General features: G+C 39.4%; 1 protein-coding gene across 5 annotated transcripts; it reads right to left on the bottom strand.

Annotated features, from left to right (window-relative positions):
* Positions 1-8610: 8610 nt before the first annotated feature.
* LOC109927365 (aldehyde dehydrogenase 1A1-like) lies at positions 8611-105699 on the bottom strand. Of its 5 annotated transcripts, none has more exons than XM_020527364.2 (14): positions 105526-105699; positions 76550-76665; positions 75702-75806; positions 68111-68251; positions 59073-59202; positions 49298-49359; positions 47145-47273; positions 41178-41291; positions 33657-33759; positions 30394-30578; positions 15035-15199; positions 12270-12427; positions 12090-12164; positions 8611-9143 (listed from the first exon to the last, which is right to left on the bottom strand). In XM_020527364.2, exons 2-14 carry the CDS (start codon positions 76640-76642, stop codon positions 9071-9073), a joined length of 1533 nt encoding a protein of 510 aa, XP_020382953.2. In that variant the 5' UTR covers positions 76643-76665; positions 105526-105699; the 3' UTR covers positions 8611-9070. The 5 variants fall into 5 exon arrangements, with proteins under 5 accessions (XP_020382953.2, XP_048451099.1, XP_048451096.1 ...); XM_048595142.1 differs by lacking the exon at positions 105526-105699 and adding an exon at positions 98338-98354; XM_048595139.1 differs by lacking the exon at positions 105526-105699 and adding an exon at positions 77952-77991.
* Positions 105700-123556: the final 17857 nt, after the last annotated feature.

Here is a 123556-nt window from a genome sequence, read left to right as displayed (position 1 = left end):
AGGAAGGGTCACCGGACCTGAAATGTTAACTCTGATCTTTTCTTCACTGATGCTGCCAGACCTGATGAGCTTTTCCAGCAACTTCTGTTTTTGTTCCTGATTTATAGCATCCACACTTCTTTCAGTTTTTATTCAATAATGGGGAACCCAGCACATCAGAGGAAAAGTCAAGATTGAAAAACTTTCAACCATCTTTAACCATAAGAGCCGAGTGTGTTATCCATCTTAGCCTCCTCCAGAGGCTCTCAACAGCACAGAAGCCAATCTTCAACCAATTTGATTCATTCCACAGTTTGATGTCAAGAGGCACTGGATACTGCAAAGGCTATATGCCTGACAACATTCCAGCAATAATACTAAAGGTACGTGTTTCAGATCTACCAGTGCACAGTCAAATTGTTCCACTACAGCTACAACACTGATATATGCTCGATAATTTGAAAATATTCCCAAGTATGTCTTGGCCACAGGGCAAAATCAGGAGCGGTCCAACCTGGCTAATTACTGCCACATCAGTCTACTTTCAATCACAAGCAAAGTAATGGAAGGTGATGTCAACAATGCTGTGAAGCATCAATGATAGAGCTCAGTTTGTGTTCTGCCAGGGCCACTCACCTCCTGACCTCATTATAGCCTTCATCCAATCATGGAAAAAAAGAACAACTGAAACCCCAAAAAGATGTGAGGGTGACTGCCCTTGACATCAAAGCAGCATTTGACTAAATATTACCTCAAGGAGCCCTAGCAAAATTGAAGTAACGAGGTATCAGGGAGAAAATTCCCCACTGGTGGAAGTCATATTGAACACAAATTAAGGTGGCTATGCTCGTTGGCGATCAATCATCACAACCCCAGGACATCATGGCAAGAATTCTTCAGGTTAGTGTCTTAGGCCCAACCATCTTTAATTGCTTCATCACTGACTTTTTTTCTCTGTCATAAAGGAAAAAGTTTACTGATGATTGCAAATGTTCAGCGCCGTTTCTGACTCTTGAAGCTGTGTCCACATGTAGCTTGGGCTGATATCTGTGCATGAAATGACCATCAATGCCATGACAGAATCAAACTTTTGCCTCTACCTTTAAGGACAATATCTTTATTAAATGCCCCAGTGTCAACATCCTGAGGGTAACCAATGATCAGAAACTAAACATATAAATACATGTACTCCAAGGGTGGGTCAGAGGTTACGATTTCCATAACAAGTAATTAACCTCCTGAATCCCCAAAACTTGTCCATTGTCTATAAGGCACAGGTCAGGAGTGTAATTCTATATTCTCCATTTGCCTGGATAACTGTAGCGCCAAGAATACTCAAGACCATCAATATGATCCAGGACAAACCAACCTGTCTGACTGGCAATCCATAAACAAATATCAACATTCATGCCCTCCACCGCTGATGCATAGTGTCAGCAGTCTTTATTATCTATAAGATCCACTGCAGTAGCTTGCCAAGTCTCCTTTGACAACACTTTCCAGAGCATGAACACCATCTAGAAGGTCAAAGACAGCGAATTGAAGGTAACACCACACTTGCAAGTTACTCTCCAAGGCACACACCATCCTGATTGGAAATATATCACATTTTTCTTTTCGCTGCCACTGGATCAGAATCCTGGAGCTCCTTTCTTCACAGTACTGTGGGTGGACCAGCAACACATGTTAAGCGGCAGTTCAAGGCACCAACTCAGTACTGAATTTTCAAGGATATTTAAGTATGGGCAACAAATGCTTATCTGGGCACCCACATCTTGTGAAAGGGTAAAAGTAAAATTCTGTGCTAATGTTCTTACTTCATTGAAAGCATTTAGTCTAATCCTGATCTCCTGCATGACTCTTTTTGCAATCCTCATTTTCAAATTTATAATGTCTCTTTAAACAATGCTTGGTGGCAAAAATTCCAATTTCTAAGCATTATTTGTAAAGCCTTTCTTTTCTAGTTCTATTATATGCTATCATAATGGTTCATCACTTCAAAGAATCTGTCAGGTCTTTAGCCTTTTCATCTCTAATGATAAAGCTGTAACTTCCCAAGTTTCTCCTCATAATTCTAGTCACACTAACTGCACTGTCATCCCACAACCTCTTCCGCCCACCCCATACCAAGTACTATCCTGTAAAATGGGCAACTTTTCTATTGGTTTTTAATCATTTTTATTGTGTCAAAGTGTGCACATTAATCTAAATGTGTATGAAGTGCAAACTAGTAAATAGATGTTTTTCCCACAAAAAGCAAACACATAAAATAGAGGCAGATTCTGGAGAGAAAATGGAAGACTGAGGCAAAAATAGTAAATGCTGGAAAGACCAATGTGGCAACCTGAATGAAGAAAGAAATCCGCCAACATTCTGAGACCAGTGAAGTGGAAAGTGAGGACAATGGATTAACAATATTTGACTGCATCCATCCAACTTTCCTGAGTTCTGCTCTGACTCCCGCCTCTTCTTAACAGGGGTAAATTCACTGTGCTTGTCTTCCAGTTTTCTGTTCTTATGATGAAAGATATCTGAAATGTTAACCTTTCTTTTGAGATGCTAATAAAGCTGTTGTGGATTTCCAGTTCATGGTTCTTTTCATATATTACCAGCATTTTCCATTTTTATTTTTAAAAAGAAACATTATGGATAACAAGCATTTGTTGGAATTTGTTTATACTGTATAAAACTTGTCTGCTACGGAAATTCTTTCCTTTATGCATGAGGATACATTGCTTTGCGAATACTTTGATACTGATAGCACTTTTAACACAATAAATGCTCCAAATCATTTCACAGGAGTGATTTTAAACAAAATTTGACACTGATTTACATGAATAAATCATTAGGACAGGTGCCCAAAAACAACCTGGTCAACCAAGGTCATTTTAAGGAGTGTTCTGAAAATGAAAATGTCGAGAGGTTTAGGTGTGAACTCCAGAGGTTAGGCTACAAAAAGAAAGATTTGCATTTATAATGCACTTTTCTTTTGGCATCAATGCATCTTAAACAGCCAATGAATTCTTTTGAAGTGTAACTATTATTCAGCCTAGACAGCTGAAAATATGGTTGTCTATGGTAGAGCAATTAAAATTGGGGAGGTGTGTAAGGTCAGCATTCACGAAGCATAGAGATTTCAGAGGGCTGCAGCGCTTTTAAAGTTAATGTGACAATTTCTACTTCATTGAGATTTCTATGTGCAATTTGCAAGAGCTGATGACATAGTGGGCATCACCTGTGACCAGCAACTGAACCCTCAAAACTTGTCACACTTCATGCTTTTCACACTCACGATAATATGTTTGCAAATGAAGCCTTGCTGCATTTTGCAAGGACGTGATTGCTAGTTTTGCCCCTTCACTGTCCTCCCCCCATCAGCAGAATTGCATGCTTTCGTCCATCAAACTGACACTGACCCAGATTACCGGTCCAGGCACTTTCTCATTGCTGGTCGCTTCTGACAAATAGCAAATGATGGCAGGGAATGCAGCTCGCAGTGGATACTCTTGGCATAGGGTTCAGCCTGATCGCAAGGTAACCCACCACCCCTTCCACCCCAGAGTCTCCATGTACCCCTCTCTTGCTGTACCCAGTCAGCCCATTTCCATCAATTCCCTTCCATATGTAGAAACCCACTACTTAGAGTTCTGCTGCCAACTTTCCTTCCTGTCCCCTGAGCTCTGACATTACACTTTAATGATGCCCACCATGGTCTTGGCATGCTCACCCAAACCCAATGGGGACCATGGTAGTAATCGCTACCAACAAACCCCTCTCCCATCATCTTCCATGCCCACCCATTCCACACTGCTTACACTCTTTATAGCTTGATTTTCCTCCAGCACCATCCTTGTACTCACTTCGAGATGCTCTTGCATTTCACTCTAATTCTTGAATATTCCCTACTGTCACAGAGCACGCCTTCCACCACCTGCCTCCCCCCAGTTCCCATTCTCCCCCTCTCCAACACTCAGCATTCCGACCCCAGGACTGCTATCCAGGCCCTGATGGACAATGATGGACGGCCCCAGGAAAGGGCTAAACAGATCCCTGACCATTGTGCTTACAGCTCCCTGACTGATGGGATGCAATTCCCCTGACTGCTTGCGATGTCCCTAGTGAAGTGATCATAGGGAACTCCTTGCCCTGTAGTTGTACATATCTCCTGAGCATCAATACCCAAGTCCCTTGACAGTACTGAGATCCCTTGACTAACAGCAGATCCCTTGATTTAGCAGAGGACTATCCGCTATCCCACCAACCCTCCTCCCACCCCGAACCCCTGCCATTGCCACACTTCCAGACATGGCCATCTGTTTGAAAAAAGTCATGAAGTGCGATTGCCATGAAGGCAGCTGGCACATGCTGTAGGTGTGAGACTGACCTCTCGCTGAGCCAAACAGCAAAATGTTCACCCCCTGGACTAATTGGTATTGACAAGCATGCCAATCAGCCTGGCTCTGTGTTGTACTAAATAGCAAGTCAATATGGCAGCACTGGGAGAAAACAGGCTGAAATGCCAATGCTTTAAAAGGCATGGCATGGCAGGGCATGGTACATTATGGCATGGCATGGCATGTCACAGCATGGCAAGGCAAGGCAGGGATACTGTGTACATTCAGGTAGGCGCTAAGTGGGAGCAAGCAAGCAGCTTTGAGATGTAGCCTGGTTCAGTCTATGATCTGGGTGACTGTGTGTGCTCACAGAGTCCTTACAGCAACATTTCAGTGCTAGTTGCTGGTTCATTCTGATACGAAAGTTTAAAATGCAGAAGCATCCTGAGGAGAGGTGCTATGAGGGCTCTCAGTGGCTGCTGCTAGCATCCATGGATGAGCAGAGTGTGTAGCTGATGCACTGGAGCATGCCCTGACATGCTGGGTGTCCAAGATGGTAACCCAGAGGAGCAAGCAGCAAGCTGGATTCATCAGGTACATGTTCTAACTTTTGTATCAGAAATTGTCGACGTCTAGTTTCCTTGCAGCAGGTGGTAGGATAGGAAACTGTATATTATTGAGGTAATGAGACTGTTAACATGCAATAATCCCTATCATTTGGCACCACTCCATTGCCTACTCAACTCAATGCCCGGAACTTGCAGCCACTTATTCCCAACACTGAGATAGGCATTGGACTTCTATTGATTCTTCCAGATTTCTCATCACAGACCATAGCAAACAGACCCCTGTAAGTTTCCACTTCACATCTTTATATTTTCCTTTATTTTGGATTTTGGACCAAAAGGGGCAAAGGACTGCTTTCAGACAAAGACTGCAGAAAAACTTACTGCAATTTAAAAACAAGCTAGTGGAACCCATCAGGAGTTTACACGCAAGGGGTAATTTTTGCAAGATATCACGGCACTGTGGATGTGTACAGAACAAGCTTTGCCTAGAGAGGGATTGCTGAATGATTTGTGCAATCAGGACCAGTTATGGAGGTCAGGAGCCTCCAGTATGACAACTCTCTGGCTTCTGAGCAGATGAATGGAGGGAGTGAACAATACAGGAGCAGAAACCTCCAGACTGCAACAGAGAAAAGGTCTCTCTCTCTCTCTTTCTTTCTGCAGTGAAGTAACCAAAATTTGGAACATAAGCTAGCCTATCCTTTCCCTACAAGTTGCTATTACATGTAACCAGTGTTTGAAAGGCTGAACAATGACTGTGCCAATTGTCCTGTGTCTGCAGCAAAGATTTGAAAAAAATTCTTGGAAAGATTAAAAAGCTCAGAGATCAGGAGGACATGGGAAGCAGAAGGGATGTCTTCTTGAATCTTGTGAACTGATGCACCTGAAATGCGTTTCCCCAGTACCTTTTCCCTCTACCCAGAACAGACATGTTTGTTTTTGTAGTCTGTATGCATGTGTAGGGCTTTAAGATGGGGGTTAGAGTTTCAGACATCAGAGTTATATGTTGATAATTCATAGTTTGTTTGCCTGTGGTTAACATTGATTTCTTTGGAATAAATAGCAGTTTATTATAAAGTACAAATACTTGGTCAGTGTTTTCTGTTAACTTGAGGAAAACTGGGGACTTTGATAACTTGATTAAATGTTTAACTTTATTTACAAGCCAGAGACTAGCGAAGCTCATTTATCAGTGCACTTTCCCAAGTGAGTTGTAGAAAGGAAAGTTACCATAGTTCTAGCAGACCATAAGGCTACTCTCAGATTAGAGACAGACAGACCAAGACAGAAAGAGAGGGAGAATTGGTGATGATATATGCTGAGGGTCTCCACGTCTCAGGTGAGGGGAGATGCTGAGACCTTAATGTAGTCTCAGACGGAGTGGGAATTGAATCCACACAGTTGCTTTCACTTATAAACATGAAACAACCAGCCAAGCTAGCCGACAAGAGAGATATAGCTGACAAGAGAGCTGTGATAGCAGTTTGGTTAAAAGAAAATAGAGTTTAACTAAGGTAACACAGTGTGGAGCTGGAAGAACACAGCAGACCAGGCAGCATCAAAGGAGCAGGAAAGTTGACGTTTTGGGTCGGGACCCTTCTTTAGAAAAAAACTCCAACGCTTTTACTCCGCCCTATCTGACTATCTCTGATTGAGTTTAACTAACTTGTTCAGTTGCTTGATTAGGCAGCAGAGCAGGTTGGTTTGATGATGGTAATGCATTTAATGTAGTATATTATGAATTTCTAGAATACATTTGACAATATATTACATAATCACCTTGCTAATCAAGTTGGATGTTGTCGAAAAGAAGGAGGTAGAAGGGCAGTGGTAGCATAGATACAATGTCAGTTGAGTGACAAGAAAGAGATGAACAGCTATTTTTCAGACTTGACGTAGGCACACAGTAGGATTCCCGAAAGATTGGTACTGGAAACATCAATTTCGTTTGGTATAAATTAATCAATTAGACTTAAATGTGCAGAGTACAATTTCAACATTTGCAAGTGGCATAAAACGTGGAAACATTGCAAACTTTGAGGAGGATAGTGTTTGATGTAGACAAGCTGGTGGAATAGTTAATATGTGGCAATTGAATTTTAAAGCAAGGAAGTGTAATGTAATAGATTTTGCTGGGAAAAATGAGAAATAGCAAAGCAAAATAAAGGGGGTGCAGGAACACAGAGATCGGGGTTTATATCTATGGATCATTGAAGATGGCAGAGCAGGTTAATGGTTAAGAATAAATATGGAATCCTTGCTATTCTAAGTAGAGGCATTGTGCCCAAAGGCAAGGAATTTGTGACAAATATTTATCAAACACTCGTTCAGCCTCTACTGGAAAACTGTGCTCAATTCTGGGCATATTTTACATAAGGGTGGAAGTTTCAGAGAAATTACAGAAAAGATTTACCAGTTAGTTCTAGGAATGAGGGATGTTAGTTACATGGATAGATTGGAAAAGCTGTGGTTATTTTTCTTAGACGAGAAAAGCTTGAGATGAAACGTTACAGAGGTGTTCCAAATTGTGATGGGTCCAGACACAGCAAATGGAGAGACGCTGTTACATTGGCAGAAGTGTTGAGAACCAGAGAACATTGATTTAAAGAGACCTGCAAAAGAACCAATATAGCATGAGGAAATGCCTTTTCATGCAAGGTGAGATCTGGAATTTACTACCTGAGAGTGAGGTGGACGTAGAATCACCTGCAGCTTTTAATAGGAAATTGAATAAGTGCACAAAGAGAAAAAAAAACTTGCAGGAATATGGGAATGGACAGGAATGTGAAACTAGTTCAACTGTGCTTGCAGACAGCTGGCATGGTCACGACTGGTGAAATACACCTTCTGTTCTATACTATGGTTCCGTGATTCTATAAGAAGCAAACTCACGCCAACCTCAGAGTTACAGCGGCTTGCAGAGAAATTACACGTCAAAACTTGGATATTCTTTAGGGCTTGTCCAATATTTAGGGCTTGTACTGATTTTAGCAAAAACCCTAGTGTTGGCCGCATTTATGGTGACAGAGCAGGACCCATTCCAAAGAAATTCTGGTGCTAATGTTTCACTTTGGTGTGATGTTATCGTTTTCCTTTGGTTCTGAATTTGAAAATATATTGTGAAAGAATATATTTATGATTATGCCAGAAATATGCAAGAGAATAAATCTTCATTAACTTATTTACAAGTTATCAATGCATGACCAGAGATATTTTGAACCAATACACTCAGTCTTGATTTCAAAACAGGAAGGTGAAAGAAAAAAAAAGTGAGATAACATGTATTATACTTACGAAGATTCCTGTATTAGACTGCCAAGCTAATGACTACCTATCTCATTGTTTACAACTGATAGTTGTGTTTATCACAGCAACTGATGTTCTAGAGCATAATTTATGTTAGATTTTAGTGATGTACACAAGTAGCGATTGCATTTCAAAAAAAGTCATGCACACCCAGTGCTTTGAAATGTTTCTGAGAATCGTGATAAGATGCTATACAATGCAAGTATTCTTAAGGGAGTTTAAAAATAAAACTAGTGAACTCTCTCATTCAACAATATGGTTGAATTGTAGTGGAGATCTCATTGTTCGAGCTGAGAAATTTCATTTTGACTGGTAGAGGTACTAAGGCTCCATGTTTGCTCAGTTATCTCAAACTAATACATTTACTTTTTACTAAATGTATTCTGATACTATTTATACAATCTTTTAACTATCAGAAATGATTGGAAAAACAGTGGGAACACATTTTAATGTTTATTGTACAATCTGTAGGATATGAATTGATAACGGAATTTCAGACCCGTTTGATACAAATGCCAAATGAAGAAAATAAGTGCTTTTAAAAAATAGAGCCTTCATCATTTTGATTGATGGAGTCAGATGAGCTGAGTGTCTTAAACAACTAAAACCTCAAATGTTATGAACAAAAACTATCCAAACTAACTATTTGTCAAACTTTTTTTCATTTCTGATCTGCTGTGTAAACACAAACAGGTATGTACTATTTTGATACAATATTTATACTTTCTGGGGCAAAGCAGCTGTAAAATACAAGCCCACATCATTGAGAAACTACACAGATGAAACAGATACATTACTTTCGACTTTGGATACATCTCAACAAGGTGAGGCTTTTAGACTTTTCTACTTCTTCAGGCTCAATACATTTTAATTTAGAATATTTTAGGAGTTCTTCTGTGGAATTTTGATGGTGATGGTCTTAATCTCGGTGTACTCCTGGAGACCATATTCTCCCCTAGATAAAAAGAATAATATTCAGTAATTTTGCTCAGATAATTGTGTTCATTGTACTTGGAAGTAACTGAAGAAGAACTTTTCCAAAATCAAGAGAAACATCAAGGGGTTTGCAGCTTTAATTATAGGAATACCTGCTTTTTACCAATATGTGAAAATGCTTCTTTCCCTCAAGGAGAGACATGGAGTTTTATTACTTCTTCACTGGATGTGGGCACCATTGTTTAGATTGGCATTAATTACCCATACTTAAGTGCCCTTTAGAAGGGAGTGGTGAGCCAACTTTGCTGTATAGTGTAGGTATTTTAATAATGCTCTATGGAAAGAAGTTTCTGATAGTAATCCTTTGGCAGTGAACTAATGGCAATACAGTTCCAAGTGATGAGGAGAACTTGCAAATGGTGTTGTTCCCACCCTCTTGTCCTTCAAAGTGGTCAATGCTAAGGCAAAGGAGCCTTGGTGAGTTGTTGCAGGGCATTTTACAGACAGCCTACACTGCTGCCACTGTGCATTGGCATTGGAGGGAATGAATGTTTAATGTGGTGGATTGGTGGATTTTTGCATACAACAGAAGATGGAGGATAAAACCACAGTAATATTTTGTGCATCTTGAGATAATACACACTGCTGCTACTGTATGTCAGTGGTGGAGGGACTGGATGTTTGTGGATATGGTGCCAGTCAAGCGGGCTGCTTTGTCCTGATGGTGTCAAGCTTCTTGACTGTTGTTGGAGCTGTACCCATCCAGGCAACTGGGGAGTATTCCATCGCACTCCTGACTTGTGCCTTGTAGACGGTGGACAGGCTTTGGGGAGTTGAGTTACTCCCCACAGTATTCCTAGCCTCTGACATACTCTTGTAGCCACAGTGATTATGTGACGAGTTCAATTCAGGTCAATGATAGCCCCAAGGATGTTGATAGTGGGGGAATAAATTATGGTAACACCATTGAATATCAAGGGGCAGTGGTTAGATTGTCTCTTATTGGAGACGGTCATTGTCTGGCATTTTTGTGGTGTGGTGTGAATGTTACTTGCCATTTTTCATCCCAAGCCTGGATATTGTCCAGATCTTGTTGCATTTGGACATGGACTGCTTCAGTATCTGAGGAGTCATGAATGGTGCTGAACATTGTGCAATCATCGGCAAACATCCCAACTCCTGACTTTATGATGGAGGAAAGGTCGCTGATGAAGCAGCTGAAGATGGTTGGGCCTAGGACACTACCCTGAGGAACTCCTGCAGAGATGTCCTGGAGCTGAGATGGCTCACTTCCACAATCACAACCATCTTCCTATATGCCAGGTATGTCTCCAACTACCACAGTGTTTGCCCCCAATGATTCCAGTTTTTCCAGGACCCCTTGATGCCACACTCAGTCGAATGCGGCCTTGATATCAAGGGCTGTCACTCTCACCACCTCTGGAATTCAGCTCTTTTGTCCATGTTTGAACCAAGGCTGTAACGAGGACAGGGGTTGAGTGGCCCTGGTGGAACACAAACTGGGCGTCACTGAGCAGGTTATTGCTGAGCAGGTGCTGCTTAATAGCACTGTTGATGACATCTTCCATCACTTTACTGATGATTGCGAGTAGATTGATGGGGCATTATTTGGTGGGTTGGATTTATTCTGATTTTAGTGTGCAGGACATTCCTGGCCAATTTTTCACGTTATCAGGTAGCTGCCAGTGTTGTAAGTGTAATGAAAGAGCTTAGCTAGCAAGTTCTGAAGAACAAGTCTTCAGTACTATTGCTGGAATGTTGTCAGGGCCCATAGTCTTTGCAGTATCCTGTCTCTGCAACAGTTTCTTGATATCATGAGGAATGAATTGAGTGTTTCTAACATTGGGTCAGGAGGTTCAGGTCCCAAATGCTCAAAAGATGTGTCTTAAAGCATCTGAAAGTTGATTAAAAATACATAAAGAAAACTCTTCTCCATGTCAATTAAGGGCTCAACCCTGTGAAAAATCTGAACTGAAATCAGTTTCCCACCAGCTTTGTGTGTCTCAACTAAAATCAGATCCAGTTCATGTTTCCCACCTCTGAGGTGAAAGTAGAGCTCTCCATCTCTGCCACAAAGATAGTCAAGATAGATTTCCTGTGATGTAAACAGGTATGAGCGGTAATTTAAAGACTGTAGATGACACAAAGAGTGCATGTGAGCAAAAAGAAAGCTGACATCTGTGGCAAGCAATGCAAAGCAGCCGACAGTCTCAAAGATGGCACTGCAGGAAGAAAGGTTCTTCAGAATTTGCGATAAATTTTGTATAAAAAGTGATGCAGAAATCAAACAAGTGGAGGCTGCTATCCTTGCTCGTGGTGCAGACCTCCCTCGCTCCACCTCTCAGTGTTGACCTTTGACCCTGCCAGGGTCTCAACCTCCACCTCATTTCCCCAGCCCCTCATCAGCAGTGGATGCGTAGACATTTCCTGCACTTGTCTTGTGGCCACTGATGTCTCACAGACTGCATCTGTGTATGTACAACAGCCATTTTGGCATTATGCACAATCATTCCACGCTAAAATCTGTACCTTGATCCCTTCTAGAGGGGAATGTGTTCACATACTATTGATGTCATGGAGACTAATGTTCATTCACCACAGCTAAGTCATTAAGAGCACACATAATGGCCTGTCTGGTGGATTGACGTAAGCCTTTTAAACAAATAAATTTCTCCACCATTGGATTTCCTGTTAAAATTAACGCAATACTCATCTGAACTTTGATCCTTGATTTTCTTATCTTGCTACTTTCAAGTTTTCTTATCTTTCTGTAAAACCTATGATCCTTCAAAGTGGAAAATGTAATTACATCCCTCCCTCCACCAATGTGCATTTAATGAATTTTGTTGATATAAATTTGCATATATTTTGTAGCACACAATGGCATTGAACTAAATACGTGCACAAGTCTTAAATATTAAAAATTATTTTTTATGATACTTACATTTCTCTACCATTTCCAGACATTTTAAATCCCCCAAAAGGACTCTGAACATGCATGGCATTGTAGCAATTGACCCTATTGGAATATTAATATGTTTAGCAATGCAATCAGTGCAATAGAACTTCTAGTTCATTGAAATGTTACCACGTACTATTAAAAAAAGCTTCAAAAAATGCTTACCACACAGTTCCAGCCTGAAGAGCTGAAGCAACAGTAAACGCTTTATTAATATCTTTGGTGAAAACAGCAGCAACCAAGCCATAATGGGTGTTGTTGGCTCTTTTGATAACTTCATCTACGGTTTTAAATTTGATAATTTGTTGCACTGGTCCAAAAATCTATATTTTTGATATAGAAAGAGGAAAGACATTGTTAAGAAGACAAGAATTAATGCACAAAAGAAACAGAAATTGCTGGAGAAACTCAACAGGTCTGGCAGCATCTATGGAGGGAAAGCAGAGTTAACATTTTGAATCCAGTGGCTCTTTGTCAGAACGGGACTCAAAAAGTTAATTCTGTTTTCTTTTCATAGATGATGCGAGACTTGCTGAGTTGCTCCAGCAATTTCTGTTTTGCTTTGTTTCAGATCTCCAATATCCACAGCTCTTTATTTTCTTCAAAAATTTATACACATTTACTTTATCAATATTTGTACTGTATTCACATAGTATAAATGCATCAATCATATTTAAAAGCATTGCTATGTAAGTTATGCCATTTTAGCTATTTTCTTTCTAAAATTCAAATAATGCCTTCCAAACACTTGCAAGAAGAATATTGAAATGTTTTGGTCATTATATACAGTGACAACATAAATGTATTCAAAAAGAAATTGTACAAAATTTCACTACAACTAATTTCCACATTGTTTGCCACAGAAATGAGATTTCTCCCAAATGTTTCTTCTATATAGTGACACTAAACAATATCTATTTGTTATAGTGATTACAGCAAATAATGGCTGAAGAAACTTCAAGGGCTGAGAATTTTGCTCCTTGTTTGGCAGTTCAGAACCAGAGAGAGACAACCCTTGGCTCCACAAACTGACCCAGAAAAAAAGTGGATGGGCATGACAGATTTTCATTCCAGGGTGTGGCAAACCTCAGATGTGGTCTGGGTGACCCAGAATTAGATTAAAGGTTGCCTTGTGCAGAGGGAGGATGCACAGGACTATCTTGGCGCACCAGCACAAAATTGAAGTTTAATAAAGAGGTCACCTCTCCCATTCCCCATACTGCCTATGCCTCATCCATGCCAACTCATCCTACATTATGCTTCTATCCAACACCATGGTCCTCCACACCCCGATTACCAAACTATGCCCCCCAGATCCCATATGGCCCTTCGTACCCTACATGCCAACATATGTCATTTCACCCATGCCCATGGCCCTCCATAGCTACTGTGACAAATTAATGCCAACTTATGCTAACCCACTCCTCCTAACGAACACTAGTTCTAACATCTAACATGCCAATTCACCTAACATCCATCATGGAAAGATCTCAAGTCCAATGTAGAGATTAGTTGTATTAAAGTTCTGCACCTACTGCAGACCACTATGTTGAAAAGAAAACCACTCTCATTCATGAAACCCCATTTGAGTTTGCAGTTTTGATATTTAATTTTGACAGGATTGTTGACAGTCCTAATGAACTTGAGTAATGAGTTTATGACCATTTATGCCTGCTCTTAATTCCATAGGGCATCTGACTTCTACCAAAAGGCCTCTTACCTCCGCTAAAGCTATCCCAGGACCAGATCCAAAGAGGTACCTTGCCTCTCTAAAAGGGTGTCTTGCTATTCATCTGAATCCATAAAATTCAGACCTGCTCTTATCAGACCTAAACTGCACACCTTGGGCTTCAAACTCCAAAATTCCACTTTACTGGAGGCAGCTGATGTGTTAGCAATATATAAGATACACAAATGTGAAATGCGCCCCAACCCCATTCCTGTGCCTGCAAAAAAAAACAGAATGGGAAGAGTTATGTTTGGGGTAGACTCATGATTTCTCAGCAGCACCATTACTTTTGCCTTGACAGAGAGGCTCCCCCATTATGGAGAGTTTCTTCGCTATGGTCTCATGACTAAACAGACTGCTAAATATACTGTTCAAGCTCACACTTTGTTGAATTGTGACTTGAATAAATATGGAACTCAATACAGTGATACAAGTTTGAGTTCTTGCCTTCCAGAATCGAGCAGCAATAATTTCAAAACAAGGGAAAATTCTCAACAGAATTTAAAAAATCGCTTGTTAAGATAAACAAATGCGATTAAATCAAGTTAACGACAGACCTGCAAAAAGATAATTAAGGTAACTGAGGGCATATTTCTAAACATTAACAATGATAGTGATTGTGTAAAAGCTGCTAATATAAAGCATTAATCAACCTCTGTTTATATATCATCTTAATACATGAAGCTGTATTGAAGTTTAAAAATTTAAACTAATTTGAAGATATTGTAGTTTTCTTTTAACAAAAAAAAGTGAAATCTGATTTTTCTCATGATATTCCCAGTTTCTAAGTTTGCTGATTTTTAAAAAATCACTTTGAATGATCTGGGCTACAGAGATTATAGCTGTTTTAAGTGGTATTCTGGGACTAGTACCAGTAGGCTTGCTTCTCTTATGAGATAGAACTGTGCCAGACTCTCCTCCCACAACACGGAGCACTCCACCATTAGGAAATTCTGTCTGTTATCAGCTTGTTTGAGAGCTGGGGAAGTATGCTTATTGAGGACATACTGGAATCAAACATCAGTCAAGGCCAGCATTCCTACTAAGGTTTCACAATAGGTATCACAATAGGTGCTGAAAGAGAATACTTCTTCTATGAAACAAAACAATAATGACCTTGCTTTTTCCGATGAATTATTTAAGAGTACAAGTCTGAATTATGTAGTTGTACGAGAAGCTGGCATGTGTGAAGCTACATTACCTCCTCCTTGGCTATCCGCATTTCATCTGTAACCTCTGAGAAGACTGTTGGCTGTATGAAGAATCCTTTATCTCCCCATGGCAAACCTCCACATTCCAGCTTGGCTCCTTCTTTCTTCCCACTCTCAATTAAATTGAGAATTTTATCGTACTGCTCTTTGTCAATCTGTCAAAATATTATCACATTAATGTTATAAATAAATGACTATGTTTGAAAACAAAGTGGTATGATGATTGCATAAATGTTTGAGCTTTTTTTATCTCAGGTGATTTTTTTTTGTACTGGATCATTTTACACAAAATTAGCAATTATATGAAAGTTACATTAAAACAAAAATAATACTTTGTGCCTTATTTGAATACCCTTTTCATATAAGTCCCGCAATTCAAATATTTGACAACTTCAAATATAACGTAATGGCTCAGTAGGTAGCAATCTCAACTCTGTGCCAGAAGGCTTAGGTCTAAGTGCTGTTACTGGATTTGAGTATAAACATTAAGGTGAACACTCCAGTGCCGTACTGAAGCAGTTTCTGCCTATATCCAGCAAGACCTGGACAACATTCGGGCTTGGGCTGCTAAGTGGCGAGTAACATTCATGCCACATAAATGTCAGACAATGACCCTCTCCAATTTAAGAGAATCTATCCATCTCATTTGGCATTCAAAGGCATTACCATCACTCAATGCCCCACTATCAACATCATCTGAAACTAAGAACTGAACTAAATGAGCCATATAAGAGCAGGTCTGAGGCTGAGAATTCTTTGGTCAATAACTCACCTTGTCATTCTCCAAAGCCAGTCCACCATCTTCAAGGCACAAAGTCAGGAGTGTGAAAAAAATGCTCTCCACTTACCTGGATGAGCGCAACTCCAACAACAGTCAAGAAGCTAAATGCCAACAAAGCCAAAGCATCTTGCTTGATTAACACCTCTTCAATGCTCACTCCCCTCACTGCTGACACACAATGGCTACAAAACAAAATGTACTGCAGCACCTTACCAAGACTGTCAACAGTAAGTTCCAAGCTGGTGACCTCTATCACTTAGAAAGACGAGGGCAGCAGACGCATAGGAAGACCACCATCTGCAAGTTCCTTTCCAAGCCTCAGACCATCATGACTTGGAATTATACTGCTGTTCACTCAATGTAAAAATCCTGAAAATCCCTTCTGAACAGCACTGTTAGTGTCCTTAAAGCCTAAAACTGCAGCTATCCAAGGAGGACCCTCACATTCATCTTCTGGGGCAACTGGGAATTGGTGATGAATACTGCCCTAGCCAGTAAGACCCACATCCCATTAATGAATAAAAAAGAAATGGCTACCATATTCTCACAACAAATCTCAGTTATTATGCATACATATTCTAAGAACACATTTTTCAAAGAGTCATGGCACCGATTGTCTTCACTGAGCTCTGACAGTCTTAGCAAAAAGAACCGGAACTTTCTAGAAGCATGTGCAAGGCTTGATGAAAGAATCAATTGTCAAATTATGCAGCAGAATGAACTGGAAACTTCTCTTCATCCTGTGTCATTCAGTAAGCACTGAAGGTGAAGAAGACAAGACAGGAAAGTAGGCTGGTTTCTTTTTTTGTGATTGTAACAAGGTCAGCCAGGTGGACCCACAGAATTTGAGTTCCCTGATTGGGGCTGTTAATCTGGTCCAATCAGGGATCCCTGGATGATAGATATAAACAGGAGTGTCAGGGGATCTGTTCACTCTGAGAGCTGTCTCTAAGGAAGCTGGCTCAGGGTCAAGGACTCTCCATGTGTAAATAAAGGGTAACTTGCTCACATAATACCAGCCTCTGTGGAGTGGTGACAAGAGAAAAGTATGCTTCTGAAGAAACTTGCAAAGATTTGTCTTTGATTTGGGGTAAGCATTTCTGGCATCATGCCATTATTTGGGAAGCTTGACTTGTCGGATCCTGCCATCAAAGAGTGGGCCCAGTATGTGGAAAGAATGCATTATTTTTTCCAGGCAAATGACACTGGGGCTGATGAAAAGCTATGAGTAATTCTCCTGACAGCTTGTGGGCCTACAGCTTTTTCGGTTATGAGGTGCCTAAAAGTTCCTGAGGCACCAGATACTAAAACCTTTCAACAGTTGACAGATTTAGTTAAGAAATATTATGACCACAAGCCTCCTTTAATTCAGAGATGCTATCAGTTTTACTTGATAGCTCGAGAACCAGAGGAATATTTGTTGTGATTTTTGACGAGGTTAAGATGACTGGCGGAAGCATGCAACTTTAGTTTAACCCTAATGAGATGCTGAAAGACTGTTTCGTATGAGAGATTAATGATGTAACAATGCAAAAGTGTCTACAACTGGCTGGAAAATGCGGCAAGTGGAGCAGGGTATTCTGATGGAACTGGACACCCTCAGCAGGCTGACTGAGCTTGGGGAACACCACTTGAAGGCAATTGTGTGGCCTCACTCAGGACATATCCTGAACAGAAGAACTCTAGGTCAGCCCATAGCAAAACCCCAAAACAAGCCTTAGCCAAACAGTTAACATTTTCTTTAGGATCTGGGCCATTAAGCCATTGTAGTTGCTGCTGGTATGTGGATTCGAGACAGCAAAAGAGTCCCACTAAGCCTGAATTAAGAGAACTCAGAGGCTAGTATCCAGGGGTACACACCCTGGAAAGTCCACCTACATCTGGCTTGGAACAGTTAAATTGCTTAGCAACATTCAGATCAGAACCAACCAAAATACACATCCGGTTAAATGGTCACCTGGTTCTAATGGAGTCTGATAATGGCGTGGCTGTGTCAGTGATTGCAGAACCAGTCTTTAACAAAATTCGCAAAAGGGTGACTTGGTGACAGGCTACCGGCCTCTGTGGAGTTATTTCAGTTTTAATTTGACATGACTATAGGAAGCACCAGACACTTGATCGAATAAAGCAACTGCCAAAATAAATCAACCAGCTACTAACCTGTAATTAGTTGATGATACCTTTAAATGAAACATAATTGCACATTAATTGACATTATGATTTGCCTGCCCTGCATACCTCAGCTAGATGTTCACTGCATGCACACTTCTGACTGAATCAAGCTGCTGTCTGACATAGTTCACGGTACAAGTGTATGTGTGCATCATAATTGGATATTGCAGCTCTCTAAGGTACTCAAAGCAGATGCTAACAAGCCTGATTTCTTATCCCATATCTTAGCTTATGGCTGCTCTGTTGCCCAATTACAGACACACTATTGTATTAAGAGCCTTAAAGCCCTCCTACAATTTAAGAACTTCATCGCGTCTGGCTCTGAGGCCCAGCACTGGTCCATTCCATCCACTTTTCTTCTTTTTTCTTTGTTTCTTGGTTTTTTTCCTTTTTTATTTGGTTTTTTAGTTTGCTTTTTTTTTAGCTTGCCTTCTGGAGAGCGCTCGGTTGTGAAGGCAGCGGTGGTGAAGGCATCGGATTTGGAGTCCGGAGTGTGGCAGCGGCTGGAGCTGATGGATCTTTGATGGTTGCGGAGGAGTGACTGGTGAGGAGGATGCCGGACGGAGACGAAGTGGATGATGAGGCTGGATGGAGATTAAGTGGACGACGGGGCCGGACGGAGATGAAGTGGACGACGGGGCCGGACGGAGATGAAGTGGACGACGGGGCCGGACGGAGATGAAGTGGACGACGAGTCCGGATGGCGGTTGTTAGTGAGGGACTCAGCCCTGCGAAGGGACCAGCGTGCCCTCGTGTGGAACGCCCAGTGTAGAGTGAAGAACTGTAATGTTGAACATTAAACTTATTTCCTTATTTTTCTATTTTGTACCCAAGATTTTATACCCAGGTACTTTTGAACCTAAAGTGGTGCCGGGAATGGTGACAATGTACATTTTCACTGTACTTCTGTACTTGAGTACATATGACAATAAAATCTAACTCTAATATGTTTACTTCACCTCATCCATACCTAATAGGTAACATACTAAGGCCTACAGAGGCTGATGTAGGGTCACTGGACTTGAAGCATTAACTCTGTTATTCCTCTCTGCAGATGCTACCAGACCTGCTATGTTTCTCCAGTACTGTCTGTTCTTGTTTTCTAACAGGCTTCACCTCCACTGGACCTACCACTGTAACTGTGGACAAGGTCAGCATTTTGTGAGGAGGTATGATACTCTTGTTGTGGGTCTATGTGAGTTTAATGACATCTTGCCAGCAGCAGGTTATTGACTGAATATCTCTTTTGTCATTCTTACTTCCCTCTGAAGTACAGTGCAACAACTTTTTATGACCTCTGTCTCCTAAGCTACAATGGAATGATGCTCGCCTTTATAGTCTTCCAGTGGCCTATCTCCAAATGCAAATTAGCACAGGAGGAGTTTGACTGAATCGAAGAAGATGAGGATCAAGTTCCCCATGAGTTTCAATTGCATGATAAGGTCGTCTGTTACCTGAGTACGAGAGTCTAAATAATCAGGTCTGATGGAAGTATTTGTTCAGTGAACATTAATGATGAGTAGCACTTTGAGGGATTATGCTTTGAGTTTCTCGTGAGCTTATGAATCAAAGCATCATGAAAAGATGACAAGCTAAGGCAAGATGCCTATATAAACGCAATGCAGTAACTTTCTAATGCTACAGCAAAATTTGTTATGTCTGTTCACAGTGAACACATCATTATAAATCTTCCAGTGTGATCACAACATTACAAGCTAAAAAAAAAGGTTTATTTGTACAAGGCTGAATTTCTTTGTAGCATAAGAGCTAGGGGTTAAAATTGCTTCTGTTATAATTTATATTAACTGGATGATTAGTTACAAAAATAAAACCTTAACTATAAACTGCTAATGCAATATTTATTTATGTTCAGTACTTCTCACAGTCCTCATTTTTGAAAGGATTTAGGAAAATGGCAGCTGATTATCATGGCTAATAACAAGAACTTCTGCAAAATTGTAAACATTTGGGCTTCCTTTATGAAATGTCATAAACACAGGTAGATAAGATTGCATAAAAGGCCAATATAAATCTATTTTGGAAATGAAATGAGAAAATAGGCACTGGTAAACTTATACAAGACTACAGTTCAGAGTGTGATTTTCTATATTAACATCTGTTATTAGCCAACCAGGATAATGCAAGAAAACATACCTATGAAAATATAATTTTTAAAACTTGTTCATAGGTTATGGGCATCATTGACAAGGCCAGCATTTATTGCTCATCCATAACTGCTCCATTGAAGGCATCTCATAAATGCTACATCAAGGGCTATTGCAGAAAATGAAAGCTCACGGTATAGAGCAAAGATATTAACATGGATAGATGACTAGCTGGCTGATAGAAAACAAAGAGTATGTATAAATGGGTCATTTTCTGATTGGCAGGATTTAAGTGGAGTCCCACAGAGGTACGTGCTGGAGCCTGAAATTTTTACAGTTAACATCAATGGATTAAATGAGGGGAGCAAAAGCATGATAGCTAAATTTGAAGGTGGCACCATGATAGGTGGGAACGTACGTTACGCAGAAGACATAAGAAATTTGCAAATGGATATAGATGCGTGTGTAAGCAAAAGTAGAACAGATAGAGTATAATGTAGGATGATGTGAAATTGTTCACTTTAGCATGAAGAATGAGAAAAGAGTTTTACTTAAATGGAGAATGACTGCAGAATTCCAAGGTACAGAGGGATTTAGATGTTCGGGTTCATGAATCAACAATTGGATAGGGGGCCCCCAATTTATGAACATCTCACTTTCAAATGTTTGTACTTATGAACGTGATCTCATCCAGGGGTGTAATATTAAAGATCAAATGTACAACTACTTCCATGAATAGGTCCTTAATATCATCCTGCATTGTATTCTGACTTGCATAAAATTCAACTTGTAAACAGACTCCAGAACGGAACCTGTTCACAACCTGGAGACTGTCTGTGTGCAGGTACAACACATAATCAAGAAGGCTAATGGAAGGCTACTTTTTATCACAAAAGGAATGAAATATACATGTAAGTATATTATATATTCAATTATGTAAGACATTGGTGAGATTATATCTTGAAAATCATGTGCAGTTTTGGTCTCTATTTAAGGGAGGATGTAAGTGTATTAGAGACAGTTCAGAGCAGTTTTGCTCTCTTGATACCTGGAATGAGCAGGTTGTCTTCTGTGATTAGGTTGGACAGGGTAGGCTTCTTTCCGCTGGAGTTCAGCAGATTGAGACTTCTTGATTAAAGTGCACCAATCTGGAATGGTCTTGACAAGACAGATGTGGGAAGGATGTTTCCTGTTATGAGTCAGTCCAGAACCACAGACCATTGTTTTAAAAACAGACATCGCCTTTTTAGGACAGAGATAAGGAGAAACCCATTTCTGTCAGAGGGTTGTATGATATTGGATCATGCCTCAGAAGGCAATGAAGGTTGGGTCATTGAATATTTTTATGAGAGATGTGGGTAGATTCTTGTCAGGCAGGGAAATCAAGCATTACTAGTGGTAGGTAGATGAAACACCATTAAATAAAATGGTTTAAACACAAACAGATCCGCCATGTTGTATTAAATAACAAATCAGACTCAAGGGGCTGAATGGTCTGCTTCTGCTCCTATTTTATATGTTCATAGGTTTGTAAGATGGTCGTGAGACACCTATGCAGTCTATACACTGCAGGGATACCCATGTTGCTATTAAGTAGACAGTTTCAAGGTTTTGATCCATCAACTAAATCCACTAGAAAAGGAAACTGCCATGCTTACCTGGCCTGGCCTACATGCGACCCCAGACCCATAACAATGTGATTGACTCATAAACAGTCCTCTGGGCAATAAATTCTGACCTGGCCAGTGACACCCTCATTCTGTAAATGAATAAGAAGAAAAGAAACAGGAAGGGAATAGCCATATATTTCAAAGTCTGGACAGCTTGTGATTTGGATGGGCTCTTACAAGTGATGGTATTTCCATGTATTTGTTTCTCTTGTTCTTCCAGGTGACAGAAGTCGTAAAATTGGAAGGTCCTACAGGTTCTGTTGTGCAACTTGTAAATAGCACATATTACAGCGACAATGGAATGGTAGTGGAGGCTGTGAATGTTTAAGGTGCTGGATGAGCTGCCAATCTTGAGAACTTCCTTTCTCTGGTTGGTGTTGAGCTTCTTGTAGTTGCGTTAATTTAGGCGACAGTATTTCATTAGACTTTGACTTATGCCTTGCAGGTGACTGAAACACTTCTGGGAAATCAAGAGGTGAAATCATAGACACAGAATATCCAACTTCTTGTAAATACACTACTTATATCAACTATATGAGGGTATGATAAGTGGAATTATCCCACTGAATTAGTGCTGATTTTTGCAGAGGAGATACCTAAGGAATTTTCCACTTTGTCAGTTAAATGTCAGTGTTATAACTACACTGGAACAGCTTGGCTAAAAACATAGCTAGTTCCGGAAAACAAGTTTTTAGTATTGTTGTCAGGGCCAAAATTCTTTCAGAATCCAGTGTACCCAGCCATTACTTAACATTATGCACAGTCAACTGAAATGACTGAACACTGGTACCTGTGATGTTGGGGACCTCAGGAGAAGGCTGAGATGGATCACCCACTTAGCACTTCTGGCTGAAGATGGAATCAAGCATTTCAGCCTATTTTTTGCAATGAGCTGCTGGGCCCTTCCACCATTGAGGACTGGCAATTCATGAAGCCTCCCTACTGCCTTTTTTAATCAACCCTATTTTCTGCCCTCAGATACTGCTTTAGCTTTGAGTGTCCCAATCATTTTGGGGATTTATTTTGGAGTTCTAGCTTTTTGCAAGTTAATTTTTCCTTGTTTAGTTATTAGTGAGTTATTAGCCTATGCTGTAATTTCAAGGTCAAATATGTTTTGTTGTAATTATAGTGATATGTATCTTTTGCTATAGTATCTCTTCAAATCTGTTCATATGTCTTCAGGCTATGACATTACTTATTGTCTCAAAGAAAATGATAGTACAGTAGACTTCCTGTAAATCAATGTCTTGGGAAGACAATGTATTGTAGTCACTGGTTGCTTGATAACGATGCAATGCTGAGGTGACTATTTGCTATTGTGTCATATTTAAACACATATATCCACTCTTACAGTTAACTGCACATTTCTTTGACACGGTAAGTCAATGTTGTGATGTTATGATATTAACAGAAAGAATGGACAGGGTACAGCTTGCCTTTACACTTGTTCATGGATGTGTGCCTCGCTGGCACAGCTGGTATTTATTGTCCAGAGAAGGTGGTGGTGAGCTGCTTTCTCAAACCGTTGCATTCCTGAGTGTTTTGACACAGCAACAGTGAAGGAACCATGGTACAGTTCCAGGTCAGGATGGTGTGAGTTGGAGGTGAATTTGCAGGTGATACTCCAATGATTCTGCTGCCCTAATTCTTCCACACAGTAGAAGTCCTGGGTTTGGAAGTTGCTCTTGAAGGAGGTTTCTTGTGTTTCTGATGTATATCTTGCAGATGGTACACACTGCTGTTACTGTGCATCAATGGTAAAGGAAGTGAATTTCGAAGGAACTGCTGGGATGCCAGTGAAGTCAATTGTTTTGTCGTGGATGATGTCAAGCTTCTTGAGTGTTGCTAAAGCTGCACCCATCCAGGCAAGTACAGCATATTCCATCATACCCCTGGCTTGCACCTTATAGCTGGTGAACAGGCTTTGGGGACATAGGTGGTGAGTTACTTGCTGAAGAATTTCTAGTCTCTGATTGCTGTTGTAGCCACAGTTTTTGTATGGCTGGTCCAGTTCAGCTTCTGGTCAATGGTATCTCAGGATGGATGAATCAGAAATGGTAAGGCTATTGAACTTCAAGGGCAATGGTTAGATTCTCTCTTGTAGGAAATGGTCATTGCCTAACATTTGTTATATAATCCCAATCTTGGATATTGTCCGGGTCTTGTTGCCAATGGACAGAGACTGCTTCAGTATCTGAGGAGTCACGAATGGTACTGAGCATTGTGTAATCATCCATGAATATCTCTTCTTACCTTGTGATGGTTGGAAGGTCATTGATGAAGTTGTTGAAGATGGTTGGGCTTGGGAAACTACCCTGAGGAACTCCTGCAGTGATGTGTCCTGGGACTGAGATCCAACCAGCACAACCAACTTCCTTTGTATTAGGAATGATTTCAAACAGTGGAGCATTTTCTCTCTAATTCCATTAATTCCAGTTTGGTAGGGTTTCAGGCTGCCTTGAGGTCCAGAGCAGTCACTTTTACCTTGCTAAATAAATGGAATAGGTACAAAACCTGTACCCTAAACCAAACAGTGAGAAATAAAGTGATATTGCAATTAGATTATATTATAGCAAATGGCAATGTTTAATCGCAGAGTTGATTTTGTAATATACTTGCACTCCATTGACTGGTTAGTTGTCCAGATGACTAACGTTGGGAACGGTACCTCAGTCCTTGTTGTTAACAGCCCATTTATTTGTCTTTCCAAGCATCCACTAAAAGATGATTCATTTGTGTATTCCCAATTCTGGCTCCATTTCCTTTCTAAGCTGGATAGTTGTGGGCTATCCTTTCATATCGAATGTGTACAGATTTCATGCAAGTGTAAATTAAACACAAAATCTGAGCTTTTTGATGCCTAATTCAGTTGACTAGTTTCAATGCATTTAGATAGATGGTAATTTCAGTTAAGATGATTTCATTTATTCCACACCTGTTTCCTGAACTTACGTATGGGTGGTCAGGTGATTGCTGCATAATTTTAGGTCCACATTTCTTCCTTTCAAAAGTCCATAAAGGTGCCAGGTATTAAACCTAGGTGATGGAAGTTTTATCACTATCATGACACCTCTCCACCAAGATAAACAAACAGGCATAATATTTCTTCTTTTTGTTTATAGTGAGCATTCCATTACAAGGTCAGTATGAAATTACAGTGAAAGTGTTGGGCTGACATGTGTACATTCCACATTCACTCTTGTCATCCTAAATTAAGTTCAAAAGCTACTTTGGGGCTAATAGCCGGACTTGTTCCTTGGGCCATGTTGGCCTTCTGATACTTCTCGGCCCACTTCTATAATTCATGCACCACATTCAGGCATTTATACAAATTTGATATTTATGAGCTTGGTGGCAGGTAATTTGCCTCCAACAGGATGTCTGAGCTTACATCCTGTACCTTGATCTCATTCAACTTTACATCAAACCAATTGTACTGGATTAGTTATGGAACTTAATTTTGTTCCTCAGACCCACCAGTGGGTCACTTTGTGTTTTACTTAAGGGTGTGCTCTTGGTGGCCTCCACTAGGAGAGTCTGCTGTGGGGTTTGTCCCTTTCCCTTTTTGTTTAGGATTGCCATCAGCTGGATGGTAAACTTCTGCTGTATCCCCACAGTTCCTTCACTAAAAGTGACTCCATCTTCACGTTCACGTGCTGTGTCCTTGAAATCTTGGAGTCCTCCTTTAAATTTACCAACTCTTTTGCTCTGTCCTGTCATGTTCACAGGCCTTTCTTGCTTTCTTTTATGGCAATTGACTTGTTTAACTCATTTTGAGTTCTGTCCTGAACCTTTCCAACATCCTGGCTGGATCTCAGCTCTCTTAATATGAATCACCCTTACTGAACCACCCCAAATCTCAAGGATTATATTGCTCACTGTATGGTTTCCAAATCTCAGTTCCTGGCTTGCTGCCACTTCTCACTGGTTTAACGCAAATGGCCCTTCCTGAATCTCCCAAACCTGGGTTCTACTGCCCCCTATGAGATTTCTGAATGTTTTGGCTCCTAGCCTCTTTGCATCTTACTGTTGATTTTATTCAGGCCACTCTTCTTGAGCCACTCCAAACCTTATGGGTTTTATTTCCCCCTGTGGGGCTTCCAAAGCTGTTTCAATTTCCAGCCTTGCTGCTTATTTCCCGTTGACTTTTTTTGGCCCATCTAATCTCTCTGGAGATAGCAAGAACTGCAGTTGCTGGAGTCAGAGTCAACATAGTGTGGAGAAACATAGCTGGTCAGGCAGCTGAAGAAGGGTCCCGACCCGATACGTCGACTTTCCTACTCCTCTGATGCTGCCTGACCTGCTGTGTTCCTCCAGCTCCACACTGTTCTAATCTCTCTGGACTGTCTTTTTATATTTAAAGGTAATAGTTTACTGCTAGCCAAATTGCTTCAGAAAAACATTTACCCCGGCATTGACAATCCTTGGGATTACTCTCACCGTTACTAGACCTGTAATAACAAGTTCACTCTCTAAATAAACTGTTACATGTCATAACTCCACACTTTTCCCTACGAGTGCTTTTATCAGCACTGTGCAATTAAATTTAATTTCAGTTGGAAAATCTTTACTTCATCATCACCATCAAAGTCTGCAAACACCCAGTGTCTTAGAGAATGCTGATTTCTCTCTCTAGTGCTGTCTAAAATAGTTAGTAGTCATTTTTTTCCTTTTTATACAAACTCCTGAAAGCTTTCCTGGTCAACAGTGATATCTGAGCAGATACCGGCCACCATTAATTCTACAAACACTGGTTTTGCAACTTGCGGTGATGGGAAACATATTATTTCCCGAAGCACTTGGTGCATTTTACCACTTGCCTCCCACTCAGGTCCTTTCTTTTAATGATCAGGGAAAATTCTATATTCTTCACTTGGCTTTCCATTCTCCACAGCTTGTCACAGGAGTCTTCGTCTAGTCCCTATCTCACTTTGCTCTGTGATAGCTTCGAGACCTCACCTTCACTCAGTTTTTGAATCTGTCTGTTCACTTATAGTTATCAGCCTGAATTGTGATCTGGCTGTGCCCTGCTAACCTCTGCTCCCATACATGTGACTGCATTGGACGTGATATTGAGATTTTAATCCTTGAGGATAATTTCGGCACTAAGGTTTTTATAAGTGACCTCAATTTTGAATGCTTATACCCATTGGCCAAAAGTAAGTTGCTTAAGCCTTTCAAATTCCAGGTGTATCTGGTTGAGCTGTTTCTTAAGAATACAACATTTTTGCCTTTATGACATTAACTGGCACAAATTTAAAATGGTCCCTTTTGCTGCTGTATAGTTAATGGAATTCTCCTCAGGTAGTAGAGAGTAATTTTTTTGAGATTTCCTTGTCGATTTGCTTTTTAACAGCATTGTCCATTGTTGGACTGGCCATTTGAACTGCTCTGCTAACTTCTCTCTTCCTCCTCCTCATCAAAACTTAGAATTAAATGGGCAAACTTGAATACTTCAGCCCTTAAGTCTGTTCATGTTGTATTTTCTTCAGTAGAGCTGTCTTAATTTTTCTTTCTCAATTGGACCTCCTGTTTTCATTTCCCTTTCCTGGAATTCTTTCTTTTTTCAATTCCTAGAATTACTCTTTCCTCTTTTTTCTGTTAGAATTCCGTTACAAATTTCTGCTGCTGCAGTTTTGTATTTTGCCAAGCTCTGTTTCTACTTTTAGACATTTCATCATCCATTTTGCAATTTTTCCTTTTCCTGGCTTTTGGGCAGTATGCCACCCCTGAGTGTTTGTCTATCCCTTTTAACTTATTTTTCCAAAGACAATGACTTTAGCTTTTTTAAAGTTTACATGTTTTTCTCTCTGAAAGCGTTAACTGTAAATATGGACATATTAGCACTTTTAATACTATAGACAAAAAAAGTGTTGCCATTTTTTAAATAGTGTTTGTAGGAACAACTTATTCTCTCAAGTTCCAGTTCAGCTGTTTGCCAAAGAGAAAGTAACAAAATTGAGCTCCTGAATTTTTTACAACCAGATGAGGGAGATAATTCAACACTCCTCTTTTTAACCCACTCTTGGTCGATCACAACAAATTTCTTTTTAGCGTGCAGCTATCGCACGTTAATTAAAACATATTTTTGCAAAAGTCAGGACCCATTAGAAGGTTTTCTGAAAGAAAAGAAATCGTTTTTTTATTGCTTACTTACACTGAGAATAAAAATAAACCACAATACCAAACACATAGACAAACAGATATAAATTTTAAAAGGGGGAGTGCCTGGTAGAAAATAAAAGGCTATGCAGCTTAAAAGTCCTTAAAACTTTGAGGTGTTAGATTTTACCCTGAGGCCACATTTGTTTACTGGTTGACTTATTTTTGCAGCAGTAGCAAAATCCAAGGATATTTCAGTGAGTTCTTGTTGAAAAGATAATTAGGAGGAAACAGGGAGAGGAAAACTTTGGATCTTTGCTGCTAATAATCCACATTTCTTTCTTTCTGTGCTGCTTTTAAAAGCTCCAAATTAAATATGGTTCATTTGTGTAATCCCACATCTGGTTCCAATGTCTTTCAAGCAGGATAGTTATAACTAATGCATTCTCCATGGTAATATCTTGACTAATTGGAATCCATTTGCTAATCAATCAATCAGTACACTGTGCTCATACAGTATAAAAATTATTGTTTCCCTTTACATTGGTATTCTTGCAAATTATCCTGATAATGGAAAGTGTCAAGCTTCAACAAAATGTGTCTTATTTCAGCAATATGCAAATTCAGAAAAATTAAATATTGCTGGACAGGGCCAATAGGATTTCCAACTTTAGTTAGCCGTAGGTCTGGAAGTATCACATATTTAATTACTAAAATGAGCATTAAAAGAAAATGAAAGAAAAACATTTTTAATGCTCCTATGATTTTGCTCTGGGTTTTGTCTCGGCCGTGTTTCAAAAATTATTTGTAACTCTTGAAGACTCCAGGATAATCTTGAACAGTTGACAAGCCTAGGAACAAACATATATGTCCCACTGACAATTATCTCCTCATAATGGGAGAATTTGACATTTTATGTGACAGATGAAGTAAAGGTAGAGCTGCTGCATTTAAAGTTGACCTACTCTTCAAACAATATCTGTGTGTGATAATTTCAGTTCTTGCATTAAAAAGAAACCAGAGGGAAACAGTTTCAAACTTTACATATGATCTTGTCTAAATATTAGGCACTGGAAGGGAAATGCAACCACAGGATCAGAAACTGGAAATATAATAACGAGTTCCTTTTAGAAAGAAAAGGTAAAGGCAATTAATGGCAAGGCTCAATTTTTGACCTTTCTCCGATATAATTCAAGGTTAAATGGCCTTACAAGTTATCATTAATGTGGCCCAATAATCCTACAATGACTTTATACATTTCAAACATTATATTTAAAATACTCTAAAAGTATATTCACAAGTAAATTGATCAATCTTTAATGATCTATTGTGACTCCTACATATTCATGCACTTTATAACATAATTCAAGTTAAACTTGTTACTTGGTTTAGCTTCTAGTTAATGAGCTTTTCTGCCAGGACTGTAATCCTGTAATATTGTTTCTAAAAGTGTGAACAGACATGACTTGATAAGCTGAATGACCTTTACATATTTTACCTTCTCATGTGTTCTTGCGATCTAATAGGCTTGTAAAATCATAGACACAGAAAGAAACCATTCAGACTTTCATGTCTGTGCATTCAAACAAAAGACAAAGTTTAGAAACATTTTTAAAAAATCTAGCCACCCATTCTAATTTTACTTTGTCCCTAGCCCTGTAGGTTAAAACACTTGAAGATGCGATCAAGGTACCTTTTAAATGAGTTCTGACCCCACTGAACCAGAATTTCTGACATCTACCTTCCTCTTGCTTAAAAGTCTTTTTTCTCATCACACTGAAGTCCTTACACCAATCATGTTAAAAGTATGTTGGGAATAGACTTCTCCACTTGGGGAAATTGCTCTTTCCTGTCTACTGTATCTGCACCCATTATAATTTTGCACACCTCAATTATGTTAATCCTTAGTTTTAAGGAAACTATCCAATACGAATAAGAAGTGCTGATGATGGAGTCAAAGATAACACAGTGTGGAGCTGGAGGAACAGAGCAGGCCAGTTGGCATCAGAGGAGCAGGAAAGCTGACGTTTCGGGTCTGGACCCTTCTTCAGAACCCTTTCTGAAGAAGGGTCCAGACCCAAAACGTCAGCTTTCCTGCTTCTCTGATGCTGCTTGGCCTGCCGTGTTCATCCAGCTCTACACCTTGTTATCTCTTATAATTCACTAATGTTTGTTAGGGAAGGAAAAGCTACTGTCCTTATCTGGTCTGTGTTAAACTATCCAATATTCCTCTTACCTGAAATTTTTATCCCCTGGCATTCATAATTCTCATTATGTTAAGGAAACTTTCAGAACAGATGGCAATAGAATCAATAATTGTAGCAGACTACAGCAGCGTTGTTAGTTTTTACATATAAAAGGGAAAAGGCATGCATAAAGCAATAGCTAAGATGAATAAGCTTAAAACAGTATCATGGTTCAGAACGTGGTCACTTATGAGCTTTCTTCTCACAGCTTAAAGTATTATGTTAACTCTTTAATTATTCTAAGCATTCCATGTAACGCCTTTTCTCTGATACCTGCGGCCCATGGGTAACTGCTTCATGTAGGGGATTTCCAATAACATGCTTCTGTGCTAGTGAAATGCTCTTGCAGACAAATTCCTTGTAGACCGGTTCTTCCACAAATATTCTGGATCCTGCTAAACAGCACTGTCCTTGATGGAAGAAGAGGCCATGATGGGCTTGTTCTACAGCAAAGTCCACTGCAAAATATGAGTTGCATTCATATTTGAAATTTTGGGGATCATTTTGGAAAATGTAATACAGTACAATTTATTCAAGAGTTCAAATCTGACATTTAAATATGAGGTCAATTATTCTAAATACTGTTATTGGATTTTCTTGAGAAGCATATTGCATGATCATAAAAGTCAGTGGATGTACAATACATGTTACATTTACGAAATACATTTATTAGAAATTGATGAGCACACTTTATGACCATTTATACTTTGGAAAAAATATGTATGAAGTTATATTTACATCAATGATTGGGATGTGAATATAGGAGGTATGGTTAGTAAGTATGTAGATGACACCAAAATTGGTGGTGCAGTCGTCAGCCATAAAGGTTATCTCAAGTAAAACAGGTCCTTGATCAGATGGGCCAATGGGCAGAGGAGTGGCAGATGGAGTTTAATTTACATAAATATGAGGTGCTACATTTTGGAAAGGCAATTACAGACAGGACATTTACACTTAATGGTAAGGTCTGGGGAGTGATGCCAAACAAACAGACCTTGGAGTGCAGGTTCACAGGTCCTTGCAAGTGGAGTTGCAGGTAGACAGGATTGTGAAGAAGGCATTTGGTATGCTTGCCTTTATTGGTCAGTGCATTGAGTATAGGAATTGGGAGGTCATGTCGTGGCTGTACAGGATATTGGCCAGGCCACTATTGGAATATTACATTCGCTTCTGGTCTCCCAGCTTTAGGGAAGATGTGTGAAACTTGAAAGGGTTCAGAAATGATTTACAAGAATGTTACCAGGGTTGGAGGGTTTGAGCTATAGGTAGGGGCTGAATAGGCTGGATCTATTTTCCCTGCAGTGTTGGAGGCTGAGGGGCAACCTTATAGAAGTTTATAAAATATGAGGCGCATGGATAGGTTCGAACAGCCAAGTCTTTTCCCCAGGGTAGGTGGTGTCCAAAACCAAAGGGCATAGGTTTAAGGTGAGAGGGGAAAGATTTAAAAGGGATCTGAGGGGCAACCTTTTCACACAGAGGGTGGTGTGTGTATGGAATGAGCTGCCAGAGGACGTGGTCCAGGCTGGTACAATCACAATATTTAAAAGGCATCTGGATGGCTATATGAATAGGAAGGGTTTAGAGGGATTTGAGCCAAATGCCAGCAAATGGGACTAAATTAATTTAGGATATTTGGTTGGCATGGACAAGTTGGACCAAAGAATCTGTTTCCATGTTGTACATCTCTATGACTCTATGTTATTAACAATTAGTATCCAATCATTTGAATAATAGGTTGTGGAACTGACTACAAAATAAGCTAAACCTAATGTGTTGCTGATCATTTAACATCACTTCAGACATGCGTGGATATTCTGGCTTTCATAAGTAGCAGAGTAGTACTAGCCCCATTGAACAGCATTTTTAAAATCAAATTTACCAGTTCTCAGTTGTTCCTCTATTAACAGAGGATGGGAATGCTAGGGAGTATCAAATGTGTACGGTGATAGTGTTGACATGATTGACTCCTCATTACTTTCTTTGACATATTCTTAGAAATGTCAGTATTATTGCTGCAATAAAGCACCTCAAGTCAGAACTTTCTCACTGCCAGATGTCTGAGGAGTATAAGCTTCACAGCAATCAGCAGCAGCTTGGGAACCATCGGACCCAAGGAAATCATATTGTTGGCATCTGACTATGATTGGAATGCGTGTAATTCATTAAATGGGCCACACATTTAGTCAAATAGTTGACTTGGCAAAGTGCACCTTTTATTTTGGCAGTTTTATCACCAGCCTTTGCTCCCTGAGGTAATTTTAGTGAAGCATTCTGTTGGTGTTGTACCAGTTTTTGGATTTATGAGATTTTGCCTCTGTTTTTACTCCACATAAGTGAGATCTTCACAAATTTTGCATACTACTTGGTGTACTACTGAATATCATACCAGGAACAGCAGCAAATGAAGAACAACAGACTCAGGCAATAAGGTGCAATGACCACTTTCTAGTTAATGAATCATGAATTTAGGTCACAGTTCATCATTTACAACCGGACTTCTGAATTAACAGTTTTTACGCTGTATTCATGTCATGGAACTGAAGTGCATTGTGCTAACTGTGTCCATATTTGTAAACGGCGGAATTTAGAAAAGTTTTTTTTTAGAAACAGCTTTATGATTAAGATAATGGACAAGACAGCAATTTTTAAAATAAATTTTAAGCTTCTTTGTCAAATTCTTTGACAATAGAATGAAACATGCAGTCATTTGATCAATACTCATTCTAGTCTGATTAAAATTAATATCATAAGTAGTAAAATCTTTCACCAGCAGATAATAATCTCAGCATTGCCTCCTACCCATTTCACATTTGCCTGATCATTAGACAGCGTGTAGAACAGTAGTGCCTGAATGCTGTCCAGTAGTGAAAATTCAAGTCTACTCCAATGCATCTGACATTGAAAACTAAATTTCAAACATACATTAGAACATCCTACTCCTGCAAAATGAAAAAAGTGACATAGTCTTTTTCAGCTTACAGTCAGAACTAGACAATAACTAGGCCTGTGCTTGCAAATAACAGATAGCCTATGCCATATTAATTTATAGTGATAAACAATGAATGTCGCCAACAAAAATGATGTGATTATTTCTGTCTTGTCTTCAACAACATTGGTTTTCATAATCCAGGATAAAGGGGTTAATTTAATTGGTGCTCTTGCAACTGGTCTTAATGTACTTCCCTACATCACAAAAATGACAATTTAGAGCATGCACTTTATTGAGTATGTAAAAACATAATTTTGCCAGTACTTCATGACCTCTACTACCAAGAGAGGCAAAAGCACCAAAGTAATGGAGCAATCAGTGACAATTTTCCCTTTAAGTCACAGATCATTCTGCCATGACCATGTGTTGTTGATCTTTTCCCAGTTCTGTGGCAAAATCCACAGAAGGTCCACAACCAACTTCTTTACAAATGCAGGTCTGGAAAGTACATAAAACCTTGCCAAAAACACCCAAATATCAGTGCCAAGGGCAATTAAACATCTGATGAAAATGAAATTTAAGTATAGAAATAACTTTTAATACTAACAGTCTGCATCAGCAAATATGATGTTTGGATTCTTCCCTCCAAGTTCCAGTGTTACTCTCTTTAGATTACTCTTGCCTGCTGCTTCTTGTATTAGTTTACCAACCTGAGTAAAAATGATAATAAGAAATGTGAATATAGTATTTAAAATCATTAAGCTTACCTTTATAGTGTGCTATAAGTATTTCACATAAGCATGAAAGCTATTTGAATGATGCAGCACAATCCCTCCTCTGAATCTCTGCAAAAAAACTCAGCTAGTTTTATTTTTCCACCTCTTCTCTCAAGCCTGCAATGATTTCTCTTTGAATGTGACCATTGAATTTTATCCCACCATATTCCTGTGCTTTCCAGACCCTAACTACTCTTTTAGCTTTTTTTACAGCTGTAGGTATCGCTGGTGAAGTCAGCTTTTATTGGATATCCACAATTGTCTTGAGAAAGTGGTGGTATGCTGCCTTCTTGAACCTTTGCCTCCATGCTTGTCCTCATATTACTGTGAGATAGTAGGAACTGCCAATGCTGGAGAATCTGAGATAACAAGGTGTAGAGCTGGATGAACACAGCAGGCCAGGCAGCATCAGAGGAGCGGGAAAAAAATTTTTTCCGAAGAAGGGTCCAGACCCGAAACGTCAGCTTTCCTGCTCCACTGATGCTGCCTGGCCTGCTGTGTTCATCCAGCTCTACACCTTGTTATCTCATGTTACTGTTGCTTCTTTTGCAAATGACCTACTGTCAGTGACTTCTTGTACTTGGACTCTCTGAAAATGGGAAGTTTCCTCTTATTTACTTTACTAGGCTCCCTCATGATTCTGAATGCTCTTTAAAAATACTCTTGACCTTCTCTTATTTAAGACTGAACAGCTCTAACTTCTCTAATCAATCAAAATGATCGAAGTTTTTCATTCCTGGAATCATTCCTCTGAAGTTTTTCTGCATCTTTTCAAATCCCTCATTTCCTTTCGAAAGTCTGGTGCTCATAACTAGATATAATACTTCCAAACTAATTATTTATACACTTTTATCATAACTTCCTTGCTTTAATATTCTATTACCCCAGGTTTAGACCCAGGATCCCATATGTCTTAACTTGTTTCTCATTCTATTCTGTCAGGCTTAGTGATTCATTCAGACATATGCCCTCTCTGCATCACTGATCCCATGACCGCTTTCGAATTATATTCTTTATTTTGCATCCCTGTGTTTTTTCTACCACAATTTATCACAGCACACTTCTCTACATTTAATAGGACAGAGGAGAAAACCTTAAGTTCAGGTCTGTTCCATGGTAATTTAGCCAGTATCTTAGAAAGAGATTAAAAATATTACAGGGTAGGGAAAAAATGGTCTGCTAGGGAATTTTTTTTTATTGTTATTCGGTGATATCTGCTACCAACAATTGTAGTAATGGACTCATGAAAATGTTCATTGAGATGACCATACACTTTATAATTGACTGCATGGTGTTTTTCTCATGTCCAGAAAACCACCCCAGTTTTATCAGGCACCTTCAATGTCTCCAAGAAATTGCCATGGAAGCAGTGCAACACATTGGGAATTGCTGACGTATAAAGAGCAATTTTATACATCAAGGCCTGGCCCTCCGAACATTACATGGTTATCTTCCTCAGTAGAACTGGAATGTGTGCTGTTCCTCCAATGAATTGGCTCCTGGGCTGTCCTTTCTGCATGAACCTGTTGCTGCCCACTTTGTGCGTTGAGAGTCCTCCAACTTCAAGATTTACATATATGGGATGTCAATTTCTGTACAGGCTCTTGGCAGGTAAGAAGTGATTCTATATTTGGGAGAACTGCCCTCCTCAATTGGAGCATTTGCAGGGTTGCAGTTGTCAAAAGAATTAGAAAGAAGGTTGGGAGAATGAAGGTCGGCATACAATCACAAGGAGAAGTAATGGTAAATTTGAGGTGGTAAATTAGCACCAGGCTGAGTGTGTTCGAGAGGGAATTGAAAAAGAAAAGGAAAGAAAAGCAAATCCCCAAACATCCTATTATGGGTGGCCTTGCCATTTGCAATGTTGCATGCTGTTTTTCTGCCAACAAATTCAATTGTGATATCTTCCATTTGTTTCAAGTTTTGTAATGTAGCATGACTTTCTCTTGATCTTCAACTTTCCCTTTAGTTATATGCCAACTTCTGCAAAAAGAAAATAATGAGTTAGCAGATACACTTCTGATGGGTTTTGAAAACATAATAGACGATTTGGCATATACCAAGGGAAAAAACAGCAAGTGTTGTCAACTGGAGAATCAGTTGTGAGTCCAAGTAGAAGCTGGTGCAGTGTAGTATTCCATTATGATCAAAGAAAAAGCATTGGAAACAGAAAGGGAAGATTTGGCATGTTGCAGCTAAAATAAAGGTATTGTAGGTCTCTGGACAGAGTCAGAAAGATGTAAGGAGAAGTCTTATGTTTTATTCCTCTATGGGATGTAAACTTCACTGGCATTTATTGCTAAGCCCAGTTTGTTCTTGACAAAGCTGCTCTCATGAGTCCATGAAATTTCTTCCTGCATTAGAATATCAGCTGTCTGTAAATTGGCAGCACTTTCACTCCTCACTCACGATTCCAGACTCAAAGCCCACTAAATCGATAATGATACTCCACGTCAGGGTTGAGGGGGCAATGCACTCTTGGAGGTGCTGCATTCAGATGAGATGTTCTATTGACACCTCTTTTATCACATAAAAGATACCACACTATGAGTTTGGGCTCAAGACAGACTGGTCAAGGAGAAGGCAAGGTCAAGAACATTCTTCAGGTTTTATTCAAAGTAACACTTTATTTGGCAGAAATGTAACACACTGTTGTACATGGTAATCCTACAGATTCCAGGCTCTGATCTTATAGTTATATTACATCGAGTCCACACTGACCCTCTGAAGAGCATCCCACTCAGACCGACCCATTGCTGTAACCCTGCATTTCCTATGGCTAATCTATCTAGCTTACACATCCCTGGACAGTATAGGGAAATTTCAAACTAACCTGCACGTCTTTGGACTGTGAGAGGGAACCAGAGCACCTGGAGGGAATCCACGTAGACATAGGGAGATTGTGCAAACTCCAAACAGATAGTCACCTGAGAGTGGAATTGAACCCTAGCACTGTGATGCAGCTGTGCTAACCAATGAGCTACCAGGCCACCCACACATGATAGCACCTTCCCATGAAATTTCCCATTCCCCTTTTGCCTCCTCACATTCCAAAGTCACAAACACATCTTCCAGGTAAAGCTGTATTTCACTTGTATTTCATTCAATCTAGTCTATTCCATTCACTGCTCACAATGTGATCTGTGTGTTGGCAAGACCAAACACAGACAAGATGACTGCTTTGCACTACACTTCTGTTCTGTCCATAGAATGACACAGACCTCCCAGTTACTGACCATTCCAATAAACCACCTTGCTCTCATGCTAGTATTTCTGTCCTGGGCCTGTTGCAATGTTCCAGTAAAGCACAATGCAAAACACCTCATTTTCTGCTTATGTATTTTACAGTCTCGAGATCTCAACATCAAATTCAATAACTTTTGAAGCTGATCACACTTAGTCTATTATCCATTTTTCTTACATTCTCTTCTCCTCCTGCTCCCCCACCCCCTGAAGATTCTTGTCTTGATTGTGTCTTGTTTACTTTGTTCTTAGTAAAGAGAACCCGTTCCTGCTATTTCACACCTTAATTTACACTCATCTTACATCTCTTTTTTCTCTTTCTCCACTATCAACAATTCCTCTGCCTCTTACAAAAGTATGCATTAAAAACACATTTTTCAACATCTTTCAGTCGTGAAGAGTCATCAGATTCAATACGTTAACTTTGTTTCTCTCCCCACAGATGCTACCAGACCTGGTGAGTTTTTCCAGCAATTATGTTTTTGCTCCTGAGTTTCTCTGTGTTTGACTCTCAGCATAAGCTGCATGTAGGGAGCAATCCTGAGGTACAAGGTGAGTGTAAGTATGGATGACTTAGGCAGGGCAGGGCCTACCACTCCCTGCACACTGCTTGTATCCTCAGCGTTGTCTCCATTAAAGTGCAACACTTTGGCTGCAGTCCAGATTGATATTTGAGGCTATCTACAGTCAAGGAGTTGGTTGCTTGTGACAGATGAGTAATACTTGGCCATTAGAACTTCTTTCATCCCTGGGATGTTTGGTTTGGGGACAGCCTGCTCTCTAGTTGGCCCTGTTGTCCTGGAAGACTTGGATAGTGGTCCCCTGGTGGGTTTGGGCCTAGAGGGCCCAAGCCTGCTGAAAGTGCTTGAAAGTGAATCAAACGCTGATTTCCCCCTCCTCAACTTGGACTTCTGCAGATTTTAGAGGGGAGATTGATAGCCAGGAAAGGAAGCTTCTGGAAGACTTTTGTAGCTCATGCTCCCTGCTGGCACCATACTGTTTCTCTGAGAGAAAGGGACACCTAGATACTTAACACCTTTGACTGAAGTGATGGAGTACAGGTCTGTGCACAAGCAGACACTGAGCGTGCTGGACCTGGCTCTTCATGATAGTAGCCAGATGCGTGCAGGTGGGAGCTAGTGTGGAACCGATAATTTTAATGGACTCCTCCATCCTTTGTTCCAGTTGGCCGACTGCCTCTGACAAATCCACCTGCTACTTCCATGCTTGTCTGTAAACTTTGATTATGTGATTCATAGCTATGACCATGGGCTCATCATCTGCTTGGGGGTAAGCAGGTACCTGGTCCCTGGCAGTCCTCTAATTCTAGTGATCTGCAGCACTTCTTCTTCAATATCTATAGAGATGCCTTAATGAATTATTCACCAGATTGTGCTCCTCAGTCTAATCTAGTTAGAGAACTCACAGAGATGAAAGTCTCTGTGTTTGTGAAGGGTACAGGTGAAAGCCTCAACAGTTCATCCTCTGTTGGTTGAGTGAATCCCCCTTCAGAGGTGGAGGTGGAGCTGAGAACCTCCCAGGTTGGCTTCTTCTTCAGGGAGGTTAACTGGATGTTGCTAGACATTCAAAGTGTAAAGGGATAAAAGTTTGTGCAGGTTATGAATGAGTTAGCACCCCCATTAATGAGAAAGTAGCAGAGCACAGCAGAAGGAAGCTCATTACGAGGTTACACATAGAGGTTGTGTCCCTATAGGAGTAGTCAAATCTTCCACCAGTCAAGACAACCATCTTCTCCACATATAGGTGAACAGCCTTAATTGAATTGAATTAGCTTTATTTCACATACACTCAATGAGTTTAGTGAAAACTTTATACATTGCCAGTTACAGCGCTATCTTAGGTATCTAGGTACAGCTTCTTCAGTTACAAGATCTTAGACAGTAGAGAAATAAAATGTTCAGTGGTGCAGAAATAAAAGTTCACAACAACAGACCATGTTGGCACCTAGCCTCCAGTCTGCATCGGGCTCTGGCTCCAAATCACGCTGGGCTTCACCTTGAGGATCATGAGGCTGGGAGATCGCTTCAGACTGTCACGCCGGGCCGGGAGGGCACCATGCCGGGCTGAGAGGGCATCATGCTGGGCTGAGAGGCTGCCCTGGACAGCCACTACAAGAGGTGGGGAGACCGCTATGCCTGGCCAGGAGGTCGCCATTCCGGGAGATCGACACGCCAAGCCAGAAGGTCACTGCGCCATGCTGGGAGGCCGCCGGGAGTTGTCAGAGGCCTGGAATTGTCGCTGAAGGCTGGGAGTCATCGCCAGAAACCAGGATTCGTTACCAGAGGCTGGAAATCATCAGAGGCCAGGAGAGAAGTAAAAAAACACTAAGAAAAAGAAAAAAGAGAAGAAAAGAAGAAGAAAAACAGGTGGAGCGGACAAACTCCAGCTGGAACGTCCTGTTCCAATGCAAACCCCATGCTCATCTTCAGCCTCTTGGCCTAGTTATGAGAACTTTTCCTGCGATGAGGCAAAAACCAAGATTGAGGATGCTGGAAGTGGATGGTAGACCCATCAATGGTGATGCAGGAGCAGGAACAACGATGATGTGTTCCAAATGAGGGAATAGGAAACATAGAGGACAGGAAGTGTTAGTTATTTAGGAGGCTGAGGTGCCTGAGAGCCATTGAGCGGACATGATGCATGTGATAGTGTAATTTGTGCCTTGGTGAGAGTTGTATGCACTGGCACAGTTAAAATAATCGATGGCACTGTGTATGAGGTAGCAAATAAAAAATAATGGCACTTACCCTTGTGTTGCACAGAAGATAATTCCCTTTCTCCTTGTACTGCCAGGCACTGCATTTAACCCGGGATACAGCACTAACCCTGCAATCTATCTCAATCCAGTCTAGTTGAATCTGGTATAATGAGGGTCTCGACCCGAAATGTCAGCTTTCCTGCTCCTCTGATGCTGCTTGGCCTGCTGTGTTCATCCAGCTCTACACCTTGTCATCTCAGATTCTCCAGCATCGGCAGTTCCTACTATCTCTAATTGAATCTGGTGATGTGGTCTCCTTTTACAGTCAGCAGGAAAGAAGGTGGTTCAGCTCTCTACCACTAGCTCCTTAAGATCACTGTTCACAATGTGGGGATCCACTTCCCTTTCTGGGCCAATTTCTTTGGGATAATGTAGGAATACCATAGTGTGAGGGTTACTTCCTAGCTTGCAGCATCCAAAGTGGTGAGTAGCTGTGGTTTAAATATGGCACCAGTGGCCTAAGCATTGCAAGATCACAGCGGCAGCAAACACTTCTTCCTCTTCTTCTCCTGATTCCATAAACCTGGCATTGAAGGGACCAATCATAAATCAGTGAGAGGAAGAGTGAAAAGAAATGTTGATATGGGCATGACAGTCCAGTCACCAAAAACACTTTGCCAAAAAGTGGAAACATTCAGTCCATTGTTTTCCTATAGGACCATGAAAACACCACATGCTTCCATAAACATATCACCTTTTTTCCTGTTATAGGAGAAATGATTCTTGCTACAATATGCCCACACAGAGATAAACTACAAGTTCACCTGACCAATGCATATGGTATTGCAAGCACAACAAGAACAGAGAGTGCACTGTTTAATATTAACATATGTGATTTTGGTTCAATCCCTAATAGCCAAATTGGGAAAGACAGAAGTGAGTCTACAGATAATTTGAGATAGTTGGATCGATTCTCTGATTATCTACTGAATTTACAGGAGATGAAAGAACTTCACAGAATTTCAGTGCCTTTAAGTCCCATTCTCTAATAACGTTGGTGGGAAATGTATTTGAAGCTTTCCAATCAGAATGTGGCTTCTTTAACAATTAGCTGAGGTGCTTCACATTTGCCTGCTGGGATTTAAAGTTTAAAGTTTGGAATGCTGTTTTAATTTATAGAAATGAGTGAAACATTTATCCTATGTTGAATGTACTGAAGTGTATTAGCACAAACAATTTCCAACATCAGAGGCTTCAAATATAGATACATTTCTCTTGAAATATATGATTTGACAAAAGCAATAATTACTAACATAATCTCAAAAAAGCCCTCTAAATTGGTTTGAGGTCTACACAGTTTTGCAAAAGAATCATGTTTAGTTCAGAGTACCTCAGTAGAACCAGTGAAAGCTACTTTATCTATGTCCATATGACTGGTTATAGTTGCTCCGGCAGTGCATCCATATCCTGGTACAATATTCACCACTCCAGGAGGAAATCCTGCCTAAAGCAAAAGATAATGAGTTAATATTCAATAGGTACAATGAATTGTTGAGGATGCATTGTGTTCATTAGATGGTAAGTTACTTTAAACAGTAAAAGTTAAGAAAAGATATCTAACTGCTGTAATCTAATTGATCAGATGCTTAGAATAAATGTATAATCATAAAATTGATGGTTGGAGGGTTTGAACTATAGGAAGAGGCTGAATAGGCTGAAGCTTTTTTCCCTGGAGTGTCACAGGGTGATGGGTGACCTTGCAGACATTTATAAAATCATGAAGGGCATGGAAAGGATGAATAACCAAAATCTTTTTCCCGGGATAAGGGAGTCCAAAACTAGATGGCATAGGTTTCAGATGAGAGGGGAAAGATACAAAAGGGAACTAAGGGGTAACTTTTTCATGCAGAGGGTCGTACGTGTATGGAATGAGCTGCCAGAGGAGGTGGTGGAGGCTGATACAATTTCAACATTTAACAGGCATCTTGATGGGTACATGAATGGGAATGGCTTAGACCAATATGGGCAAAATGCTAGCAAATGGAACTAGATTGATTTAGGATATCTGCTCAGCATGGACTAGATGGACCGAAGGGTCTGTTTCTGTGCTGTACAACTTTATGACTCTATGACTATGACTCTAAAAGTGGAGGACAATTACAAACTTACTTAAATATAAAGCTGTAGTTATATGTTAGGGCAATAAAATCAAAATAGGTTACAAATTTAAACCAGAATGAATAGGAGCTTGGTGGATCCACAGAAAGATCACTTTTCTCTTAATGCATGATGAGCAGTTGAGGCATTATTGCACACTACTGTTCTTTTTGCAAGAAATGATAAATAAAAGACCTAATATGAAGTTCAGCAGTTTTAATTCAGAATACTCTGTCTTGGCTGATTGTCTATTATAGTGGGTGAAAAGGGGCCTTTGAAAAAGATTACAGGAGTGCTGTTAGAATGAAACCCACCCTAACACCAGAGAGACTTAAAAATTTAATTGCATTTATTACAGAAATGCCTAAAAACCATGGCTATCTAATAGAGATATTTAAATTTCAGAGGAGACAAGATTGTGTACATATAAACTTAAGTTAGATCGAACCAGAGATCATCATGTATAAAGTATTCATAGAGAGAGCTATGTCAGAAGTCAGGTGGTTCTTACTTTCACAGAGATTAATTGGTCTAAGTAACAAACTGTCAAATTGCTGAGTGTACATTCACTGCAATCATTTAAAAGAGAACTGAATAAATTTCTAGCTTCAGCGGAAGTCACAAAATGGAGAAGGCAGATCATAAACTAACAATATGAATCATTGTTAACATACAAGGTTGTTTCTTGGACTGGAGGCCTGTGACTAGTGGTGTGCCACAAGGGTCAGTGCTGGGACCTTTGTTATTGGCTATTTACATAAATGATTTGGATGTGAATGTACAAGGCATGATTAGTAAGTTTGCAGATGATACAAAATTAGAAGGTCTCGTTGATAGTGAAGAAGGGTATCAAAAACTACAGAGGGATCTTGGTCAGATGGGGAAGTGGGTTGAGGATTGGCAAATGCAATTCAATATAGATAAGTGTGAGGTGTTGCATTTTGGAAAATCAAACCAAGGTTGGAATTATACAGTAAATGGTAAGGCCCTAAGGAGTGTTGTGGAACAGAGGGACCTAGAAGTACAAATACATAATTCGTTGAAAGCAGTGTCACAGGTGGACAGAGAGGTGAAGAAGGCATTTAGCATGCTGGCCTTCGTCGGTCGAGGCATTGAGTGTAAGAGTTGGGATAAAAAAAGAAGTTGCTGGAAAAGCTCAGCACGTCTGGCAGCATCTGTGAATTAAAAATCAGAGTTAACGTTTCGGGTCCAGATATCCCTCCTCAGAATGAGTTCAGTTTTGGTCACCCTGTTATAGGAAAGGCATAATTAACCTGGGAAGTGTGCAAAGAAAATTTACCAGAACGTTGCCAGGACTAGTAGGCCTGAGTTATAAGGAGAGGTCAGCCAGGATAGGACTTTATTCCTTTGAAAGTAGGAGAATGAGGAGTGACCTTATTGAGGTATATAAGATCATGAGGGGCATAGATAGGATGAATGCATGTAGCCTTTTTCCCAGGGATGGGGAATTGAAAACTAGAGGGCATAGGTTTAAGGTGAGAGGGGAAAGATTTAAGAAGGGGCAACTTCTCCAGCAGCGAGTGGTCTGTATATGGAATGGGCTGCCAGAGAAAGTGGTTGAGGCAGGTACAATAGCAACATTTGAAAAAAACATTTGGATAGGTACATGGAAACTAGCTGAGTGGGCACCATGGTCAGCATCGACCTGTTTGGGACGAAGGGCCTGTTTCCATGCTTTATTACTCTATTACTCTATGACCCTACTCCCCTGGACTAGTTTAGAGGCCCAAAGGAGATCAAAAATATTTTTTCCAGTTTATCTACTCCCAACATGGCTGTTTTTTTTTTAATATCTCTCCCAGGTGATTACATGGCTAGCTGCTGGAAGGGTGGCATTCTGAGTCATCATATCAGCTAAACCTTTCCTGTATTTTCTTTCATGTTTGTTTGTAAATTTCCTACCATCAATCTTTGTTATTAAAGGCACAGAATTACTGGCAACTTAGGCAAAAATGAAGCAGGTTCCTCTGGACCGGCCAGTTTTCTGATGTCATTAGAGTGATTGGCTATTGTGATGAGGACTTTTGGATCTGATTTTAGTTGGAATACTTTATTTTTATTTTGTAGACACTTTCAAAGTTAACATAAATGGTAAAATGGCACAAACTGCATATTCCAGACACAATCAATAATGGAAAATAAAGATGTAACAGTCTAGGGAAAATAACAAATTATAATAAATCAGATTTCTCACCTAATGCACTCAGTTGTAATCTATGGCTAAGGCAACATTTCAAGTTTGTTTAGTCCACATTGATATATTTGTGATTTGAAGAAGGAAGTATAATCATGATTTTATAATTCAATATAGTTTAATAATGTTGCAATAATAATTTGGAATTATGTTCCATTTTCTTTAGTGTACGGCAAGAAATATGCTTCTGACCATCAAGTGTAGGTTTGTTTTTAATTGCAACAATAAGTTTACAATTTACCATTGGCAGGTAGACAGCATCTATTTCTCATCAACTGTTATTGCCACATGGTTAATGGTTTCGTTGAATCCTTTGTCTTATTGGGGTGCAGGTAGTGACCATGAGTGCCAAACTGGTGCATTGAGGTAGCAGGGCAGTTAGGAAAGGGAGAAGATTGGCTGACATAAAGTTCAGCTTTGAATAGTCTGTCCAAGCTCCATAGGATTATATGATTAAAACAGGATTTAGTAATTACGTTGCAAAAGACAGATTTCTACAATTGTTAGTCCTAAATTCATCAATAAACAAAAGAGAAAAATAAAGCTGTGTTAATGTTATAAAATGATTAATTTTCCTTTCAAATTTACATAATATGCCCGCATTTCTTTTAAAAAAAATGGCTTCATATAGCTTTTGTATAAAAATTGCCTTTGAAATCTTTAAAGTTTTTTCATCTCCTGACAAAACAGAAATTCATCAAGTTTCCTTCAACAGCATCTTCTAAACAGGCAACAATCTAGAAAGTTATGGGAAGCAGATGCATGAGAGCACCATCACTAAGTTCTCCTCTATTTTAGGCACTATCCTGAGTTGAAATGATATCACCATTCCTTCATTGTCACTGGGTCAAAATCTTGGAACTCCCTTGCTAACAGCATTGCGGGTGGCCCAGACCCCGAGACTTGCATTAATTTAAGAATGCAGCTCACCACCGCCACCTTGGGAGCAATAGAGATGGGTAGTAGATGATGACCTAACCAGCTCCATGCCCTCATAAAAATGAAAAAAAATTGGAAGCGGTCCAGTTTTATTGACAATCTACTGGCCATACACATGGGTCATCCACTATCAGCGCATTGCATAATAAAAAGCAACAGATTTATCCATTACAATCTATATTTTAAAATCCAAACTTGGCATCATATAGAGGTGACTTCTTAATTAACTAATTTAATTATCTAATTTCCTTTAAACTTGGTAGAATTTTGTCCACATGGTCTCAGCAACTCAGCTATTCTCGTTGGAATTGTAATTTTTTTAGGACATTTGACAAACGTTTAATGATCTGCAGAACTATCAACCCAATAATGTTTTAAATTGGATAAAGAAACAAAGAACAGCATTGCTGTGATCATTTGACTGATCTTGTCTAAAAAAATTCAAAGCACTTTTCGTGTTGAAGTTAATGTTTAATTTTCAGTCAGCAAAAAGTACTAACTTACTGGTCTCCTTACGTTTTGAACAAATAGGAACTATGTCATAACAAGTTGCTAAAGTAAGGAGGAATTTAAATGTTTCCCTTTATCCATACTCAAAGGAATCTCAGCACAACTTGGAAAGGGTGCTGAGAATTTTCATTTTAGTAGCATTGTGCAACTGAACAATCATACTTCTAAACAGAATGCTCACTCCAGATTAATAGTTAAATTCAAAAATCAGTAAAGCAGGAAGACTTTGCATCCTTCATGGTATCTATTCACCATGTGCCTAAGGGTATCAACTCAAGCTTGACATGATCTAGCCCTTCAGCATCAAGTGAAAGAAAAATGATCAACCAATTTCAGGTCGATGTCTAGAGTTCTAGTAAATAATTTACTTGCTGTGACTTATAAAAGCCATTTTAACTGCTGCATTTAACCATTTATAATCAAAACAAAAGGAAATACAGTAGCTGATACTAAGTGAGCCAGAAAAGGGTATAAGATTTTTAACCTGGGCTATAATGTTGCAGAAAGAATGAAAATAATAGACTATTTAAATTCGATTAAATGCCCAAGCACAATATAAGTATATTAGAGATCAATGTTTCCCAAAAACCGACTTAAAAATTGGATTGTATTTATACTGGGGAGGTGGTGATGGGGGAATGATCTGGATATAACATCTAATAGCAGGAGTACAGCACATTGGTCCACAGCCTTCATTAGGATAAATGCTAATTGTGGCTGCCAGTCATGTGGACTAGCAATAATAAAAAACAGAACATGCCAAACTTGGCAGATCTGTGGATATCATGGAGAGACAGAACTATTTCTTTAAATAGAGAGAGTAACAGAGTTAATATTTTGAGTCAAATATGACTCTTACTTGAACTTTTCTGATGAAGACTCATATTCCACTCAAAAGTTTAACTGTTTCTCTCACCATAGTTGCTACCTTTTTCAGCCCTTTTTTTTGCTTTGATTTAATATTTTCTACATGTTTTGCTTTAGTTTACATGTATGTTAGCTAGAGCAGCTTACTGAGACTTCCACATAGGGCAGAAGAATTTGGGGAAACCAGGAGGTGATGAACAGTGGTCAGCAGTGGCCAGATTTAATGTGGAGCTGTCTCTTGCATTCTTGGCAAATCAATTTCTGGTTTGTGTCCTACAAGAAGCATTAGGTTCCTTATTAGCATACTCCAAGGCTCTGAAATTATGTTTTGAGCTAGTACAGGAAAACCCCCCACAACAGCTCAACCTAAACACGTGTATTTCTCTCTTGAATTAGAAATTTCTTCACTCATTTTACACCCAGAAAGCAAAGGCAATGTATTTCACTTCTATCACATTTTATCTCAGTTGCTGAGCCTTATTCAGATCCAAACATTATAACGAGTTTTCATGAATCTTTAGTTTCCTCCTTTATCAATTGGGACTAGATTTCATTAGATACTTTTGACACTGTTACATGGTGGATGTGAACTTACAGTTGCATAAAAATAGGTTTAGTAAGATACATCAATAAATTACAAGTTTATAACTCTTATGTTTAATGAATTACCTCTTTGACTAAAGCTCCCATGTAGAGTGCAGTGAGTGGGGTTTGCTCTGCTGGTTTAATAACTACTGTGTTGCCACAGCAAAGTGCAGGAGCAAGTTTCCAAGTAAACATCAGAAGTGGAAAGTTCCACTAGAGAGACAAAAAAAAGTTGCATTAATCACATCAGATTTTGTTGAAGATTATCATTAGTTTTATGGACATAGTTATTATGATTACAGCATAATAATATTCATGCATCATACTAGGATAAGAATTTTCTATATATGTTTAGCAATATCATAAGTAGGTCATTGAAATTGCTGGACAGGAAATTTCAATGAAAATATAATATGTAATTGCAAAATTAACACTCCTGTGCACTTGGCACTCAAGTGAGTTAAAATGGAGTGTAGTCAAAGACAGGCGGTAGAAAAAGTCTATGTTCCACAATCCCTTTGAGCTGAATTTTATGAAATATTAAATTTCTTGTATCCTAACAAAAGGTCCGCTAAGAAAAACAATATTCCACCTTGGGAGCCTACAACCCAATGGTCTCAATGTGGGCTTTACTAGCTTCAAAATCTCCCCACCCCTGGCCTCATCCCTCTCATCCCCGTCTCCTTGACCTGTCTGTCTTCTCTCCCACCTATCCGCTCCTCCCACCTCACTGACCAATCCCCACCACTACCTTCGGCATTCACCTATCACCATCTTACCTACCTTCCCCAGCCTGACCCCCCCTCTCTTTATTTATTTGAGAGCCCCCTTCCCCTCCCCTGAAGAAGGGTCCTGACCCAAAACATCAGCTTTCCTGCTCCTCTGATGCTGCCTAGCCTGCTGTGTCCCCCTAGCTCCACACTGTGTTATCTCAAACTCCAGCATCAGCAGTTCTTACTACCTCTGAATGACTGCCCCATAGCCAGCTGAGGGTTAAATCGGTCTGAGGCAGGATTCCTGTCCCTCAGGAACAGTATATCACACCTCAAAGAGATGGTCAAACACCAAAAGCTCTCCAGAACTTTGTGCTAGAATTATCAGTGGGATGAAGTCCTTAAGTAGGAAATAATTGGACTCTTAAGGGCATTAATTAGCCCATTAGACACTTGATGTCACCCCTACTGCTTGCAATATTGTAATATGGTTGGAGTGGGTGAGTAGTTGACAGGTAGAGCTGCCACTTTTTTTTAGAAGCACCAACGCCATTTCCTGTACCACCCCTGCAAAAAAAACCCTCCACCTCCACATCTTTAAACCCACTACCAAGGTTGGCGTAAAATCAGGCCCTTTAAGTGCATTTTTGTTGCAAAAATGGAATCATTGAATTTACCTTATGTTTGAAATGAACATTTTACTGGAAATATTAGATTTAAATTTAGGTTTTATTGTCATGTGTACTCAAGCACAGGGCCCAAGAGTACAGCAAAAAGTGTGCAATGTCGCCACACACAGCGCCATCTTAGGTACAAAATACCTAGGTACAAAACCTTAGTTACTGAAATAAAAACAGAAAGAAATAATTTTGTCTAAGCAGACAAAAGCTTCACAAATAAATTTATATGTTGACACACAAAATGATCAGCAAAATTCCTACCCTAATATGAATAAAATTGCTTATAAATGATGGTTTTGTTATGCCAAAAACCTTTTAACTAATGTTTCTCTTGGCCATGATATTTATCAGTCAGTTAATAATGAATCCAAATGAACTTGTATTTGATTAATGCAAATTAGCTTTTATATTCACTCGAAATTGTTCATGCGTGAATATAAGTTCAAATACAATTTACTGTATTCTTTGAAGTATCAAACATTAATTGTTAATATATTTACTCTTCAACTCATTCATGCACATCTTTAATTCTGTTACCTGCTAACCATATTACATAATTCAATGATCTGTGATTTCGCTGAAATTTACAAAACAATAAATGATTATGTGCTGATTGAATATTCAGCTGCACACTAAATCATTAATGAATGTGTTGCAATTTGTTTTTGATGAAGTGCTCCCTGAAGTGAAAGTACAGAATTCTTAAAAAAAAACAGCACTGGTTTGCAGTCCCCTATAAAGGTGACTATTTTCTATTTCAGACTCAGGTAAGTGGAAGTGAAATTCCTCACAATACTCTTCAGGAATCTTGGCAAAATAAATTCCAACTACAAATGTTACTTACAGGTATAATTTGTCCACAAACACCAATTGGTTCATGTCTTGTAAAGGTGAGATAATCTCCATCTTGATACAAAATAAGAAATTAATTCAATTATTTACCTTAAACAACCATTTGGATAGTTATGCAGCATAACTGCATTTTTAAATTAGTACAGACAATAGAACTACATTTGTCAGAATGTGCATTAAATGTGCCACTAGTTCACACATTTGAAATAAACTCTTCAGTTTGGAATTCTATGCTTAGAACATAGATACCCTACAGTGTGGAAGCAGGCCATTCAACCCATCAAATTTGCACCAACCCTCTGAAGAGCACCCCACCCAGACCCATACCCCCTAAACTTAATCCCTGTAATCCTGCATTTCCCATGGCTAATCCACCTAACCTACACAACCCTGGCACTATGGGCAATTTAGCACGGCCAATCCACCTAATCTGCACGTCTTTGGACTGTGGGAGGAAGCTGGAGCACCCAGAGGAAATCCATGCAGACACGGAGAGAACGTGCCAAGTCCACACAGACAGACAGTCACCTGTGGGTGGAATTGAGCTTGGGTCCCTGGCACTGTGAGGCAGCAGTGCTAACCAATGAGCCACCGTGCTTGTGATATTCTTTTTCCTCTCTTCCCACACTGAGTATCATTTCAGACAGACAAAGCACATATACATTTGTTTCCATGGCTAGATTTTCCTGAAACAAGTCACAAGCTATCACCACAGGCTGTAACTTGAGGAGTGCCATTATGTGTCAGGCATGGCTGACCATGCAACTATCTCACTCTTACTACCTGGCATTAGAAGTATTTGGTAATCAACCTGTTTCGCCATTTTTCCTTCCATGGTGTGTATTAGTTATAAGAGAAGTTGGATAGACTTGGATTGTTTTTGCTGGAGGATCAGAGGCTGAGGGGCGACCTGATAGGAGTGTATACAATTATGAGAGGCATAGATGGGGTGGATAGTTACAGTCTTTTTCCCAGGTGAAGAATTGCCAAATACTAGGGGGCATAGGTTTCATGCGAGAGGGAGAAGTTTAATGGAGATGTGCAAGGCAAGTTTTTTTTATGCAGAGAATGATAGGTGCCTGGAATGTGCTGCCATGGGAAATGGTAGAAGCAGATATGAGAGCAACAATGTAGTAATTGGAACCAGGCTGACTTTGTTGACTACGAGGCCATTGATTGGGGTTGTTAACCTGGGCCAATGAGGAAAGCCCTGGTTGACCAATATATCCAGGAGATTAGAATCTCCTCAGTTCAGGCGACTGGCCACAGGCAACATACTGTGCACAACTAAATGAAGGGTCACTTGGTGATGCGATACCGGCCTCTGTGCAGATATTTCAGTGACGATAGGAGAAAACAAGATGTGCCTCAAGAGCATTCATTTGCAACAATCATCTTAGCGTTGGGGTGAGCATTTCTGGCATCATGCCTTTATTTAGGAAGCTTGACTTATTTGATCCTGCTGTTGAAGACTGTGCCCAGTATGTGGAAAGAATGCAATATTTTTTCTAGGAAAATGGCATTGAGGCAGATGAAAAGCAACAATTAATCCTTCTGACTGCTTGTAGACTTGCAGCAATCTCAGTTATAAGGGGCTTAACTATCCCAGAGGCACCAGACACTAAAACCTTCCAAGAGTTGAAGGAGTTGGTTGAGGAATATTACGACCCCAAATCTCCTTTAATTCTGAGACACTATTGGTTTTATTCAGCTGTTAGAGAACTGGGGGAATCTGTATTGGGATTTTTGACGAGGTTGAGACAACTGACAGAGGCATGTGGTTTTGGGTTGACACTGAATGAGATGCTGAGCCCAGCTGGACTTCAAACAGGCACTACAAGTGGCATTGTCATTAGAAAATGCAGCAAGTAGAGCCTGGTAGCTACAGGACATCCAATTGGAAGTGGACTCCCTCATCTCTCCAACTGAACTTGGGGAACACCACTTGAACGTAGGCAATTGCAGAGCCTCAGGAAGGGCATGTCCTGAGCAAAGGGGCCCTATGCCTGCCCATAGCAGTATCCTTCAACAGAGCTGAGCTTCGGCCAAGTGACTAAAAAGTTTCAGGATCTGGGCAAGCAAGCTATTGTAGTTGCTGTCAGTATGTGGACTTGCCACAGACTACAAGGCCTGACTTGAGTAAGAAAACTTGTAGGCCGGTATCCAGGAGAGTGCACATCTTGGAAAGTCCTCCTCCATATAGTAGGGCACAATTCAATTGCTTAGTGACATCTAAATTGGAACCGATTTAAAATTAATGCGCAGTTAAAAGGTCATCCAGTTCCTATGGAGGTTGATACCGGTGTAGCTATATCTATGGTTGCAGAATCTGTCTTTAACCAGATTTGCTCGGGGCTCTAACCCTTAAGTTTGCACAAGACCACAGCCAGTCTGAGAACATACACTGGGGAACCGTTGCAAATTAATGGTATGGCTTTGGTCCCAGTCTCCTATGAGAAGCAGTTGGTGCATTTACCACTGACTGTAGTAAAAGGCTCAGGCCCAAGCCTATTGGGGTGGAATTGGTTGAGAGAGATTCACCTGGGTTGGCTCAATTTTTCAATTAGTAAAAGGTTACCTCAGTGAAGTCCTAGTGAAATATCCAGCAGTATTTCAGGAAGGGCTTGGCACTATCAAAGGGGCCAAAGCCACTTTAAACTTTGATAAAGAAGCAATTCTACGATTTCTTCATGCCCTGCCCTATGTCATTTGCCTTGTGGGGAAAAAGTAGAGGTAGAAACAGGGAGGCTAGAGAGCGAAAGAATCATCAAACCAGTCCAGTTTGCAGAATGAGCAGCACCGGCCATACCGATTGTGAAGCCTGATCACTCAGCTTGGCTTTGTGGTGATTTTAAGCAAATGGTAAACCTCCTCTCCTAGCTGGATAAATACCCGATCCCTCACATAGAGGACTTGTTTGCAAAGTTGTCGGGCGGGGGGCGGTGGCTTTCCTTTACAAAGCTGGACATGAGCCAAGCCTTCCTGTAAGTGTGACTAGATGAGGAGTCCCAGAAGTACGCTGCAGTTAATACCCAAAAGGGTTTATACCAACATACAAGACTGCCATTTGGGGTATTATCAGCTTGCGCCCTTTCCCAGTGGACCACGAAGAACATTTTACAAGAGCTACCCCAGGTCGCCATTTATCTAGATGACGTACTAATAGCCGGGAAGACCAAAAAAGAGCACTTGGAGAACCTGGACATAGTGCTTACATGTTTCTCCCAGGCAGGCGTACGCTTTGGAAGAGAAAAAAGTGTGTTCCACGCACCCCAAGTGGCCAAATTGGGTTACAGAGTTGACAAAACCGGACCCCAGCTGTTGGAAGAGAAAGGGAGGGCGATCAAAGGAACCCCAGCTCCGATGCCTGTACCGGAGCTTAGGTCTGTCCTTGGGTTAGTGAATTATTAAAGAAAGTTCATACGTAACCTGGCCTCCATCTTAGCACCCTTACACCTGCTGCTGAAAAAGGGTCAGTCTTGGAAATTGTCACGTAGCCAAGAAGCAGCCTTTAGGAAAATGAAAAAGCAGCTGTCGTCATCTAAGGTGCTGGTCCACTACAATCCAAAGCGAAAAGTAGTGTTGGCATGCGACGCCTCCCAGTACAGTATTGGGGTAGTGTTGGTTCATCGGTGGCCCAATGGAGAGGAACACCCGATAGCTTACACTTCTCGGACTTTAGCTGATGCCGAATACAACTATGCCCAGATAGAGAAGGAAGGTTTGGCGGGCATCTCTGGTGTGAAGAAGTTCCACCAGTATCTTTACAAACAGGAATTTATCATAACAACAGATCACAAACCCCTGCTAGGGCTACTAAAGGAAGACAAGATGGTTTTGCCGTGACTTCTGGTAGAATTTGGTGTTGGGTCCTTATACTCAATGTGTACAAGTTAGAACACCGTCCAGGAAGCGAAGTGGCTAATGTGGATGCCCTGAGCCACCTCCGGTCGTCCGTTCCTGGAAGCATCCGCTTTGGTTTTAAACTTCCCGGACACCCTTCCCGTCACCGCTGACAATATCTGACTATGGACACAAATATCCTGGGCTGGCAGAATTAAATCAGCTGATGGTAATGGGGAATATCGCAACCCAGATTGAAATCTTTCTGTACCCAGTGAGACCAGATCACTGTAAAGGACAGCATATTACCATGGGAAGCAAGGGTGATTGTCCCAAGTAAAGGTCACCGCCAGATCCTGCTGAACTCCACCAGGGTCATCCAGGGGTTTTCAAGATGAAGGTTCCAGCAAGAAGCTATGTCTGGTGGCTGGGGTTGGATGCCAACATAGCCCCGTTGGTGGGGCAATGCCCAGAGTGCCAAGAAGGACAAAAATTTCCACCAGCAGTGTCCCCACATTCATGGAAATGACTAGGAAAATCCTGGACTTGGTTGCATGTCGACTATGCTGGGGGTCCATTCATGGATTCAGTGCTCCTGGTCATTGTGGATGCCCATTCAAAGTGGTTGGACGCGCATAAAGTTCATTCAGCAAACTCCGAAACTGAGAAGCTGCGTGCATCATTTGTGATACACGGACTTCCGGAAGTATTAGTCACGATAATGGGACATCATTCGCCAGCAGGGAATTTGAATATTTCCGAAAGTCCAAAGGCATTCAGCACTTAAGGGAAGCTCCATACTATCTCCATTGTCCAATTGTCTACCAGACAAAGCAGGCCAAACATTGAAGGAAAGGCTTAAAGCAGCAGCCTACAGCGTCAATTGATACCAAATTATCGCTGTTCCCATTCGATTAGCATAATCGACAGCATAACACACACATCGGTATGAGGCAACAGTGTGGATTTAGGAGCAAGAGTAGGCCATCTGACACTTTGAGCTTGCTCCACCATTCAACATGAACACGGCTGTGTTCTCAACTCTATTTTCCTGTTGGTAACCCATACTTTTGACTCCCTCATCTTTCAAACAACCAACTAAATCAGCCTCCAATGAATGCAAAGACACCCCACATGCAACAACAGGGATAGCTTCAGCAGAGTTGCTGATGGGGAGAAGGCTCCACACAAAGTTAAACTTGATATTCCCAGACCTGGGGGGGTGAGGGTGAAACGGCAGCAGGAATGCCACTGCCAGCCACATGCCACCTCTAAGCAAGAGAGATAATTTAAGTTGGGGACAAAGTTTGGTGTCAGAACCATGGAAATGGCCCTGTATGGATATGAGTTGAGGTTGAGGCAAGGTCCTGTCACTTGCAAAGTTCAGATAGGTGATACAGTCCTGAACAAGCACATGGATCACCTAAAAGCTGATACCTCACAAACGGGGCAGGAGCAAAACATACCTGGCCTCTTTGAACAGACAGAAGGCTTGTTGGAAACCGTAGATTCTCCCCCTCACTCCAGTGTTGAGTAAACCTCAGAATCTGAGATGGATGCAGTCTTGATACCGTTACTGCCAGAAGAAGAGGAGGAAACTCTCCCAGGACATTCCGGACCCACGAGGTGGGCTACTGTCTAGTACATGCCACCCGTGTCAGAGTCTGAATGAGAGGAACCGGACTTGGGCCGAAAATGTTGCAGACAAAGCTACAGGCCAAAGACCAGTCGTACATCCTGGGACATGGAGGGCAGTGGGGGTGGGGGGCAGGGTGGGGGGTGCGGTGGGGGGTGAGTGGAGTGTTGTAGTGATTGGAACCAGGTTGACCTCATTGACTACGAGGTCACTGATTGTGTTTGTTAATCTGGGTCTATCAGGAAAGCCCTGTTGACCAATATATCCAGGAGATTAGAATCTCTTCACTTCAGACAACTGATTCCAAGTTGGCTGGTGACAGCCAGTGTACTGTGCACAAGTAAATAAAGGGTGACCTGGTGACAGGGTACTGGCCTCTGTGCAGTTATTTCAAATGGTTTAAGAGGCATTTGGACAGACACATGAACAGGCAGACAAGAGATACTGACCATGAGCAGGCAGGTAAAATTAGTTTAGAATGACAACATGATTGGCAGAGACACGATGGGCCAAAGGTCCTGTTTCTGTGATTTACTGTTCTGTGTTCTATGGCCATCAAGCCACGCAGTGGGTCTTGAATCTGGGGTTTCTGGCTCAGAAGAAGGGACCCGCCAACACTGCATACAAAATCTCTGCACTTGTGATAATGGCATTTGAAAGTGTAACATAATCCTATCACATAGATCTGCATGCTAATTTAATAGCAACATCAACCCAGTCACTAATATTGCAAAGGGCTTTTAATAATTATTAGAAGGGAGATTATTTTAAAGTACCTATCTTAAAATCAAAGTTCAAGTTCTGTTTTATATGACAAATGTGTCACAACAGCCCCCATGTAGTGGGAAGCAGACACCCAAAGGATTGCCACTGTGCAACAAAAAGCAACATTGTATATTCTAATATTTAGGTTAAGAATAGACCGGAACTTAACTCTGACAATAACACTGAAAAAGCTTAAAAACTTTTAAAATGTTGAAAAGCTTTTCTGGAAGTCATTTAGTAACTTTTGAACATGGCTTCTGCCCAAACTGGAGTTATACTAACTTGATGTAAAATCCAAGAAATATGGTAGTTTTTTTTTGCACCTCTTGGCTTTCCAGGACTGAGGAATAAAATCACTCCCTCAGTTAAATTGTTGCTTCCTTGCTAATGCTTGAGGAATCACACAGCATCCAAATTAAATAGACAGCATAACACACACATCAGTGTGAGGCAACAGTGTGGATTTAGGAGCAAGAGTGGGCCATCTGACACTTTGAGCTTGCTCCACCATTCAACATGAACACAGCTGTGTTCTCAACTCTATTTTCCTGTTGGTAACCCATACTTTTGACTCCCTCATCTTTCAAACAACCAACTAAATCAGCCTCCAATGAATGCAAAGACATAAAATCCTCTACTTTCTGTGGAAGACATTTCTAAACACTGACAACCTTTTGAGAGAGAGAAAAAAAAATCACGTCTGTCTTCAAAAGGAGAATCTTATTCTTAAACTGTGTCCCCTAGTTCTACACTGCCCCATAAAAGGAAACATCCTCCACATATCCACCATATCAAGCCTTCTCAAGATTTTATTTGTTTCTGTAAGATTTCCTCTCATCAATCTAAAGTCCAATGAACATATGCTTAATCTGTCTACTCTTTCTTCTTAAGATCAGGCATTCTTCGCAGGAATGAGTTGATTGAACTTTTTCTGAGCTGCTTCTGAAGTTTTTTTTCATGTATGGAGACCAGAGCTGTACACAATACTCCAGATGTGGTCTCACCAACATTCTGTACAACTTCAGTGAACATCATTTCTATTCTGTTGCCCTTGCAATAAATGGCAACGTTTGATTTACCTGCCTTATCAGCTGCTGTGCCTGCACACAAACATTATGTGATTCATGTACCAGGATTCTGTGCCACCAAGTTCAGCAATCTCTCTCCATTTAAATAATCTATTGCTTTTTCAATCTTCCTGCAAAAATGGACAAATTCACTTTTACTTACACCGTACATCGTCTGCCAAACGTCTTCGCACTCACTTAGGCTATCTGGGCCCCTTATTACATACAGGACCATTGTAAACACATCACCAATATGGGAAGGTCTATAACAAAAACAGAAGTTGCTGGAAGCTCAGCAGGTCTGTGAAGAAAAAAAAAAGTGTTAATGTTTCGGGTCCTCAGAAGGAAGGGTCACTGGACTCGAAACGTAAACTCTGATTTTTTTTCTCCACAGATGCTGCCAGGCCAACTGAGCTTCCAGCAACTTCTGTTTTAGTTCCTGATTTATAGCATCTGCAGTTCTTTCGTTTTTTATGGAAAGGCTAATGGTGTTTTTCCATACAATGAGGTTTAGTTATTTTTAACCATACAGTGAGTGATCCACACTGTTTCTTGAGATAATGAAGAATCCACTGTGTTCATTATTATAATGAAGGATCCACAATGTATCACAAGAAACAGTGTGGATCACTCGCTGTATGGTTAAAAATAACTATCTCTCATTGTATGGAAAAACATCATAGACCTTCCCACAGTAAGGAGGAACATTATTATTCATCGTATAGGAGAATACTATGGAGTCCTCATTGTATGAAGCATACTGTGGATGCCTCACTGTTTAAAAGAATACTCTGGATCCACAATTGATCAAAAGTAATTTTTCCAGCAACGACTTCCTCTAATTTGAAACTTTATAAATGCAATTTACTCCCTACTTTATACTATAAGTTAAAATTTGTATTGCCAAGTTATCTTTAAAGACAAACAATAAAGCCATTATTAATATTGAAAAGTAATTAATTAAGCTTGAGTCTCTCCAGGTCTGTCTCAGTTGATTTATTTCAAGTCAACTCAGCACTAGGAACAATCTGTGCTTTCATTCCAGGGACTAGAAATTATTTGTAAGGTTGATAAGCATATATTTATTAATTTATTATATTTGATGTTTAATTTAATTTCCTTTTGCCTATCCATTGGCCTCTCTGGAATTTATCAGATTCTTCTGCAAACTATCTTTTGAAAATTCTCTTCTTGACAAAGAGAGGGAACATTTTAATTTAAACCACCACTAGACTTTTTAAGAGGGTACTGTTATACTACAAGAAGTTGTTCAGTATCAGCAGAGAACAGAATTAAATCAAGTTTGCTGAATTTTTAATAAGGATCAATGGGCAGTCAGCTCTATGCCAACATAAAACAGTTTTAAAATGAAGTTAAGAAGTAGCTAGGAAACCAATTGCCTTGGAATTGTTAAAACAAAAAACAGCATTTGTAGTTGTACTATGGCTATGTGAGAGCAAAGAATTCAAGTCTTCCCCACATTCTTCCCAGACTTCAGTTGAATTTACTTCACCGAGTACCATGCAGTTGCATTAAGATAACAAACTGTAAAAGTATAATTGATCTATAAGCTTAAAATTGCAGAGATATTAAACATTTTGGAGCCAAGGAAAATGAATGTCTACTGCTCACTTTTGGAAATCTAATGCATGTATATGCAGCTCAATGTATATTGTAAATCAGATGTAAATCTCTGCAGTGGACATGTCCTATTCTTAGTCAACAACCTGTTTATAGACTGCTAGAGATATAAAAGATTATTTTTTGATAAGACACTACTTACTGACAGCTCTCACTGCCAAATGAATTACCGATAGACTGAGTTTCTAGTCTCTAGTGTGTTAAATACTGAGGTTGAGAGGGTAGTGGGTGAAGTACAATTTCTGGGTGGGTGGCATTCCAAATCATCTAGGTTGTAAAATGCACTAGTATGTAATTTTGATAAATACGGAATTGGATTCCACTGTGATGCCCCTCAAATGCGAATAGTTTTACCAAATTTTTACCATTTATGCTCATGTATGAAAAAAGCTCACTTCCACTGGAGTTAATATTTGTGCTTATGATTCAATACATTGATTTCTTGCCAATGTCATAGCATTTTAGATGTGAAGAAAATGGTCAATGCAAAAGATCTGCAATAAAGAATGACCTTAGTTGCATTTTGGGAATGACTTATTAATAATTTACTTTTAATTGCCCATTCATATATTTAAATAGCTGTTCTTTCTAACACAGTTGTTCAAGGATTAGTGAAGTTTAAGACCTGTACTGGGAGTAACAGACAAGATAATTTTGTTTCTGGTTCTGAAAAGTTTGAGATTAGAATAATTTGGCCAAAAATAAACATTCTTGTAAGACATTCTCACAATATTAGAAAATTCCCACAGTGTTTATTTCAAGGGCAGATGAAAACATTAATTCAACACAATTAATGGTCATAAATAAAACCTTACCCACAGGGATAGTACGTCCTTGGATTTTGTCAGCCCAGCCAGCATAGTAACGCAATGTTTTAATTGAGCCATCTAGGTCAACAAAGTACGCATGAAGGAAGAGTTTTCCAGAGTCAATGGATTCTATTGTCTTAAATAAAAATAAAAATCTCCCTGTCAGTGATATTGGTTCTAAGAAACTACAGTTAAACAAGCTTTAACTTTCCAAGAATGCTGCAGCTATCTCAAATTGAAGTCTTAAAAAAATTAAACATAAAACAAGTGTAAAGTCTTTCATAGCCTACTGTAATGACCTTCAATGTAATTGTACCACTTTCAGAATTCTGTGACACATTATTTTGTGGTTATCATACTTCAGGACCAGATCTCGAGTGTCAGTTTTAAATAGTTGATGACTGTAAAAACTCAAGTCAGCAACAGTGCAATAAATAATAAAATAACAATCCCAACCTTTCTTGATACTAAAATTTGACTTCATACTTATTTCGTAACTTTAGTGAATCATGGAGCTTGTGTATGTATACTAGACCAATCAGATCCCAGGGTAAAACTTGCCTTGTTAGACTATAAGATTAATTTTGCAGGTGGTTACCATGGTGGGTAAATATTGAACATATTTAAACAAGCCTGCAAGTGTCTTTTTTAACAAAAGAACACAATTTTATTACAGAAGAAAAACAAGCAAATCTTCACATATATAATATATTTTCACATAAATCAGTTCAGAAAGACGAGGATACTGGAGACCTAAGAACTCAGAATAACAATCATATTAACAGATGCTGCCAGTACTGTTGAGTTTCTCCAGCACTTTCTCTTTTTATTTCAAATTTTCAAACTGATTCCCAACAATATTCCTTTGCAGAGATAGAAGGAAGGGTCTGAAGAAGGGTCTAGGCCTGAAATGTCAGCTTTCCTGCTCCTCTGATGCTGCTTGGCCTGCTGTGTTCATCCAGCTGTACACCTTGTTATCTCTAATATTCCTTTGCAGATACTCAATCCCAGAAAGATTTCAGACCTATCCCAACTCCTTAATTCCTTACTTAATTGGGTCTTTCTAATTCTTTTCCATGGACTGCCAAGACAGCTTTGCAATTTTTTACTTGTTCTGCTCACCTCTTTTCACTTCTATATCCTCTTTTAATTTACAAACTTGATGTTATGATGCACCTCTGAGCAGATGGGACTCGAACCTAGGCTGTGTGGTTCAGAGGTAGGGAACACTATCACTGTGCTGCAAGCACTCTGGTATACCTCCAATTGCTGGTCCAGCAATGTAGATGCCCAGGCAGATTGATTCTACTTGTCCTCCTGCACTATTGATTCTACATGAGGAATTAACGAAATGTATATTTTCACAGGCTTTGTGATGACTTCCCATGTCTGTTGATACATATCTTTTTAGAATTCACAGCGGTAATATATTGGCAGTTGCCCTTAGCTGCTAACAAACAGGACAGGTAATTTGAATTTTTGCCAATACTTTGGAGAATATGATGACAGTGATGTTTTCCACAGAATTGACAATGTGAGACATGTGTTCATGAGTCTTTGTCTCATCATGTACTTTATCAGAATCTCTTTTCATTGATCACTTTATGCACTTACCTTTGGCACAATACCAGATGGACTTTATTGTAGCTTTGAAGTACTCCATGAGCATAGCTGTTTTGGGTCAGGGCATGGCTCTTTGCAGCTGCATTAACCTTTGCTCTACTGCATTGCCTCTGCCAATAACCTTTTCTGCTATGTGCCTTACAAAGTTGATTGAACTTTGGGGGTTTTCATAATATATGCAAAAGGCCACACCTTCCACATGTCTCGCCATGTTTGGGTGTTTTATTGATTTATGTCAATCACTGAGGTGAACTTAAGGCTTGTAAACTTCATTGACCTGCAAGTATCTATCCTTCAGTAACTATTATAGAGTCATAGAGCTGTACAGCACAGAAACAGACCCTTCAGTCCAACTCATCCATGCCAACCAGGTGTCTTAAATTAATCTAATTCCATTTGCAAGCATTTGGCCCATATCCCCCTGAACCCTTCCTATTCATATACCCATCCCGATGCCTTTTAAATGTTGTAATTATACAGGCCTCCACTACCTCCCTTGGCAGCTCATTCTATACATTCACCACCCTCTGCATGAAAAAAGTTGTCCCTTAGGTTCCTTCTAAATCTTTCCCCTCATAACTTAAACTATGCCCTTGGGTTTGGACTCACCTACCCTGGGAAAAAGACTTTGGCTACTCATCCTATACATGTCCTTTATGATTTTATAAACTTCTACGATGTCACCCCACAGTATCCAATGCTCCAGGGAAAATAGCCCCAGCCTATTCAGCCTCTCCCTACAGTTCAAACCCTCCAACCCTGGCAACATCCTTATGAATCTTTTCTGAACCCTTTCAAGTTTCACAACATCTTTCCTATAGCAGAGAGACCAGAACTGAACACAGTATTCCAAAAGTGGCCTAACCAATGAACCAATGCCCTGTATAGCCGCAGCATGACTTCCCAACTCCGATACTCAACGCACTGAGCAATAAAGGCAAGCGTACCAAATGCCTTCTTCAGTATCCTGTCTACCTGTGACTTAGCTTTCAAGGAACTATGAACCTGATACTATGTTATCAGTTTGTATGAGAGTTATTTCTGGAAAGCTTCCATGATTATAAATATGATCACCAAAAATTCTGTTTGCTCATCTGAAAAGTCACGTCATGAGCTCCTTACTCTGTATCTGACCACAACATGGTCTATGGATTTTGAAGGCTTCTGTCTATTTACATAAATTCTGGTTGATGAATACAGAATTTTAATCTGACTCTTAATTAATATCCTAAATATAGTCCTCATCTTTTGGAACTCTTTTGATTCTTCATCTGTTAATCCTTGCTTGCTATTATCTGTGTAGGTCTTTGTTCCAAATTGCTCAGCAAATCTTAATGACTTGCTTTTCCACATTGGACATGCACAGAAGTAGAAACCATAGATTTGAACACTTTTTAAATATTTCTGCTGTATCCCAATTTAATTTATGGAAATTTTGAGAATATGCCTCTGGCTTTCCCTTGTTTACTATAAATCCAACACACCCTGGTCATTTTCCTTTCTCAAGTGAATTAAACTGAGCTCACAGTAGAGATTTGTCTACTTGCCAGAAAACTGAGTTTTCAACATACCCTAACATTGTAATGAAGAGATTCATCAAGGATAGTCTCGTTCACTTCAGCATGATTTAAGAAAGTTGACCATATATTTTGCCAACAGTTAACTTGCTTGCTGACTGTTCAAGCATGATAAAACATACAAAGGAGGAACTGAAGTATTCCTTTCACCCCTCAGGCCTGTCCTACCATTCAATAAAATTGTGTCTGATCTGTTTGTGTTTTAGACTCCACATTTCCATCTCCTCCTGAAAGTCTTCAATTCTCTTGTTTAACAAGAATCTACTTATCTGTGCTTTGAAAATAACAAATCATCCTGTGTTCATCATCTTCTGAGGCAGAGAGTTCCAAAGTTTCACAAACCTCTGACCGAAAAAAAAAATTCTTGTCTCTCTCCTAAAAAGGTGACCATCAATTTTAAGGCAATATCCCCTCGATCAAGAATCACCCACAAAAAGAAATATCCTTTCTGTGTTCACCCTGTCAAGACCATTTAGTATCTTATACACTTCAATCAAATCACCCCTTAGTCTTCCAAATTCCAGTAGAAACAAGCCCAGCATGACCAATGTATCTACATAAGACAATCTGCTCATTCCAGGTATCAGAAAGTCTCCTCTGAAATGCCTTCAATGTATTAACACATTTTCTTAAATAAGACCAAAATGGCACACAGTATTTGTCCATGATAGTGATAGATTTGGTCCATTCTGATCCTGAAAGTCTGGGTTTAGGATCCATCAGCTGTAGAGGTATGTCATGATAGGTTTGAACTGATTGCCTTAAAAAAAAGTAGAACAATGGGGGTGAGGGAACTTATCAGGTGGAATGGCTTGCCTGTTAACTTCCCATTACCACCTGCATTAAGTGTTTAAATGTTAAATTGCCACTGGCCACTGCATGCTTAAACATAGGAAATCTCCAACACCTAAGCATTCACAGCTGTCAAGATGGCCTGTCCTTTTTTAATAGACCTGTCTATTTTCAGTCCAAACTGATTTAAAATCAAAATAGTTCCGGAAAGAAAGCACAGAGACAAAACCTGAAGTGTAGGTTAATGACTGGTGTTCAGATTTGCAGAAATTGGCCTACTTTTGTTCCCCAGGAATTTGCAGAGCCCTCTTTTGTTTCTTCATTTATACAAATAAATGATAAATTGATAAAGTTCCACATAAGAGATTAGCTTGTAAAATTAAAGCACAAGGGATTGGGGATTGCATTCTGACATGGATTGAAAACTGGCTGGCAGACAGGAAATGATTTGTTTTATTGTAGGCACATATACCTAAGTACAGTGAAAAGCTTTGTTTGCAAGTGATACAGGCAGATCATAGTAAGCAAGGTCATACAGAGCATAGGGTGCTTAGACAGAGTGGGGCACACAGATTACACCGCACAGGAGTTGCGTGAAGCAAGATCAACATTAACAGACCAACAATATTTAAAGTTAGAGAGTTCATTCATCATTCTAACAATGGCAGGGAAGAAGCTATTGTTGAACCTGTTGGTGCATATGTTCAAGCTTCTGTACCTTCTGCTTGATGGAAGAGATTGTAGGAGAGCATAACAGATGTGGTAGGGGTCTTTAATGCTGATGGCAGTGGCAATGAGAAGCATAAATCCAGTCCATGGATGGGACGTTGGCTTCCATGATGGTCTGGGCTGTGCACACCACCTTCTGCAGTTTCTTACGGTCCTGGTCAGAGCAGGTGCCGTACAAGGCTGTTATGCACCTGGAAAGTAAGCTTTCAATGGTGCATCTGTAGAAGTTGGTGAGGGACCTTATGGACATGCCAAATTTCCTGAGCCTCCTGAGGAAGAAGAGGCGTTGTTGAGCCTTTTTGACCGTTGCATTTACGTGGGAAGTCCAGGACAGGCTGTCAGTTGTTGTCACTCCTATAAACTTGACACTCTCAATCCTCTCAACCTCTCTCCATTGATGTAGATAGGGGCATGTTCTCCTCCTTTCTTTCTGAAGTCAATGATCAGCTCTTTAGTTTTGCGGACACTGAGAGACAGCTTGTTATCATTGCATCATGACACCATGCCCTCTACCTCCTTTCTGTATTCTGACTCATCATTATTTGATATCCAACTGTGGTGTCATCAGCAAACTTGCAGATAGTGTTTATTGGGAATTTGGCTGCACAGTCATGGGTTTACAGAGAGTATAATAGGGGCATGAGAATGCATCCTTGGGGGGCTCCAGTGTGGAGTCCAGTGTTACTGTGGAGGAGGTGTAGTCATCTTCCTTCACTGATTGTGGTTTATAGGTCAAGAAGCTGAGGATCAAGTTTCAGAGCAAATGAAGAGCAGGAATAAAGGGATCTTTTTCCAAGTGACAACCAGTGGCTAATGGGGTGCCGATGTGATCCGTGCTTGGATCCCACCTATTCACAATATATATTAATGATTGAGATGAAGGAACTAAATGTAATATCTTCAAGTTTGCAGATGATACAAAGCTGGGTGGGAAGGTGAGCTGCAGATATGCTTCTGGGCAAACTGGACAAGCTGAGTGAGTGGGCAAATGCATGGCAGATGAAATATAAATGGATAAATGTGAAGTTAACCACTTTAGTAGCAAGAAAGGTGGAAGTGCAGCGTGAGCTGAGTGCCTGTATGCTTCAGTCACTGGAAGTAAACTTGCTGGTGCAGCAGGTTGTGAAGAAAGCAAGGGGTATGTTGACCCTCATAGCAAGAGGATTAGAGTACAGGAACAGGGATGTCTTGCTGAAATTATACAGGGTTTTGTTGAGACCACACCTGGGGTACTGTGTGCATTTATGGCCTCTTTATCTGAGGAAGAATGTTTTGACTATGGAAGGTGTACCGCAAAGGTTTACTGGGATGGCAAGACAGATATATGAAGAGCGACTTGATTGGTTAGCACTGTAATAATTGGAGTTTAGAAAAATGCATAAGGATCTCATAGAAACCTATAAAATTCTAACAGTGTTAGATAAGGGAAATGCAGGAAAGATGTTCCTGATGCAGGGGAATCCAGAACCATTTGATTTATTTATCTATTGTCATCTGTATATTGTTACAAACTACAGCGAAAAGTGTTGTAAAGTAATCAGGGTCACATTTTGATGATTTGGGGTAGTCTTTTAGGACTGAGATGAGGAGAAATTTCTTCACCCAGAGAGTGATGAGCCTTTGGAATTCTTTGCCACAGAACGTGGCTGAGGCCAAAACATTGAATGCTTTCAAGAAGGATTTAGATATAGTTCTTAGGGTTAAAACAGATCAAAGGGTATAGGGAGAAAGCTGGAACAGGGTTGGATGGTCAACCATGATCACATTGAATGGTAGAACAGGCTTGACAGGCTGAATGATTTACTCCTGCTAATATTTTATATGTTTCTATGTAAATGGCTGGACATATGCAGAAAAAAACAATAATAAATTAGGTAGCAAGGCAAACCTCTAGAATTAGAGCACGGAATTGCTGAAGGACGTAGGTTAAAACAGTAAATAGATCTATAGCAGATTCAGTTTAATGTGGGGTAATACGCGATAATTCATTTCAGGAAATGAAGAGTGGAGTGAAGTATACTTTGATTGGTAGTATTTTAGCAAACAGTGCAAATTCGTAGATAATTAAAAATGGAACTGAAATAGAAAAAAACTGTTAAAAAGCAAATCCAATTATTGGTTTTTCCTGTAGGCCACTGAATACAAAGGGAAGTTTTGCTGAATTTATGCAGGACATGACTGAAGCCATAGTTAGATAATCATACTGTATAGTAGAGTAGCAACAGTGGTGGTGAGGCCTTTGAATTTGGGATTTGGGTGTTGCTGCCTAATCCAGTCATTATACAGTTATGCATCTTCTTTATCTACTGCGGTCATGAGAAATACTGACACTCACAATGCTGTTAGGGAGGGAGTTCCAGGATTTTGACCCAATGACACTGAAAGAACAGCGATATATTTCCAAGACAAGTTGGTGTGTGACTTGGAGTTGAACTTGAAGGGGGGGGTGTTGTCATCAATCTACTGCCCTTGCATTTTCTAGATCGAAGAGCGATGGAAAAATACGTATTAAAATTATACTAAAATTGACAGATATATGTGGAAAATCTTGAAAAAATTGTTTTTTTTAACTGGAACATTGATTTTGTTTTACATTGGATCTGACAAAGGTTTTCAAAGCTATTGAATAATTTGAAAGGATAAACAGGAGGAAATTTTGCCTCACAGCAGTGAGATACCGCAAAGTATAAATAACCATGGGTACAGACTCTTCGAGCTTGATTTTAACTAGCTGATCATCATGCCCCACAACCCCATCTGCACTACTGTCAGAGGCTGCACAAAATTGTATTAATGCCAAGAATGGCAAAGTCAAGTGCAGTCCACTGGCTGGTGGCAAAAACTTGGTGCCTCTGATTTTGATCAACAACTTTGTTTATGGTGTGCAACCAGTAAAAAGGATTCAGAATGAGGCTACTGATCCTTGGCATGGCCAATTTGCTCTGGAGGCCTCCTGGCTTGAGGATCAGCAAAAAAGAAAACCAGAAGCAAGAGGAAATCAAGTTTCTCTTTAAGGGAAATCAATTAGCTGTGAAAGGAAACAGACTTCTGTGTCAGTTAGGTGAGAACTAATGCCTGACATTGCTTCAGTATATAGCAACCTTCAACTCCCTTGTGCAGGACATTCACAGTGGTATAGCATTCTGAAAATGAATGACCTGCCCAACCTTGGTCAGTCAGTTTAGGAATGGACATTCTCAGCAGCACTGTTTTGGCAGAGCCCACTCACAGGTTCTTTGGCTGTTACTTAAAATACTACAACAATGAATCCTTTTAAAAACAATCTTGTCCTTTATATTGATCTTGCGTAAGAACTTGAGAAATAGCAGCAAGGCTGGGCCATTTGGCCTTTTGAGCATGCTGTAATTCTTGTAAGATTATGGCAAAGATCCTACCTCAGTTACATATTCCTTTTTTAAAAGAAATCCTCAGTTTCCTTATTAACCAAAAATATAGCAACTGTGTCATGAATATATTCACTGGCTAAGCAACCACAACTGTACTGGATGAAAAATTCAAAAAATTCTCAATCCTTTGAGTGAAGAAATTTGTCCTCATTGTACTCCAGTGGAAACATCCAACATTTGCCCTGTCAATTCTTACAGAATTTACATTTCAGCGAGATCACCTCTCATTCTTCTAAAGTTGGGAGAATACGGGCTTAGTCTACTCAATCTCTTTACAAAGTACAATCCCTTTTCCCCATGAGTCAGTCTTTGATCTATTTCTTCTAAAGCCAATATGTTCTCCCTTGGAAAAGGAATTCAAACCTGTAAACAGGTGCGGTCTCACAAAGAGCTTATGCAATTCAGTAAGACTTTGTCAATTTTTACACTTCAAAGCCTATGTACTAAAGGCTAGCCTACAATTTAATTCCTAATTCCTTGTCATATCTTACTTGTTTGAGGGTAGCAATTTAGAAAAATTAAATTGTGACCAAATTCTAGCTCATTGACTATTATTGGCTCCAAATGTCGATGCGCTGACACAGTTCCAAACATTTCACTTTCCTTGACTTCTTTTGTTGACTGGAAGTAAGAGCAACACTTAGGAATAATATTGCTAATGTACAGGATACTATATTAAAAAGGAACATTATAATTTTAAGATAAAGCTGTTGTTTGAGAGCATTTGTACCTGTTTGTACTCATTTAAAATAATTTTATTAATAAGGTGATAATGGAAATGGTCTGCCAGAAGACATGCTCTAGTTATTTGTTGTGTTTGAATTCATTAGCAGCACTTTTAGTACACTGGTGTACCATTAAAGTAATGTTGGAATTTTGCACATGTATCATCATGGAAATGTAAAATATAACTCACACTTAATATAACACGATCACGCTCCATCAAATCAGCAAGTTTATGCAAAAGCCTCCCTCTTCCAGAAGCATCCATCCTGCGCCATGTTGATCCAATCTGAAAAGCTTCTCGAGCTGCTTTTACTGCTTTGTCAACTTCCACCTTGAAGGTAACAACGCACAGTCACCGTGGGTCTTTTGAAAATTTAACAGTGAAGGTTATGGTTGTTATAGTTAGGCAACGTTGTAATCAGTTATAGCACAATAGTTAAAATTAAGACATTCTTCTGGATATAACATGAAGACATTCAATACATTACATACTAAAGCTGCAAGGAATGATTATACTATATGCACTCAGCCATTCACCTTTAGCGTTTCCATAGTTAAATGCAACATTTTTGGGGCACAGATTTATTTACAAATGAAGAAGTACATCATTTAATGAATAGCTATGTGATTGATGAAAGAATTAAAGCTGACATACTGAGAAAGAAAATAGGTCCAGAAATCCACCCAGTTTTTCAGTCACTAAAGAGCTAAGGCTCCCAAATGGCAGGCAGCAAGTTCACGTGGAGATTAGAGGACACAGCCTGCCATATTGGTGAAGTTCAAAGGACTCCTTGATGCCTCGAATACAGATTATTTGTTCTGAGGTCACCAGTCAGCGCTGGTGTTAGCTGCAGGCAGGTATACGGGGTTTATATGCAGACCTAACAGATGATTCTTAAAGAAACCGCTTGTTAGTCAGAAACCAATGGGGCAAGCTTTAAAAATGTACCTGAATGCGGATTCAGCAGGAGTATCCTTCTTCCCCATTTGCAACACTTTCCACCCGACTGCATATCCTGTGATGTGGTTGTAGTCACACCCTTCTTGTCTCACATAACTGAAAACTGCTGCAACCACAGTTACTGCTACAATCTATATATCACAGACACCACAGAAATGATGCCAAGATCCAACATTGGGGTACTTCAGGCCTTATTGCATGGCTCTATTCTGTGCCCCCATACATCCAAAATGGGTGCACTTTGTAATTCTATCACATAGTTTTTGATTCTTATGAATATAGCAATACCACATTCTTATTTAGGAGTGATCAGGCTATGCCTAAGATTAAAAAGAACAAAATACATTTTGATGTTATATAAGAACAGAGATTGACCATTCAGCACCTCATGCCAGCTTCATTATTCAATTAGATGCTACCTGGATCTGTACTATAACTCTATCTCTCAGGTTGTCATATATATATCCAACAAGTGTCACTTGTCATCTTTACCTGACCTGGTTTATACATCACTCCAATTCCCCTCCAATGTGGCTAACTTTCAACCACCCTCAGAATTGACCTAGCAAGATATTCAGTTGTATTCAAATGATCAAAGTAGTCCAAGAAGAAAGCTCACACTGTCTTTTCAGGATAATGAGCATAGGCAATAAATTCACACCCCATAACTTAGAGGGGGAAAAAAGGATTTAAACAGTTATTTGCAAGGATTTTCTGTCTGCTTCCTGGTCAAGTTATTAAAACAAAAGTTAGATCATAAGGCAAGAATAAACAATTTTTTAAAGGTAACAGAGTCAGGACCTGTTTGTGAGAATGGTCTAAGACATGGGAGCAGAAACAGTTTTCTTTCAGATGCCGACTGACCAAATGTGCATTTCCAATATCTCCTGTTTTAATATTCTATATTTATATTGTTAGGAAATGTACAGGAAATACAAAGACGAACAGATAAAGAAAGAGAAAAAAAGGCTCCTTCTTCTGTTTGACTAAAACCAACAAAAATACAATCTCTGACCTAGCAATTAGTTATAGAAAAATGCACCTGTGGGCATAATAGCATTATTCATGGACTCTTCTGTATCTGGCAAATGAATGGAAGTGAAACAGAGCTCTACACAAGCTGTCAAAAAATGGATCAAGGTAATTCAATTATTGTTCATCTCATAATTCGTGCCTGGTCAAATATCAGAGAAACCAAAATTAGTGGTAATTTAATCTTGAGTAAATCTATGCTTTTTATTCAACGTAAACACAATTCTCCCTTTTAATTACGACAATTTAACTTACAGCCCTAAATTGCACTTATCATTGCATGTCTGAAATTACTCTCACAATTTTATCTTAGACGTTTGAACAGAAGTAAACTAACAAATTGTTAGCGTTCTTAACTAGTTTAAAGAACAACAGTGAGCTTTCTTTAAAATGTTAACTAAAATTTAAAACAACTTTTTACTTGTTTTGATTTACTATTTGTCCATTCCTTTAAATATCTGATTGCTTGTACCATGCTGTCTTCTGAACAACCTTGTCCCAGGCTCCTATCAATGGAAAATACCTGTGGGAGATATGTACAAGTTGTTTGCATGATACTGAATTCCTTTATACTTTGCTTTGAACCGATCTGAAATGGCTCAGAAATTCATTCTGTGAGAACATATTAGATTCAACCTGCATTTTATCATTGCACAATACTACGTCTTGCGTTATGAATGTGAAGATCCTGTTATAGCAATTTAAGTAGGAAGGATAATGGTATCAAGAATGTAGGAACTTAATACATTATTGTAGCAAGCAATGTTTCCAGAATCTATGCAGCAAAAACATTAAAGTTAAAAGCCTCTGAGCTCAAAACACACATGTGACTCCACTAACAATGTTACCCAATTTTGCATCTAGCATTTCCTGATGAGAGCTAAGAATGTTTTATTTTAAATTGTCACGGAAAATGAGTAACTTGTACCACTCATGTCATTGAGCAGAAGCATCAACTGCCAATATAGGCAGGCTAAGCCTTACATGGCATTGGTGCATGGAATATCTCTTCTGATCCAAATGTTGCTGTTTCTAATGGGAGCTACTGTCACCAGAACTGAGCCCCACTCAAAATTCAGGTGGACATCAACTTACAGCTCAGTTGGCACAATATCCAGTCCCAACATTTTGGTCACTTCACAAAACTGAATCATGTGCAAACATCACGTGGACATTTATTGTATTTTCTACTTGTCTCTAGTCAGCTTGAGAGTGTAAGCCTTTTATAAACGAGTACAGTGGTACTCACATGAAGATTACATGAGAATTCCAGGATATTGATACATAATGATAAACCAACAGCAATAAATATGCATAATTTGATGGTGCAAAATTTGGAGGACAACTGACAGTAATTGTGTTCCTATGATTTTAGTGCTCTTCTCCTTCTCAGAAGTAGTAGGATTGACAGGTATTGTTTCAGCACAGTTAGAGAATATCTGCAGTGTTGGTTAATGCAAATTACAGCCACTGTATGCCAGTGGAATGGGTGAATATTCAATGTATTGAAAGGGACAACGATCAGTCAGATTGGTCTGTTGTGAGCACACAGCATTCTGCTGAATGTAGAAGAACATTCCCTTATATTTCTATAGATTCCAATAGGTATTTGAGAGATGCGTGAACTCTGCCTGCTCTTCGGTCATGCTGTTAACATGAGTATATGAACATTAGTATAATTAAGCTTCTGGTCAATGGTGATCACCATGGGATGGTAATCATGTGTGTTCAGTAAAGAGTACAGTTGAAGCTCCGGCAATTCCTTTTATTTATTCTTTTATAGGATCTGGGTGTCATTGACAAGTCCAGTGTTTGTTGCCTATCCCTGATTACTCTTGATATACGCCAAATGGCAGGGTATATTAAGAGTATACCACACCTTGCTTCTGGAACTTAGATTATGTGTCCTTGTCTGGTTGAAGGCTATAATGAAGTTTGGAACCCAGTGACTCTAGCAGAAATCATATTGAATAGCTGAATATTGCTGAATAGATGTTGTGTGTTGACAATATTTGATGAGTCTTACCTTCACTCCACTAATGATTGAAAAAAATACTAACCGGTGATAATTCATCTGATTAGATTTGTCTAATTTCTGAGGGTAGGGCATACTTTGCAACCTTCCACATTTTTGCTGGATATTGATGAAATAGCTGACACGTTGTCTACGGATCCAGCAAATGCATTGGTTGAATATTGCTCCAGTAAAAACAAAACAAAACTTTTAGCAAACACTATTTAACTCTTCTGCAATGTGTTTTCTTTTTAAGGTCATTAAACATCGATAAGACTCTATTGTGGTTCTCCGTTAGAGTACTGGTGACTTTACCAGCAAATTGATCAGGCCTCAACAATTTGACTCACTCCACAGGATATCAAGAAATGGTTGGAGGCAATGGATACTGCGAAGGCTGTGAGCTCTGAAAGCATTCCGGCAATAGTACTAAAGGCATATACTTCAGAATGTGCCACACCCCTAGCCAAACTATTACAGTACATTGGTATCTATCAGATAATGTGGAAAATTATCTGGGTATGTCCTGTATACAAAAAGAACAAATCCAACCCGGCCAATTACCACCCCATCAATCTACTCTCCACCATCAGCAAAATGTTATTACATGCCATCAACAGTGCTATCAAGTGGCAGCTGCTCAGCAATAACCTGCTCAGTGATGCCCAGTTTGGGTTCCACCAGGCCCACTCAGCTGCTGCCATCCTTATAGACTTGGTTCAAACATAGACAAAGAGCTCAATGCTAGAGGTGAGGTGAGAGTGGCAGCCCTTGGCATTAAGGCTGCATTTGACCAAATGTGATGTCAAGGAGCCCTAGCAAAACTGTAATCAATGGAAATTAGGGGAAAGCTCTCTGTTGGTCGGAGTAATACCCGGCATACAGGAAAATGGTTGTGACTGTTTTAGGACATTTGTCTCAGCTCCAGGACATCACTACAGGAGTTCCTCATGGCAGTGTCCTAGGCCGAACCATCTCCAGTTGCTTCATCCATTATAAGGTCAGAGGTGAAGTGTTTGCTGATGATTGCATCCTTTCAGAGGCCTTGAATCTTTGTCAAGTGTTGTTCAGATTGAACTTAGCTGAGGTCTGTCTTTGTGTTTCATATGGATTTAGCATAATTTTCTTACTTTTGTACTCTATTTCTCCATTAATAATATCAAACATCCAAATGATATTTTAAGTCTTCTCAACTTGTCTTGCCATTTCCATAGATTTATGGACACACACCCCAGGTATCTGTTCCTGCGAATCACTTTATTATAATATCATTTAGTTTATATTGTTTTTCTTCATTCTTCCTATAAAATGCATTGATTCACACTTTTGTGTTGTATCATTTGCAATTGTGTCTGCCCATTTTACTGGTCTCTCTATGCCCTTTTGATGTCCATTACTATACTCTGCTGTTTAAGACATTTCACATTACCTGAAAACATTGGTATTACACCCTGTACACTCAACTAACAGCCACTAATATAGAATGGCCTTAAGACTGAGGGTTCATCATTCTAAAATTTCTATCAGTTTGAAAAACACTAAATGCTCACTTATTGCTGTCCCTTAGTCAATGTGAATTTGTGTTGTCATTATATCTTTAATTCCAGAATTTTTAAATTTGTTAACAAGTCTATTATATGTATTTGATAAAATATCACTTCGAAAGTCCATCTATACTACATAAACAGCATGACCCTAATTCATTTCTCCCTATTACTATTTTAACACACTCAATCAAGTTGAATAAATATACGCTGGTTTTCAATTATTATCCAATAATTTTGCAAATGTCAATTAATTCTGTCTGAGCCTATTGTCCCTAATTTATCCCCACAGCTGATGTTAGGCAGATTGTCTATTAGTGCCTGGTTTATCCATCTCTGCTACATATTTTTTAAATATGGGTATAAATTTGCACATATCATGCGTCAAATTGCTCACATACTGTATCTCAAAATATTATTTTCTGAAAGATCAAGGCACCTTCCATTGTCAGTAACCATAATATAAAAGAAAATTGGCAAAAGATTAACTGTTTTAGTCTGTGTTTTGAAGTTCCTGTGTTATGCTCTTTTTGAGGTTTCAATGTTGTGCTCTTCTAGTTCCTAATGAGTGAGATTTGACTTGCACAGGAAAATCTGCAATATCACATAAAAATTTACATAACTATGATTAGAAGGAAATATCAATCATACTTTGTCAAGGTCATTTTTCAATAAGTAATTAAAGACCTTTGGATTCAGGTAAATATTTCCTTAATGGTAAAGTTTTAAAATTCATAGTTGTAGATAATTTTAGAATAATCACTCATGAGATACTGGAATTGTCAGCCAAGGCAGCATTTATTGCCTTTCCTTAATTTCCCTTGGGGAGATCGTGGCAATCTTTTTGAACCACGACAGTCAATGATGCATAGATGCATCCGCAGTGCTGTTAGGGAGTTCCAGAATTTCGACATGGCAACAGTCAAGGCACAGTTATCTACTTCCAAGTCAACATGATCAATGGCTTGGAAGAGAACTTGCAAGTGGTGCTGTTCCCACATATCTGCTTTGCTTGTCTTTCTAGGTGGTAAAGATCTTAGGTTTGAAAGGTGCTGTCTAAGGACACCTTGGTGAGCTACTGCAATGCAGCTTGTAGATGGCACATACTACTGTCACTGTGGTCTATGGGGAAGGAAGTGAATGGTTAAAGTGGTGCATGAGATGCTAATCATGTCAGCTGCTTAGTCCTGGACAGCATGAAGCTTCTTGAATCTTGTTGGAACTTCACTTATCCAGGCAAGTCAAAGCATTCCATCACACTCCTGAATTGTGCTTTGTAATTGGTGGGCTGGTTTTGGGATGTCAGGATGTGAGTCACAGCAGAATTCCCAGCCTCTGGCCTGTTCTTGTAACCACAGGTACTTTTATAGTTGGTCCAGTTCAGTTTTCGACCAATGATAGCCCCAGGATTTTAATTGATAGAAAACCCACATAGTTCATACTCTATGCAAGAATATGGATGTTACAAGTGTTATAATACAACTTCCTTTGCCTTCAAAAAAGAAACATTTATGGTCCAATTACATCTGATATAATCATGTTTCTTCATCCAATTATTGTGCTCTTAGCAACTTTAACCATCTAAGCATTGGAGGAGAACAGAGTAAGACTCAATAGCTTCAGAAATGTCTTGTTGTTCAACAATTGTCGATTCCCTTTTGATTCACTTTAGAACTGCAGAAAGGAATTGTACTATGTGCTCATGTCACTCACCAAACAATATACTTCTTTCATGATGAATTTAAAGTCAATATCTACATAACGTTCTACATCATGTCACTTCTGAACTCCCTGTTGGCGTGCACATCAGCGCTGTAATTTTATTCAGAGTGCAGCACATGATGTTAGAAAAGGTTCAAACTGCTAAATAAAGACTGTCTTCGTTTGACTTGATTTTAACCTTTGTGTCAATGTATATCTTTTGCTCAAGCCCGACCATCAAGAATGCGATCTCTATGTAAGTTGCTGCAGATACTATCTACAATGAACTATAACGTTCAGCATATAGCTTCATCAGTCATCCTTGAAGAAAAAAAGTGCCAAATGCAGGCGAACATGTACAACAGGCAAAACTGGCAAAATCTAAGCGTGGTTTCAAGCTCAGACAGTCTTATTTCAGTCGACTTGATATATGTGTAAGGCGACTGACAGAAACTTAATGAATTTAAAAAAAAACGAAACGCCCTTTTAAGTATTATTCAAAAACACCGAAATTATTGAGCAAACCCACTTTGTCGCCTTCTTCTATGTCGCAGATCTTCTCTCCCGTGGCAGGGTTATAGGTTGTAAACTTTTTGCCACTGCTGGAATTGTGCCACTCATTGTTGATAAAGATCTACAATAAAACAAACACATACAATTGGACACCGATTCTAAGCAACATCGCTGCAAAACAGTGATCCCGAAACCCCAGTGACCAGCTTGCTTTACCTGCTCTTTCAGTCCCCGGTAGAGTGCACCCTAGTTTTACTGATACACTACTGGGGTCTAAGGAATCTCAATGTGTGTGAATCCTCTGATCATTTAAAGGTTGGTCTGTTTTCAGTTAATATTGCACTTTATACATCGCATGGGTCAGGGTTCCTGCTGTACATTGTTTTCCCAGAAGCTCCTAAACACTTTTTTTTTAATCTGTAATTATCTGAGAACATGATTTGTCTTAGTTATCAAGAAACACTTGAGTTGTCCAGTTTCTAGCTGTGGTAAAGCTCAGGACCTGTTTGTTGGCTGTTTGCTGCAGCTTAGACACATTGTGTGTGCAGGCTTGCCGTTCTGTAGCAGGTCTCGGTAACTTCAATCGGAGCACGCGAAAAAGCGCACTTCTTGTATGTTTTTAAAACAATAAAATTGTTAGAACCACTATTTTCTCCGTCATAGATTCCACTGTAGTGCGCACAAAACGTATTCAGGCTAATGTTAGCTCAAGGAATTGATCGGAATTCCAGGTCTATGCATTTTTTTTTAGTTTCAGATTTAGTCCAGTTTATGTTTACATGAAATAACAAATCTGGGCACAGGGCTGCAATTGGGAAAGTTGTAGGTGCCGGAACTGTTGCGATTTGAAATGAACGCACTCACCTTGGTATATTTGATTTGCAGCTCAGTAAGTGGCGCGGGTACATAGCGGGGAGCTGGCGCTGGACTTTCGTCGTCGGCAGCTGGAGCACTCATGTTGTACTTGTTTGCTTGTGTTCCTGGAATAGGCGTAGTTCAGGTTCAGACACAACAAAAGCTTCCTTTCCTTGCAAAATAATAACTTAAAAAAAAAAAACAAGTCCACAGTTCTCGCCTACTTTTGTTGTCAGCCAGAAGGTGCTGAAACAGAGTTACTAAACACCACTAACACTCAGAGAACCGATTGGCTGAAAACCACGGTACAGTGCATGGGGCACGTTCAAAGGGCAAATCCCCACCTCTCAGCAGCAGCATATAGAATCAAGTCACAACAGATTGAAAACCGCCTGTGATCATTGCAATCGTTCCCAACTAGTTCAGGTTATAAAGTGATGGTTATATATTAAATAAATAAACGTCAAAATAATGAAAACGTTATTACCTAAGCAATCTTGAAAGATCAGCCCTGTTAAGAGTCGCTAGGTAAATGAGAAGTTCATCACTTTATTTTTGCCGAGTACACTTGAAGGTTATTACAGTTTCCATTCAGCAGGTCGATACATTTAGATATTAGGCTAATTAAACAGGCGTCAGTGCTTTTCTTACCTCACTGGAAACGGCCGTAGCAGTTACTGAATTCCTTACCAAATCATCAAAATTGATGTTTTTAATATTTATTCGTGGGATGCGGGCGCCGCTGACTAGCCAACATTTATTGCTCAACCTTTGTTACCCTGAGAAAGTGATGGTGAGCTGCGTTCGTGAATCGCTGCAGTCTGTGTGCCGTAAGTTTGATCCAGTCACAGTGAATGAACGGCAATATATTTCCAAGTCAGAATGAGGCCTGACTTGGAGGGGCACTTGCAGGTGATATCTGCTGCCCTTGTCCTTCTAAATGGAAGTGGGCTTTGAATGTGCTGTCTATGGATCTTTAGTGAACTTCTGCAAGTGCATCTTGTAAATTGTATTCATTGGCTATTACATCTCCAGAGATTTGCACATTTGTCAGATTTGTGACTCTTCTTGCACTTAGTTCACTGATACTTTTCCTTGATATCTAATCACAAGATATTTGTCTGTACAAATTGATATTGTTGCTGAATCTTTCTTTCTTGACTTTGATTCTTCCACTTTGCTACTTCCACTTTCCCATTGGCCTTGTCACTTTGCCATAAAAATGAATTGCTAAAACTTACATTTACACTGTGACTTTCATGCCTGTGGATTATTCATTACACTTCATGGTCAATTAAGTACTTTTTGAAATCTAGTCACTGTTGTAACACAGAAAATATATCTGTATACAGCTACGTCTCATATATACTAATGTGATAATGAACAGAATAGTTCAAGGATAAATACAGACCAGAAAAGTAGGGAAAAAAATCCATGCTCTTTTCAATATAGTATCATTTTACATCCACCCAAGTTGGAAAAGTCTGTTTAATGCTTCATCGAGCAGACAGAACTTCCTAGTGTCAGGCCAGGTTTTGTGTTCAAGACTCAAAATGAACCCTTAGCCATCTGACCCAGTGGCAAGAGTACAAACATTGAACCACAACTGGCACAATGTCATAATGCCTATGATCTATTAAAGAATGCATTAGCATTACAACCTAAGCATAATTCATGACAAAATTAAGTTTTATACTGCGTGAAATTTACCACTCATTGAGTGTAGAATGAAATATGCAAGTTTATTAGACCTCTGACTTCTTATAAATCTATCTGAAGTTAATGTGAGTGCACATTGTGTGAATACTTTCATGATTCATGCGTGTAAAATTAAGAATTTTAATACATTTTAATCACTTATGTTTATCATTCTGTACTTGAGTTCAACAGAAGAAATAAGCAACAGCCAAATATTAAGGTCAGTCCATATCTCAGTATGACCTTCACAACCAACTTACTGTGTAACTTTGTACTGATATCATGAAATCTTTCCTTGTAATGGGTTAAGTCAAATATGTCTATTGTACCTGGGGTCATAGAATCAAAGTGCATTGATTCTGACTGTCCCACACCAGTTAGTATCAAATCACCAATTCCCCATTCTTTCCCTGTAACCCTTGCCCACAGCTGATGGTGGAATTTGAATTAAAAGAAACAAACTAATATTAAAAAGTCTAACAATTACCATGTTGATCACTGTCACTTTTTCAAAAATTCATTCATGTGATGTGCGCATAGGTCAGCATTTAGTGGCCATCCCTAATTGCCCAGAGGGCTGTTGAGCATTAACCACATTACTGTGGTTCTGAAGTCACATGTAGGCCAGACCAGGTAATGGCATCAGTTTCCTTACCCAAAGGACATTAGTGAACTGGATAGGTTTTTCCATCAAAAAACAGCAGTTTCACTATTAGGCTCCTAAATCCATAATTTTTATTGAATTCAATTTCCACCATCTGCTTGGTGGGATTTGAGCCCAGAACCACAGAACATTACCCGAGTTTCTGGATTAATAGTCTAGTGATAATATCACAAGGCCTTTGCTTTCCCAATAAAGCCCCTTTGATTTACTAATGTTCTTCGGGAAAGAAACCTGTTGTCCTTATCTGATCTGGCCAACTTGTGTTTCCAGACTTCTTGCAATGTGGTTGACTCTTAATTGTCTTCAGAAGTGGCCTAGCAAACTGTTAAAAAATCTCAAAAAGAGAACGAAACCAGACAGACCACCTGGCCTCAATCTGGGCACAAGAGACAACAATGACAAACTTAGTCCTGTTGACCCTGCAAAGTTTACCGTACCAATATCAGAGGTAGAGCCAAAATTGGAAGAGCTGTCTCACAGATTGGTCAATCAGCAGCCTGAAACAGACATACTCATGAAATCAAACATTAAAGACAATGCCCCAGTCACTGTCATTATCATCATTTCAGGTATGTCCTATTACACCAGTAGGACCCAGCAGAGGTGGTGGCACAATGGGTACACACTAGGTTGGGAGTTGCCTGGGAATCCACATTGACTCTGGACTCCCTGAAGTCTCATGGTATCAAACATGGACAAAGAACCTTCCTGCTGATTATCACATACTGCCAATTTCTTGCCTGCAGCCCTCTGCTGATGAACCATGCAAACATCCAAACAAGGAACAAGAGTAGGCCACTCAACCCTTCATGCCTGCTCCATCATTCAATAAGATCATGGTAAATCTGATTTTAACTGTCAACTCTACATTTCTGCATCTCTCCGATAATCTTTCATTCCCTTGTTAAGCAAGAATCTACCCATCTCTGCCTTAAAAATATTTGAAGATTCTGTATCCACTGACTTTTGGGGAAGAGAATTACAAAGACATGCAATTCCAAAGACATATAACCCTTTGAGAGAAAAAAAAAGGTTTCCTCAACTCTGTGTTAAATGGGCACCCTCTTGTTTTTATCTTCTGATGCAGTACTCCTTCATGTTGTACACCACTTGGAGAAAACAGTGAGTGTGGCAAGGGTTTAGAAATTGCTTGGGGTGGAGGACTTCAATATCCATCACCAAGCAAGGCTCGGCAACACCATTTCTGACTGAACTTATCGAGTCCTAAAGGACATAGCTGCTGGGCTTCATCAAGAGCAGGTGGTGAGGAAAAGCACCAGGAGAAAAAGCAGGACAAATCCAACCCAGTCAATTACAATCCTGTCATAAAGGGAAAAAAAAAACCCGATCTCATCCTCACCAATCTGCCTGCAGCAGATGCATGTGTCGGTGACCATGTCCACGTATTGGTAGGAGTGATCACCACACAGACTTGTAGAGGCAAAGTGCTGTCATCAAATTAAGAATCCAGCATGTTGTGTGGCACAATCGCAGTACTAAATGGGATAGAATTCAAATTGTACTTCAACACAATCTGTAGCATAATGGCTTGGCATATGTCCCTCTCTACTATTGCTATCAAGCAAGGGAACCAACACTGGTTCAGTGAAGAGCATAGGAGGATCAGGAGCAACCACCAGGGGTACATTAAAAAGATAAAGTGGTCTCCTTGAGTGTCAAACAGCATACGCGGCAAGTGAGAGTCAGAGCTAATCAAATTCACAACCAATAGAATGGATTTAAACTCTACAGTCCTGCCATATCCAGTTGTGAATGACATTGGACAATTATTGCCAAACTAAATAATAGCAGCATTTATGAGACAGGAACAAAGTTAATGTTTTGATTCTGATATGACTCTTCAGAAAATCAACTGGTGAGCTACAACAAAGGGCCACTTCCAAGTCAAACAGTGAAAGCAGAATACCATAGTCAGGGTTAAGTGATCCCATCACCAAAAATCAAATCTAAGCTCTGCAGTCTTGTCACTCCCAGTAATGAATGGTGGTGGAAAATCAAACAATGAACAGGAACAGGAGGTTCCACAATTATCATGATTCTTAATGATGGGGAAGTCCAGCACAACATAATAAAAGTTAAGATTGAAACATTCACAATAACCTTCAGTCAGAAGTGCTGAGTGAATGATTCATCTTGGCCTCCTCAACATTACAGATGCCAGTCTTCAGCCAATTTGATACACTCCACACAATATCAAAAAAAGGCTGAAGGCATTTGAAACTGCATAGGTTATGGTCCTAACAACATTCCTGCAATAAAACTGAAGGCTTGTGTTCCAGAAGTTGCTGTTCCTTAGCCAAGCTGTTCCAGTACAGTGACAATACTGGCATCTACCCGTCATGTGGAAAATTACCAAAGAATGTCCTTTACACAAAATCCAAAAACAAATCCAACCTGGCCAATTACCAACTAGTCTGCCTACTCTTGACCACCAGTAAATGGTGGAAGGAATCATCAACAGTGGTATCAATCAGCACTTACTTGGCAATAACCTGCTCAGTGACATTCAGTTTGGGTTTTGCCAGGGCCACTCAACTCCTAACCTCACTATAGCCTTTGTTCAACATGGACAGAAGAGCATAATTCTGGAGGTGAGGTGAGAGTGACTGCTCATGACATCAGGACTGTATTTAGCCAAATCAAGGAGCTATGGCAAAACTAGAATCAATGGGAATCAGAAAAAAACTCTTCTCTAGTTGGCATCATTCATAGCATAAAAGAAGATGTTTGTGATTGTTGGAGGTTCAGCTCCAGGACATATCTGAAGGAGTTCCTTAGGGTAGTGTGCTAGACCAACCACCTTCAGATGCTTCATTCATGATCTTATCCCCATCATAAGGTCAGGAGTGGGCATGTTCACTGATGATTTCATAATGTTCAGCACTACTTGCAACTGTCAGATACAGAGCAGTCCATGCCTAAATGCGTTGAGACCTGGACAATAACCAGGTCTGGTCTAACAAGTTAGAGACAAATAAAACTGCAGATGCTAGAATCAAAGGTAGACAAACAGGAGGCTGGAAGAACACAGTAAGCTAGGCAGCATCTGGAGGAAAGGAGAAGTCAACATTTCAGGTATTACCCTGCTTCAAGGTTTGAAGAAGGGTGATACCAAAAACGTTGACTTCTCCTTTCCTCCGGATGCTGCTTGGCTTTACTGTGTTCTTCCAGCCTCCAGTTTGTCTACCTTGGTCTAACAAGTGGCAAGTTACACTCGCAGTATAAAAGTGCTAGGGAATAACCATCTCCAACAAGAAATAAGTTAAACATCAAACCTCGGCAGTCACTAACAATATCATTACTAAATCCCCCACTATCAATATTTTGCAGGTTGCCATTGACTAGAAACTGAACTGGACTAGCCATACAAATACAATGGCTAGAAGAGTAGGTGAGAGGCTAGGAATATTGTTGTGAGTAATCCATATCTTGACTCTTCAAAGCCTGACTACTATCTACAAATCAGGAGTATGATGAAATACTCCCCATTTGCCTGGATGGGTACAGCTTCAACAATGCTTAAGAAACATGACAGCATCCAAGACAAAGCGGCCCGCTTGATTGACACCACACTCACAAACATTCACTCCTTCTACCAATGATGCACACTTGCAGCAGTGTGAATCATCTAACAGATGCAATGTTGAAATTCACCAAGGCTCCTTACATATCACTCTCCAAACCCACGTCAACTACCAAGTCAAAGGACATGAGTAGCAGATGCATTGGGAGACCATCACCTACAAGGTCATTTACAAGCCACACACCCTTCTGACTTGGAAATATATTGCGCTCCTTCAGTGTCACTAGGTCAAAATCCTGGAACACCCTCCATAACAGCACTGTTGGTCAACATGCACCAAAGTAGGCAAGTAGGAATGGGCAATGACTGCAGCTTGGCAAATGAATACCACATCCAAAATTGAGTGAATAAAAATAAATAATTAAAATTATATAAACAGAGCACTTTGGGAATTCTGCCTTTGTGGTCCATTTTAGGACTGTTTTACTGGTAAAGATTATTATGGGAAAGAACCATGAATCTTGGACCTGTAGTGCCATACGGAAGAACAACAAAGGTGTGGCAGCAGGTAATAAAACGCATAATTTGTTATTCTTTCTGAAGACTTTCTTGGATCATGTGATATGTTCCTATCACCAGGTGAAATGCATTCTTGTTGAGAAATTAAGGTGCACGTCCTCTTGGGACTGTATGACTTCATGGTGGCTGTGTGGATCTGTCTAGCTTGTTGGCCTCCTGTAATAATGTAACACCATCTGTATCTGATGAGAGATCAAAAAGGTAAATATAGTCTTTGGCATGTATGATGTGTACCTGTAGTCATAACATCACTAATGTAAGAACGGTATCAACACGAGTTTAAAGCTGAGTAGGTCTATTGTTGCCTTGTCATAAATTACCACTTGACAAATTTGTTCCTCTTTGCTACTGATTTCCATTCAGTACTGTCAATGTTTTCTCTTACAGATTCCCTTGGCTACATTTGTAATAGGATTTACTTTTGTAAACATATGACGTAATTACACCTTCCAGTCCATAGTGGCACTGTAGTGCCTTAGTTTTTCATAACCCAGCACATCAGCCTGCAATTCAGAGAAATTCTGCTCCTTTTCAACACGCCATCAATGGAGTTCTGTGTACAATTTTGGTCTCTGCATTTGTGGAAAGATGTTCTTACATTGGAGGCAAGACTTATTTGTAAATCCCTGGCTAAGGAGGTTGTCCTATGTTAAGAGGCTCAACAACTTTTGTCTGTATTCTCTGGTCCGTGAAACATGTAATATTTTGAAGGAGGATAATAACTGTTTTGCAGATCAGAGAATTTAAAATGCAAGGACACAGGGCAGAATTTTCCATTACTTTTAGTGTGGTCAATGGTGAGAAAGTTATGAAAATACCATGAGTATGAAATGAATCAGATTCCCAACATCAAGGAAACATTTCCAGCTTTCACCTCAACGTTTAAATGGCAAGTTCTGAATCTTGTTAATGTGTGGCGACCACCTTATTTCCATGCATTTGCATCTCATTCTTAGCGAATCTTACCCAATTTCCATGCAGCTCCCAACTCTCCCCTTAATCACATGGTGCCACCAGATTCAGTCAAAGGACTTGCCCAGTCACTGCCCACGAAGTTGGCCACAATTATTAGCCACTTGTTCCAACTAGAGTCCAGGGATCAGTGTCCTAGCTGTGTAGAATTGGGCCACAGTCAGTCTGAGGGTAACAGATATGTCAGTTAGAGACATCTGTTATGGGACAGGGCCATGCTCAGTTGAGATTGACCATCCAGTTTAGTCTGAGGGGGTGTGCCACTGTCAGTTTTTGGGTATTAGCTGACGAGGTCTTACATGGAGCAGCCCGTACAATACCATGTGGGAAGCTCAAATCTCGGGTTTAGGTTCATTGGACTGGGCTATTGAGGGAATGATGGTAGTGAAAACAGCTAATTCCAGATAAAAAGGGTGGGGTTTCATACAGCACAGGAAGGGTGGGAATCAACAGAAGATGAGGTGGGTGGGTAGGTGGAGAATGGTTTTCACAATTCACAATCATCCTAACCAAACTAAAATACAGTGTATGATCAACAAAGGCAAGGCAGCTTGAAAAAAGCCATGAGTTCAGGGATTAAATGGGAACCATTAACATACCAAAAAGGGGCTGATCAGAAATGAGGGGAGATTGAAAGATTATCAGGGACACAAGGACCGAAACACAGAGAAAATATCATGATGAAAGCAGTAGTTGTTACTTTCCTGACTCATCAGGACACAAAGTTGAAACCTTGTCATCTTCACACCAACTTCAACTTTGCAATTTTGAGAGAAAATTGCTGCAACCACGTACCACAGCAGACGGAGTGAGTTACTGTGTGATAACAAGGTGTAAAGCTGGATGAACACAGCAGGCCCAGCAGCATCAGAGGAACAGGAAAGCTGACGTTTCGGGACTAGACCCTTCTTCAGAAATGGGGGAGGGGAAGGGGATTCTGGAATAAATAGGGAGAGAGGGGGAGGCAGATAGAAGATGGATAAAGGAGAAGATAGATGGAGAGGAGACAGACAGGTCAAAGAGGCGGGGATGGAGCCAGTAAAGGTGAGTGTGGGTGGGGAGTTAGGGACGGGATAGGTCAGTCCAGGGAGGACGGACAGGTTAAGGGGGCGGGTTACTGTGTGTTTCTCTTTGGGCATGGAGTATAATTCTTTGCTTGTGAGGCTTTATTAGGCAACTGTATTAATCAAATATCTACTGATTCAATAATAACCTCATCTGCCACCAAATTGAATTACGTTTTATAGATCATTCGTCTGGCAACAATAACTGTTACAAATTATGTCCTAAAACAATCATGACTGTTGCATACTTTGCATCATTGCCCCTGCCATGTCAGATACACACAGCTATACACCACTAACTTTCTCACCTGGCTTTGACACTTCTGCATCACTTTTCAAATCTGGAGTAAAACATAACTGCCACATTCTCACACCTAACTGCAAGTGTGCGACAACATGGTTTGTGATGTTACTGTGGTGGATCTGCAACATACATCTGGATAAAGTGACATTATTTAGAGCTCCATATCAAGGCGTGACATTGACCTCCTGGTGAAGGTGAAGCCTCCATGCCACCTTTTGTGGACATGTTGCTTCATTGTAATAGTTCTAAGAGATCAGGAGTGCCATTACTAACATGTTATTCTATTTCTGACATTCTCCATAGACTATTGGCTCACCTGTCTAAGATGGAGCCAGCACTTGGAGGATTCCCTGTGGCATTGCTGACATCAAAGACAAAGATGTTGTGACTGAGCTAAGTTGGAACAGAAACCTCCAGCAGCAGCCACACAGCCTTCAGAGGGGACAGCCCGAATCTGAATCCACTGACCTCATTATCTACAGCAGCTGGAGACCCAGTGAAACTGGAGATTAAAAAAGTGCTGGGATATTATCACCGAAGTATGTTATCTACATTCAGAAGAGATGGGTGACCTTCCCATCCTACTGGCCATTAAGGACACATCAGTTTTATACCAGCGGCTCGTTCTAAGGAGCACTGCTCCCCGAGGGAGAGTGGACATGTAAACTTGCCATTGCACATCTCCTAATCTTGAATGGCAATGTCATCCCTTGAAAAGATGAAAGATAGAATAAAACATTGTCTGCAAAGATGTGTGAAATCATCACTAATTCCATCCTGTCACTCACGGGGGGAGGGGGTGTTCTAAGTATGGATGAACTATGCAGGACAGACCCTTCCACTATCTCTGCACATTTCTTTCGCCCTAGTGCTGTCCACATTAAAGTGTAATGCCTTGGCTGCAGTCAACAATGTGTTGGTTCAGGGATTCCTGATGTCTAAGATTATCTGCAATGGAGTTGGTTGCTTGTGAGAGATCGGCAATACTTGTGAATCATCTTTAATGCTTGGCCATTCCATCCTTAGGTTCCATCATTGCAGGATTCTTTTCAGTGAAGCAGCCCCATGTCACACGTGAGGCAGTAATATTGTGGTACTGTCACTGGATGAGTGATCCAAAGACCCAGGCTAAATCTCTGAGGTCGTGGGTTTAAATCCCACGATGGTGAAATTTCAGTTCAATAGTCAATCTGGAATTAAAAGCTAGTCTAATGGTAATTGCAAAACAATTGTCATAATAACCTGTCTGGTTCACTAATTTCCTGAGAGAAGGAAAATTTGTCATCCTCACCTCGTCTGGCCGACATGTAACTCCAGACCCAGGGCAATGCGTTTGACTCTTAACAGCCATCTGAGGTGGCCCAACAAGTCACTTAGTTCAAGGGCAATGCATCCCATAAATGAATAAAGGAAAGATATACTTAAGTGTCCTCAGTAAGATTTTCTTTCTTTCCCTTCCATACTTCTAAGTGCAGTATCACTACGCTCAGCTGCAGGTGGAAGGAACCTGCTCTGTAATGCACCTTGTTGTCCTGGAAGACTCGGTTGGCTATCCCTTGGGAATTAGAAGGCCCACCTCTGATATGATAGGGTCCTGCACATAGAGTCATACAGCATGGAAACAGACCCTTCGGTCCAACCAGTCCATGCTGAACATAGTCCCAAACCAAGCTAGTTCCACCTGCCTGCTCCTGCCCATATCCATCCAATCCTTTTCTATTCATGTATTTATCTAAACGTCTTTTAAATATTGTATAGTTTCACCCTGCCATGTTTGGGCTTCTTCAGACTTGGACTCTAGGGTGTCTTGAGAAGGAGTTTCTGGAAATCTTTTGTGTTACACCTCTCTCTACAGCTGCCCGTAGGCACCAACCTGTCATTCTGAAAGGAAGAGGCACCTGAAGTAAACTTCATGTCCCTCATCTCCCTCATTCTTTGCCATTAATGCTGAGCATCAGTGGTAATCGTTATGGAATGCAAGTCTATGAACATATTCAGAAAACACTGTGTGCTGGACCTAGCTCACTGTGCATAGAGGCAGCACGGAATTGATTACATTGGTGGACTCCATCCTTTGATCCAGTTTACTGACTGATTCTTGCAAAACTGCCTGCTGCTCCTGAGCCTATCCATGCATTTTCATGAAGTAATTAATGAAGGACTCCATGAAATTGTCTTTCACATGGGGCTGAGAAGGTTCTTCCTCTCCAGCAACCTTCTGAGTATCAGAGACCTGGGTGGATTCTTCCTTGACCAGCTGCAGACAAGTATCTATAATGTACTTGCCAGACTGAACTCATGAATTGATTCTTAATAGAGAATCCACCGAGGTGAAAGTCTCTGAACTGGTGGAGGGTGGAGGTGAAAACATTATCAGAGCAACCTCTGAGGGTTGAGTAGCTTCCACCTCAGAGATAGAGATTGGAGGCGGTGCTGGTTTCTGTCTCATTGTTGTCTACTGGGTCCCAGTTGTGCCTGAAGAAGGGAAGAAGAAAGGGAATTGGTTGTTTAAAAAGGGCAAAATCTTGTTTACAATAGAATGAGTTATTACTGGTACTAATGGGAGAACAGTGCAGCATAGCACCAATGAAGCTCACTCGGTTGGCTGGACATTGAGATTTTGGTGCCCCACACGAGCAGTCACCCTTTTCTCCAGACAGGTCCAGCACTTTCTCCTCATATGGCGTAAGGTATCTAACATTCTCACATCCTGCTGCCTGTCTGTCTTGGTTCTCTGAATCCGGTTATCAAATAATTTTTTTTTCCCTGCAATGAGACAAAGGGAGGGATTGAGTCCATTGAAAGTGGATGGGAAAGGTCTTCGTAGTGGTGCAGGAGCAGTAAAGGCAGTGAGGTGTCCCTCACATAGCCAATGAGGCAAGCATAGAGTGTTGGTCATTTGGGAGGAAGACATTGGTGCATGCAATAGTCAGAGTTGCAGGTCTTTGAGATTTGGTTACAGGTGTGTGAAGGAGCACAGATATGCTGAGTGGTGACCCTGTGAGTGTAAAATGGAGGCACTTAACCTTACGGAGCACAGAAAGTCATTAGCCTAACGCAGATGCTTTCTGTGTTATTTTTGACCCTGGAGACCGCAATGATGTGAACTACTATCTCTGCAGTACTCGCTGGCTGCATCTAGTGTCATGGCCTCCTTTGGCAGTCTGGAAGAAGCAACGGTGCTCTTCTTCCGATCACCATGCCCAGGAGCACCTCCAGTTCTCTGCCTGTGAAACAAGGTGCCAGCTCCCCTTTTTGGGCCATGTTCTCGGTGAAGAGAGTCAAACAGTACACAATCTCCTAGCTTGCAGCATCTGAAGTGTTGTGGAGCTGGGATTTCAATATGGTGCCAGCATTGCAAACGTTGTAAGGTCCCTGCAGTGGCAAGTGTCCTGCTACTCTTTTCTTTACAACTGCATGAGGCAATGCCAAAGTGATTGTCTGCATAATTAATGAGCTGAAGGACAGACGATTGTGGGAAAATCATCACCATGGCAGAACGCCCAGTGTGAATCTCACTAAATAAAAAATACTTTGCCAAAAAATAGGAATATTCAGCTCACAATTTCAGAATAAGGGGCTATTATGAGATAGAGATGAGGAGAAATCCCTCAGTCAAAGGTTTGTTAATTTTGAAATTCCCTGGGCCAGAAGGCTGTGGAGTCTCCATCATTGAATATAATGAAGGCTGGAAAAGACAGACTATCGATCTTTCAGGGAATCAAGAGAATTGGGGAGCAGGCAAAAAAGTGGAGATGAATGCAATGGTCAGCCCTGTATGAACTGAATGGTGGATTTGGCCCAATGAGGCATGTTGTCTACTTTTGCTCCTATTTCTTTTATTCTTGCACTTGATGCATTCACAACAAACTTCACTTCAACTGAGGATTTCATTTTAATCTTGACTCCCCACATGCAAGGTGACAAAACATTTATTAGCTCACGCTGTACTTTTTACAATTGATGGAATAAAATTGCTATAAAGATGTAGGAGAATTCTAATGAAGTAATTAATAGAAGTTTCCTCATGCTACTGTAAAACTAGCTAGGTATTGAGGGTAGTAAAAATGATTGCATCAGAAAAACACATCTATCAAACTTGTCTAAATTATGGCAATCAATTAGTCCAAATTAAGAAGGACATGAAGAATCCGAAAATGTGAGTTACTGTAATGTATATTAGGCCTAGCCAAGTACAAACTTCACTATTTTTTGTTCACTGATGGGATGGGGGCGACACTGGCTGAGCCAGTATTTATTGCCTGACCCTAGTTGCTCTTGAGAAGGTGGTGGTGACAGCTTTTTGATCTGCTGCAATCCATGTAGGCCCAACAATGCCATTAAGGAGGGAATTCCAAGCTTTTGACCCAACATTACTTGTTGCCTAACTAGCATGAAATTTCTCGGATAGTTCAATTTCACTATGCAAACCACAAAGGATTAAATGATTGTTTGCTCTTTAACAGTATTATTTAACTTTACTCTCACACATGGACATAAAATATAGTTATTTCTCGCTGTCTTTTGACAAGTATTGCCACATTCTTAAATAGCAATTTTTTTTTTTAATTCCATGCTTTTGACAAAATAACATGACCCGTTTGTCTCTGTTTTAAGGCATGACAATAACATCAGGCTTAACATTCTGATCAGGAATGAGTGGTAAGGAATGTTTTGCTTCTTCAACCACACTATACATATGCAAGTAATTAATATTAAATGTTCCTAATTATATGGATAATGAGTAAATATCACTGCCCATTAGCTCTGCAACAAACAATACTATTTATGCTGGAATTGTTTTCCATTGTGAGCTTTTAATTTTCACATTTTTATTTTAATATTTTCCATGTTGAGTACATTAGGCATCTCCTCTCTAGGATAAAGTTAACAGGACCTGTTGGGGTTGTAAGCCAGAAGGTTCTATAAAGTAGCCAGCACTGAATCCATTCAGAACATGACAGTGTGATTTATAAATCACATGTCTATTTTACAAGAGATTTGACACGAAAGTCAAACTACAACAACTCAAGATTGAGAGTGAGGCATTGGCTACTTAAATATCAATTATCTGCTCTATTAAGATACTTAATAGCTGCAAAAAATAAGCAAGATTGTCTTCAGGTTTTCTTCCACCAGCAGGAGTAGGATAGAAACCCATATAAATAAGTCATCAGAGAGAAGATCCTGATGCAGAGTTGCACTGATAATTGTGAATTTACTTTATTATGAGCAGAGTTTTGACTAATCTTACAAAATCAGAGAAATTGCACCCTGGACTATATTGTGAAAATACAGATCACTAGATTGAATCAAATAAGGAAGGATGTTTGTCTCTCCTTAAGTATTTCTATCTAAAGGCTTCACAGTTCATTACTTAAAATGTGCATTTGTTTATTAAATGTTTAGGAGGTTTTCATCACACTCATCTTTCTGGAAGCCCATTTCATGTGTTAATTCTGTGATGATCTTTAACTGGAACTTAATTTCTTTGCAATGTCTATGAAATCTGTACTTTTTTCAAAGAATGATTTTGAAAATTACTTTCAAGAAGTGCGCATCAATCATAAAGGAATCAATTATAATTTCTGTGGATTATAAGTAATACTTGTCCATGTAACCTGGCAATTCTTGCTATGGAAGCAATGCCAAAAAGGAAGGAGGTTAAAAGTGGAGTCATGTTGTTCCCAGGCAGAAAAGAGAGCTGCAGACACACAAGAGATCTACAAGCAGAAGAACTATAAGGTGAAGGTGATCAGCACACAGATGCAGACACGAAAAAAAACATACTGAGACAGAAAGTGGAACACAGAATTTGCATGGAAAGGTGCAAAGCACTCTCAAAACAGAGGTCAAATTTTCTGTTAGCAGGACAAAAGAGACAGAAGCTCTTGGCCGTACTGTGTGAGCTGGCTAAAATGGTCCACAATCTGGAAAACTGTGTGAATAACTAGGTATTTTGGAAATGGCCAGAAGTGGCAAACTATGAACTGTGGTTTTATTTGTTCTGTGATTAAACAAAATCACTGGAAATCAATAGCATCAAGGCTGTCATCATACTAGGAGGAAAATACTCAGAGAGGTGTGGCTTTCTGACTTATCCAAGAAACACAAGTATGAAAGCTATGGTTAGGTGGGATTCCTGACTTTATGTTGCACGAATAAAGAATAGTATGTTATGCATCTGGGTAGCTATGTAGAGCCATATTTGTCCAGGGAGTGAGGCAAAGTTTGTGGTTACATAAGATATAATCTTTGTTTAGTATCCAATTAAGGTGAAATTTATTTTTTATATGAAGCGTTTTTTGCCTGATAATTCGTGTGCAAATTGTGTTGGTGCTGATCCATGTTGAAATATATGTTACAAAAGATGCTGAAATTTTTTGGGGTAATTTCTTCATCTGAGGGCCGTTTGGTAAATTTGATCATTTCTGTTTTCAGTTTCCGCACAGGATAGTAACAATTCAAATAAAACACCAGGCCATGTAAAAGGAAAATGAATGATCGACAAAATGACTAGAAGTGGAACCATATACTGAATGTCAATTCTGTGGAGGCACAATGAAACAGATGTTGATCTTTGTATTGTCCCTGCAGTTCAGTGAATTCATTAGATCTTATGGGTGAGGTTGGGATGCAGTGACGTGACTTTTGTTAGGTACAATTATAAAATATTTTTATTGGAAGGCATAGAATATATGTGAAGACTGAAATGATGCAATCTCCATTTTGTTGATGGTACATTTGCAGAGAACATCCATGCCAACACATCTCTGAATATTGCTTGGAGGTTGAGATTTATCCTGAGATAATTATAATGCCCAATTTTCTGAAAATTTGGTGTTAACATGGAGTACTGATTCTTATTGTCCAACAGCAATTTGAGGGTCCAAGAGATTGTCATTGAAAAAAGGGAGCAGTGAATTTCATTTTTTTTTTTCTGTCTTCTGCACTGGTGTGGAACATAGTTTTTTTTTAAAAAAGCTTTATTTTCTTACTTTCTTTTCCCTTTTGCAAATAGGCAGTGATATATTTTCTCAAATCCCTTGTGTTCTGTCCAATTAAATATGACCCACTGAAATTCTTTCAGGTTAAATCAAGACAGAGTTTATTCCTGCATTCAAAACCCAGGGAACTGATTAACAACACACACTCAGCTCACATGAATTAGAGAATCATGTAAGGCCATGACCATTGAAATTATTCCAGTTTGCTATGCTTAGTTTCTAGTGTTGTGGTGTTTCCCAATTTCTTTTACCTTTTTCAGGGTTTGAGACATTAAATTTGCAATCTTAAGCCAAACATAAACTGACACATCTATTTCCAACTTCTTTTCTGTTAATATTTCAACTGGCAAATACCCATTATTCAATACCACTGCTCTCTAACTGAGTAGACCTAATTCCCAATCTGCATTCTTATTCATCGGTGAGGTTGTGGTCTTCACCACCTTCTTTCCTTCTCCTTTTGACTGAGAATGGAGTGTGTACCTTATCATCTGGTTGATAACTGCCACAAAAGTGAACTTTTTGAATTCCTTGTGCACAAAATTGAGGTCCACTGTTCAATGTTAGGTCTTCTGGGAAACTGCGAATCATAATGATTGTTTTCAGTGCTCTGATCAATGAATTTGCTGTGGTTAAATGAAGTCTTTGAATAATAGTCAGGTCAAACTAAGTACATATTCCCTCTGAAATCAAACAAGCCCACTGTTAATCCTTGGCTTTTCTGGAAATCAATGACTCTCTAGGAACTTGATTGCTTATGGCATGCATTTGGCATGACAAAATGTAATTCCTTATTTCTTTCAAAATGTTTGGCCACCATATTGATTATCAAGTTTTTGCTCTGCCTTTTTGTGATGTCTTAATGAGTCCCATCATCTCAACTTTTATATAAACAATCTATTTTACACATCAATAAACCTTTGATGTTTATTATGGGTTGTTTTGTTCATTCTATCTTTTCAGCATTTGATCTGCTATGTTGTATTTTGACCAGCCTTGCAGACAGATTTGTCTGACTTTCTGCTCTCCTCCTCAGAGTTTTGAGCTGTACATATTGCTGACTTTTCTCTCAGTTACAGCTTGAATACTGACATAGAATAGATTTCCAAATCTTCTGCAGGAATTACATTTTCCTCCTCTGCCTGATCCACAGACGGTATTGAGAATGAATCAGCTATTACTTAGGCTTGTCTGGAGCATAAACTATCGTTTAGTCATACCTCATAGAGCCATAGAGTCATACAGCAAGGAAACAGATCCTTCAGTCCAACCAGTCCATGCTGAACATAATCCCAAACTAAACTAGTCCCACCTCCCTGTTCCTGGTCCGTATCCCTCCAAACCTTTCCTATTCATGTACTTATCGAAGTGTCTTTTAAATGTTATAATTGTGCCCACATTTACTACTTCCTCAGGAAGTTCATTCCATTTGTGAACCACCCTCTGTGTAAGCAATTTGCCCCTCTTTATTTTTAAATATCTGTCCTCTCACGTTAAAAATATACCCCCTAATCTTGAAATTCCCCCATCCTAGGGAAAAGACACCTACCATTAACCCTACCTATACTCCTCAAGATTTTGTAAACCTCTATAACATCACCTCTCAATCTCCTACTTGCCAGTGAAAGAAGAATCAGCCTATACAGCCTTTCTTTATAACTCAAACCTTCCATGCCCAGCAACAACCTGGTAAATCTCTTACAAAACCTCTCTAGCTTAATAATATCCTTCCTATAACTGGACAACCAGAACTGGACACTGTACTCCAGAAGAGGGCTCACTAATGTCCTGTACAACCTCAATATGACGTCCCAACTCCTATATTTGAAAACTGAGCAATGAAGGCAAGCGTGCTAAATGTCTTATTAACCACCCTGTCTCTATGTGATGCAAACTTCTGTGCTGAAAACTGAATCTTTGTATCCACAGTGACATATTTGCAAACTTCTTTGATTATAATAACATCACCGAAGTCTTTTGGTTCACCTCAACCTGGAAATTCAGCCTCATAGATGTATTCTGTGAACCTTTCATTTGCTCATGTAACTGGGAATACTTCCTTTTCTCTAGTTCCATACCTTTGTGCAGTTGCCACCAAAGTTCTCAACATGAAATACATAGATTTTCACATTTCATCAGTTTGCATGAGGTTAAGGTGTTATCTTAGTGTTATGAATGATGTGTCTGCAGTTACCATAGTAAATAAGCTTGGATTGTGATGAACGAAAACACCAGTAGAAGGTAATTTCTCTTTAATTTTCTGGAAATGTGCAGTCTATATCTGACTCCCGTATTATTTTCTCAAAAGCTCTCTTTTAGGGTGTGGCAGACTGGTGAAGTTAGGTTCAAAGTTTCCCAAATTATTTACAGTTTCATTTTAACTATTGATTTTCACTTATTCATAATTTAAGCACTTCAGTGTTGGAAATTCTCAAATGGCCCTTGTCTTCCCTAGATCACGATAACGCCTTGATCTTGAATTAGGCATCTTGGAAATTTGATTGTTGTTCGCAAGCTTTGAGATTTTTCTCATTTATTGTAAGGCATGCATTTTGTAGTGCCTTTAACATGTCCCTGGTCCTCTGCTCATGCTCCTTCTTCATTCATCATGCACAGGATATCATCCCTGCTTCCCTTCCAGAATTTTTGACACTCTATTTGTAAACTCTCTTATTTTGAAATTCAAAAAGGTAGTCTGTTGAAGCAATGCCACCTGAATTATGCAATAAGTAAGAAGATCAATTTTGAATCATGGTTTTTAGATCTCCACCAGAACCCATTGTTTACATATAGTTTTGTGAAGAACTTGTTTTTCGCCAATTTTGCCAACTATCATTGACTAACAGTTGTGTTGATTCTGTTTCTAGTAATATGACTCCACTTTTAATGACACTGTCTGAGATTTAACCTTTCCCATTCAGACATAAGGAATTTTGCTGCATACATATAAGAAGGTGGGCTCAGCACATTCTTGCAGAGTAATGTGATACTCCCACTTTAATTTGCCTAAGCCCATCAATAGCTTTGGAAATTCTTGTTGATAGACTGTCCAATTTTTATTCTGGAACACAAAAACATATAGAGAAAGAAGATAAACTTGGAGGGGAAACATGAAAATAACATCAGGATGGACAGTGAGATCTTCTTTAAATATATAAAAAGGAAGAGACAGGCCGAAGTGAACATAGGCCACTAAGGCTGGGGAAATGAAAATGGGGAATCGGGAAATGCCAGAGGAGTTGAATAGATACTTAACACCACATTTCACAGTAGAAAACAATAACATTCCAAAGTGACTCAATAACCTAGAGGCAAAAGGAAGGGAGGAAATAAATACAATATCTCAGGTGAAAAAGTTCTAGAGAAACTAATAAGGCTGAAGACCAAAAAGTCCCCTGGAACTGAAAGGATGCATTGTAATTGTTAAAGATATTTTAAAAAGTAGTTGAACTGATATTTGATGGACAGCAGAAATTTAATAAGAATTCTTGGATTCTGGAAAGTCCCAGAGGATTGGAACAGTGACATTGTAACACTATTATTTAAGAAAGGGGACAATAAATTAATGACTAAAGGCCAGTTTGCTTGACTTCATTTATTGGGAAAATGTTAGTGTCTATTGTAAAGGATGTAATAGCAGAGAATTTAGAAATATATAGTATGATCAAGGAGAGTCAGCATGCCTTCGTAAAGGGGAAATCATGCCTGACTGATTTTTGAGAATTCTTTGAGGTAACAAGCAGGATAGATAAAGGGGAAGTAATGGATGCAATACATTTGGATTATCAGAAGGCGTTTGATAAGATACCGCACATTATGTTACTTATAAGAATCCATGATGTTGGAGGTAGTAAATCGACATGGATAGAGGATTAGATTACTAATAGAAGGCAGAGAGATGCAAACTGGAACCATTGGAGTGCCACAGTGATCAGTGTTTGCAATTCTTTCCAAAATAAATTAATGACTTTGATGAGGTAAATATAGTATAGGCAAGTTTGTAGAAGGCATGTGGTGAGGATCACTCACAGAGTCTGCAGGGGGATATAGACAGCTGGGTGAGTCAGAAAAAAACTTGTCAAGTGGAACGTAATGTGGGAAAATGTGAGACTATGCATTTAGGCAGGAAGAGTGGAAGAGCTGAATATTATTTAAATGAGTAAGAACTGAGAATCCTCATGCATAAATCACAAAAAGCTGGCATATAAATTCAACACTTAATAGGGAAGGTAAATTGAATGTTAGTTTTACCACAAAGGGAATGGAGCATAAAAGTTGAGAGGTCTTGCTAAAATTATACAAGGCATTAATCAGCCCACCATTAGAATATTATGAATAGCTTTGGTCTACCTATCTAAGGAAAGACATGCTGGCATTGGAGACAGTCCAACAAAGGTTCACGAGGCTGATCCCAGTACATTCGGATTGTCTAATGGGGAGAGATTGAGTAGGTTGGGCCTAAACTCATTGGAGTTTGAAGAATGAGAGGTGACTTTATCGAAACCTATAAAATTCTTAGGGGACTAGACAGGTTAAATGCGGAAAGCTTGTTGTCTCTTGTGTGAGTGTCTAGGACCAAAGGGTATAATCTCAGAATAAGGGGTCACCCTTTTCAGAAAGAAGGGAGGAAGAATTTCTTCTCTCAGAGGGTAGTGACTTTGTGGAATTCTTTACCACAGACGGATGTGAAGATTGATTTATTAAGTAATTTCAATGCTGAGATGGAGAGATTTTTAGGCAATAAAGGAGTCAAGGGTTATGGAGAAAAGGCAGGAGAATGGAGTTGAGAACTATTAAATTATTTATGATCTTTTGAACGGTGGAGCACACTTAATAGGCTGAAGGGATGATATTTGCTCTTACGTTTTATGATTTTAAGGTCTTATGATATAATACTATATTCCACCCTCTCTCAGACACCTAGCCAAATATATGCATTTCTGTTTAATAATATAGTTTGGAATTCATGATGAAATGGGTATTGTCATCTACTACCATCCTCCCTGCACGCCCTCACCTCAAACTTAACAAAACTGAATAGCCGTTGCACGCTATTACTTTAAAATCATTCCAAAGGGCATAATTACAGGATGAATTCCCAAACACTCTGAATGAATGTCGAATTGGATAGCATCCAAGGTAATTTTATTGAAGACTCTGTTTAAAGCTGGAATTAAGGAATGAGATGGTAATTATAAACTGGGCTGTGAATCAGTGCAAAGAATCTGGCACACTTCATATGGATTAATTGAGTGAAACCAAGTCTTCCTGGATCCATCAATACATAGAAATATAGAAACTAGGAGCAGGAGTAGTTTCAAACTTGTTCTGCCATTCATTATAATCATGAAGAAATGAAAAAAATTCTCCTGATCTCAGTACTAAATAGTTTACTATGCATCTTTAGACTGTGAGCCCCGGTTCTGGACTCTCCACCATCAGGAACATTCTTCCTGCAATGACCTTGTCTAGTCCCGTTAAAGTTTTATAGGTTTCTGTGAGATGCCCCCTCCTTCTTCTAAACTTCAGCAACCATAATCCTCAGCATTTCAACTTCTCCTTAAACATCAGTCTTGCCATCTCAGGAATCAGTCTGGCAAACCTTCACTGCACTCCGTCTATAGAAAGAATATCCTTCTTCAGATAAGGAGACTAAAACGGCACATAATATACCAGGTGTGGTGTCGGAATGGCTCTATATAATTGTAGCAAGACTTCCTTATTTCTGTGCTCGAGTTCTCTCACAATGGAGGCCAACATATCATTTGAATACTTTACTGACTGCTGCATCTGCATGCTTACCTTCAGCGACCGGTATACAAGGACACTCAAGTCTCATTTCACATTTCCCCTCTTACTTTATAGTCATTCAGATAATAACCTGCCTTCTTGTTGTTGCTACCAAAGTGAATTAAATCACACTTATCCACATTATACTGCATCTGCCATGCATTAGCCTACTCACTCAGCTTGTCCAAATCACATTGAAGCGTCTTTGCATTCTCCTCACAGTTCATCCTCCCATCTAGCTTTACAGCATCTGCAACTTGGAGATATTATATTTAGTTCCTTCATCCAAATCATTAATATATATTGTGCATAGCTGGGATCCAAGCACTGATACTTGTCATATCTCAATAGTCTCTGTTGCCATTTGGAAAAAAGATACATTTATTACTACACTTTGTTTCTTGTCTGTCAACCAGTTCTCGATCCATGTCAGCATACTACCGCTAAACCCATTTGTTTTAATTTTACATACTAATTGGGACTTTGTTGAAAATCTTCTGAGAGTCCAACTAAGCCATATCCACTGGCTACCCTTCATCAACTCTTTATATCCTTTCATTATTCCAGTAGATGTATCAAGCATGATTTCCCTTCTGTAAACCCATGCTGACTCTGTCTGATCCCGTCGTTGTGTTCCAAGTACTCAGCTGTTAATTTTTTTTATAATGGACTCTGGGATTCTCCAGCAACTTTTGTTTTTGTTCCTGATTTACAGCATCCACAGTCCTTTCAGTTTTAATCTGGGATTCTCCCCATTTCTGACAAGAGGCTGACTGGTCAAAAATTCCTGTTTTTCTCTTACCTCCCTTTTTAAATAGAGGGTTTACATTACCTACACCTCAATCTATATGAATGGTTCTACAGTCTATAGAATCTTGGAAGATGACCCCCAAAACATTCACTATTTCTAGGGCTGCTTTCTTAAATGTAGCATGTAGTTGATCAGGGACTGATTTCAATCCCAACAGTTTCCCCAACGTCATCCCCCTACTAATGCTATTTTCCTTCAGTACATCCCTCTCAGTAAACCCTGTGTTCCCCAACATTTTTATAACATTATTTGTGTCCTCCTTTGAGAACACAGAACCAAAGTATGCATTTAGATGGTCAGTATTTTTTAAATTCCCCACATAACTTCCCCAGTTTCTGACTGTAAGCGACATACGTTTGTCTTTCCCAATCTTTTTCTTTTCATATACCTAGAGAAACTTTTACAGTCTGTTTTTATGCTCTGTGCAAGCTTTTTCGTGCACTCTATTTTACCTTTCTTAGTAAATCCCTTTGCTGAATTTACATATAGTGGGAGTTAGGATATTTGTAAGTTAATTGTGTCTTTCATTTCTGCTTCCAAGCTCACTATTGCATCAGGGAAGACACGCAGGTCAGTAATGTCCCATATTATGAATGGGTTCACAAATTTGCAAATAACCACAGAGTTCCTCTAAAGTCTGAATCACATTGTCGGGGTAAACAAATCTAAAAAGCAGTTAAAAGTCAAAAGGATCAACGGATGTGACATGTTATGATACCTTATTTTTCTGGTCAAAATTTGCACGTTATGCAAGAGGAGGTGGTAATAATGGGAATTAGAATCTATAGCGTCTTTGCAACATTACTGCACAATTGAAAGATTTGTGTTGCTGAAGTGACTAGCGTGGGAAACAGCCCAACCAAACCAGGAATTTTTTTTCAGTCTGTAAATAAAATATAAATTCAGTAAATGTAGGTTTTGATCCTCACTTCTGTTCTTGTATGGAGAATGCTTTGACCTTTATGACCTCAGAATTTGAAAATTCAAGGCAGTTTGGTGATAACATATTTATCCTGGGCACTAATTTCTTTTTTTACTTTATCTCAATTCCTTAACATTTCTCCCATTATAATATTTTCATACATATAGATTTTAAAGGCATTAATAGTCACATGATTGTTCGTCCTTACAGAAGGAGATCAGTTATCTCATCAGACCTATGCTGATTTTAGAAAATGTTTAGTTATAGATCCTTGCTTTTTATCTTTAATTCAGCAACTTTCTCATTCTCAAATACCGGCCCAAGGCTCTTTTAAACTTAATCATGTAAACAGAATCTCATTTTTTTCAGATAAAGATCCATATTCTGAAAATGCCTCAACAAAAAAAGATTATTCTCCTTATCACCACTCTGGAGTTTGTATGCCAATGATCTTGTACCAATAATCTTGGTTATTGACCAACTCCAACTATTTTTTCCAACTTTGCATTGCTGAAGTCTGTTATCCCTGGGAACATCCTGGTAAATCTCTGCTGTACCTTATCTGAGTCTTTGTTAGCTGCAAAATGTCATGCCGTCCATATATGAAGAAGCAGCGCTGTTTCCACTCATTTTACTAAGCTATCCATTTCATCCTGAAGCTTATAACTATCCATAGCATTATTTACTGTTCTCTGAAGTTTTGTATAATCTACAAACTTCCTAATGTGCTATCTGCATTGAATTTATAAAACATGGAAAAGATTAATGCACCCAAAGCTGATCCTTGGGAAAAAAAGGTCCCCAAACCACCTTCCAGTCTGTAAAACATCATTAGACACCGTTTGCTGCCGGTCACTGAGCCACATTTGTATCCAGATCATTACATATTCCTGAATTCATGGCCTTCAATCTTCTGAATAAGCCTCCTGTAGGGTTCTTTGTAAATTACCCTCCAAAGCTCCATGAATACAGCTTCTCATACATTACCTTGATTACTGTAACTTTCTCCATGACACAATCAAAATATTCAATCTAGTTCGTCAAGAACAATTTACCTTTCAAACGTTCATGGTAGCTACCCTTGATTAGCCATTGCACTTTCAAATCAAAGTTTACTTTGATCTTGGTAATAATTTCCAATAACTCTCCCATTCACCAGTCCTCCAGTATCCTGGCACTACCCCTATAGGCAGAGTGCATTGGAAGATTGTGACCAATTTTCTTGCTGTTTAACAACTAGGATGCATTTCGTTTGTACCAGGTGATTCACCAACTTTCAGTAATGCTAAACTTAACACAGGTTTTTTTGCCTGTTGCAATCCTATCCATTACTATTCTCTTCTATTCGATTGCAACCTTCAACTGGTTCTTTTGTGAAATCAGATGCAAGATACTTATTTATTTTTTAAAAAAATTCACTCTTGGGCAGCTCTGGCTGGCCAGCATTTATTGCCTGTCCCTAGCTGCCCTTGAGAACGTGGTGGTGAGCTGCCTTCTTGAACCACTGTAGTCCACATGCTGTAGGTTGACCACAATGCCATTAGGGAGGTAATTCCAGGATTTTGATACTAGGAAGATACTAGGAAGTGAAGGGACCTGGATTAATAATAAATAAGTGCTTATTTTTTGATTCCTTTTTGTCTGGACGATTGGCTGAAACTGGATTGTGAGTGCACAGCAAATGCTTGAACCTGTTAGATCCTAAAATATCAACCAAGGCCCTATGTGGAAGCCAGGGCACCCCAAATTATCCATTAAAAAATGTACCTCGACTGGTAGAAACTTCAGTTCCACACTCACCCTCAAACCCAGAAGTAAGCCCCTTGTTATGTAATGGTGACCCCTGTGGTAGTAGGGTAATGAGACATTATTGAACTGTTATTGCTCAATATGCAATAGACAAACCAAACAAAAATCTACCTTTTTTTCCATTTGTTTGTGAATCCTATGAAACAATTCAATAAAGTAAGCCTACCTTTGAATATTTGGAATAGATTACAAAGTATAAAATCCAGTTCTTAGATATTGGTAGTTGAGCAGTTACGCTTGCAAATTCATATCCTACTATTGTAGAACTGAATGTAAATTAATCTGAGAGCTTGGAGGATGTTTATTAAATAAATTACTATGGAATCTTCAGATATTTGTACATCTCAGCACACTCCCTAATGTCCTACATGGAGAGATCTGTCAACCCTCCCATTTTTAGGACACATGCTCCACCAGGTAGGCTATTAGAATAGCCTTTGCATCCTGTGTACGACCAGGACCCTGATTTGCAAGTATTACGAAGTTTGTGCCTTAGACAGGTGAGATGTCTCAATGGCCCAAAATATTAGCTTTAGTTCTGTTTGATTTGTTACACGTTTGGTGACACAATCAGTCTGCTCTACCTGTTCAAAAAATCCACCTGCAACATGTTCTTGGCCTGTCTACTCTTGTGCGGATTAAAACGCTAATTCTCCCAATTTTCAGTTAGTGGAGCAGCCCTTCAAGGGTTTCAGAATCAATTATTTTGTGATAGGTCTGGCAGTTAATTCAGTTCTTTTTTTTTGTTTTTTAATTCACAGGATGTTGGCATCACTGGTGATGCCAAGACTTCTGGTCCATCGTTAATTTCACTTGAGAAGTGGCGGTGATGCATTTTCTTGAGGTGTTGTCATCCATGGCAGGCAGATAGACCAACAGTATGGTTATGAAGAGAATTTCAGGATTTTAGCTGATGAATGGTGGACGAATGATAATATAGTTCAAGGTCAGGATGGTGTGAGATTTACAGGGAACAGTGGTGGTGTTCACATGCATTTGCTGGCCTCATCCTTCTAGATGGGGGCGGGTATGGATATTATATATTTTGGAGGTGCAGTTGATGGAATGATTTTGTAGATTTTTGGAGATGAAGCACACTGCTGCCGCTGGGTATCGGTGGTGGATTGGGTGATTTTTGAAAATGTTCGATGGGCTGCCAGTCAAGTGTTGCACTTATCCAGAAAAATGGTGAATATTCCATCATACTCCTGATTGGTAAATTGCAGATTTTGGCAGGCTTTGAAGATCAGGAGGTAGGTTATTTGCTATAGTATGCGAAGCCTCTAACCTGCTCTTGTAATCACAGTATTTATTCCTGGATGGTCCATTTTAGTTTTCTGTTGATGGTAACCCTTAAGATGTTGATTCTGAGGGATTCAGGGGTATGAATGTCATTGAGTAACAAGAAGAGATGGTTAGGTTATCTTATTTAAGATGTTCATTGCCAGGCACTTGTCTGGCTCAAATGTTTCTTGCAACTTATCAGCTTAAGCCTGAGTTTCCGCCAGATCTTTCTGTATATGACAATAAGCTGCTCTATGTCTGAGGAGTTGTAAATTGTACTGAGCATTGATCAGTTATTAGAATGTATCCCTCATCTCTGACTTTGTGATACATAGAAATTCACTGATGAAGCATCCGAAAATGGCTAGGCTTAGAGTTCTAGAGGTCTTGTGGTGCAGTGGTAGTGTCCTTAACTGCAGGACAGGAGGCCTGGGTTCAAGTACCTACCTACTCAAGTGGTGTGTAATAACATCTCTGAACAAGTTGACTGGAAAATATCTACTCTGATCTGTCTATAAGCAAAAAAAACTATTTCCAGGAGTCAGTCATAACTTGCTAGTCTCACTGAAAAAAGCAAAAATGAAAAAGACATATTTAATTAATAGCCTTAATCTTTCAGCTTGTACTTAATTATTAAGGTACATTGTTGAGAAAAGACAGAATTTTGCCTGTTCATGGTTATCAATGACACAAGCACATTTTCGGGCAGCTTTGATCATCCTTTTTGATCTCTGAATCTTTAATATTGCATCCTATTCAAAGGCTTAGTACAAAACAATGTTATTTGAGTTCCCAGTATAATTCATTAATCTGAAATATTAAAGCAAGCTATAATTACAAGCTGATTGTAAAGAAGGAAATGGGGTGACTTTCCTCTCTGTCAACAGCAACAACTTTTGACTTGCTTTGTTTCAGAGATTGAAAACAAGCAAACAAACACACAAAGTGGCTGACTGCAATGTGATTTGATGTGATTCTCCCTACTTTTCTTCAACAGAGAAAGATTTCAAAAAATATTTTCATTATTATCATCATAAAGGACAGCCATTAAATGATCATTAAAGGTTCTTTTTGATACAATTGTGTCCTAAGTATTACCAAGCTCACTTTTGCACCTTGAAACTTGGTTGTGTGTGTTTCTTAATTATTAGTTATCAACTTTCCTTTCTGCACTTTGAGAGTTTGAGATATTTGCTCTCTTAAACCTTAAGACAATGATTGCTTTAAGCACGTGGTCACAGTTTACACATACATACACATATTTCTATTAATATATTTCTATAGATATTTGTGACCTCTGGGGAGGGAGCATTAGCCACATTTTACTTTAATTTTGTAAATTCTTCCCATTGTGCTAAAATTATGAGTTACATTTAGTTCTGATATTGCCGTTCGTGTGTGTTTCTATAGTGAATATTGCTCTTCGATGTAAAACTCCAGTATTCTTTCTCATACGCAGTTGTTCCGCATTTATACAGCTGTTTGTCTATATACTTCTCATTGTTGTTTTTGTTCCTGAATAAATAATTCTTACAGTTAAGGTGCCGCTAAAACAGTAAATAATTTAGCTAAAGACATCTATTCAAATCCAGCTCCAAAACCAAATAGACAGAAAAGTGTAATATATCTTGTACTAATACCGTCAGAACTGTGTTAAATGATTTTTATTGAAGTACCTAATTGTAAGCAAGTGAACAAAGCGGGCACAGTTGCTGTATCTACAGACGCAAGTAAGGAGTGCCTCGTTTAACAAAACTATTGAGTTTCTAGCCTAACAATAACCAGCACACATCTTCCCGAATAAATCGTCATTACCTCGCCAAGACTGAGTAAGGCTAATGTTAATTAATGTACATTAGGTGCGGATATATGTACTGACTTATATCAACCGGTTCCAATGCATTGCATTGACACTCCAATACTTGCATTGACTTAGAGGCTAAGACGAAACAAATAGACCAAACCTTTCATTCATATCTGTTGCAATTGATTCGTAAAACAAAATTGAGCTTTACGGATCCTGGTCGCCTTATTATGCAGGCAATTATAAAACTAGTTAAGTCAATGAAAAAGAAACAAAACGAAATGCAGTTCAGCAGAATTTGCTGGTACTGTTGCTGGCAACTCTCCCTATCTTTGACAGGGATAAAAAGGGAGAAACTAAGGAGCGTTTAACGTTCGAAATGACTTCATATTCTATGTCAATTGTAGAAAGCTCTTAAGAAAATCGATTCGGAAGTTTCAATACTGAGCCGAACACCAACAGTGACTTCGGTGCACAGGTTGTAGACACAAAAACAGACAGTTGCCATCACTCTACGTGGACGTTAATAAACCTGCATACTTCTGAGATCATTTCCTATATTTATTCTTTATCACGTAGAAACGAAAATATATCTCTTGGAAATGTGCCCGGCTTTTTTTTTTAAATGGAACTGACTGATAACGCAACTCTTGTTCAGATATAAATATCTGAAGCTTAATGCCTAAAACCGTAATTAATCTGTTCTCCAACTGACGGGAGTTCAATAACTCACCAGTATCACCCGTCCTCGAGATTTTCCGACCACTTTCTGCCCCTCGTTGAGATAATTATCAATAGATTTTGACTTGAGAAATGTGAACTAAAATAATAGTCCAATTACTGAGAAGTCTGTCAACTAATTACAAACATCGACCGTCTGTTACGGAACGAGATTAATCTGCTATCTTCCTAACTCTTCGGTAATTTTCATTTAATAATAACTAGAATTGAATAAGTGTACGTGACCAATAAAGAATCTCATTGGTCTCCTAACATCGTTCAGTGTTAGAAGCAAAAAAAAATGCAGCGCTAAACTTAGATTGACCCTATGTTATTTTTGAATGCTGTTGGGAATAGGGAAGTTTATAACATTAATTCTTGCCTGGATAGCTGAGAACGAGAAGTTGCTGAATAACTTCCGTGCAGTCCAATGCAGAAACTGGAAATTTCGACGCTGCGGTCTTAAACCGCCTACCACAACGAAAATAGGGGAAGTGTTGAAATTACGATACGTCAGGGCTGTATATTTCTCCAGTAACATCACATACAATAACCGCAATATGCCTTCTGGTCTTTAGTGATGTCAGATAAAGTCAGCTAGCGGGGGAGAACGTTAGCACTTCATATTCTAGTTTCCAGTCGTGTTGTTTTTGTTTTTAAAAAAGGTTCAGATGCTTTAGAGAGGATTGCAATGATAAAGACTTTGTGCATTTACATATAAAACGTAAAAATAAAATTTCTGTCTTACGATAATCCACTGCAAATATAAATGCACATATTTAAATTATGTTGTTTCGCTAGCACAATAATGCCACTCGGTTTTTTCCGCGATGAACTTGGCTAGAGAAACACACAGACGCATTTGGGAATACTGTTCCGTCTTTAAAACCTTTCAAATCGCTGCAAACTACAAAAGTATACTGTTGTGCATAGAACCCCACACAGGCGTTAAATTGTTCATTTGGTCGAACACTTTCAGATTGCAGTTAAATATTTAAAGCAGCAAGCGAGTCTCCAATTTTCAAATAAGAATGCCGAGCCTTGATGAATGTTAGCCTCGACCAAAGCAAATTTAATCAGCAAAGATAAAGGGAGGGGGGATCTCCTAATCATATTGACAGAAAATCTCGTGTGATTTCTATTGTGAGACTACTAACACACAGAGAAGGAAACTGTTAGAAATACACGTAACAAAAAATTAAGAATCAAATTTCTTTACCGCTGCAAACAGGCATGGCATTCCCAGATCCATTGGTTTCAACTTCTACAGCTGACATTTGGTGCTCTTTCTGTCTGAAGTTTTAAAATGGCTTGTGCAAGCAAATCTTATATATAATATATTGCTCTTCTTGTAGTCCAACGCACAAACCGTATTGCGCACGCAAGGAGATGCTTCGAGCCAACGATTACCCCAACTCATTGGAGTCAATTCTCGAGATTCGTTTTAAAAATAACGTGTTGTAAATAGCCATTGAAATCACCCGCAGCCACCGTGCGTATCAGTTAATCTTTAAACCATGTAATATGCTTTGTCATTTTGACATGCCTACCACTTCATTTCTGATAGCACCTTCACATCACTCCAACTCACTCATCTTTGCCCTGCGGTAATTGGAGAGACGAGAGGTTGGCGGTAAGATCAGTGTTTGACTTCCCAGTGAAGCGGACGGAAGTTGTAATTGTAAAGATGTTACCTTTGATAAGGAGACCCCACTGGCTCTCACTCTCTCCCCCATAAAAACCATGCAATTTAGCCACGTCTGGGACTTGTCTTGGCTGTATTGGTTAAACATTTTTTTCATAAGCCATGACAAAATTGTTTTCAATTTTGCACTCCATTAGTGAGTTCTACAATTGAATTTTGGTAAAGCCTATTGTGGTTAATTATGTTGACATAATATATTCAAATTCATCATATGCAGAGTGTGGTGAATCGGTTTTGAAATAACACTTTTTCCAAGGCTACATTACAAAAGAACCAGGTAAAAATTGTGCACATAGGATTTTTAAAATATTTAATCGAATGCTGCACATCGTTCTTAAATGTGTCAATGTGCGCAGCCTTCCATTATTTAGCACATACTGTCGCGGGCATTCACATCAATAAACCAGTTAGTTTAAAAAAAATGCAATGCGAATATTATGGCATTTATTCCGGTCCCCAGAAAGTAAACGAAGACAGTACCTGGCGAATGTGCCAGTACTCTACAAGTTACTGCGGGCGAAAAAAAGGTGCTATATTCTGAAGTGATGTCATGGAACACTTTCTTAAAATCAAACACATGTTTCTGGTTTAATCCATGTGAAGGAGAACCAAAAGTGCGTACGGAGCAAACAGCTGGAATGAAGAGCCCTGAACGATTTGAATTGTAAATTAACCACATCACCTTATCAGTGAGTTATTCGGTTCAAATGCGCCTCTATTTCCAACAAGCAGAAAGGTTTCAGCACAGAGGACAGCTCTTGTATCTTACAAGTCGTCCTCAGCCAGAGACTGTTACACGTTCTTTCAAGGACATCCTTTATTTTTTGGAAATGTAATTGTGCCGAATCCCTAACAAAACGACCGAAACCAATTAATATGATCTTTCGTTTTTTTTTGTTCCATTGGGCTTACGGGTTTTACTCTGCGTAAATTACGAATCACTTTATGGAGCAAAACATCTGGAATGGTAAATTTCACAATTTTCAGCTTGGTGAGGTGAACTAGTTGTGGATGACAGTAACTCCTTACTTTCCTCTCCACTTTGCTACATTTAGTTTGTGAAAAAAAACGAATTGTTTTATTAACAAAAATGTAAACCATCAGGTTTATTTAATTTGAATTGTTTTCCCTGATTACTTTCGATAGTTATATTAATTTGATAATTTATAACTCCAATGAAAGCGAGGCTTTCATTGTCACCCAAATGAAACTTTGCATTCAGCATGATTATGTTGAAATATTAAGCTAGATGGAGATTTGATTTTATTGTACTTTGCTTTCTAGAAGTAAAGTAAATTTCAATTGTTATTTTGCCCAGAGTGCCTGAAGCCCATGTATCCATCTGCTACAATTCAAGACAGGATTCTAATGAAACACTGGTACTTGTTATGGATAATTCTCTCTGATCTCTACCAATTCCTGACATTATTCAATAACATTTTTTACTGACCATTGGGATAGATGCTGGAATCTCCCATTTCAAATAGTTAGGGGATGAAGCAACTCACTCATTTAAAAATAGAAGCTTCCCTGGAGCTTTATACAATTTCAGCTTGGATTTCCAAGGTTCTAGATGACATCTATAAACCTTTTGCATTTACACAGGAAGGTATCAAGCAGAAGCTATTGAAAACAGTTTGCAACTCCTGCCAGATATTCCCCAAGATCAGAGAGGATAAGTTTCTTGATTTTATTATCCATAACTTACTTTCTGAAATGTTGATATACTAGTGTGAAGATGTTTAAAAAGTTTTTAAACCCTTTGTATATGATCTCACTTTGGAAATTCAATTTTATTTGGCAGGATTGAACAGCAAGAAGGATGCAGAGAAGCTGATAAAAGTACAGTACAAGGTAGGACAGCAGTCTATCAAGTACTAGGGCCATCCATCAGGTGTAGCTAAATAAGTTCTTTTACATAATGGCACCCTATTATTAATGGTGCTCCAAAACATATTTACGATGTCATCAATTATAGTGTCCTTCCTGCAATAATGAACCATGAATCAGGTAATGCAGAACACCTTCAGTTCCTATCTCTGTTTTCTGGAAATAATGCAAATGAAGTGCCATAATATTTTTATTTCATTACGTTTCAACTTGACCTCAAATGGTTTCCATCCATTTGCTGCAAGAAAGTGCTCCCTAATGCTGGCTTGTTGGTAGTTAGCTATTATGTTTCAGTTAATGGTTCCTGAGATGATAGCTGTTATTGACTTCTGTAAGCTGAGCTGTCTGCTCTATCTCCCTGATTGCTGCTGGGACAACTTGAACTTTCAGGCATTTTGACACCAGTGCTATTGTTCAAATGATGAGTGACACACAGGTACAGAAGTATTACAATCCAGGAAGTAGGAACATCGTTTATATCCAGTATGTGCTTATCCTTGTTTTTGCAAATCCATAATTTGTATAAGAGAAAATTCAAAGTTAGCATTGAGATTACTGGAGATCTTACTTGGATAAACTCAGCATGTTTAAAGATGGGACAATAAAAGATCTGACATAATAACACTTTAAGCTGGTTCATAGGGATCTCTGGTCTAAACACCTCAACAGAGATAATATGTTTCATTGTGCACTACAGATCCCAATCCATGGAGAGGTACTAACATGAGTTGTAGAATTTTCCAGAATGACCATTATGCACTGAAATGTCCAAGATAAAATGTCCAGTGACTAAACAATCTGTTTTCACAGTTCATCAACTGTTAAAACTATTACCTATGCCTTTGTTATTTGTAGATTCAAATATTCCATTACTCTTTTGGATAGTCTGCCATATTCAACCATTGATGACCTTGAGCTCATATAAAATTCTGCTGTATGTGTCCTAACTTGCACTAAGTCTTATTTTTCCAGATTCTTGCTAATACCAAGACTATGTAGTGTAAAATCTGGTCTTTTGAACTCAGAGATGCTTCAGTGTGCTCATCTGCATTCTCCCTCACTGAAAGGCAGCAGACTCTCTGTTACATTGTAGCCCTGAGAAGCCGTATGTAAAATCAGAAAAAGGCACCTTGTGGAAATAGAAAATGATAGCCAGTTGAGTTTTGTTTGTTTATTTGGATGCTGAGTTGGATAAATATTGTACAAAATTGTTGTTTTATGATGGCTTTTATTCAAGAATTGTGGCCAAGAAGATGCTGTGATAAAATATCACACTATTGGTCTTAGAAGATTAGGTGTTGCATTCATGGAAACTAAAGCCAAATGAGCTGCTCATAAACATTTCATCCAGAACATTAAATTCCAGGAAGAAGGTACCCTTGAATAGGAATAAGGCTGCCTCATTGGAATAGCAGTCTACAAATCATGGACCCTTCAGATGCAGCTAACTTCTGAGTGTAGGTAATGATTGGCGAATTTAATCATTTCTTCATGTAAGTCCATAGTTTTTTGCATACTTATGCATTTTTATAATAAGTTAACTAATGTAATAAAGGGCATCCTTCATTAATGTAGCAACAAAGATTGTTCTAAGAATTTTTTTTCCGAAGGACAAGGCACTAAGGGAGTAACACAATAATTTTAAACATTGCAAAATGTTTCAATCAGTGACATGTTGGCTTAAATAAAACATGTCTTTGGCAATGATTTTTATGCCATACTAGTAACATTATCATTGGTACATTAAGACTGTTAATTTCTTATGGGGCATGTGAATGTGCCAAACTCTGTAATTGAGTCCCTGTACTGAATGATGGGCAACATTTCATAATCAGTCAGTAGTTCAGAGACACTTGGATGTCCTGTCTAGACTGATCATGGCCAAGGCTAATTTGCCAGATGAATGGAAAGAAAATACTCTGATATGATTTTCAAAAATGAATATTCAGAATGCAGAAACTACCTCTGTGTATCCAAATGTGTGGTTGCCTCTAACCTAAGAATGATGAGACACCAGTGATGGACAGTTTGGCTTTGGACCAAGAAGAAGCACCACTGACCCAATTTTCACTGTGCCAATTTCACCAATTGATTGAGAGATATGAGGAATGAAAGAATTTGCATCTGGGTTCTTTGACCTGTAGGAATTGTAGAAACATACAATAGAGTACTGAGGAGAAAGATTTGGGAATCTAAGATAGAAAGGACACCAGAGAAGTATGTTAGAATCACTGAAGGCATAGAAAATAATTACAAGGTATCAGTGAGGATTCAGGAAAATTAAAGGTAAAATTTGGAGTCCAGCAATTCTCATTCTTCAGTCCAGTCTTGTTCAGTATCATACTTAAATCAGTTGAAGAGTAGATCCACACTGGAACATGCTACATGGCAATCGTCACCAGAAGTGTGAAAGAGCTTCAGGAAAGTGCAAGACAATTGTAAAACACCCTCAAAAACACTATGCCAAAGATGTGTGGCAAAAAGTCTATAAATCTGCACTGCCCTTTTGTGCACCAACTGAGAAACAGTGGATTGTACCCATCGCTGGAATTGAAGAGTGACCAAATTTAAGTACCTGTGTTTAATTGTCTAACAAAACTGTGGGCTGGAGATGGAGGTCACAAACTGATAGGCATTCCACAGAATTAGTAGGGTCTGACATCTAGTATCCATTTCAATCAAAAATTGCCACTCTAACTGAAGGAATGAGTCCTTAAAACCTGTATTTGGCAAGCACTGTTGGACAGGTGTGAGATCTGGCCCTTAAAAAAATTGGCAGTTAGAAAGTTAGACATAGCAGAGTTGAGAATGTTGAGGTAGGTCTAAAACACCTGAGGAAGAAGCCAGGCCCAGAATGACAGCATCTGAGCCAAAATCTAACTCCTTCAGTTAGAGTGGCAATTTTTGATTGAAGTGGATACTAGACGTCAGACCCTATTAATTCTGTGCAATGCCTATTGGTTTGTGACCTCCATCTCCAGCCCACAGTTTTGTTGCAGTGTCCAAAAAGACTCAGGAGAGGAGACTGGGATGGTATGGGCAAAGAAAGCCTGAAGATCAAGTCATGAAAAAGATGTTGGAGCGGACTGTATCAGGAATAAGGAAGAGAGAAAGTCCAAGAAGAAGGATGCATTCCAAGACAATCTGGAGGAGAAAGAGCTCTGGAGTTGGGATATCCAGAAAGGAAAGTGAAGTAGGGCAATCATGCACTGTGATTTCACCTTATGGGAAACGTGAGACCACAAGAAAGAATGAAGATTTCAGAATTGCTCAAAGGAAACAATAACATTCATCTGTGTTCCTACAGCTTGAATTTTCAGGACCTTGTTTAGTTTGATTCCAAATTACTTGTCCCCTTTCCCCACCTCTATCAAATCATTAAAACTGGTCCCTTTTTCTTACAGTAAAGCAGCCTTATTCCTGGCAGAGATGTTGATGTTGCCCTGATTCAGTAAGATGATGAGTTATTCCTCACATTTGACAAGCACTAACATAGTTCTCATTCACACAAAGATACTATCCTGCCCCCTCATCTCTCACAGAAACATTGTTGCAATTCATCCCTTAGCAGAGACATCTACTGTTCCTTTCTCACAAAACACAAAGGTTTTCCCTTGCTATTTCTCTGTCACACGCGCAAACATTGAACATTCTTTCCCTCTTGCACACAGGGAAACTAAAGTAATTACCTTTCCCACAGACGGTCTTTCTTTTGTCACAGAAGAAAATTGTTCAAACATTGGCTATGGAAATTGATATTTATAATTGTTTGTATATTGTATTTGGATAAAAACTAAATATGGTGTAAAGTGAGCAAAAAGAACTGCAGTAATTGTGTATTATTTTAATATTATATGTAATGATTATACAACTATATCTACATATCTGTATATCGACATAAAAATGCACAATTATATGCTCAGAGAGAGAAATAGAAAAAATCTATTTCTTTCCAAAGTTAACATTAATTCAATTGACCAACAATGCTGAAAACAAAAAACTGAAAGAGATATATTTTATTAATGCACAAATTGGCCAGTAACTTGTAGAACGAAGAAATAGTCTGTAAATTGTGAAATTATTGACCAATTTGAACTTCTGTTATTAGCTTCATGAATCAGTATCTTAACTTCCATTAGCAAGAATTTGCCGCTTTCGTACATTGTGCCCAATAAACTAGAATATTAAGTCTAGTAATTGATAGCAGCTTTTAATGACGAGATTATTATCAATGACTGCAAATGAACTTCATTTATCCAAAAGTGAACAAAAGCTGCAGGGTATCATTCCTTAGGGTTGAATTGATTCAATAGATAAAAGAACTGTAAAATATTGTGTTTACTCATTTGTTCCTTACTTCTCTCTTTTAATCTATTCTTTATTGTCTTCTCTAATTTTGTTTCCATTTTGGATTTTATATTTAATTAATTCACTCTAATTCATCGTTGTCTTTACTCTGCATATTACAATATAAAAGGAAGTTGCTAAGCATGGTGGAATCTGAAAGAAAACAAATAATAGTAAGCAGATCAGATAGCATTTGTTGGGAGATTAACAGACTGAATGAGCAGGGTTACAGGCCCCACTGAGTTTGGGAACAGAGGCAGATGGATCCAAAGGTAATGGCTTCAACAGGCGTGCTGATTTCCCAATTCCATTACTGTGTTGTCCTTTGTCATCCAGTGGGGCGATGCGCACCAAAATGTGCAAAAACAATTAGCCTCATTAAACACCTTGTTAGGAGCCATTAAAAGAGGGTGGCCAGGGTTTTCCAGTTGATCTCTGGTTTCCAAATGTGACTGGAGGATTTGAAGCTCAACTGCATGGATGTGAACATCAGCAGCAGACCAAAGTGCCAAAAATCCAGGAAGGCTTTTAAGCCCGCCTTCCCTATCTAGATGTAGGTACAGTAAATACAGAGCGAGGAGGAAGTATTACAATGTGCGTTAGGGTGAGTGTGTGGATGATGGGTGGGAGGGATAATATGCACCAGAGATCCCCGCCAGTTGTATGCACCCTCTGGGCAATGTCTGATAGTTCCTTCTGCAATTGTTTCATTACTTCTCGGAAACAGACTTTGATGACTTCAATGCTAAAATAAATTCCATTTGTTACAATAATAAACTCTTCTAAATCTAAATAATTTATTCTTAACTTGAAATTAACTGCCTATACACTTCTGACTGAGCCAGTGTTGAAATGGGTATGCAATTAAGTCTATGACAAAGTATAAAAATGAGAAAAGGCCCATTATTTTGATTGCATTATTTTTTGAATAATGGCAATTATAACATACTTTCCACTATAACATAATTAATATTTCACATATGTAGATGTACATGCAACTTAGAATATGAATAGAATCTCCACAGCGTGGAAACAGGCCATTCAGTCCAACAAGTCCACGCCAGCCCTCCGAACAGCATCCCACCCAGACTCATCCCCCTGCCCTGTCCCTGTAACCCTGCATTTTTCACGGCTAACGCATCTGATCTACACATGCCTGAACACTTTGGGTGATATAGCATGGCCAATCCACCTAACCTCCCTTTAGACTGTGGGAGGAAACCGGAGCACCCAGCGGGAACCCAGGCAGACACAGGCAGAATGTGCAAACTCCATCTGAGGCTGGAATCGAACCCGGATTCCTAGCGCTGTGAAGCAGCAGTGCTGATACAGCCCACAACATTGATCTTTTTCAAACTATCATCTGTTTGAATTAGGACGTTAAAGTACAATTCGGTTTTAATAACGGATATAATTCGTTACTAAAGCTGTGTTGCCCCTTTGCTTTATCAAAGCAATCTTCTTTTAGGAATATGTTTTTGAAAAGCCTTTTGTTCTCATCATGTTATTGAACATAATGTTTCATGGCATAGTTACAGGAATTTTATATTGGGCTATAATTAGCTCAAGAAGTATTCATATAATCTAGACCCATCAAAAATCCTGGAACTCTTTCATAGTACCTAGATATAACCACACCAGCTGTAGTGCAGCAGTTCAGATGCACGCCCACTGTCTCAAGGGCATTTAGGACTGGGCAGCAAATGATAGCCTTAGCAATACCACTCACATTCCACAAATCTGTAAATTTGAGGTTTTTTGTTAATTTGGAAAGAAATTCCAATGCATTTCACAAAAATTGAATAACGCAATGCAATGTTTCTTACTGAAAAATTCTTTGTTGCCATATAGGTGTCATTGCACACCTCAACTGTCACTTCTGCAAATCACACAGGCATTCATAAGAAGATTGTTTAGTAAGAATCTTTCACAAGCTATATTTACATATACTGTCAGATTAAAGAAGGAAGCTCCATGCTTAACCATCATGCAAACATGAAAACAGCAGTAGGTAATTCTGTCCTTCGACCATGTTATGTGAATCAATTAACTCAAAGCTATGGCCAAGTACTGGAAAATGGGATTAGAATAATTAAATGGTTGTTTTGGACCAGCACAGACTAATGACTGAAGGGTCTTTTTTTGTGCTGCAGCCCTATATGACAATGATCTCAGCCACATTTTCTCACCTTTCCCTAATTTCCTTTGATACACTTATCTAATAACATTCTATTGGTCTCAGTTTTGCAAGTATCAATTGGTGTGGTGTCAACAACATATGGAAACAGAATTCCAGGCTTCCACACACCTTACGTGTGGTAAAATGTTTCTTGAATGACCAGAGTCTAAATTTATATTATGCCACTTAATCTTCTACATTACAGGGAACAAGCCAGGTTTATGCAACTTAGCATTATAATGAGGGTAAGAGAATCCCTGTGAATTTGTACTGTACCTTCTCCAAGATCATGGTGTCTGTCCTAAAGCATAACTTCCATTGTTTGGTATTCAGATCCCTTAACATTAAGTCAACCTTCCATTAGTTTCTGATTGCTTTGTGTAGATACCCACTTGCTTATACCGATTTGCATACTTGGACTCCTCAGTATCTTTGCTATCCAATAATTCCTCATTCTTAAGAAAATTTATTTATCTTGCTTGGATCCAAAATGAATGGCCTCACACTCCCCACATTAAGCACTACTCACCTCAGTCTTTTCTGAAGAAGGGTCCAGACCCGAAACGTCAGCTTTCCTGCTCCTCTGATGCTGCTTGGCCTGCTGTGTTCATCCAGCTCTACACCTTGTTATCTCACCTCAGTCTTGCTCTCTCTCTTAATCTATCAATTATTGTACTCCATAAAGTCAGGCAGTGAAGGATGGTACTGACAACTATCCTAAAGAACTTTTATTACCATTTATTTACAGTTATGGGTATGACAAATGTCTACATTATCTTAGTGTTGAAATTTTCATAGCAAGGCTTCCCTTTTCTGAGTTACCAAACTGTTTCTTTATATATGAATTCATTTTTGTGAAACAACGTTGTAAAACAGTGGGTCGATTCCACTCATTTTCACTTTAGAGATTACCTTTGTTTCCAGGATTGGCTTCAAGTTAGCAAAATCAATCTGTAATCTTTTTTCACTCATGTTTTTCATCACATGTACATTGTCCCACAATGAATGATTATCTATACAGCATTCAATGATATACCTTTCTTTATTGTATAGAATCTCACTTAAAATATTTTACAAATACAATCTCATGTCCATAACCTCTTTAAGAATCAATGTTGTAATAGTGAAAATATTTTAAAGAATTCTTTTTATTTCTTTATCTTCCTATTCTCACCTATGATGAAAGCAATTAGAATAACCATTAAGTATCAATTATATGGATAGTAGGAGGATTGAAGCCCTCAAAGCAGACTTTAGGGAATGAGGAAGGAAATTAAAAAGCAGGACCACAAGAGCTGTAATCTTGGGATTACTCCCAGCATCATGTTCTTGTGAGGAGAGGAATGGGTGGGGGTGGATTGATTAATTGAACACGTGGCTGGATAACCAGTATAGGAGGGAGGGCATCATATTTCTGGTGTATTCAGATGAGTTCTGGGGCAAGTGAGACCTGTACGACCTGGATGGGTTACAACTTTACAAGACTAAGGCTACTATCCTTGCAGGGAATTTTGGAGGCTGTGTCAGGGAAAATTTAAACCAGCAGCGCAGGGGGTCGATCCTGAGGGATAACTCAATTTTGAAGGAAATAAAGCTGGTAATAGGAAGTAGAAAAATGTCTAAAGAAATTAAAAGCAGCTGAAATGAAGGCAAACATCTACCAAGTTTAGAATGTGTAGCAGTTTCCAGAGATAAAGTTAAGGAAATTTTGAATGCATGTAGCATTCACATGGAGGTGGATGTCTTAAAGCACAATGAGAGGAAAATGAATGTTATCAAATTGGTATTCCAGTAACATAGCTGCAGGGACACCAAGATGGAGAACTGAATATTTAGGGATATTCCATATCTTTAAAAAAAGGCAAAAAGGAAAGGGACGTGTTGTTTTGATTATAAGTTTTGGTTCAGCATATTAAAATGGGAAGATCTCAGATTAGGAGAACAAAACATAGAATCTGTTTGGGTGCAGTTAGGATACAGCAGGGGCAACAAACATGATAGTTGCTAGTTAAAGACCACCAAAAAATAGTAATAGGAAAGTGGGGCATGGCATAATTCAGGAAATTAAAGACACAAGTAGCATGGGTAACACAGTAATCAATGGGCTATTTCAATCTGCATTTCTTTTTATTAATTCATGGGAAGTGAGCACTGATGGCTGGATGATCATTGATTGTCCACCCCTGGTACCCTTAAGAAGGTGGCGGTGAATGGCTTTCTTGAACTGCTGCAGTTCATTTCTTGTAGGTACACTCTCAATTCTGCTAGGGAAAGGATTTCACAACTTAACCCAGTGACACACAGGAACAATGATTTATTTCTAAATAATGATGATGATTTGCTTGAAAGAAACTTGCAGATGTTGATGTTCCCACATATCTGATAATATTGCCTTTCTAGATGGTACTGGTCATGGGTTGAAAGATAGTACTTAAAGATACAGGTAGAATAAACTAATGTGCAATAGAGAGTTTTGGATTGTGTTTGTGATGATTGTCTTGAGCAGCATGTCAAGGAAGAAATGAGGGATCAGGCTATTTCATATCTAGTATTATGTAAGAAAAATAAGATAATTAATAATCTTTTGTAAAAGAGCATTTAGGGATGAGTGACCATAATAAGATAGAATTTTACATTATGTTTGAAAGTGGGGTAGTTCAACATGAAGCCAGAGTACTAAATATGAACAAAGGAAATTAGGAAGATATGAGGGGCAAATGGCCGAGATGGATTGGGACAACACATTAAAAGGTATGATGGTACATAGACATGGATAGTCTTCAGAGAATTATTACACTATTTACAGCAATAATGTATTCCTTCAAGGTCTTTCCCCAAGACCGGATATTCTACAACTCATAATGTTGAAAAATGTCACTCTGGAGATAATGGATGAATTGGTGATTATCTTCCAAAAGTCTAAAGATTTTGGTATGGCTCTTGCAGGTTAGAAGTTAAAGGACGAGGGAGGAATGAAATGGAAATGATAGTTCTGTTGGCCTTATTTCAACAATAAGCAAAGAGCTAGAATCTTGTATAAAATATGTTATTAAATGGACACATGGATAATAATAGGCTGATGAACAGAGTCAGCATGGATTTGTGGATGAGATATCATGTTTGATGAACATGTTGGAACTTTTTTGAAGATGTTAATAACATAATTGATTAGAGGATTCAATGGGCATAGTATACGTGAATTTGCTGAAGACTTCTGATAATCTTCGATAGAGGGTGGTTAGTAAAATTAAACATGAAATATGGGATTATGTATTGGTATAGATTAAGGATTAGGTAATAGGCAGAAAACAGAGAATAAGGATAAGCAGGTCATTCTGATGATCCAGGCTGTGAATAGTAGGATAATGCAAGCCTTAGTATTTGAACTCCAACTGTTTGAAATGATTACAATGGTTTAGATGTGGGGACCAAATGTAATATTTTTGAGTTCATAAATGATACAAAACTAGGTGGGAATGTGTGCTGTGAAGGGGAAGCAACTTGGATTCAAGAGGATTTGGACAGATTTACTGAGTTTTCAAGATAATGCCAGATGGAATATTATGTGGTAAAATGTGATATTTTCCACTGTGTAGGAAAAAAATCAACGTGCAGAGCATTTTTTAAATGGTCAGTGGCCAGAAAATGTAGATGTACAAAGGGACATAGGTATCTTTGCCAATGAGCCACTGATGACTAACATGCAGATGCAGCAGGCTATTAGGAAAGCTAATGGTATGTTAACCTTTATTACAAGAGACTGAAACTGGAGTACTGTGTGCAGTTTCAGTCACCTCACCTTAGGAAGGATATTATTACCACAGATGGTATGTAACAACTGTTCGTCAGGCTTGATCCTGGGAATGAAGAGACTGTAGTATGAAGGGGGACTAGGGAAAAACTGTACCCTTTAGAGTTTAGAAAAATGAGGCATAATCTCATTGAAACTTGTAAAATTTTTAAAGGGATAGAAAGTAGGTGCAGGTAAGATGCTTCCTCTGTATGGCGAAAACTAAGGGTCACAATTTCAAAATAAAGGGAAGTTATTTATCTTAGAATTTTCTATGCCAGCGGCTGTGAAAGCTCAGTTATCGAGTGTGTTTAAATGAGAGATTGATAGAGTTTGAAAGACCAGTGATGTAATGGAATATGGGTATAATGGCATTGAAATGGATCATTAATCATGGTCATATTGAATGTCATAAAAGGCTAAAAGATTTATACCTGCTGCTATGTTTAATCTATTTAGTCATCAAGTCCTGGAATGGGACTTGAACCTACAGCTTCTGGCTCAGAGATAGGGATGCTACCCATGCATCATACAACCTCCTAATTGAGCTATGCTTTCATAAATATAATACTAAATAGGATTTCAAGATTACTTTCCCACCTGTAGAAGAGTCAATTAAACATCTGTATCCCTCAAGTATTCTTCAAAACCATTTGCGGCTAGCTTAGATTTACCTATTCCATCTCCATGGATTTATTCAGCACCAATTCACTTGTGTGAAAAAGCTGATATTAAAATATACTCAAAACTCTATAGCAGTCTAACTGCCTTTATATTGCTGCTCCAATTAATTTCTATTCAGGTTTGTTGGATCCACGTGAGGACTTCTGCTTTAGTTCTGTTCCAATGTCTGGACAGTTTGGATTGTTAATGGTTGACAATTCATTGTTTAATCCATTCAAATTATAGCCACTATTTAGAATTTTACGTCTGCTTGCCTATTTCGAAAAGATCTCCCTGATTTTAAATATAACCCTTTTGTCCTTATTAATTATCCTTATAGAAAGCTTAAATATAGTCACCCTGTAGAATGAAAATATTTCTACTTGATCTGTACTTTTAGTTCTATGGCAACTACCTCTTAAAGACACGTGCAAATGGAAGACTTACAATAGGGAACGGAGACATTGTCCAATAATTGTTACAGATCTTCTTGTTATTTGCTTCTATTGGCTGTGAATCTTCCTTCTTCATCATATCTGCCTTCATAGCAGGATTTTTAACTTTTGACATTTAGGGAAAGTAAATTGACTATTTCACTTTAAAATCATTTTTTATTATGATTTTTATCGCTAAATATCATGACTATCAGTCTTATACTCCAGTTAGAGATATTGAACTGAATTTAATGGCAGCAACACTGATGCCAAAAGTGGGCTGGAAGTCAAAGTGAACCCCATGTTGCCATTTCTGGGAGCTCTGGTGTAATTTGTAGTCAATAGGCCATTCACTGACTGGAGTTTGGGCTTCTAGCCCTTGAAGGATGGAAATCTGCCTCTTACAGCAAGTCAGAGGGCCAGTAGTTCCTCAGTCTCAGTCAAGAAGGCAGAGTTAACGTGGGATGTTTTTGAGACAGAAGATGGTCTTTCCAAGAGATCGTTTCTTGCCATGGAAGGTTTCCTATGAACTACAAAGTGCCTGATCGGGAAGAAATCCTACCCCGGGTCCATGCGGAGGATACCAGTTTTTACTGGGCACCTGCCTGCATGGCATAGGCTTCCCACACCCCGCTGCTAATAGAATGACAGCTATCATGGGATGAAGACATTGCCATCTTAACTAAATTCCAGGGAGTTGGGAATATAATTGACACTCAATCCCTGGCCTTATTTCTCAACTACGGTTTTGCCACCCCCCCTCCAAACCTTACCCCTTTCCTACCCCTACACCACCACTCCCATCCCTCTGCACCTCTGCAACCTGCAGCCCATTCCTGAGGATTGCTTTAAAGTTTACCCATAAGGATTTGCTCGGGAGTACCTCATCGGGTAATCTGTAGGCCCACCGTTCAAAACAATTTGCTTACCATACTCCAAGTGAAGATAGACCGGTGAGCCTGACGTCAGTGATGGGGAAGCTGCTGGAGAAGATACTGAGGGATAGGATCTATTTACATTTGGAAGAAAATGGGCTTATTAGTGATAGGCAGCATGGTTTTGTGCAGGGAAGGTCATGTCTTAACAACTTGATAGAATTCTTTGAGGAAGTGACAAAGTTGATAGATGAGGGAAGGGCTGTGGATGTCATATTCATGGACTTCAGTAAGGTGTTTGATAAGGTTCCCCATGGTAGGCTGATGGAGAAAGTGAAGTCGCATGGGGTCCAGAGTGTACTAGCCAGATGGATAGAGAACTGGCTGGGTAACAGGAGTCAGAGAGTTGTAGTGGAAGGGAGTTTCTCAAAATGGAGAACTGTGACCAGTGGTGTTCTACAGGGATCCGTGTTGGGACCACTGTTGTTTGTAATATACATAAATGATCTGGAGGAAGGTATAGATGGTCTGATTAGCAAGTTTGCGGATGACACCAAGATTGGTGGAGTAGCAGATAGTGAAGGGGAGTGTCGGAGAATGCAGCAGAATATAGATAGATTGGAGAGTTGGGCGGAGAAATGGCAGATGGAGTTCAATCCAGGAAAATGCAAGGTGATGCATTTTGGAAGATCCAATTCAAGAGCGAACTATATGGTAAATGGAAAAGCCCTGGGGAAAATTGATGCACAGAGAGATCTGGGTGTTCAGGTCATTGTTCAGGTCGATAGAGTGGTCAAGAAGGCGTAAGGCATGCTTTCATTCATCAGACGGGGCATTGAGTACAAGAATTGGCAGGTCATGTTACAGTTGTATAGGACTTTGGTTCGACCACATTTGGAATACTGTGTACAGCTCTGGTCACCACATTACCAAAAGGATGTGGATGCTTTGGAGAGGGTGCAGAGGAGGTTCACCAGGATGTTGCCTGGTATGGAGGGCGCTAGCTATGAAGAGAGGTTGAGTAGATTAGGATTGTTTACATTAGAAAGACGCACGGAGGGGGGACCTGATTGAGGTCTACAAAATCATGAGAGATATAGACAGGATGGATAGCAGGAAGCTTTTTCCCAGAGTGGGGGACTCAATTACTTGGTGATTTCAAGGTGAGAGGGTAAAAGTTTAAGGGAGATATGCGTGGAAAGTTGTTTACGCAGAGGGTGGTGGGTGCCTGGAATGCGTTGCCAGCGGAGGTGGTAGAGGCAGGCACGATAGCGTCATTTAAGATGTATCTAGACAGATACATGAACGGGCAGGGAGCAGAGGGATACAGATCCTTGGAAAATAGGCGACAGGTTTAGACAGAGGATCTGGAACGGTGCAGGCTTGGAGGGCCGAAGGGCCTGTTCTTGTGCTGTAATTTTCTTTGTTCTTTGTTCTTTATTAGTCTATGCACTTTTCTTTCAAGTTTACTCAATTATGTAAGTATCTCATTAGAGACTGGGTTGGATTTTCAATCATGTTCTGGAGGGCAGCACAGGAATCCACTGGCTGCAAGAAGGTTTGCAATTTTCAAGGGGCCTCGATGAAGCAGTGACGAGGAAACTAGCTCACTACCAACTAACAATTCCTCAACCTCTTTAAGGATGTTGTCAAAGATCGGTCTGGATAAGAATGATACTCCCAATCTTTCTTTCAAAATGAAGCAGAAACATCTGATGCAATTTAGGACACAATTGTGAAGCAAAATGAATTTTGTTTCCAGTTAACGATTTTGTGGTGAAAGGTGGAGGTGGTTAACTAGCATTGTCTCTACCCTCATGGCCCTTTCCTGATTTGCCTACTATTCTTGGCAAGGTTGTGGTTGCCTCCAAAGTGGTTGTTGTCTACCCTTCCACTGGTACCAGACAGAAAGTTCACACGTTTTGGAAGTGCTAAGCTTTTTACTGTCTGATCAGTCCTGCCCATTTCCAAATTGTGTTGTGAGAGCATGTTATTTAGGCACAGGATAGAGATTGAGATTTTATCTGATTATCATGTCCCCGACTATACTTTTAAAATCCATTTCTACATCATGATTTATAAAATAACTGATTACAGCTATTTTGTATCAAATTTTAGCTTTCTTTAGTGACCCCAATGTTTTGTGATGAAAGAAAAAAAA

Source organism: Rhincodon typus, chromosome 3 (genome assembly GCF_021869965.1).
Source record: "Rhincodon typus isolate 14 chromosome 3, sRhiTyp1.1, whole genome shotgun sequence".
NCBI classification, from domain to species: Eukaryota; Metazoa; Chordata; class Chondrichthyes; order Orectolobiformes; family Rhincodontidae; genus Rhincodon; species Rhincodon typus.
The sequence above is the reverse complement of the archived record's forward strand: the minus strand, read 5'-3'. Positions and strand labels throughout refer to the sequence as shown.

Excerpts from the sequence above, each read along its gene's own strand:
- LOC109927365 (XM_048595139.1), bottom strand. The coding sequence starts at position 77,976 with ATGGATTTTTTTCCCTACTTTTCTG. Across the intron at positions 76,666-77,951 it reads TTTTTTTCCCTACTTTTCTG|GAACACAAGCAAACAAGTAC; the intron begins GTCTGTATTTAT and ends CGCCTATTCCAG. Across the intron at positions 59,203-68,110 it reads GTGATCGTGTTATATTAAGT|ACAATAGAATCCATTGACTC; the intron begins GTGAGTTATATT and ends TTTTTATTTAAG.